At 35.9% G+C, this 121,896-nt stretch overlaps 2 protein-coding genes and 1 pseudogene across 6 annotated transcripts; 1 reads left to right on the forward strand and 2 right to left on the reverse strand.

Annotated features, from left to right (window-relative positions):
- The first annotated feature begins 22,627 nt into the window (after positions 1-22,627).
- LOC143227863 (carotenoid-cleaving dioxygenase, mitochondrial-like) lies at positions 22,628-40,664 on the forward strand. Of its 2 annotated transcripts, XM_076459211.1 has the most exons (10): positions 22,628-22,852; positions 26,486-26,744; positions 30,598-30,739; positions 31,235-31,376; positions 31,845-32,059; positions 32,858-33,124; positions 34,578-34,686; positions 35,071-35,180; positions 37,329-37,437; positions 37,994-40,664. In XM_076459211.1, exons 1-10 carry the CDS (start codon positions 22,735-22,737, stop codon positions 38,149-38,151), a joined length of 1,629 nt encoding a protein of 542 aa, XP_076315326.1. In that variant the 5' UTR covers positions 22,628-22,734; the 3' UTR covers positions 38,152-40,664. The 2 variants fall into 2 exon arrangements, with proteins under 2 accessions (XP_076315326.1, XP_076315327.1); XM_076459212.1 differs by lacking the exon at positions 26,486-26,744 and having other exon boundaries at positions 22,642-22,852; positions 30,621-30,739.
- Positions 40,665-46,159: 5,495 nt separating this feature from the next.
- Positions 46,160-121,402, reverse strand: LOC143227864 (neprilysin-1-like). 4 transcript variants are annotated; one of them, XM_076459215.1, is made up of 20 exons: positions 121,348-121,402; positions 84,474-84,973; positions 77,742-77,777; positions 73,841-74,002; positions 70,780-70,863; positions 70,288-70,493; positions 68,793-68,972; positions 68,261-68,347; positions 67,902-68,026; positions 67,194-67,416; positions 62,997-63,095; positions 62,114-62,191; positions 61,800-61,903; positions 59,650-59,760; positions 57,644-57,711; positions 56,013-56,143; positions 54,446-54,511; positions 52,540-52,635; positions 51,693-51,769; positions 46,160-51,039 (listed from the first exon to the last, which is right to left on the reverse strand). In XM_076459215.1, exons 2-20 carry the CDS (start codon positions 84,901-84,903, stop codon positions 50,940-50,942), a joined length of 2,463 nt encoding a protein of 820 aa, XP_076315330.1. In that variant the 5' UTR covers positions 84,904-84,973; positions 121,348-121,402; the 3' UTR covers positions 46,160-50,939. The 4 variants fall into 4 exon arrangements, with proteins under 4 accessions (XP_076315330.1, XP_076315328.1, XP_076315331.1 ...); XM_076459213.1 differs by lacking the exon at positions 121,348-121,402 and adding an exon at positions 120,617-120,798; XM_076459216.1 differs by lacking the exon at positions 121,348-121,402 and adding an exon at positions 103,555-103,902 and having other exon boundaries at positions 84,474-84,931.
- LOC143231245 (5S ribosomal RNA) lies at positions 83,394-83,513 on the reverse strand (annotated as a pseudogene).
- Positions 121,403-121,896: the final 494 nt, after the last annotated feature.

Below are 121,896 nucleotides of genomic sequence, written 5' to 3' on the forward strand. Positions count from 1 at the left end.
GAAATAATAATAACAAATACAGCAGTAAGAGTTACCCAACTAAACAACATATTAGCTAAAAACGTAATAATAAATACAGCAGTAAGAGCTACCTAACTAAATAACATATTAGCTAAGGCAGTAATAATAAATACAGGACTAAGAATTACCCAACTAAACAATATATTAGCTAAGGAAGTAATAATAAATTCAGCAGTAAGAATTACCCAACTAAACAACATATTAGCTAGGGAAGTAATAACAAACACAGCAGTAAGGGTGACCTAGGTAAACAACATATTAGCTTATTAAGTAATAACAAATACAGCACTAGGGGTTACCCAAGTAATACCATATAAGCTAAGAAAGTAATAATATATACAGCAGTAAGAGTTACCCAACTAAACAACATATTAGCTAAGGAAATAATAACAAATACAGCAGTGAGAATTACCCAACTAAACAACATATTAGCTAAAGAAGGAATAATAAATACAGCAGTAACATTTACCCAACTAAACAACATATTAGCTATGGTAGTAATAATAAATACAGCAGTAAGAGTTAACCAACTAAACAACATATTAGCTAAGGAAGTATTAATAAATACAGCAGTAAGAGTTTCTCAACTGAAGAACATATTAACTAAGGAAGTAATAATAAATACAGCAGTAAGAGCTACCCAACTAAACCACATATTAGCTCGAGAAGTAATAATAAATACAGCAGTAAGAGTTATCCAACGAAGCAACACATTAGCTAAGGAAGTAATAACAAATACAGCAGTAAGAGTTACCCAGGTAAATAACATATTAGCTAAGGAAATAATAATAAATACAGCAGTAAGAATTACACACCTAAACAACATATTAGCTAAAGAAGTAATAACAAATACAGCAGAAAGAGTTACCCAGATAAACAACATATTAACTAAGGAAGTAATAATAATTTTAGCAGTATGAGTTACCCAACTACACAACATATTAGCTAAGGAAGTAATAATAAATACAGCAGTAAGAGTTACCCAACTAAATAACATATTAGCTAAGGAAGTCATAATAAATACTGCAGTAGGTGTTACCCAACTAAAGAACATATTATCTAAGGGAGTAATAACAAATACATCAGTAAGAGTTACCCAACTAAACAACATATTCGCTAAGGAAGTAATAACAAATACAGTAAGAGTTACCCAACTAAACAACATAATAGCTAAGGAAGTAATAATAAATATACAGCAGTAATAGTTACCTATTTAAACAACATATTAGCTAAGGAAGTAATAATAAATACAGCAGTAAGAGTTACTCAACTAAACAACATATTAGCTAAGGAAGTAATAATAAATATAGTAGTAAGAGTTTCCCAGGTAAACAACATATTAGCTAAGGAAGTAATAACAAATACAGCTGTAAGAGTTACCCAACTAACTAACATATTAGCTCAGGAAGTAATAACAGATACTGCAGTAAGAGTCACTCAGGTAAACCAGAGATTAACAAAAGAAGTTACAACAGAAAGAGAAACGTGAGCTATTTTGATAGAAACATAATAGTAACAAAATAAATGCTAATTTATGAAGCAAGTGAGTTCTTCTTCTAAACAACACGTGAGGTAATGATAACAAATTCAATAACATGGATTAGAATTAACAAAGGAAATGATAAGTCACAGAGCAACGTGAGTTTTAATCTAAAGGAAAAAAATATTTAAGGAAGTGAAAATAAAATAAAACAACACGAGTTATTCACTGAAAATAAAATTTTGGAAATAATGATAAAAATATTTAAATAGAATAATGCGACTCCTTTGTCTAAACGATAAATTAGAAATTTAATTATAATAACTTATAGTGAAAACAAAGAATAATATATGTAAAATATCCAAATAAACAAGTTGAAAAACGGATTTTCCGTTATGTGTTTGTTTTAATACATAGATTTGTTTCAGTATGGTTTTATTTGTGCATATGAAGTATAGTGTTGGATATATATTGCGCAAGTCCCGCCTGTTCTCGAAATTTGTGGAAGATTCTTGTGAGTAAGAGTCAAAAATTTTTGTTTTACATAAACGCTAGCGTATTCGAACATTGTCGAATGATCTAGAAATTCGCTTTAAATTATATAAACCAACGCGCCAAGAGACAGTATTATTATTGTTCAGCTAAAGTCATTGTTCTATAGGCCCCAGAAGCTGTAATTGTGATTAACGCTTACTAATCGGAAAACTACAGAACTGGGCCAGGAACGTTATAGATTACGAATATTAGAATAGTTTAACTTCAGTGAATTATCTTCTGACGTTGTTTAATTTGTACGAGGACATTAAATATCTTCGTTTGTAAAATGCGAACTTATAAGCGGTGTGAGGTCAACCAAGCTAGCTAAGTTAAGCAATGTCTGACAGTACCAACTCAGAACTAATTTTACTCATTGTGGATTTGGATTGTCGATAAAAGAAATATTCTGCTCTGGACCAGACATAAGAATCAGTGCTGTTTGTAAGTTTGTAAACATCTTGAATATAAACCATCATTAATAACTATTAGTAATAATCGTTATTATAAATTGTATTGTTTGTTTTGTGTATATTAAAATCTACTTGTGTTAAAGAAAGACGTATTGTGTGTATGAATCTTGTTAACAAGTGTCATAAATCTGATACATACTAACATTTAATTTACTCTGAAATTAAAATTATTTGAATACCCAACGTATGTAACATAATAAATCTGAGACTCGTCCGACATAAAGTATAACACGTTATTAATAGAAGCAAGTAACAATGAAAATGCTAAGAAACAGTTTGTTTGTTTTTTGAAATTTCGCGCAAAGCTACACGAGGGCTGCTATCTGCGCTAGCCGTCCGTAATTTAGCAGTGTAAGACTAGAGGGAAGGCAGCTAGTCATCACCACTCACCGCCAACTCTTGGGCTACTCTTTTACCAACAAATAGTGGGATTGACCGTAACTTTATAACACCCCCACGGCTGAAAGGGCGAGCATGTTTGGTGTGACGGGGATTCGAACTCGCGACCCTCAGATTACGAGTCGAACGCCTTAACCCACCTGGTCGTGCCGGGCTGATAAGAAACAGATCAGATGAATTATCCAAATAAACGTGAACTAAGCATAAGAATAGTTTACGTTCTATCCTTCCAACTTATAACATTCATAGTTATTTATCGCTGTTCAAAAAGTTTGCTTGTTTGTTTAGAATTAAGCACAAAGCTACACAATAGCCTATCTGTGCTCTCCCCACCAAGGGTATCGAAAGCTGTTTTTGTTTTTCACTAGTGTGAGTCCGCAGACATGCCGCTGTGCCACTGAGGGACATCCAAGAAGTTTGATCTATTACCCATTTAGCATCAGTGGCTGCCTTTGGAAAGTAATGATAAAACAATACAATAGTGCACTTTTTACATTCGTCAACGGTCCACAAACGTTCAAGTAGTAATTTGAAAACTTTATGATGGAGTAGTTCAGTAGTTAAGTATTAGTTAATCGATAATTTTTGTTAAATATCTTGAATATATTACTTGATTTCGTATTTCTAGTGTTCTAGATAAAGTTTTAAATGTTCGCTTTATATGATAATCTAAATACAGACAATTGAAACTCTTCGAAAATAAGATATGTAATTTTACTTTGGTAACAAGACGTTTTCGTTTTCTGTAATATTTTAACGCGTATTTTTCCAATAACGTTCAGTTAATTTCTAGATAATTTGAAGCAGTTTCGCATGTGCCAGAACTTATTTGAATCCAGCTGTCCTGTTGTTTGCTGGAGACTAATGAAAATGACAAAAAATAAATAATTTTTCCATTAATTTAAAATCATTATCTCCGTTTACAGACGTCTCAACAGATGGGTTGGTTTCTATTTATCGTATTCTGTCTCTTCTGCTTAAGTTCGGGAAACTCTTCTATAGGATTTTTTTTTTTTCTAGTCATGTTGTTTTGTATGGGAATTGTTTTGTTCGTTCTTGTCTCGAGCCGCATGGCACGAGCATCCGTTGGTCGCAAGAAGCTAAAAATAGACGCGTGTAATTATTATTTTAAGCGCATGGATTCACTACCGTAGGGTTACAACGCATCTATGGGGTCACTTCAAAAGGATGTACATGCCCCCTTCTGGCGACTAACAAAGGTTAATTTTACTCTTCAGACAACATCGGGGAGGTTAACTGGAGAGGAAGATAAGTTTTCTTATCTCAGACAACTAGACCTGTATTAACGTCGATTCGTGAAAGTGATTTCAAAGGACGGGAAACTGTTTCGTTTATGTCATAGTGTGCGTGTTTCAGCATCGCTGACGCGAGGTGCACGACCTTGAGATTCGCTTGGTGGAAAAAGTAAAACTGAAAAAAAAAATTAAAAAAATGTGGAAGGTAAATAGCAAAAGATATCACCACTAATATGTTAACCCTTTCAAGAATTTGGTTTCTGTACGTGTAAAGTTATCATGTGTGTAATAACCACGACTGTTTGGTTTGTTAACGATGGCTGTATTGAATAGAACTGTTGTGAACAACTTTATGTTTTAATGAAACTGTAGGAACAGTGACTGTATTCAATAAAACTGACGTGTGCAGCTTAATGTTTTAATTATAGACTACTATCAGGGGACCCCGGCATGGCGTTCGACTCCTAATCTGAGGGTCGCGGGTTCGAATCCCCGTCGCGACAAATCAAATTTGCTCGCCTTTCAGCCTTGGGGGCCTTATAATGTGACGGGCAATCCCACTATTCGTTGGTAAAACAGTAGCCCAAGAGCTGGCGGTGGGTGGTTATGACTAGCTGCCTTCCCTCTAGTCTTGCACTACTAAATTAGGGACGGCTAACGCAGACAGCCCTCGTGTGGCTTTGCGCGAAATTAAAACAAACAAAACAATATCAGTGATTGTATATTCAATATACAATCATTAGCTGTGTTTTCAGTACGATCGATCTATTTTTGGGATATATGACGAAATTTTGAGAAATATTTCGTCATTCAAAATTGCGTTAGAAGAGAAAGGAGACCAGTCAAAAAACAACTTCTTACCAACTCAATAAAGAAAAAACGGTATCAATGGGGTCTGAAATACAATAACTGGACGCAAGAACGAACAATGGAGGAAGGTGCTATTCAGTGACGAGACTCATTTCTTCGTACAGGGTCAAAGAAGTCTGCATGTTCGCAGATCTCCAGGTGAGAAACTTCGAGAATCTCACATGAATCAGTTCGTAAAACATCCCTTGAAGAAGATGTTTTGGGGCTTTTTTAGCTACTATGGCGTCGGAGGTTTACATATCGTAGAAGGTGTGATGCGAGGACCACAGGACATCGAAGTTTTGCTGAGAAGAGTCGTTCCAGAATTGAAAAAGAGATTTCCAGATGGATCTGGAATTTTTTAGAAACTTGTGAAGAATTTTATGACTACAACGCGAATAAAGGTGCTTGACTGGCCTGGAAACTCTCCAGACTTAAATCCTATTGAAAATCTTTGGGCAATTTGTAAAGAAAGACTTCGGGGAAAAGACTGTACTACAAAAGATAAGCTAATTGAGGCCATAATTAAGGTGTGGTACCGTGATTCAAGAATTAGTAAAGATTGCAGTCAACTCGTGGACTCGATGCCAAAGCGGATTAATAATCTTCTGAAAAATAAAGGTGGCCATATCATGTATTAATTTTTGAGTAAATTTTGGATTCTCAGAAATAAAACGCAATAAATTGAAAAATCGTAATTTTCCGTATTGTTTCAATTAATTTGCACAAGAGTGTATTTGGAACAGTATATAAACGAAGTACTTTGTTGAAAGAGACCACTGGGATTAGTCATCCAACTTTGGACTTCAGTATTGATAATTTTGTAAACCTTTTTGCCACTCCCAAACAAGGAATAAAAAGTTTCATTTGTACTTTGAATCTACGGCAAAATTACTGAGGTTACCTTTCGCTGCCCCAAATCTTTGAAGTACCGACCAAAGAAAAGATAGTCATTTTGCAACACCATCTATCATCCTCAGTAAGGTGTTGACTGTTACTCTTATCCCGGACTCACAATTTAAATTTCATGACGTGTTTTGTGGTGATGCACATATTCGTTTGTTTGTTTGTTTTTGAATTTCGCACAAAGCTACTCGAGGGCTATCTGTGCTAACCATCCGTAATTAAGCAGTGTAAGACTGGAGGGAAGGCAGCTAGTCGTCACCACCCACCGCCAACTCTTGGGCTACTCTTTTACCAACGAATAGTGGGATTGACCGTCACACTATAACGCCCCCACGGATGAAAGGGCGAGTATGTTTGACGCAAACGGGATACGAACCCGCGACCCTCAGACCGGGCCGGCACATATTCGTACACGTTCTCCCAGCTCCGAAATCCAAGAGCTGTACCGCACGGAAAACCCACGCCCCGCGAGCAACAAGGCAGATGTTTTAAGCGTTGAAATGGTAAGTTAACTATTATAATATATGTGGTGATGATCGCTCTAAATATCATTCCCCACTAAACTTTTAGCGCAGATAGTCCTTGAGTAGCTTTGCGCAAAATTCCAAACAAACGAACAAATTTTACCATAAGACTACCTACGATAGCCACAAACACATCGCTCAGAATTAACTATCACATGTGTATCTAATTTTTTTTAATATCTCTGTGGAAATACGCGTCTGATAATTATTTCTAGTGAAAACAATGGCTTTTCTGAATGATACTACAAACAGTCTATTAACAGGAAAGGCCCTGAAGATGGAAATAAAAGTCTATGTCTCACCTCAGTCTCATTGTACCATTCATCGATTTTGGAAATGACCATATAGCATTTGGAAGTGTATAAACAACAACAGTAAAAAAGGGTGGTGAAAAAATGTCCGAGTGAACCTGACCCTCCCATTTGTCGTGCACAATGACCAAACGTCGATACAGCAACGACAAAGTCTTTTTAATAATACGCAGCTTCTGTTTTCCCTGGCCTGGCATGGCCTAGCGCGTTAAGGCGTGCACTTCGTAATCTGAGGGTCGCGGGTTCGCGCCCGAGTCGCGCCAAAACATGCTCGCCCTCCCAGCCGTGGGGGCGTTATAAGTGACGGTCAGTCCCACTTTTCGTTGGTAAAAGAGTAGCCCACGAGTTGGCGGTGGGTGGTGATGACTAGCTGCCTTCCCTCTAGTCTTACACTACTAAATTAGGGACGGCTAGCACAGATAGCCCTCGAGTAGCTTTGTGCGAAATTCCAAAACAAACAAACAAACTGTTTTCCCTGAAAATGCGCGCGCACCTGAATACCCATGCACTCGAATGTAACCAAAAGGCGGAAGAAAACACACCTCACGATACGTTTTGTACAGCAGCATGTTGAAAGTTTATCAAAAGTTTTAAACACGTCTACCGTTAAACCGTAAAATAATATTATAATTTTATTGAATACGGTAATATTAAATACGGTAACGTTTAGCTCTAACTAAACTAAAATAGGAAACGTACACAAGTTATAGTGTTAATTCATATCTTTATCGAATAAAGGCCGTACTTATAAAGGTTTGTTTTGCTTTGTTTTTGAAATTCGCGCAAAGCTACACGAGGGGTATCTTAATAAAGGCTTAACTAATGTAGGCCTAACTAAAATGGGCTTACTGGATACCGATGTCTGCGATTAGAATTCTTGTGTGTTATTCTCTAAGTCCTGAATTTAAAGACGTACTGTTGTAATAAATATGGTGATTTGACAACACAAGTTTTGCTTGTAAATTCTTATTTATAAGTAATACCCTACATTGAAAACACGACATGCTCTGTGTTATAATAACGTTGATTTCAAGTATTTCCTTCTTAGAAAACACGACATTCTCTGTGTTATAATACCGTTGATTTCAAGTATTTCCTTCTTAGAAAACACGACATTCTCTGTGTTATAATACCGTTGATTTCAAGTATTTCCTTCTTAGAAAACACGACATTCTCTGTGTTATAATAACGTTGATTTCAAGTCTTTCCTTCTTAGAAAACACGACATTCTCTGTGTTATAATAACGTTGAGTCTTTCCTTTTAGAAAACACGACATTCTCTTCATAGAAAACACGACATGACATGTTCTGTGTTCCTTCTTAGAAAACACGACAATAATGTTGATTTCAAGTCTTTCCTTCTTAGAAAACACGACATTCTCTGTGTTATAATATCGTTGATTTCAAGTCTTTCCTTCTTAGAAAACACGGCATGTTCTGTGTTATAATACCGTTGATTTCAAGTCTTTCCTTCTTAGAAAACACGACATGCTCTGTGTTATAATAATGTTGATTTCAAGTCTTTCCTTCTTAGAAAACACGACATGCTCTGTGTTTTAATAATGTTGATTTCAAGTCTTTCCTTCTTAGAAAACACGACATTCTCTGTATTATAATATCGTTCATTTCAAGTCTTTCCTTCTTAACAATAATAAAAGTAATGACTCTATATTTTGACTGTTTATTTATCTAAATCTCTAGCAGATATTAAACATCTCTTTCGGGATGTCAGAATGTTCAGAAACACACATATATTGGCATTGTAGCTTTCAGAATAGATGACACAAGATTAGTATCAGATTTGGCCAAACGTTTGTCCCTGAAGATCCCCTCACCTCTCTCTCTATATATATATATATACATATGGCCATAGTAGTACGTTTTCTTTTATAACTTTGCTAGAACCACTACAATCTCTCAATATAAGACTTTAGTGTATGGTGCTTCCCTTAAGAGCGCAGATAGTTCTCGTGAAGCTTTGCGCGAAATTCAAAACAAACAAAGCCAAACTTCCCTTACGGCTTCTATAACAAACTATTTTCAAATAGATTCAACTGTTTAGATAAACTGTATGTAAAACCTTCTGGACACGAAACGGAGATTCTAAAAGTTGTTTGGCTGGCAGTTATAATCACGATAATGGCCTGAAAGATAAATATTTGAGTTTCAAATTAAATAAAACAACAACAACAACCAACAAAGCGTGTTGAGCTGTGAATCTACTTTCAGCTACGGCGCGTTATAAAAGTGACAATCAGTTTCATCGTTCGAGTCAAAGAACCACACGAAGCCCTTTGATCAGTAATTCAAAATTAAGGGTTAGCTTAACCTAAACTCTATGTGGGGTCTTTTACTTAGCTGTTAAACCCACGTATGCGTAAGGTTAAAAATCATAGACCCTTCACTTGCATAAATACCTGCAAGGTTTGAACAGATAACTTAAATTGTATGTCATTCTGAAAATGACATTGTTGTAGTTCAACTAACATTACCTACAGCACCTAGGATGACGGATGTTCCTTTCACTCCTGTGTGTGTGTGTGTTTGTAAGCAGTATTTCTAAAAAACTGGCTGAATGGAGTTAGAAGAAAGTTGATAAACATTTGGACTGTGAGTCAACTTAGAAATAATTAGTTTTTGTATAGTGAAAAGTTAAGGCCACAGAAAAGGTTCTCTTAACATCCCTTTCTGTTAACATGGGGGCGGATTTATCAGACTATTTTTGCTCTGTGACTCAGTCAAATGGCCGGGCATGGCCAGGTGGGTTAAGGCGTTCGACTTGTAATCTAAGAGTCGCAGGTTCGAATCCCCGTCGCACCTTGCCCTTTCAGCCGTGGGGGCGTTATAATGTACGGTCAATCCCACTATTCGTTGGTAAAAGAGTAGCCCAAGAGTTAGCGGTGGGTGGTGGTGACTACTACCTTCCCTCTAGTCTTACACTGCTAAATTATGGACGGCTAGCGCAGATAGCCCTCGTGTGGCTTTGCGCGAAATTAAAAAGACAAACAAACAAAACAATATCAGTGATTGTATGTTCAATATAATTGTTTATAGTTTAAAGTTTTAATTATAGACTAATAACAGTTACTGCACATGAACAGAACTGTCGTGTTCAGCTTGACCTGTTGAATGATGCAGTGACTGTATTATTATGCGAATATCACCATCAAGCCTTCAGTGTTTTGCGGGAAATTCAAAAATAAACAAATGAACAAACAGAGTCAGTCAAAAATAATCGGATTTGGGTGAAACGTGGTGGACATGTGTGGAATATTATTCATTGTCCTGTCAAAAATGGACGTGTCCGTTGATAACGACGTTTCAACGCTGCGTGACAGAGGTGCGCCCCTCTACTTTTGTTTTGCACAAGTGCAATTCGACGTCAACATTTCTAAGCGGCTCCGAACAAACTCTTGCAGTCGTACAAAACTACGTGTTCAGCGTAATGTTTCTGGAGTAGTTGATCATTCCGGTGTGGTAGCGGTAAGTTTACGGATTTACAATGCTTAAAATTTAAGGTTCGATTTCTTGTGGTGGACGCAGCAAGTCGCCAAACGCGGCTTTGCTCTAAAATAAACAAACGAATTCAACGATTGTTTTCTCAAGCTTTAATTTATGCAATTCAAAGAACGTAAGTTAATCACCAGAAAAAAAACCGAGAAATTCAGGGAGAGAAGCGTAAATGTTTACCTATGTTCTGTTTTCACGGAAAATCGCGAAGTCGTATTCCCTGTTTTTACCTCATATACAGCCAGTCTAGAATGTTCAGAAGTATTAGCTTCGTCATTGCAGAACATATAAAATATTGAACTTAAACAAATGGGTTACAGGCTTATACTAAGCCACAGTTACGAACAATTTTTTGTATTAATTGTAACGTCATCTATCTGCACGGCATCTCTTCATCTTTTGTGTACTTTGTTCGAGCATTAGGAACAAACGGGGCAGGTTTTCTTTTGTTTGTTTTTGAATTTCGCACAAAGTTACACGAGTACTATCTGCGCTAGCCATCTTTAATTTAGTAGTGTAAGACTAGAGGGAAGGCAGGTAGTCATCACCACCCACCGCCAACCCTTGGGCTACTCTTTTACCAACGAATAGTGGGATTGACCATCACATTTATAGCGCCCCCACGGCTGAAATGGCGAGCATGTTTGGTGTGACGGGAATTTGAACCCGCGACCCTCGGATTACGAGTCGGGCACCTTAACCACCTGGCCATGCCGGGCTGCAGGTTTTCGTTTCCTTAGGTTAATCGAAAAGTGGGAATTGGTTGTCATTCTTATAACGCACCTACAGTCCCAAGATACAAAGGAACGCAACTAAAGGATCCTCGAATCCACAGTGAGGCACGTTAACCAGTAGCAACACCCACTCATGAGGCAGGTAAACAGCGTTCCTATTTGAACTAAAAATCCATTTATCTATCCTGGTGAGAGTTATTGGAACGGAAGAAAAAAATATTTACTTCTACAGAGGATTGAAGACGTCCTCTGCGTGAAGCCCTCGTGCCGTGTGGTCGTCTCCTGGTGTGCCACACAAGTATTCTTAACAAACAACGGGAGTTCTGCCACTGTGTCAGCTTCCTTGCAGCTACGGTAGATGGAGCCGTAACTTGCCAGCTGGAGATTCGTAGTTGAGTTGGGAAACATACGTGAACGTATAGAGGAAGTATAAATGGTGGGTCAAACAGCATTATTGGGGTTTTTATTGGACAGGTTATTTTATGTTTTTGATGTATCATCGACCATAAAATTTGGACAAAGATAACCAATAACGTAATACGAGCGGTCAGATAACGTACTAGGACTTATGAATTTCATCCTTCAAAATGTTTGTTCATTTTCTCGCAAATTCAAGATAAGTACTAGATATAGATCCGCAGAGTCCCCGAAAGTGAAATAAAACTTATCTTAAGAGTAACAAATGTTTTTATTTATTTGCTCTTGGAGATCATATGTCATAGTGTAGCTTACAGAGTGTGTAATTTTTCTCGTGATTCATAGCATGCGCACGTTTTACTGACATCATGACAGTTCAGATTGCAATGTTAAGCCTCCCTTATGTGAAAGTCATTTCAATATCTACTGATTAGCAATACACTACTGTATAATGGTGCGAGTGGTTAAAACAGGTGACCTCTCCTTATGGCCTTCGTCCCTCTTTCGGGGAAGTAACAAACATGGAATAATTTTGACAATTTATAAAACGTGATGTGCAATGTGTTTAACCAGGATACAAAATCTGTGTTTGGCTACACTCCTACAGATATCTCACTCATTGTATCAGTTTTAGGACTCTTTCTACGTTAGTAGCAACTGGCTTAACCTCAGGACCTTCCTCCAGTAACCGTTCATCATAAATATTTCCAATAGTAACTGGCTTAACCTCAGGACCTTCCTCCAGTAACCGTTCATCATAAATATTTCCAATAGTAACTGGCTTAACCTCAGGACCTTCCTCCAGTAATCATAAATATTTCCAATAGTAACCGTTCATTATAAATATTTCCAATAGTAACTGGCTTAACCTCAGGACTTTCCTCCAGTAACCGTTCATCATAAATATTCCCAATAAATTTACTCAGTGGTTTTGTTTAAATTATCATATTACACCCGATAAAGGACTTCGGGGTCCCAGAGCAAATGCTGTAGAAAGGATCTAAAAACTGAACTTCGTAAGTAAACCAAATGCAGTTCAATACTATTTATTAACCACAATTTGGAAAACACGGGAAGCACGAGCGATGAGTAATATAAAAATATCAACTGTGATATTTATTAGAAACATAAAGTAAAGACAACAGACCTTTTAGAAGATATCTGTGAAAGAACAAGCAGTAAGAACGTGTCAGGGCCCGGCATGGCCAGTTGGGTTCAACTCGTTATGTGAGGGTCGCGGGTTCGAATCCCCGTCGCACCAAACATGCTTGCCTTTTCAGCCGTGGGGGCGTTATAATGTGACGGTCAATCCCACTATTCGTTTGTAAAAGAGTAGCCCAAGAGGTGGCGGTGGGTGGTGATGACTAGCTGCCTTCCCTCTAGTTTTAGACTGTTAAATTAGGGACGGCTAGCGCAAAGAGCCCTCGTGTAGCTTTGCGCGAAATTAAAAAAAAACAAAAACGAACAAACAGAACGTGTTAATAAAAAAATTACAAGATAATAGGCTTATAAGAAGTGACTAAAATAACTTCTGTCGTGGTGACACACGGTAGGTAGTAACCGTGTTTTTTTGCAATGATACATCTAGTCCAAAATTATTTTTTTTATTTTTTCCTATTAGAATAGGGGTGGGTGAAGCTGAAGCACGAGCAGTTATACTCCCCCCCCCATCACGGTCCTACCGTATAAACACTAGAATCTATGAAATAAAAGGCAGCAGTGAACAGGTCATACCTACTCAAAATGTTGCCTGTAACAAATGGTGTATTTTTTTAGAAAGATGGTTTTAAAAGCACTGGGCCAGTTAATAATTAGCTAGTTCTTAAGTTCTGCTATGGTCAATTGTGAAAATGTTTGTAGTGATATCAAAGATACTTTATTTTATGACTAGCGCGCTTAACTCGCAATCTGAGGGTCACGGGTTCGAATCCCCGTCCCCACCAAACATACTCGCCCTTTTAGTCGTGGGGGCAATATAAAGTTACGATCAATCTCACTGTTCATGATTACCAGATTCCTTATATCTAATCTTTCTCTGCTAAATTAGGGACGGCTAGTGCAGATAACCCCGGTGTAGCTTTGCGCGAAATTCCAAACGAGCCGTTTGTTTGCTTTGTGTACACAATGATCTATCTGTGCCACGATAGCCGCCGACATTGAATTTAAACTGTTAGCATTTTAAATATCTATTGCACGAACTATTAAGATAAGGTGGACATTTTTTCTCTTGAATTTCTTACTTAGATACGTCTAAATTGCACCTTTTGTGTGTGTGTGAAATATATTCCGGTAGATTATAAATGGATACATTACCTTGAAGTAACAATGCTCTGTTGAGGAACCAACAAAAATAACTCCATGAGTCATTTAGACTTGGAGGTAAAAGTATTTAAGATAGGTATGTTACCTACATGTTATAATATGAAATATAGGGTTAAATTAAACATTGGAGCCAAAAAGGTTTGGTTTGAATTTCGCACAAAGCTACACGAGGGCTATCTGCGCTAGTCGTCCATAATTTTCCAGTGTAAGACTAGAGGGAAGGCAGCTAGTCATTATCACCCACCGCCACCTCTTGGGGTACTCTTTTACCAATGAATAGTGGGATTAACCGTCATATTATAATACCCCATGACTGAAAGGGCGAGCATGTTTGGTGTGATGGGGATTCGAACCTGCGACCCTCGCATTATGAGTCGAGCGCCTTAACCACCTAGCCAAAATTATGAAATGTATCACAAACTGTACCGCAAACGACTGTATGTGTTTTTCAAATGAATATGGGTGTGTGACGTCACTTTCGACGTTTTACTTTCTTTATAAATCGTAAAATTTCATTGGTTATTTGAATAAATAGCAACAACCTGAATATTTGTACATTGTACTCTTAACCAATTACTTCTTGTATTTGAATACTTGTCTAAATATTAAAATCAAACTATTAAAATTACTTTTTGTTCTACGACCAAAGTTGTTAGCGCACTCGGGGTACAGATCGTAGAATTTATGGCTCGCGTCTCAGTACCGAATTCAAACTTTCGGAATTGTGGGTTCGCCACAACAGTAATGGCCAAATCCCACCATACGGTCAGGTAAGATCAGCCCAGGATTTAGCGATAATTCTACCAACCAGTATTTCACACAAGTTCTTCGTTTTCAGTTCTGCGTGGCGGTTGTCATTAAAGTGTTTCCGTTCAACATGATTATCCTACTTAGGAATGAGTACAACTTGATTACATTTCATGTGTAAGTTTCTGTTTTTGTATTCTTTTTGGTATTACAGGAATGCTATAAACGTTTTTTATTTTTATTTTCCCCTTTCTTATTTTCATATTTCGAAGCTCTATTTAAATAAGTGGTTGAGTCTAACAACGCAAAATGCATATTTTTTTCTTTATGTTCATTGGCCTTAAGATTTTGGCCAGCAGTGTATATTTTGGCTTCTGACCTGACAAATTGGAACCCATTTTCGCCTTTCAAACGTCCTACGTACGGACCTGAAGTAGATTTGAAACCATGCTTTTTAGAAACAAATGTGGGGTAAGATATGACATCAAATTGTATAGTTGAAAAGAAGTTTTAAAATAACTGCTTTATGAAGACGATGAGGGGTCGTTCCCCTAATACTTTTTGGTTTTTCTCTAATTTGACAAGTTTATCAGTCATATTAAAATTCATTAAAGCATGAGTGAGTTTACAAAAAAAACAACAGAATAGATGATCTAAGTAAAACTTTACTGCACTTTGTGAAGTAATATTCAACACATGAAAAACATTTATTACACGTGTAAAACATTCACTGAAACACATGAAAAATATTCACTAAAACACATGAAAAATATTCACTAAAACACATGAAAAATATTCACTAAAACACATGAAAAATATTCACTGAAACACATGTAAAACATTCACTGAAATACATGTAAAACATTCACTAAAACACACGTAAAACATTCACTGAAATACATGTAAAACATTCACTGAAACACATGTAAAACATTCACTGAAATACATGTAAAACATTCACTAAAACACACGTAAAACATTCACTGAAATACATGTAAAACATTTACTAAAACACACGTAAAACATTCACTAAAACACACGTAAAACATTCACTAAAACACACGTAAAACATTCACTAAAACACACGTAAAACATTCACTGAAATACATGTAAAACATTCACTAAAACACACGTAAAACATTCACTGAAATACATGTAAAACATTCACTAAAACACACGTAAAACATTCACTAAAACACACGTAAAACATTCACTGAAATACATGTAAAACATTCACTAAAACACACGTAAAACATTCACTAAAACACACGTAAAACATTCACTAAAACACACGTAAAACATTCACTGAAACACATGTAAGACATTCACTAAAAATTAGGGACAACTAGCGCAGAGAGACCTCCTGTAGCTTTGTGGGAAATTTAGAACAAACAAACATAATATTGACAAGAAAACTGATTCATATCTTGTTACTAAATTTTACTTTTCTTACTGATATCAATATGTCTTGTGTATTACTTATTTATTTACCTGTTCTGTCTTGAAGAACAACTGTCTCGTGAGAAGATTACATGGGAGTGCTAAATGTCGCAGAGGCCTGCTGTTAAGAAAATTACACGCATCAGGAAACGAAGTTTCCCCGCTGATAGACGATAGGTGTCGCACCACACCTGTTCAGACTTCCCGCTCGGCAGTCCGGGAAAGTCCTAGTAGGTGGCGTTTTTAATAGGTGTTTCATTGGTTTTTTAATTTTTTTTCTTCAGAGCAATATAATTGTGTTTTTTTTCCTCTTATTTCCTGATTTGAGGCAAAAGTTATTTTAAATATATATACACATTTGTGTGCGCGTAGAACGTAGCAATAGTTATTGTGAATCATTAGATTAGCATTTCTGTTTACAAAATATCGATTTTTGTTTGACATATTCAATGTAGATACAGAATTTTTGTCAAACAAATTATTGTCTATTGTAATTAAACCGTTCGTGACATATTTGGAGCAGTTTAAAGTTTAGTACATTTTTGTAAGCTACATGCACGTAAGCAGTGAAGTTGTTCAAACCTTCTAAGTTTTGATGCCTAAAGAAGTTGTCCTTACGTAACTATAAAGCAGCTGCTTTTGGCATTGAACGTTTTCTATATAATGTACATTTCTCTGACAAAGGATTAGTAGTGTTTAGCTTGAAATAGTCGCATGCTTTCAGTCTCACTAACATTAGCATGCTTATTATGCTTAGCACAATACACTGCTGGCCAAAATCTTAAGGACAATGATCATAAAGAAAAAAAAATATGCATTTTGAGTTGTTAGACTCAACCACTTATTTGAGTAGAGCTTTGAAAGATAAAAATAAGAAAAGGAAAAATAAAAAAAACAAACTTTTTTAGCATTTAATAGGAAAAAATGTGAACACCATGAAATTAGCTTAAATACTAGCTGGCCAAAAGTTTAAGACCATATTGAAACGAAGCGGTAATCGATAAACACGTAACGAAATTTAGTCATTTGGATTCAAGCATTAGCGATGTCAACATCTCCCACTGACATCACCTGTGTTACATTGGGTAAAAACATGGCAAAGGTTAAAAAGTTGACAGTGTTTGAACGTGGCAGAATTGTTGAGCTGCAAAAGCAAGGTCTTTCTCAACGTGTCATCGCTGGTAAGATTGGGCATAGTAAAACTGCTGTTACAAATTTCTTAAAAGACCCTGAGGGATACGGAACGAGAATTTTATTTGGTCGACCCATGAAAATTTCGTCGGCGTTGACCAGGAGGATTCGACGGGTTGTCCGCTAAGACACCAGTCGATCGTCGAACCAGATTAAGGCCCTTACGGACGCAGAATGAAGCTCAAGAACAATAAGACGGCATCTACGAGAGAAAGGCTTTAAAAACCGTAAATGTCTTCAAAGGCCACGCCTCCTTCCACACCAAGAAGCAGCTCGGTTAAACTTTGCTGAGAAGCACCAAACATGGGACGTAGAAACGTGGACGAAGATTTTGTTCTCTGATGAGGGGAAAAATTTAACCTGGACGTTACTGGCACGATAAGGATATTCCACCGGAGACATTTTCTACACGACACAGTTGAGGAGGTTCCATCATGGTCTGGGATACTTTCTCCTTCCATGAAACAATGAGCTTCAGGTTATACAGGGGCGTCAAGCAGCAGCTGGCTACATTTGCATGTTGGAGAGAGCATCCTTATTGACTGAAGGCAAGGGCTTGTGTGGAAATGACTGGATCTTTCAGCAGGACAATGCTGCAATCCACAATGCCCGCAGGACAAAGGACTTTTTCATGGCGAATAACGTGAATCTTTTGGACCATCTAGCGTGTTCGCCCGAACTGAACCCTATTGAAAATGTTTGGGGTTGGATTGCAAGGGAAGTCCATAAAAATGGACGTCAATTCCAAACAGTGCATGATCTTCGTGAAGCCATCTTCACCATTTGGAATAAAATTTCAGCCAGCCTTCTGCAAACGCTTGTATCGACCATGCCAAATCGAATGTTTGAAGTTATTTGCAATGACAGCCGTGCAACTCACTGCTGAGACCTCTTGTTGGGCATTTTCTACTCTGTTTAGGACTTCTTTTTGGTATGGTCTTAAACTTTTGACCAGCTTGTATTCAGGCTAATTTCTTAGTGTTCACATTTTCCCTATTAAATGTTAAAAAGTTTTTTATTTTTATTTTTCTTATTTTCATCTTTCGAAGCTCTACTCAAATAAGTGGTTGAGTCTAATAACGCAAAATGCGTATTTTTTCTGTATGTTTATTGGCCTTAAGATTTTGACCAGCAGTATATATCCATAACAAGCAATTTATTGGACAGTTTTAAACATATATATTACCAAAAACATACAGAACATATTTAACATCCGTAATTTGTCTATTTATAATGTTTAAATTATCTACAAGCAAAAATAGCACGCAGAAAAAAGCATTCTCTCCATTTACACCTTTGGTAATATAATAGACCAGATTAACTTTATATTCAATAATGTTTTGATGTTTAGTGCCATCTATTGGCCAAAACTTCAAATTACACAATTAAATTTTTGACTTTTTCTTTTGTTGTTGTTATAAATATACCCCACGTTCTTGGGTGGATATATTTTATTATAAGTAAGCACCCTAGTGGTACCAGGAACAATTTGTGGCAAGAATGATTATTTGTTTTATAATATCCATATACTAAATGTTTTTGTCAGCTGATGTTTACTTACGGAATTTCTTTGTTAACTTACTTGCCAAACGTTTTTTAGCTTATAACAATAAAAATGTTTTTTTCTCAGAATAACGAATTTTAACTTATAAGAACTCCACTGATTATGTTCATCAACACGAACATTATACAAAGAGCAATATGTCATAGAATTTAACATAGTTTTGGTCGACAATTCCATGACATCTGTAAGGTGTCTCTGTCCAGGCCATTTAACCTACGTGTTGAATAAGGTGTCCTTCGTGGTATATAATACCAATACTGATCATACAGAAAATAAAAAAAGAAGCCGAAAGATGTCGCTCTTGCTTACAACAAGTTTGCCAACTTATCATTCTTGAAGGTTAGATAACTTTTGGCAATTTATTTCTGAATAACACTTCATTTTAATTCGGGTAAACATAGAGCTTGCCGCCCACTAGCATAATGGTATGTGTGCGAACGTATGACGCTAGAAACCGGGTTTTGATACTGGTGGTGGGCACAACACAGCTAGCATTTTGTATATTTCTGAAATTAATTACAAAAAAACAACAAAAAACAAGTTAAATAGCTTTAAACTCATTTCAGAAAATGAGTATATGCGTCATAATCTATAGATTCTTTCCGTGAATATCCCATTTGAAACCAATGTGAAAACACTGGACACTAATTTCTCGACTTCCTATTTCGAGTTCATTTGACTTCGTTAAGAACAAAATTAATTTCAATATACGTTAAGAAGGAAAAAGGAAATTATTGATAACAAAATATCCTTTAAACGACGCTGTAGAGTGTTATTAAAGCCTTAATTATTAAAAGAAAAAAAAACGCGCAATAGAGCATTCAAATTCGATTGCATAACAGTTTTACAACGAAGTAGTTAGCAGTTCATAGTATTCTACAACAACGCCGCGTTGTGATAGCAACCGGCACTAAGATTTAATAAACTAATTGTAGAAGATTGCATAATTCATCAAGAAATATAAAGGACAGAATTTACATTATGTTACGATGACGTTTTCCATTAGTTCTAATAAGCCGTTACGTCATAATCTCACGTTTTACTCCCCAAACGTCTTTCTTCTGATAAAATTATCTTTTGTTTAATTCTAAAAGAAATCCCTTTCAAATTCTTAATTGGTTAAAATTAACCACTTCACGAAAAACAAATAAGTTTTAAGTAGGGTGCTTCTCTTAAAGGGTGAAAATTGTTGTTTGTTATTACGTACAAAGCTACATAAATGGCTATCTGTGCTCTGTCCAACATGAGTATCAAAACCCGGTTTCCAGCACTATAAGTCCGCAGTTCTACTGTTCTGCCACTAGGGGCAGTAAACTGTTACACACAATTTTTTCTATCTTCTTTTCTTCTTATTTTTTTACTTTGCGTATAGTAATTATTCTTGAAAAAACGTAAAGGCCTGGCATAGTCTTGTAGTTAAGGTGCTACCAGACGTGTTTGACCTTTCATTCGTAGGAGCATTATGATGTTCAACCAATCCCACTTTTCTTTGGTAAAAAGAGTGGTCCAAGAGTTAGTCATGACGGTGTTAACTACTTGCCTTCTTTTTTTGTCGTCTATAACTTCTAAATTAGGGAAGACTAATGCAGTTAGCCCTAGAGTAACTTTGCGCGAAATTCAACAAACAAAGACCATAAGCTTCATATCACGAAGCTGTTGATCGTGATTTTTCAACTTTAACTTGAATATAAGAACGTAATTTTACAAAGTTAATAATAAACTGATTGAATTATGAGGCTAAAATTGTTAAAATTATTTCAAAACCGTAGCTTACCCTAAAATATGGATAAGTTTGCCAACATTACCATAAAACTTATTATTATAAGTCCTTATACTCTAGTTCGGCATAGCCAGATGGTTAAGGCCCTCGACTCGTAATTCGAAGGTCGCGGATTCGAATCCCCGTCACACCAAACATGCTCATCCTCTCAGCCGTGGGGACGTTATAATGTGACGGTCAATCCCACTATTCATTGGTAAAAGAGTAGCCCAAGAGTTGGCGGTGGGTGGTGATGACTAGCTGCCTTTCCTCTAGTCTTACACTGCTAAATTAGGAACAGCTAGCTCAGATAGCCCTCGTGTAGCTTCGCGCGAAATTCAAAAAGCAAACAAGTCGCAAGAAACAATATAATTTCACAAGTTAATTTAATAACGTAGTAAGTTTTGACGCAGTTACTGCCACAATAAGTTGATCTAAAGCAGAATAATTATCACCGTAAATTATTTACGTTACAATAAAGTAATTACTGTATCACATAATAATTATTACAGCATATTAATGGTTTCTGTACACTATTACAAAGTTACTACCACAAATGATTACTACAGTTACGCCACATCTGATACAACTCAACCATTATCATTGTTCTATCTCTATTACCACATAATTCTGTCTCCCGCTGGTACAGCGGTAAGTTTACGGATTTACAACACCAAAATCAGGGGTTCGATTCCCGTCAGTAGAGTCACCAGATAGCCCGATGTGACTTTGCTTTAAGAAAATATAGACATACGTACAACATAATTCTCGCTACCTTCGACCCGGTATGGCCAGGTGGTTAAGGCACCACTCAGTTCGTAATTTGAGGGGCGCGGGTTCGAATCCCCGTCACACCAAACATGCTCGCCCTTTAAGCCGTGGGGGTGTTGAAATGTGACGGTTAATTTTACTATTCGTTTGTGAAAGAGTAGCCCAAGCGTTGGCGGTGGGTGGTGAGGCCGGGCCTGTTAGTAGACAAAGCTCTCTCGTGAATGTGTGTTTTTAATTTTATCTCACTTGCTCTTTATACAACTGTGTAAATTTTTATATCAGACTAAATAAATACATCGTGTTTTGTTACGACGCATGCAACGCTGTCTAAGAACTGTCTCAAGATCGTAAGAGAAAGGAAACCTAAACTACTTTTCACTGGTTAAAATACACGTGAGTTACACGTGCGATAACGAAACAAAGAAGGGAAATAAATATTCCGACTATCCTGGAGATTCGCCTTTATCGTACCTACGATTTAATTTGTTTGTTATTGAGCACAAGGTTACGTAATGGATTATTTGAGCTACTCCAACCACAGGTATCGAAACCCAGCTTTTAGCGTTACAGGACTTCAGACTTATCGCGGAGCCATCGGAGGATTTCACAAAGAATTTACCAAGTCTAAAATAAATCAGTTTCGGTTACCTTCCTAATAATGGGTAGGATTCCCGATCCCACCAAACATGCTCGCCCTTTCAGCCGTGGGGGCTTATAGTAACGGTCAATCCCACTATTTGTTAGTAAAAGAGTAGCCCAAGAGTTCGGAGGTGAGTGGTGATGAATAGCTGCCTTATCTCTAGTCTTACACTGCTAAATTAGGAATGGTTAGCACAGATAGCCTGGGTGTAGCTTTGCGCGAAATTAAAAAACAAAGAAACAGACCTTCATAATAAAGCTGTAAGATAATTTATTGAAGTATTGAATTAGGAGAAGATATTTAAAATTGTGGTTAACTCAATCAAGAAAATAAAAAGTTATTTTTGGTTCATTTTCACGGATACACTCGAGGGTTTTCTGAAATAATATACTAGAAGAAAGACGGCTAGTCGACATCGCTTACTACCAAGTCTTGAGTTACGCTTTAACAGCAAATAATGGGATTTACAAACACATTATAATTCCTCCATAGTTGAGAGGACGAGCATAATCGGTGGCGGGTTTCGCAGGTTGCGAGTCGAGAGCTCAAATCACTAGATGGTGCCAGGTCCTTAAGTAAAAAGAATGCATTAATGTTTTTCGACACTGTCTCTTAAAGTAAATAAATATACGAACATCATTGAGATTTGCTTGTTTGTTTCAGCTCGAGTTACACTGTAAACTACCTGCACTATTTTTGTTCCGTATATTAATTCGGGTTGTGAGATGCCCTGTCATGGGACAAAGTAAAACGTATCAGTGTTTTACTGCGAATTGCTTTACTTTAGTTTCTCGTGCCAATCTAGTCCCATCCAACACGCCCTCTAGTATTAACGTCACTACTCTAATATAGACGGTGGTTATTAAATTCGAGCATATATTTAGGTATGGCTGTAGCTCGCGCCACAACAGAGATGACGCACGCGGGAGAAGCTTCTAATTTTGCGCCTTTTCTGAGATCTTGTAAAAAGGAATGCTCCGAACCTATTGAAGGGAAAATAACCGGTAAGCTTTCCTTTCATTATTTTTTAAATGTCAAGGAAGAAAAAAAAAACATATATATTCCACCATTTCTCTTAAGCATTTAGTACCGCAAAGCTAAGTCCGATATTTGTGAACATATCGTAGTTACATACTTAGGAAAGACAACGAATTATTGATTCAATATAATTTGAAATATTAAGTTTCGTTCTTTGTTTTTCTCTCTTCTAGTATAGCGGTAAGTCTACGGATTTACAACACTACCATCAGGAGTTTGATTCTCCTTGGTGAGCTCAGCAGATGTGGCTTTGCTATACGAAAAAACACACTTATTGAATAAATTAGTAATCTTATAATATTTTGTTTTGCCAGAATTTACCACACTTTATCAGTTGTTTAGAATTATTAAATCTCCAAACCAAGAATAAGAACAAACCAGAAGTTTGGCATGATTCGTTCAAAGGGTTTTTTCTTATGAAACCACATTTAGAACCTGTTTGAGCGAGACACTTTGGTCTCATATTTTTCTAAAGATAAAGACAGTAATTTATTTCTAATAGAGACACAATGTTCAAGTGCAGCAAAATGAATGTTCTTTCATCCGATTTTCGTTACATTCGCAATCAATAACTTTTTCTCATTGTTATGACAACATATTTAGTTTCACAAATTTTCTCCTTTCTCACTGGGAACTAAATTCTATATTTGATAAGACGTCTAGTGGTTAGCGAGTCGATTTGGGTAAAGAACGGTTTTGGGAATTGGTTAGAAAAATCATGCAGTTTCTGTTGCTTTGTTTTTTATCTTAGTTGACAGACAAGAGTTAGGTAGCCACTTACCTTTGCCTAGGCATTAGTTTTTTTTTTTTTTAAATTTCACGCAAAGCTACACGAGGGCTATTTGCGTTAGCCGTCCCTAATTTAGCAGTGTAAGAGTAGAGGGAAGGCAGTTAGCGCCCACCGCCAACTCTTGGACTACTCTTTTACCAACGAATAGTGGGATTGACCGTCACATATAACGCCACCACGGTTGAAAGGGCGAGTATGTTTGGTGCGACGGGGATTCGACCCCGCCACCTTCACATTACGAGTCGACTGCCTTAACCACATGACCATGCTGGGCCTAATGTAGTGAGAATTATGTTGTAACAGACGCAATGATGGTAGTGGTTTTTTTGTAGGAAGAGCATTACAGCGACAATAATAACTGAAACGGTAGTGATAATTATGTTGTATGTATGTGTATGTTTTGTTAAAGCAAAGCCACATCGGACTATCTGCTGAGTCCACCGATGGGAAGTGATTTTGGTGTTGTAAATCTGTAGACTTACCGCTGTACCAGCGGGAGACAGAATTATGTTGTAACAGACATAAAACAATGGTAATGGTTGAATTGTATCAGATGTGACGTAACTGTAGTAATCATTTGCGGTAGTAACTTTGTAATAGTGTACAGAAGCCATTAATACGCTGTAATAATTATAATGTGATGTAATTACTTTATTGTAACGTAAATAATTTACGGTGATAATTATTCTGCTTTAGATCAACTTATTGTGACAGTAACGTCTATAACTTACTAAGTTATTAAATTAACTTGTGAAATTATATTGTTTTTTGCGACTTGTTTGCTTTTTGAATTTCGTGCGAAGCTACACGAAGACTATCTGTGCTAGACGTCCCTAATTTAATAGTGTAAGACTAGAGGGAAGGCAGCTAGTCATCATCACCCACCGCTAACACTTGGGGGTACTATTTTACCAACGAATAGTGAGATTGACCGTAACTTTATAACGTCTTAATGGCTAATAAGACGAGCATGTTTGATGATTAGGGCGATCGAATCGCAACGTGATTGTTCGGGGTGCTGAACGCTTTCACTGTGGACGTGTTGTAAAACTACTGTCGTTTTTGTTATTAGTTTCAAGGAGCCTGACAGATATCTTGTTGCGGTGAGTGATGCTGGCTAGCTGCCTTCCCTTTAATCAGTAGTTTCAAATTAGGGAGAGTTGGATATATCTGAGCCCTATGATTAGCTGATTGGTTGTTTGGCGTTTTATGACGCAAATCAACTCGTTTATCTGCAACAAACAACCGATAAAACAAAAGCTGTAAGTGAAACACGGTAAAATGTAAGAAGAAAGCGAAACAACGTCCCAAAACAAGGCAAAAATCTAAACTGAAGTAAAAAAAGCCTAAGGTCTATTTTGCGACTCGTATTGCAAAAGTGTACAAAATACCGCTGATGTTAAATATTAATTCTCGGCTTCATTAAGAAAAAAATTACATTTTTAAAAATCACTTTTATAAATATAAATATTGACAAGTATCAACAGAAGAAAAATGTTAATAATAATAGTCACAAGGGGGAGGCTGACAGAACAAAATAAATACATAAACGACTAATTTATTCTGAATAATCTAATTGGCCCAAATTATCATAAGGATGTAATGTGTACAAAAACATCCAATCAGGAGCAAGCTTTCTTAATTTCCCATGGCCAGGTGATTAAGGCGCTCGAATCGTAATCCAAGGGTCGCGGGTTCGAATCCCCGTCGCGCCAAACATACTCGCTCGTTCAGCCTTGGGAGTTTTATTATGTGACAGTCAATGCCACTATTCGTTGATGAAAGAGTGGCCCAAGAAGTCTTAAACTGCTAAATTAGGGACAGCTAGCGTAGATAGCTCTCACGTAGCTTTGCGCGAAATTCAAAAACAAACTAAAGAGTTAAATTACATACTAACCAGGGTTGTTAAAAGAAAAAAAAAGTTTAGATGTATCTGCTATGGTTAGATAACATTTTTTTAGGTACCTCACTAAGGAACTTAATACATAGAAACGATGTAAGCTGAAAGAAAAAACAAAATTTAAACAATAAACTTAAGCCTTTCTAGTCCTCACGTGGCAAAACATATGACGAATATAAATGGCTTATATTTCCGTTGTAAAATTATACTTTCTTGCTAAACAGGATTTCAAACAGTCAGACGTCAAATCACAAGATCAACGGAACAGCCTTGAAATCCAGTTTCTTTGCGTTCTGTATGTAAAGCACATAATACAACGCGTTTTCTTTTGTCATTTCGCAAGACAATATCGTATCATATTGCATCACATGTATCAGTTTATTTTGTTACATTGTCCCATTGTCTTATCTAAACAACTTTTATATACACGTTTTTGTTTTAAACCCAAAATTACAGTTTAGTGTTTACAACTGGAGGAAAGAGCTCACTCGTAGTTATAATATTATTAGTAAATAAATATAAGCTGGAAACGCTAAAGAATTATTAAATAAATTACTACTGTTTTTGTTTCTTTATTACAACGTAATCTAATGGTCGAGGGGTACGGATCCCAGTCACATCAAACATGCTCGCCCTTTCATCCGTTGGGGTGTTATAACGTGACGGTCAATCCCACTATTCGTTGGTAAAAGAACAACTCAAGAGTTGAAAGTGGGTGGTGATAACTAGCTGCCTTCCTTCTAGTCTTACAGTGCTATATTAGGGACGGCTAGCGCAGTTAACCCTCGAAATTCAAACTCTCTCCTATTCTTCGTTTTTTTTGCATTAACTTGTAATAAGAAATTAGTTTTAAATTTTTATGAACTGCTAAGAAGAGATTCAATACTTTTTCAATATTTTAATTTCCAGGTGAAATCCCCAGGTGGCTACGAGGTAGTCTACTCAGGAATGGCGGAGGTCTGTTGGAAATTGGCAATGATAAGTTTAACCATGCTTTTGACAGCATGGCTCTAATGCATAGATTCCGTGTTAGAGATGGGCACGTGACGTATATGAACAGATTTCTGCACAGTAACGCGTACAAACGCAACGTGAGTGCGAACCGTATTGTCGTAACGGAGTTTGGCACCAGAGGCTTTCCAGATCCATGTAAAACTATCTTTCAAAGGTCAATATAAGTCTTAATTTAAGTTCATAATTTTTCAACAAGTTTAATTGTCTATTCCACCAATGACGACAACACTTTCAGAATGTTAAATATATGATAACACAGGCCTGAGATAGTTTTATTGTCTTGAATTTTTTACATGTCCCACAGTAATTCTTGTACACTGAATTCAAAAATGTTATCCATATTTCTCCGTTAAAATCTGATCACATTTTGTTTTGCTTGAAATACTGACAACCATTAGCTATAGATTTTCCTAAACTAACTGCGACGTGATTCTTATCGATTGTTCTATAACCCACGAGAAACACACAGTTAGTAAATAAACGGTTAACAGGCCACATGGCGTGTTACTTCTGAATAGTGTTTGTTTGTGTGTTCCCTTTAATAATTTTTATTTTTAGTATTATTTATTCGTCGCTGTAGCAACAGGAGCCTGAATAAATGTATTCTGTCGTATTTGAAAAGAAAAAAACATTACAGAATTCATGAAGAAAAGCATATTACTCGTATTTTGGAATAAAATTCTTCAGGACCAAGACAAATAACGGACTCTGCAAGAAGTTTACATCGTTTGTGTCGAAGAGTTGAAACAGTGGACAGTTGTTAAGAAAAAGGATTTGCCTTTTAGAATTCTATTGGTTGGGCGTGAGCCTGGACACTACAGAGATGACTGCTACTTTTGCTCGTATAACGTGCAAGGATACAACACTTGAAATAACAAAGAAATTTCTTACCTGAACCTTCAATCTTCTATAAGACCTGTTGTTCATGGACCTGACTACATCAGAGACTCTTGATACAGTTTCGTCTGATTCTGCAGTTAAGAGAAATGACGATAAAGATTGTTTTTATCCTGAAACATCTGGTGAACCGCAACTTTTTAACACAAGATGAACTTAATTATCAGGAGATTTGAGCCTTCTAAAGGATTATTCAGAGATATTTGGGTCCAGACTTCGAACTAAGAACTGTCTTTCTTCAGGGACATCATTTTACTGATACGGAAATTGTGAGAAAGAGTTATATCACACTTTTCGCAAGAAGGTTCACTGGTTTATTGTCACAATATTACTGAATTAATACCAATTCTTGGAGCTGCAGTTTATGAACCAAGTAAGTGCCGATTGTTCATCGAATCCTCTGATCCTCAACAGTAACATATATGCATCTGTACCTATTGCTCATTCGATTCACTTGAAGGAAACATACAAAAATCTGGAACCTCTTTTTAATAAGGTCAAATACAAATAAAATGGCTGGCTACTTTGTGAAGAATTAAACGTTCTTTGTATGGTGATGTAGTCAACAATCCTGTTATACAAAATGTCCATGTTTTTTGTGTCGATGGGACAGCAGAGCACGAAACTAGAACTAGATAAAGAAACAATGAGGACAGCAGAGCACGAAACCAGAACTAGATAAAGAAACAATGAGGACAGCAGAGCACGAAACCAGAACTAGATAAAGAAACAATGAGGACAGCAGAGCACGAAACCAGAACTAGATAAAGAAACAATGAGGACAGCAGAGCACGAAACCAGAACTAGATAAAGAAACAATGAGGACAGCAGAGCACGAAACCAGAACTAGATAAAGAAACAATGAGGACAGCAGAGCACGAAACCAGAACTAGATAAAGAAACAATGAGGACAGCAGAGCACGAAACCAGAACTAGATAAAGAAACAATGAGGACAGCAGAGCACGAAACCAGAACTAGATAAAGAAACAATGAGGACAGCAGAGCACGAAACCATAACTAGATAAAGAAACAATGAGGACAGCAGAGCACGAAACCAGAACTAGATAAAGAAACAATGAGGACAGCAGAGCACGAAACCAGAACTAGATAAAGAAACAATGGTCGTATATATTCAACCTGATATCAGGATTGAAAAACATTGAACGTGGAAGTTTGGTTAACAAAAAGGAAGTCCATAACCTTCACACTTCACTGGACTTCATGAAGCAGCTTGTAACAGCCTTAGACAAAGATGGCGACTTTTTCAACTACCTATGTGGCCAATTCCCAGCTCTTTCAGATGGGAAACTTAAAGAAGGGATTTTTGTTTGGACACAGATTAGAAAATTGACTTTAGATGAATATTCCTAGAAGCTAATGAGAAAAGTTGCCTTTAAAGAGGTTACTGACAATTTTGTTAGGACCGATATTACTAAAATATTGTCAGTATCTTGTTCAACAAATTCAAAGAGTTGGACTGTAATACGAACTTGAAAGTTCGTTTCTTACACCCACATATTGACTATTTTCTTAAACATCTGGGTGCCGTCAGCGAAGAACACGGGAAAGATTTCATCAAGACACAGGAAAATAGAGAGGAGGTAGCAGGATAGGTGGAACATCAGCATGATGACTGATTATTGCTGGTTATTTAAACAAGATGCAAACACAATACAAAAAAAGACCACGATACGCAGTGGTGAAGCTAAAACACAGATTATATATTAAAATAAATCAGGATAAATGGGGTGTCTCCAAGTAGCACAATGATACATCTGCAGACTTACAACGCTACAAACCGGGTTTCGATACTCGTGGTGAGTAAAGCACAGATAAGCCATCGTGAGCTTAGTGCTTAACTTCAAACACATGAATCAGGATGCACATTCGTTTGGCATCACTGTACTTCAGTTTGTTTGTATTTTTGTTAAGAAACATAATAATAATAATTATTATTCATTGTGGTAAACCAGATAATAATTTGATCTCATTAAGAGTTTTATTTCTTCCCGATTTGTAAAAAAAATTCTTACGTGATAAAAAACCACCAACATTACTTACAAAATCTGCTTAGCTGAATTAGAATCAAAAAATGTTTTTATGAAACTTGATTTTGCAGCCTGTGTAATTAATTGTTCAGCGCTGTTTTTAATTTCTTTTTGTCTTGGTTAATCTAGCATACTTCTGATAACTTAAATCTTAGTCAGTTAATCTAGCTTACTTCGGATATCTTTATATATTAATCAGTTAATCCAGCTTACTTCGGATATCTTATATATATTAATCAGTTAATCTAGCTTACATCGGATATCTTATATCTTAGTGTGTTAATCTAGCTTACTTTAGATAACTTTAGATAACTTAACTCTTAGTGTGTTAATATAGCTTACTTCTGATATCAATAATGTCAGTGTGTTAATCTAGCTTACTTCTGATATCACTAATGTTAGTGTGTTAATGATATCTATAATGTTAGTGTGTTAATCGCTTAGATATCAATAATGTCAGTGTGTTAATCTAGCTTACTTCTGATATCAATAATGTTAGTGTGTTAATCTAGCTTACTTCTGATATCACTAATGTTAGTGTGTTAATCTAGCTTACTTCTGATATCAATAATGTTAGTGTGTTAATCTAGCTTACTTCTGATATCTATAATGTCAGTGTGTTAATCTAGCTTACTTCTGATATCAATAATGTTAGTGTGTTAATCTAGCTTACTTCTGATATCTATAATGTTAGTGTGTTAATCTAGCTTACTTCTGATATCAATAATGGTAGTGTGTTAATCTAGCTTACTTCTGATATCAATGTTATATTAATAATCTCGCTTACTTCTGATATCAATAATGTTAGTGTGTTAATCTGTCAATAATGTCAGTGTGTTAATCTAGCTTACTTCTTATCAATAATGTTAGTGTGTTTACTGATATTAATAATGTTAGTGTGTTAATCTAGGTTACTCTGATATCTATAATGTTAGTGTGTTAATCTAGCAAATGTGAATTAATAATGTTAGTTGTTAATTCTTAGAGTAACCCAAATGTGAATTATGAAGATAGTTTAGTCTGTTTTGAAACCAAAGTGACATATTTTCTCTTGTTTTTAGATTTATGTCTAAGTTTATTATAGAAGATTTCACAGACAACGATCTGCTCAACATTGTCCAACTGGGAGACCAGTTTTACGTGTGCTCAGAAACGAATTTCATACACAGAGTAGACCCTGAAAAACTGGAAACTATGAGCAGGGTGAGATAAAATTACTTTCCATAATACCCTAAGTATTCAACCTGTGTATAGTATATTTTATATAATCTACCAGTCTGGCTTTAAGTAAGTTTGGGGAACTCCAAGACGTCTTGAAAATAGAAAACCGTGATCAACCCTTCCGACGTAGATAATGTTAGTTATAAATATGTATATTTATATAGAATATTTTTTATATAGAATAATTTCAGAATAGCATTTCAGAACTTTTTATCTCCGTTAATGTTGTAGAAACACCAATAGTGAGATTTTCAGAGTTTAAAAGCTTTCACATAAACACTGATTTATGTTATCGTTGAAAGGAGAAATGTAGCATCCACATATATTTATTATTCAAGTTTGTTTGTGGGAATCCTTTTTGTTTTTTTAAAAAAACATTAATACGATCTTCGGAGTTTAAACATGGTACACAAATATGAATTAAATTATATTTTAAAAGCAACACTTTAATTCATTTGGAGTATGTTACGATTCAAGGTTGACCTGAGCAAGCACCTTGCTATAAACACAGCGACGGCACATCCACACTTCGACAGAGATGGAACCTATTACAACATGGGTAGCGGATTCAGCTTATGTGGACCGACTTACAACATTGTGAAAGCATTACCCGCTTCAGGTAGTCTGTAACTGTTTGTTTGTTTTGAATTCCGCGCAGAACTTTTCGAGGGCTATTTGCGATAGCCCTAACATCAAAGTGATCAGCTGAAGAGAAAGCAGCTGGTCAACACCACAGACAGCCCATTGTGTAGCATTGCGCTTAACATCAGACTTATTACTGATATATTTGACGATTAGCAATAATATATTGCTAATTACATTGCTAAGAATTGCTATTCTATTACAGATAGAATTTTAAATTTACAATTATTTAAATTTCTAACGAAATGTCCCAAACCGTACGTTGATAACTATAATACGTAGGATGTTGCAAAATTTACATAGAATTACAATTGTATGAAAAATACAGCAAAGTCGGGTGTGTGGCTTTACTATACATGTTTTCTCATTTATATAAAACAAATATGCGTAAACGTTTATATTTTCAAAACATCTGACTTTTTGGTTTGTTATTTTATCTTCTTAGACGTGAACGTGAATCCTTTCGAAACTGCTTCAATAGTGTGTTCGATACCCGCTAGGTACCGCTTTAAGCCCAGTTACTATCACAGTTTTGGTATGACCGAGAACTACCTGGTATTCGTCGAACAACCCTTTTTTGTATCAATTCTCCACCTGCTGTGGCTTCACATCAAAGGGGAAGCTTATATCGATGCCTTAGAATGGAACCCGAATCTAAAGGTAAAAATAACCCATTTTATCCCTATTGAAAAAATGAAATTATCAGGATAAAACGATGTAACAATTGCTCAAGGCTATAAGTGTCACGAATTAAAACATGTTTGTTTGATTCCGAGTTTTGAGTCGAACACCACCTTTCCTGGATGTCAGCATTATTAATAACTGAGGTTCTAAAACCAGCTGCTGACCACAAAGGTAAAAAATAGCAAAGCAATTTATAAATCAAGAAAACTAGGTCTGCATAATAGGCAGACCCTACGTACTTAATAATTCTAAGTCAATACACAATAAAAGTAAAATGTGTAATAATTATAATTCACTGAATCAGCGATTGGGAACCGTTGGTATTAGCAACACTCTCGACCGTAATCCCAATATTATCTTTCAAGGTTAATCCCAAATCGACATTCTAAAGTGACAATTTAACATGTTCTTTACAAATGTAAAATTACTGAGAGTAAATAGTAATATGTAAGGGTATTTTAAGTATTATAACAATTAATATAATTTCCACTGTGATGTGCGTTTTCGAGAAGAAAGCCAAACAACATTACACTTTAATATTATAGATGAATTTAAAACAGCGAGTTAAAAATGACGTTTGATAAAGACTTCATCTGGAGATTTCCTTATTATCCAATGAACGATGGTATTAACTAAAACTTTTGGCAGTTGGTCAAGGTACAGAACTGTCTCATATTACAAGTGTAAAATATCATGCTTCTTTGGAAATATTAATTTCAAAACGAACCTGACTCGCAGCGTGTTAAAACTTTGCACATGTTCTATTTTTCACAGGTATATTTCCACGTTATAAACAAGCAAACTGGCGAACGGCTGCCAATAATTTACACGACGTCTCCCTTTCTGGTGTTCCACCACATAAACGCCTACGAGGATTCTGGCCATCTAGTGGTGGACATGTGCTGTTACAATGATGGCGAGGTGGTCAAGGGGTTGTGCGTGGCTGAACTGGGTAAAATAAAAGAAGACCCTTACCATCTCGCTGAGCTGACTCGTTGCCAAGTCCGAAGATTTGTCTTACCTCTGGATGTATCGTCACAGGTACGATTATAGGGGGGGGGGAATAATTATTTTGTTTGTTTAATGAAATTAAAGTATGTGGATGGAAATCAGAAAACTTCAATTGAAAACAGTTAATTGTAAATAATTATAACTTTGGACAAGATCAAGCTATATACTTAGTGATAAACTACCAACCTGGACATCAGTATATCTAGCTACATGTATTGTTTTTTGTGCTTGTACGTACAATGTTACATCGTTTCATAAGTTTAGTACCACAGCTAACAATATATTCGGCCATGAATAATCAACCCTTTCAATATGAGAAATTCAAATAAACCTTCTCCAGATGAAAAGGCACTTTTTACGAGTGCATTAGCAAGTTCTTGTAAGTGTCGCCATGTTGTCAACTGTAAACAAGTTCCACGTAGTTGTTCAGTCTGTCAGTGAAGGTGCAGAATTTGTTTTTCTTACAAACCAACAACGATCGCGCATGTTAATTAACAAAGAGACTAAGCCTAAAATGGATTGTTACAATGAAAGGTACGCGTTTATTAAGGCTTACACATGTAGACATGTTTCTATTGTTTAAGTTGAGTCACTGATTGAACTGGTTATATTCTTCACCAGCAAGTTGAATATGTTTTCTTAATCACCGTGTTTGTTTAAGCTACTGCATCCTAAAAACAAAAAAGGTTTCTCCTTGATCGACACATAGGTAGGTCATTTTATTTGCCTACAAGAAGAGGTTAGCTTGTCGGGCCGAAGATTAAACAGACTAATGTTGGAGAATTGATGCCACTGTCCAAACTAGCTTGTAAAGAAGTTAGTAATGTTGATGCAGTTGTAAGTTTACAATAGATAAGTTTACAAAATAAACGTATACTTACATATTGTCGTTAATTTGACACGATTTTTCGTTCATTTTAACGTCTCTTCTTTGTCCCGGCATTCAGTAACATGTACCACATCAATAACAGTCTTCAGCCCTAACTCACCACATCACACGGTGTTCCGTACGACTCAATGATGATTCTTGGATAAATTAGGCCTCACTTTTGAAACACGTTGTTGTTTTTGTTGTGCTTTTTTTAAATTTCGCACAAAGCTCCACGAGGGTTATCTGCGCTAGCCGTCCCTAATTTAGCAGTGTAAGACTAGAGGGAATGCAGCTAGTCGTCACCACCCACCGCCAACTGTTGGGCTACTCTTCTACTAACGAATAGTGGGATTAACCGTAACATTATAACGTCCCCACGACTGAAAGGGCGAGCATATTTGGTGCGACTGGGATTCGAACCCGCGACCCTCAAATTACGAGTCGAACGCCTTAACCCACCTAGCCATGACGTGCCCTTTAAAACACGTGAATAAAACGATAGAACAAGAGTAAGGCCACGTTGCTGCTGTATGAGTTAGAACTCATGAATTAAAATTAATAAACAATATTTGTCTGCATTTGTAAAGTGCCCACTTCTGTTATTTTTTTAAGGATTTAGACAGATCTCAAAATCTGGTGAAGCTCCCTGGTTCCGAGGCTACAGCTCACTTTGAACGGAACGGGTCAGTGTTTTGTCAATATGAAGCCCTAACCGAACCAGGTAACTTAAGTAGTCCTACATCAAATAATGTGTTAGTAGTTTTTGTGTAAACATACCACTGAAGCATAATATATAAAAACAAAACATTTAGGATATTTAATCTACACTGTTTATAAACAACTTAAGGTCATTCACGAAATAGTTCTTCACATCAGAAGCTTTGAAGTACAGAATTTTCACGATAGGTGCTATTGAAATTATATATTTAGTATAATACTAACAAAAAAACCATAAATTAAATCAAAGTTCTTAAACTAGTCATACAACTGTGCTGACGTTTAGAGTTAACACTACTGAACCATACTGTGCATTATATAAATAGGTATTTTGACTTTATAAAGCTATTGCTAACACTTGAATTATCTATGTTACCTTCTTATTTAGGTCCCGGACATGCCGAAATGCCAGCAATTAATTACGCAAAATACAATGGTAGAAAATATCGTTTCTTCTACGCCTTAGGTCGAAAAGTACCAAATTTAGAAACGTACATGGTAAGTCCTGCTATTCAAATTTGTTTAAAACATATTATTTATATGTTCTACAGCAAAGCCACATTGGGCTGTCTTCCGTGTTGACCCTGAGAAATCGAATCCCGTATTTTAACGAAGTATTGTTTGTTTGTTTTTGAAATTCGTACAAAGCTACTCGAGGGCTATCTGTGCTAGCCGTCCCTAATTTTGCAGTGTAAGACTAGAGGGAAGGCAGCTAGTCATCACCACCCACCGCCGCCAACTCTTGGGCTACTCTTTTACCAACGAATAGTGGGATTGACCGTCACATTATAACGCATACACGGCTGGGAGGGCGAGCATGTTTAGCGCGAACCCACGACCCTCATATTACGAGTCGCACGCCTTACCCGCCTTTCCATGCCAGCCCTTTTAACGAAGTGAGTTCGTAAACTTGACGCTTATTCACGGAGAACAAAATGTACTGTACTTGACAATTTTAGCCCCAATTTTGTGGTGTTTTTTTTGTTGAACGTCACGAAAAAATACTCTTGGGTTCTCTATAGTAGCCGTCCCTGGTTTAGAAGTGATAGACTAAAGGGGAAGCACTATTTAACATCACTAATAGACAACTCTCGGGCTGTTAGTTTACCAAAGAACTGTAGAATTGACCGTCACGTTGTAATATACCACGGCTGAAATAGTAAGCTTTTTCGATGACAAGATTCGAACTCGTGATCCTCAGACTGGGAGTCGAGTGTTCCAACTATGAGGTCACGCAAGGTCCAAGCTCCAAGATATTTAACTTACCTCTCTTAAAATCGTGTGAATAATATGGAACTATTTCTGTTAGTAATGCGATGTTATGTTGTATTAACAAGGAAAGCAAGGCCCTTAATTAAATATCATAAAACATGCTCACAGTTATTGGACTTGAAGAGTTACTTCGAACCTGTAATAACGGGACACTTGACATCCTAATTAAACTCCATTCTTGTCTCTGGCTACTTTAATAATGTCAGATTTCTACTGTAATATTAGCTTCTTAGACAATGAAAGAATGTTTAGGTTTAAAGATATACTTTGTTACAGAGTTCATTCTTTATGTTTAATTTTGTCCTTACTGCTCAAAAAGAGTTTGTGCAATCCATCACTAGGTGTCACTAGGTGGTTAGCCACTAAAAGAAAAAAAAAAAAAGGTTTGAGAGCAAGACGTGGCGAGAAATATCTGAACAAATAGCCTACCACGTGTTGTTGTTAGAGACGATCTTTTGTTTTCAAATTATGAATTATTTATTATGGTTTATTGTTGGAACCAGTTCACCAATATGATATTTTATTGTGTTCTTTTATTCTTACTTGATTTGTCACATTGGGGTTATAATAGTATCTGTACACGATATGTGTCCGCGAATTAAAGTCAGACATTGACAGATGAAAGCGTAAAGTGACGCACGTGTGAAGAATAAACTTACTTCCGTCCATCGTATCGTTTTCCTATTGTATTTGCAAAACCTTTGTAACTTCCGAAATCCACATATGCAGTTTTTCCAGTATCCCTGTACAATGTATCCAGTATTCACTCTCGTTTACCACTAACCGTTGCTAAATCAGCAATGATACTTAAAATGAATTGTCGGTAACTCTGAAATGAAATACATGTCACGTTGACTGTCATTCCCCATAGGTCGTGGCACGCATGCCCTCTATTACCCCAATCAGTGCAAATAATGATGTTAATTTAATAGAATTGGTTGTGTGTTAGGAATTAAACTAGTTGTAGTGGCGAGACGGTGCTAATTGTGCTAACAGCTAGACAGAACTAGTTGAGATAGGGCTTGGCCCTAACTCCTTGTTGTATATGGAACTGGTTGCATTAACTGATAAATAGAAATAGTTGTGTCAGCTAATGAACAGAAACAGTTATATTGGGAACTGAGTAGTTGTTGTTATTAATTTACTTAGGTTAAAGCTACACAGTGGGCTATCAGCACTTTGCTCACTGTGGGGAATCAAACCCCAGAATTCATGGTTGAAAACCTACCGCTGACAATTGCAAATGATGTTGTGTTTACTGCGCATGCGTTCATTTTATTGGAATGTTTGCGGTATTTGTTTGTGGTTAGCAAGTAGAGAACAGGAAACGTACAGAACAAAGTTATGAAAACGTAACTGACGATTCTTACTTAGATGAAAATTAACACGGAAACAAAAGAAATTGAAATTTGGAACGAAGAGAAAAGGATACCCTCGGAACCGGTGTTTGTTGCCAATCCTAACGCAGCTGAAGAAGACGATGGTGAGTCGATAACCATTATTGTAATCGAAATAAGGAACAAACTTGTACGTGAAGATACACTTAGTTTATGAGTTTTTCAGTTTAACTGAAGAAGTGAAACCTGAAACTGGGAAGACCGAACATGTTAGCACTGCACACCGTTCACTGAGCAATCGCTTTAATTTTCCTAGTCTCAGTTTTACTTCTAAAACATTTTTCTTTCATTCAAGGCGTATTCTTCCATTTTAGAATAAGTCGAACGAATGCTTCCAAATGAAGGCACCAAAAAGCACTCATTATAACGTTCTTTTCGTAAACTATTACTTAAACTTGTTTTGAAGGCAAATCTCAGTTTCGTTATCTTTAGTCTTATTTAAACACGTGGCGCCCTCTTTTGCACATTTTAAAGGCTAAAAAACACGAAAATGGAAATTTTATTTATCTTTCGCATATTTTTTAAAAGTTATTTATACTATAAGGAATTACTTCCATCACTTGTATATTGTTTATAACTATAGTGTTTTAACATGAATCTTTTTGGGACTTTTTAATTTTATTTTTTTCAAACCTCGACCAGGTCTTCTGCTGTCCTCTCTGTTGCACGAGGAGAACGAGAATAAAGTGGCGCTGCTGATTTTGGACGCCAAAACAATGAAGGAATTAGGACGTGCAGAGTTCGAAACAGAATCGTCTGTGCCTGGATGCTTGCATGGGTTTTTTACACAGATGCTTTAAAGGTGCTTAAAACCAACATTCAAACGGCTCGTAACGACTGTTTTCAGTATTTCATTAAATGTACTCTATTTTCCAGGAGTAATTTCTTTCCACGACTTTGGTTAGAAAGTGCAATCTATGTGCGACAGGAATTACTTAGGTCGTTGTTTGTCGTCTTTCGTTCAAGTGTTTAGGTTACTGAAAGCTCTACATTGTAATTTTACTAGCATCGCGTAGCCCGATTTCTGCTTCTTTCTTCATTTGCTCTGTCTGTTCTAGTTGTCAACTTGATGTCGTAACGGATGACACCTATGGTAATGTATCATCCAAATGAGTTGGCGATATCTCAGCTATCAGAAAAATGCCAACCTCAGATGAAAAACTAATTAGGAACCATAAAAAATTAGTTAACGATGCAGGGTTGAGTGTTTACAACTACAATGTCTCTACACCTACCGCTTTTCACTGTTTGTTGTGGGAAGAAGATACCCTTACAGTTTCTGACCATTCACTGTTTGTTGTGGGAAGGAAGATACCCTTACAGTTCCTGACCATTCACTGTTTGTTGTGGGAAGGAAGATACCCTTACAGTTCCTGACCATTCACTGTTTGTTGTGGGAAGGAAGATACCCTTACAGTTCCTGACCATTCACTGTTTGTTGTGGGAAGGAAGATACCCTTACAGTTCCTGACCATTCACTGTTTGTTGTGGGAAGAAAGATACCCTTACAGTTTCTAACCATTCACTGTTTGTTGTGGGAAGAAGATACCCTTACAGTTCCTGACCATTTACTGTTTGTTGTGGGAAGAAGATACCCTTACAGTTTCTGACCATTCACTGTTTGTTGTGGGAAGAAGATACCCTTACAGTTTCTGACCATTCACTGTTTGTTGTGGGAAGGAAGATACCCTTACAGTTCCTGACCATTCACTGTTTGTTGTGGGAAGAAAGATACCCTTACAGTTTCTAACCATTCACTGTTTGTTGTGGGAAGAAGATACCCTTACAGTTTCTGACCATTCACTGTTTGTTGTGGGAAGAAGATACCCTTACAGTTCCTGACCTTTCACTGTTTGTTGTGGGAAGGAAGATACCCTTACAGTTTCTGACCATTCACTGTTTGTTGTGGGAAGAAGATACCCTTACAGTTCCTGACCTTTCACTGTTTGTTGTGGGAAGGAAGATACCCTTACAGTTTCTGACCATTCACTGTTTGTTGTGGGAAGGAAGATACCCTTACAGTTCCTGACCATTCACTGTTTGTTGTGGGAAGAAAGATACCCTTACAGTTTCTAACCATTCACTGTTTGTTGTGGGAAGAAGATACCCTTACAGTTCCTGACCATTTACTGTTTGTTGTGGGAAGAAGATACCCTTACAGTTTCTGACCATTCACTGTTTGTTGTGGGAAGAAGATACCCTTACAGTTTCTGACCATTCACTGTTTGTTGTGGGAAGGAAGATACCCTTAAATTTCTGACCATTCACTGTTTGTTGTGGGAAGAAGATACCCTTACAGTTTCTGACCATTCACTGTTTGTTGTGGGAAGAAGATACCCTTACAGTTTCTGACCATTCACTGTTTGTTGTGGGAAGAAGATACCCTTACAGTTTCTGACCATTCACTGTTTGTTGTGGGAAGAAGATACCCTTACAGTTCCTGACCTTTCACTGTTTGTTGTGGGAAGGAAGATACCCTTACAGTTTCTGACCATTCACTGTTTGTTGTGGGAAGAAGATACCCTTACAGTTCCTGAAACATAAATGAAACCACAGTAAAATGAAACACCCAACCTCCCCTTCACAAAACACATGTTAAACTGAACTAAATAATATTATAGAAAACTACGAACACCATGCTAATAGTTCTTACGTATTCTCCCTTTCTCTTAAAGATTTATTCAAGTATAACACAGGAAAGCAAAGCCAAGCCTAATTACTTGAAGTTAGATTTGCCTTCCCGGTATACTGGAAAAAACAAAATTATAGGCCCGGCATGGCCAGGTGGTTAAGGCACTCGACTCGTAATCTGAGGGTCGCGGGTTCGAATTTCCGTCGCACCAAACATGCTCGCCCTTTCGGCCGTGGAGGCGTTTTATCGTTACGGTAAATCCCACTGTTCGTTGGTAAAAGAGTAGTCCAGTGTGCATTTTTTTATAGGTTCTGACCTGTGGTTAACCTGGATTTTTGTATAATTATAATTATTTTTTTACTCGTTTTAGCTATTAGGGTGCCAGTTTTCTATACTGATATAAAATTATAGCTTAGTTTTGTGCTTATGAGGTTTGAGTTCTTGCACAGTATTTTAGAGTTAGCAATTTTATTTTGATTTTTCTTATTGTGTTTATATATAATATATATAAAACCGTAATTTATGCTATATTGCTGTATTAGGCAGTTCTATCACTTGAGTTTCTTTGTTTGGTCCATACCTCGTTTTGAGTAATTAAAAACATTTTCTTTCTCTCGATTCATCTTGTATTAATGTGATTTTTAATTGTTAGCCAAATTAAATTCTAAAAAAAAAATTAAAGAATTGGTTTTAATTTCCAAGCATTAATACATTGTCTTTCGATTTATTTGTGAATAATAAAACATCATCTACAAAAGAATTACCATTATTTCAGACTATTAAAATCGTTTATATACATTTATGTTTTTATACCTGGGACAATACAATTGGAGGTAAGTAGACCAAGGATGGGAAAATTAAATTAACTTTTTTTAATCTGCCCTCTACAAAATTAATTTATAAATCTAAATAATTAATATTAATATACTTACTATTGTTTCTTTCTATTACGAGTTCTTTCGGATGCATTAAGTTAGGTGTAAAATTCAAGTTATTTTTGAAAATTAAACCATCCACGTAATAGAAGGTGTAGATTTATAAATTAAGATTTAATGCACGTCTCAGAAATGAGTTTTCATAAAAGAATAGACGCAGACTTACAATGTTTGAAAATGAACCAGCCCCCATTAGACTACCCAGTGTTTATTTATATACTTGTTTCTTGACAGTAATATAAGTATTATAAACACAGGGTGAAATATATTTTACATTGAATTTAATTAATTAAAGTTTTGCAATATTTATCGAATTATCGACAAAATTATCGAACAAGTCATTCAAATCTATTTTAGTATATAGTTTGATGAAATCTTACGTAGAAACACAGTTGGCTGTTTTTAAATTATATTAAACATTCCAAAAGAGAAATGTTATTTTTAAAAAATAGAACAATAATGATCCGAATTATTTAATAACATTTGTTTTTTCAAATAAGACACCCATAATATTATTGAGTACAACAGAGAGAGATTTAGTATCTGTACTTTGAGAACTAATAAAGGATGTGAGCCTAATAGCATTCTTATGTAATCTCAATTTCATATAAAAAATAGCAAGTTGTAATATGAGTAATCTGCATGTGTATTAATAATTAATTTAATAATTAATGTAAGTACAGCTATGTATTGATTTATTTGACAGGAAATGGTGTTAACGTGTTAATCTATCGCCTATTTCTCAGTTATTTAAATCTGTTATTTTAATTTGAGTAAAGTTTATTTTTAACATGTACTCCAAGGTATACCACTGTGTAAAATTGATAATGCAATTCATTTATTAACTTGTGGTATATGTGGTCTTAAATATGTAGGGCAAATAACTGATCCTTTACTTGTAAGGATCAACCTACATAGATCTCAAAAAAATAAGAATTTTCATCATTCGATTGAAATGGATTATTTTAGCAAATGAGTTTATCATGAGGGTTTGGATATTATTGGATAGTTGGGATATTCCCAATGCATTTGGATGCTATTACCACAGGCATCATCCGTTATGACATCAAATTGACATCTAGGACCAACAATGGCGTTACTTTTATATAAATATATACATATATAAGGTTTGGCTTGCAGTTTGCTCGTCCAATTTATAGAATCTCCCCAGCATACTGAAAAATACCGCTCGACTATCTGATAAAATATATGATGTTAGATGAATTGTTTGAGCATTCATGGGTAAATTCATCATCATCACGAAGAAACGGAATGGTTCCTGAGTACATCTCGCTTTCAGCAGCAACATAAAGTGACCAGTTAGGCCTGACGAGTCGTTTGAACAAGCATTCTCTTGAACACCAAATTCACCGTAGTTACTTGTTGTTCGTTTTCTCTTGATTCTGGACATTCAGCACTCTTCAGACATTCAGGACAAACAAAGTGGCTCATTTATGAGCTTTTGGAACAACTGTTGTCGTTAAGTTTCTACCATGGTGTAAATGTTGTAGTTAATTAGATTCAATGTTCTAAACTCTGACATCTAAGTGAAGAAGATATGATGGAAAAAATTAGTCTTCTTTATCAGGTTACAGTTTCACACTGCATTTCACACTGAATGTTACCTGTATTTCATTATTTTGTCCATCAGATTACACTTTTATATTGGTTTTAGTTTACAATCACACACTAGTCTGTAGTCACATTTTCACACTGTGTTTTACCTGTATTTTTATATTTTGTCTGTCAGATTACACTCGTACACTACTTTTAGTTCGCAGTTGCACAGTGTTTAATGGTTAAATTTTCACACTGTGTTTTACCTGTATTTTTATATTTTGTCTGTCAGATTACACTCGTACACTACTTTTAGCTCGCAGTTGCACAGTATTTAATGGTTAAATTTTCACACTGTATTTTAACTACAAGTCTAAATTTGTCTGTCATGTTTTCACACTAAAGTGTGTATTTTTTATAGGTTCTAACCTGTGGTTAATCTAGATTTTATTATCATTATAATTATTTTTTTACTCGTTTTAGCTACTAGGATGCCAATTTTCTTTACTGATATAAAATTATAGCTTAGTTTTGTGCTTATGAGGTTTGAGCTTTTGTGCAGTATTTTAGAGTTAGCAATTTTGTCATGATTTTTCTTATTGTGTTTATATATATAAATATATATATTTGTATATATTTATATATATATATATATTATAATATATATAAAACCATAATTTATGCTATATTGCTGTATTAGGCAGTTTTATCATTCAATAAAAAGTATTTTGAAAGATCATCAAACATCGATTTTGTGCTATTTTGTTTGACGTTATAATATTTGTATATTATCTGATCTATTATTTGAAACTTGTTGTGTACTAAATGGGAAAGCGTCAGTTTTTTGAGTTTCTTTGTTTGGTCCATACCTCGTTTTGAGTATTTACAAACATTTTCTTTTTCTCGATTCATCTTGTGTCAATGTGATTTGTAATTGTTAGCCAAATTAAAATCTAAAATTACAGTTTTAAGGTGTTTTAACAAAAATTATATTTCCTTGTAAGCTAATTCTATTTTTCTTAAATTATTAAAAAAAGGTATCTAGGGTTAATCGGGTAACTTTCAGCATTAAAATCGAAAATTACAGTTTTAAGGTACTTTAACAAGAATTGTATTCCCTTGTAAGCTAATTCTGGTTGTTTTCAATTGTAAAAAGAAGGATCTAGGGTTAACCGGGTAACTTTTAACGTTATAAAATGCATAATATTAATAGAGATATAGAAACGTTTGTTGTTGTTGTTTTTACAGGACAATTAATTTGTCGTTTCTCATGAGAATTTTATTTAATTTTGTAAACAAGCAACAATTATTTGTTTGTTAGTTTTAGTGTTAGTGATATTTTGTTCCAAATATAAATAGCCTGTTAATTTTCCCGTTTTATAATCAAGAATCTCTTACTATTTGTCCGGATATGAAAATCCTTATTTCCGAAGAACAGTAGTTTGTGGAAACTCTAATGTCTGGAACGGTCCCTTTAATTTAACCTTTAAATTATCGGATTGTTCAGATATTGTAGATCCGACAGTTGCATCATATTGAGTAATTTTGTGTTTTGTTATTGTTACAACAACTAATGCAAGAAAACCTAATGTCCAAAAATGTGAAGTTACTCATTTCCAAGTTACAACACATAGGTAATCCCGGTAGTAATTAGTGGGATTATTGCATTACTATTAGTAGTGACGTTGCAGCCAATAATGTCACGATCCACGAGCAGTTCGGTGCTAAAATATGTTACAAAAAATGTGTTTGTAAAGCAGAAGAAATCCGGAAATCGTTGTTAATTTTAGGGTTAAAAGTTCTCAAGACAAGCAAGATTTAGAGAGCTCATTTAGTTTGCTAAGCTCGTGTCTAATATACAGTTTAGCCCCTATATACCAAAATATTAAATATTAATAGAACAGAAAATCACACGATTCGTATCTTACAGTTGATTCTGTTTAAGCTCTGCAACTTTTCAAAGAAATAAAACACACAAACCTAATATTCTACAAGGTTATTTAAATAAATTTAATTTATAAAGAAGGAAGTATGGCCTTTTAAAAAGCACAGAAATAAGAGGTAAACTAAAGTCAAAATGCAATCGCAAAACAAAAGAAAACAAACAAGCTTGACTCTCCTAAACATTACAACGTCTAGACATAGAGTCAAAATTGGGATTTGTAGCTTAAAGAAATAATGACAACGTCATATCCTAAACCTTAAGTTTGTTTGTTTATTTTTTGCTATTGCATTTTCATTTTAAGCTACCTTCTTGTTTCTGTAACTTATCCCATCCTTTTGGGTTTAGGCCTATCTTTTGAACCTTTGCTTAAACATTTCTGTTGTGGAAGACAGCCCAGACGTTTCTGTAACGTGACCGAAACCGGTCATTCAGTGGTAGCAAAACAAAACAAAATCAACAAACTATTATTTTGTCATCAGTGTCGTTTCCTAAAAGGAAGGAATCCTATACATAAACGAACGATACGCGTCATCAGTGCACTTACAACAACAAGTTAATAATAGCTACGTTGCATGCGCTATGATTGCGATATAAACATTAAATTTCATCACGGCCTGAACGCAGTTACATACGTATGCATGTAGTAGATTATGAGGCTCCACATAAACTACAGACTACATTAAATTGATTGAGTGTCAATGGTTATACAGCAGTTATTATTTGCTAAGTCATCAAATAAACTTTATTACGCACTGTGTAGGTTAGTTTTTATGTGTTTAGTAATATTGCCTATGTTTTATTACAATACTTACAGCCATTCTTTATGTTGGCTGATGGAACAATATTAAATAATACAAACCGTCTTCAGATGTTCTGTTCTATTCAGCTTTAATGCGTACTTTGTTTCGTGACTCTTTAAATCAGCAAAGTAAAAAAGATAAAGTATTTTAAAAACGTAATGTGAAACATATTAGATCGGTCGTGTTTACAACTCACAATCCGCAGATCGCTCGACAGCGACGGGAGTTATAATGTAACATTTAATCACAATATTTGCTGATAAAAGAGTGTTCCAAAAGTTTGCTGTGACCTATGTTGACCAGCTGCCTTGTCTCTAACCTATCACTTTAAAATTAAGGATGTTAGCGCAGAGAGCCCTGACGTAGCTCTCAGTAAATTTGTTAAATAAACAGAAAGCGTACTCAATTTAAAAGTTAAACAAATTATGATAACATAGGTTCTATATTTAAATGTAAACCTTTCATAAGCCTAAAAGAAATTTCACTTTTTATATTTCCCCCTTAGTCATTTACGCACTTCTAGGTCACAAGTACTTTTTAGGAAATCTATCTTTTTTCCAGAATATATTTTGACAGGCATCGTTGTATGAAATTCATCGACTTATATTTATTTTGAAACATGTAGATACATGACAAAACTATTATTATTATTATTTTGTATTGAAACATGTAGATACAGTGACAAAACTATTATTATTATTATTTTGTATTGAAACATGTAGATACAGTGACAAAACTATTATTATTTTGTGTGTGTATGACTGAACTGACTGGAACTATTTGAGATGTTTACGCAAGAAACGCCGACAAATGGTAAATATTAAATAACGGAAAAGGTGAAAATGTAACGACTGCTAAATTCGTGCTTTTGTGGAGGTAAGCATGTGCATGATTTATTTGTCCTGTAGAGAAATCAGAGAAGTGTAATCTATATGCATATTGATATGTGATAATTTATTTTAAAGTTAGATATACAACAGGTTAATATAATACACAGTTGGAGTTATAAACAGTAATCCCACAAAGAAAACTCACAAAACACATGGTAGAATGGAGAACAATAGATATAGAGTAATACACTCGCGACTCAGGTGTATTGGTTAAATAACAACAGTAATACACTCGCGGCTCAGGTGTATTGGTTAAATAAGAACAGTAATACACTCGCGGCTCAGGTGTATTGGTTAAATAAGAACAGTAATACACTCGCGGCTCAGGTGTATTGGTTAAATAAGAACAGTAATACACTCGCGGCTCAGGTGCATTGGTTAAATAAGAACAGTAATACACTCGCGGCTCAGGTGCATTGGTTAAATAAGAACAGTAATACACTCGCGGCTCAGGTGCATTGGTTAAATAAGAACAGTAATACACTCGCGGCTCAGGTGCATTGGTTAAATAAGAACAGTAATACACTCGCGGCTCAGGTGTATTGGTTAAATAAGAACAGTAATACACTCGCGGCTCAGGTGCATTGGTTAAATAAGAACAGTAATACACTCGCGGCTCAGGTGTATTGGTTAAATAAGAACAGTAATACACTCGCGGCTCAGGTGTATTGGTTAAATAAGAACAGTAATACACTCGCGGCTCAGGTGTATTGGTTAAATAAGAACAGTAATACACTCGCGGCTCAGGTGCATTGGTTAAATAAGAACAGTAATACACTCGCGGCTCAGGTGCATTGGTTAAATAAGAACAGTGATACACTCGCGGCTCAGGTGCATTGGTTAAATAAGAACAGTGATACACTCGCGGCTCAGGTGTATTGGTTAAATAAGAACAGTAATACACTCGCGGCTCAGGTGTATTGGTTAAATAAGAACAGTAATACACTCGCGGCTCAGGTGTATTGGTTAAATAAGAACAGTAATACACTCGCGGCTCAGGTGCATTGGTTAAATAAGAACAGTGATACACTCGCGGCTCAGTGGTTTTCGTTTCAATAAAACATGTTATTCAACATCAAAAACAAACTTTATAACACTTTACATTTTCAACAGGTTAAAACACCAAAAAAACACAAACTTTCTCTGAATCTTTGATGTGGATCTATCTTAACCAATACTTTAAGTGAAGCTTTCACCATATCTCAGGAAGAACCAATGTTTGTGTACAATAAAGAACCAACATAACAATGTTACGATCAACTTCGAGATGACATAGAGAAAGAAGCAAATATACGAACAAAGTAACAGATGATTAAAAACGTAAAACATGCAGTGTGGCGTTTCACGAGCACGTGAGGCTTTTTAAAATATGATAAAAGAACAAATAATTTTGAGCACTGTTTCAAATTCAAACGTCTGACGATGCGTGTACGTGTCTAATGATTTCTTGTTACACACGTGTCCATTGTTATACTTTTGGTTAGTAACGTATTAGAAGAATCTTTGGTTTTGTTTATAGGTGCAGCAGCACAAAGCTGCGCAATTGGCTGTCTGTGCTCCGCCCACCAAGGTGTCGAAACCCAGTTTCTACAGTTGTAAGTCCGTAGACATACCGTTGTGTCATTGAGAAAAGTCCAAGCAATTCTTAACTTCCCTCGGGCCTGACATGGCCAAGTGTGTTAAGGCGTTCACCTCCTACTCCGAGGGTGGCGGGTTCGAATCCCAGTCGCACCAAACATCCTCGCCATCCCAGCTGTGGGGGCGTTATAATGTGACGTTAAATCCCACTATTCGTTGGTAAAAGAGTAGCCCAAGAGTTGGCGATGGGTGGTGATGAAGAACATCAGAAGTTTTGCCATAGATATAAGATACAACTTTAAAATGGTTTCTGAAGATTATATTATGCTAATTAATTTCTGGGTAAAAAGGCTTGTTATTAATAATTACGTGTTAAAAAATAAAAATTAATGTTTCAACTTATTTTTAATTAATTATCTGAGAACACAATAAGATTCGTTAAATGCTCATGTACATATTATATACCATTATGTCCAGTATGGTCAGATGGGTAGTTACACCATACGGTACTTTTTCATTCCCTTTTGGGCCCAAGATGGCCAAGGGTATTTAGGCGTGCGACTCGTAATCTGAGGGTCGCTGGTTCGCATCCCCTTCACGCCAAACACGCTAGTCCTCCCAGCTGTGGATGCGTTATAATGTGACGGTAAATCCCACTATTCGTTGGTAAAAGAGTATCCTAGAGCCACAAAGCTACTCGAGGGCTATCTGTGCTAGCCGTCCCTAATTTAGCAGTGTAAGACTAGAGGGAAGGTAGCTAGTCATCACCACCCACCGCCAACTCTTGAGCTACTCTTTTATCAGTTAATAGTGCGATTAACCGTCACATTATAATGCCCCCACGGCTGAAAGGGCGAGCATTTTGGCGCGACGGGGATGCAAACCCGCGACCCTCAGATTACGAGTTCCACGCCTTAACACGCTTGGCCAGCCTGAGAGTTTGGATATATGCAGTGGGCATAGCACAGATAGCCCCATCGTGAAGCTTTTACTTAAAAACATTGATGACTTTCATGTGTGTGAACTTCAGGGGCGGGACAGATTTATTTATTTACAACGGGAATTAATTTTCTTGTTAGAGAATGTAACATACGGGTAATTCTTGATAAATTGATGAATTACGTGTTTTAGCCCTCTGTTAGGCAGTGTAACATACGGGTAACAAATATATTTTTGTTTCTTAATACATGTATAGATGCTTCAGTTCTGAAGTTGAATACCCTTACTTCCACGTGATAGGCTAAATAAGCCACTGAATTATTTTTTGTTGGTTACTCAACTAAACAATTTATATAATTGGGTTCAGTGTCTGTGTGTGTGTCACGTAACTCATCCTAAACCGTATCAGTCTTGAGGTTTGCACAAAGGTAAAGCTTTTTATCCAAACCTTTACGGAATTTTCACAGAGATTCCTCGAAAGCGAACCTCACATTTGGCTTTGATTTACATAGGAGCACGCGAATAGGAAAGGCCTATTGATTTCCGCTCACAACTTAGTTAGCGAATTATATTTGGATTGCGGTAATGGCCATTAAGGTGGCCATTAAACCGAAAAGATAGTGTAAACTGTTAGTTCAAGGATTAAATTATACCTTATAAATATAGAACATATACCAATGGATTCGCTAGGTAACATGCCCATTTAAAACTTACGAAAACATATTTTTTCGCACAATATATACCTAATTAAGTACGAAATCCGAGCAACTTTCCCCGTCATCTCTTCATAATGAGTACAGTGAAGGGTTAATAAATTTTTAGTGTTTGACAACTTGTATTAAAAGCGAAGAAACGGGTATTTGTATAACAGAACATTTGTTTGGACATTTAGTAACCATCGCGATATTTCATTCTTAGACAAACTTAAAACATAACAATCGATTTTCAGGACAAACATTCTGAAACAAAACAGTGATCTCACCTGTCAAATAAAATCCACTTTCTAATTACTGCCACTACCAAGAACTTGGAATAACCAAAAATATATATATTTTTTTATTGGGCTAGAAACAAAAGCCACGAATATCTTTATTTTATTTAAACCTAAAAACTCGTAGCTTCAAACAAATGCAGATGAGATTATATATTTTGAACCTGTAAATCATATCAGTCTGGTATACAAATGATGGTTAAAGTTGGGTTCAAGGAAACTTCTAGAGACGTTGCTGGTTTAACGTCATTATTTTACAGCCCTCTTGTGAAAGAAATAGGAACTACCCGATTCTTCCAGATTAAATTTACAGCAAATTATTAAATTTATAAATATAATACAATAATAATAATTATAATAATAATAATTCGCACGATTAGGAAACACTCAAAATACAAGCATTTGCGAACAATAAATTGAATTTCTTGAATTAAAATGATTTTTTTTTAAATGAAGTATATGTAGATAACACACAATACTAATGAAGAAATACGACAGAAGACAACTGTAGAATTTTCAGTATTATCCAATGGCTTAGCAGACTCCAAAATGAAGCTTTTTATTGGTGCCTTTTGTGCCACGTGACATTTAAAAGGGTAAAATGATTGGCTGACAAAACAACATTCTTAAAGAAAACTTCGAGTTTCGTTTTCCTTTTCAGTTCAGTCTCTACCAGGGCCAGATTAACCAAAAGGAAGAGAGGTCGGTTGCCTATGAAGCCCATGATTTCAAGGTTATGCTTTGATATTAATTTCTTTCTCAAATGTATGTTTAAATAGGAACTGTAGCTTTTCAAAAGCACTACATTTGATAAGAGATCATTTTAAAGGGCAAAATTTCAATGCAGAAAAATAACAACGAAAAAATCGCGAGAGTTGAGGGTAAGGGGGGAAAAGGGGCCTACAAATCTGAAGATACCACGTGGCCTAATGTGGACTTAATCCGGTCCTGGTTAAAACCAGTGATTTCGAAATTTCTTTCGATAAAACATCCTGTCTTAAAATGTTTCCACTTGACGTGGGAAAAAAAAAAGAACTAAAATATGAAATTTCCATAAAAGTAAATTCGTCGAAGATAATAAACACAAATTAAACTATAGCAATATGCTCTTCATATTTTCTTCGTCAGATTTTCGACTTTTAAAATATCAAGAAAACCAGTATTTTCGGTACGTGAAACCTTTTTCTTTTATTAGCTGTTTTGTTTTTTTCATTTCTCTTTTCGTGGGGCTTCTTTGGAAGTTTCCAAGTCTTGAATTTGGCTTTAAATACACGCGTACTAGGTCTCTCTTTTCTGATGAGAAATACAACTACCAATAACTTCACCACACCGAACATTTTGTCACGGGGTTCATCCTACTTCCAACAGGACAATTATAGGCTCGTGCGAAGTCGTAAGAATTCGATAACGGACCCAGAACTCTGAAAAGGATTATATTAAATTTGAATGACACATATATAAATATAAAAGTTAATTAACTACTGACGAGAGAAAAAGTGTTTAGCCAAGAAAACACCTCACCACCAGAATCAACGCTAAGGAACTGACTGTCACACTTATAACGCACCTGCAGAGTGTGGAGAACATTTTGTGTTATCTCAATTTAACAATAAATAAACGCAACTTGTAAAGGCGTTATTCACTGATATTCTACATAAAAAAATTAATAATCAAAACTTTCACTATCGTTCAGATCGTACCGTCAGTTGCCTTTTATTAATGTTCTAATAACATTTTAAATAAATATAAAGTAATAAGTGAACGTTTGGAATGGAAATGAATCTCTCGTCGTGTTTCTTCGACAGTGAATAATTAATTGAAGGGGTTTAATTCAACTGTCTTGCTTTCTACGAAATTTTACTGTAAAATTATCAAACAAAAACATTCTATACGAGGAAAAGTAAGCTAGGAATCCTTCTTATATCTCCTTTATAAAAATCAAGAAATTATAATTTTGTCATTGTTCTAAAAGCGCGTGACAGTTACTCCATATTGTATGAACCACATAAAATATATCAGTCCTAACAAACGTAAGTTTATATGTAATTAGTGTAAAGAATGCCAATAATGTTACCGTATCGGTCCAGGGCTGTGAACAGACGATCGGATTTTGGTAAGAGCGTCCTCTGGTCTCATGGTTCCACACCAGATCTAAAATAAATAAATAAATAAAAGAAAAAAAAATATTGCAGGGCTAAGAGAAAAACAAGGAATACCACACTTAAAATAAACAGTAAAAATCAATAAACATTTAATATATAAAAATAAAACACATCAAATTTAGTAGTAAAATAAAAACGTTACAGGTCTGAGAGAAAATAAGAAACTGCACCTCAAAGAAAAATTAATATGGACATTTTGTTTGCTATCAAGTACAAATATCTACGTCCACAATAAGCATTAAAACCTGGTTTCTACAGGTATAAGTCTGAAGACATACCGCTGTGACACTAGAGGGCTAGTTTGTTTTGTTTTGTTTTCTAATTTTGCTACACGAGGGCTGTCTGCGTTAACCGCCCCTAATTTAGCAGTGTAAAACTAGAGGGAAGGCAGTTAGTCATCACCGCCCACCGCCAACTCTTGGGCTACTCTTTTACCAACGAATAGTGGGATTGACCGTCACTTTGTAACGCCCCCACGACTGAAAGGGCGAGCATGTTTGGCGCGACGGGGATGCGTACCCGCAACCCTCAAATTACGAATCAAAGTAAAAACTTGACTTTTAGAACTTTTTCACGCATCGTGATATATATAATAACTTACTGATAAAAAATGCACAAGAAATAAACATTTAGTAATGTAAAAACAAAACATTAGTACGCTGTATGGTTGTTACAAAAAAAGTAATAATAATATTGATTTAATATAAAATATCGATCACTGTGAATTTAGACAGCATTAATAACAGTTTCCACACACACCTGAGCGAAGTTAAGAAAAAATAGTTGGTCGTGGGAAAGATGAAGACCCGGAAGTAGAACTTCTTTCCCATGCTTCAATACCCACTTCCGGTAGGCCTAAAATAAACAAGTTTTGTAGACAAGTCCAGATTATGTACCAGAAATTAACCAGTAACTAGACATCAATATATTCCACAGATGGGCAGTTGTGTTTTGGTAAATCTTACAATAAATACCATTTATTTAACGTTGTTTTTAGAGGCGTACTAATACCGATAATACAATAAATATAATTTATGTCTTATCGTTATTGTATTTATTTTCTAATGATTACTAATGCGTGTTAAAATTATCAACTGATATGCAACATTATTACAATATTTTTTCTATTTATTCCTATCCTATAGCAATATAGAATATTATTTTACGATGTGCTATTTATCCCTACACTATAGGTACTTACAACATTATATTACGATATGCTATTTATCCCTACCCTATAGGAACTTACAACATTATATTACGATGTGCTATTTATCCCTACCCTATAGGAACTTACAACATTATATTACGATGTACTATTTATCCCTACACTATAGGTACTTACAACATTATATTACGATATACTATTTATCCCTACACTATAGGTACTTACAACATTATATTACGATATACTATTTATCCCTACCCTATAGGAACTTACAACATTATATTACGATGTGCTATTTATCCTTACCCTATAGGAACTTACAACATTATATTACGATGTGCTATTTATCCCTACCCTATAGGCTATTTATCCCTACCCTATAGGACTTACAACATTATATTACGATGTGCTATTTATCCCTACCCTATAGGAACTTACAACATTATATTACGATGTGCTATTTATCCCTACCCTATAGGAACTTACAACATTATTTTACGATGTGCTATTTATCCCTACCCTATAGGAACTTACAACATTATATTACGATATACTATTTATCCCTACCCTATAGGAACTTACAACATTATATTACGATGCTTTATTTACCCTATAGGAACTTACAACATTATATTACGATATGCTATTTATCCTTACCCTATAGGAACTTACAACATTATATTACGATGCTTTATTTACCCTATAGGAACTTACAACATTATATTACGATGCTTTATTTACCCTATAGGAACTTACAACATTATATTACGATGCTTTATTTACCCTATAGGAACTTACAACATTATATTACGATGCTTTATTTACCCTATAGGAACTTACAACATTATATTACGATGCTTTATTTACACTATAGGTACTTACAACATTATATTACGATACACTATTTATCCCTACCCTATAGGAACTTACAACATTATATTACGATGTGCTATTTATCCCTACCCTATAGGAACTTACAACATTATATTACGATGTACTATTTATCCCTACCCTATAGGAACTTACAACATTATATTACGATGTGCTATTTATCCTTACCCTATAGGAACTTACAACATTATTTTACGATGTACTATTTATCCCTACCCTATAGGAACTTACAACATTATATTACGATATACTATTTATCCCTACCCTATAGGAACTTACAACATTATATTACGATGTGCTATTTACCCTATAGGAACTTACAACATTATATTACGATGCTTTATTTACCTTATAGGAACTTACAACATTATATTACGATGCTTTATTTACCCTATAGGAACTTACAACATTATATTACGATATACTATTTATCCTTACCCTATTGGAACTTACAACATTATATTACGATGTGCTATTTACCCTATAGGAACTTACAACATTATATTACGATGTGCTATTTACCCTATAGGAACTTACAACATTATATTACGATGCTTTATTTACCCTATAGGAACTTACAACATTATATTACGATGCTTTATTTACCCTATAGGATTGCTTGAGTCCACCGTTATCAGCAATATTTTCCCCTTGGGTCATTTTTCCATTCACCTAGAAAAGAAACTTTAATTGTATACATACATGTATATATCATTTTAAAGATTAAAATTCTTTCTGAAACATCCATTGAATAACTCGTAAGTAAAACTTCAGTTCTTACGTTCTGGTATCTCTATGGAATTGTTCTACAATCCACTTAATTTCGTACATAGACCATCTTATTACAATCTAAGGTTCACTGATGATTGGATTTATAATACCAAATACTCAGCATAGATGGATTATTAATTTCTTTAACAAAATTAGTGAATCATCAAATGAAAGGAAAATCCGTTGTTATTTAGATTTTCCAGTCTGCTCTTCGAAAGTATCGAAACCCGGCTTTTAGCATCGAAAGCCTTCAAATTTACGTCTGAACCACTGGAAGGTGTTTAAATAAACTGTAATTATGGGGTCGTGGCTCAAGGCTGTAGACATACTTTCAGGGGAAGTTTTCCTTTAAAACAACTATATATACTGATATAGTTTGTTGTTGTTTTGGTTTTTCATCAGAGTCCGTTTTGCAGTTTTAGCAGCCAGTGGTTCAGCCAATGAATAGTGTCAAATTTGACAATATCTAGAATAGTGTGACATATAGAAACTGTAGATTCTAACTAAATATCAACAGTGTTGTCACTTTTATCAGAAACAGTTTACCATTTGAATGACATTTATGTATTCTTTATTCTAATTTAGCCTTTACATACGTACAGAAGAGTGGGGCAAATACTTATAGGGTTTCAATAAAAACTTTGAACTCTTTATTAAAATTAGAAATAAACCAATAACGTTCCAGCACATCTTGACTGAGAAGTGACAACCGAAGGTTTCGTAAGATGGTATGACTAATAAATTGTAGTTAATTTTATACTGAATGGTTTAGTTTGGTCTCATTGTTGTGATTCAGAAAAATCGGGGGGCCCGGTATGGCCAAGCATGTTAAGGCGTGCGACTCGTAATCTGAGGGTCGCGGGTTCGTATCCCCGTCGCGCCAAACATGCTCGCCATTTCAGCCGTGGGGGCGTTATAATGTGACGGTCAATTGCACTATTCGTTGGTAAAAGCGTAGCCCAAGAGTTGGCGGTGGGTGGTGATGACTAGCTGCCTTCCCTCTAGTCTTACACTACTAAATTAGGGACGGCTACCACAGATAGTCCTCGAGTAGCTTTGTGCGAAATTCGGGTTTCGATACCTGTGGTGAACAGACTACAGACAGTTCACTATAAGTATCAAAACCTAATTTTTAGCATCGTAAACAGAATAATGGCCTAAAACCGTGAATAAGACAAACATGACATATAAGTCTAATGATAATAAAACTTACCGATAACTACTTCTATTTCTGCTTACTTTGAAGGCTATTGCAGCAACAGTTCAAAAACATACACAGATGAGGTGGGCTTAACCCTAAAGTTAAACTTTAGCAAAACGACAAAGTGAACATGTTGTACAAAAGAGCTTAAATCATTCTCATCGAAAGACCGACGTCGGTTTTAATTAATTCGCAACTTACGTTTAGTCCTACGTCTTCTAAAACGTAACTCGAATAATAATCAATAATGCACTGCGCACGTTCTCGAAATCTTTCAATTGTTCCATTGTTCCACCACTGCTTCAAGTTACCGTCTTTGTCGAACTGACGACCTTTCGAATGTGAAACAAATTTAATTAACATCAACCGGCTTAAAACTAAGAAGAAAAAAAACCAGCCACCTTATTTCTTGTTACCCTAAATCTACACTATATTTTTTTCGTTTATAAATTAAAGCAACGTAATTTAAAATTTAAAAATATAAGCTTTTCCCTTCCGAACATTACGTATTGATTCCTAATATATTAAAAAGCTAATACAAATATTTTATTTGTTTATTTTTACTTTTTTTTAATTACTGTACAAGAATGATAACTGAATTTTGAACATCTCAACAAAATATGACTAGTGTAATAATGGTGTCAGATTTATCGGTATTCTTGTGAGCAAATACTAAATATTTCTAACTTGTGTCGTCATGTTTAATACTAAATCTTCTGCCAATATGTTTTTTTTTCTTCTCTTAAATGTACAAACCTATTTTATAATGTAATAACAAACCAACAGATGGTGCTGTATAAACGTAACTGTGGGAAAAGTTGTCACTTGTCAGAACCAACTGAGAATGACTATAGTTGGTCGAACGTCGGACTTTCTTTATTCTTTTAGCTGGTATAATTTTAAAATGGTATTTAGTTTTATTGTCCGAGTAGTTTACGTTGCTGTCGCTTGTGAATTTTATAAAATTTAATTTGATTCGTCCTTGACCCACGTGTCGTAACAGAGTGACCTTTAATCAGTGATGTCGAGAAACCCACTTGTAGAGAAATATATATGCAAAAACGGCTCGTTTGGGTTGAGAAAATATTTTACATAGAAGAGCGAACAACGTTTCGACCTTCTTCGGTCATCGTCAGGTTCACAAAGAAAGAGGTAACTGACCGGAAGCTGACCACATGTTAAACCAATATAAAGAACGCCTTTATACCTATATTAATATAATAAAATAAATAAAATTATATATTCAAACATCTAACACCGCCCTCTACATTCCGACACTTAGTTACACAACCCTTTCAAACATGTGGACCTTTAAGCCATTACAGATAGTCGGTGATAAAAACTTTAAGCTCGTTTCCTAAACTAGTCCCATAGACAACAATTCACCTTTAGATGTATAACAGAATATTTTGTACCTTCTATGTTGAAGGTGAAAGCCACTTGTCTAAGATTTCTTTATCTTCATTGTCGAAACTACTACCCATCTCGCAACCAATGATCGCTGCCACGCGCTTACCAAAGGGTCATATTCGACTTTTAGTTACGGACCGTGTGACACACCGGTAGGACACACATTATGAGTAGCTTCAAAGAGCTAATTAAATATAATATAGTTACCCATATAAATATTAGACATCTGGGTTAAGTAAAAAAAACAACAACAACAAAGGCCTGGTTGGCACTAGGGTAGAAATTATTACTACTGATAGCAGTAAGCATGTTAAAGGTTCATTATCTTCATTGTCAAAACCACTAGTAATATTCTTACAACCAATGAGCAAAGTTTTCTTACATTTAAATAATCGCGTGGATAATGACTTGCGTTTCCTTACCTTTGTCGTCAAATCCATGGGTAATCTCATGACCAATGACCACACCAATACCTCCATAGTTGAGCGACCTATAATAAACACATGCTTATTATAAACCAAAAGCATCTAATGTGATTAAAAAGCTTTCGGACAAACTAATAATTATTCACTGAACAGGAAAAACAAATGTTTCCAAATGAAGATAATATCACTTTTTTATGATCAATTAGTTATCTAATAAATGTATAAGGAAATCGTATTCAACTGGCTCATTATTGAGTAATTAAATAGTTAACGATATTTAATTAGGAAAATGTTGAAGGCCATCGAATTTATTTACTAACCAAATAATTTAATATTGCCCAACTCATAAAGGTTCGTACTTTGTGAACATCCAATCAAAATTGAATTACGTCATTAACAGCGATATGCAACACAATATTTTTAACCCCTAAAGGCAGATAGATATATATATTTTTTTTTTTTGCAAAGAATATTTACGTGTTTCTCTTTGTTGAAGTAAAAGTCTACACAATGGCCTATCTGCACTGTGCCTATCACAACATGTAGCGAATCGATATGTTTAGCATTACGCCCCCTTCCGGCTGGCCCTTCAATTACTGAGGGAAGGCATCAATTTATTCGTTCTAGTTGACTGTTTTATTACCAATATTTATTATCAAGACCAAAACGGACCACAAAAACAATAAAATATTAACTTTGAAAGTAGCACGACACACTGAAAGAAAAAAAAAGATGGATTTATTTTACAACTACCTTGAGTAATTAAATAACGTATACCGATTAATTACTAATTAATTAAAAAAATCCAGATGTCCTTTCTATTTATAGATATCACTAAGTGGGTTGAACTGCACGTAATAAACAAGATACTTGGGTTGAACTGCACGTAATAAACAAGATACTTGGGTTGAACTGCACGTAATAAACAAGATACTTGGGTTGAACTGCACGTAATAAACAAGATACTTGGGTTGAACTGTACGTAATAAACAAGATACTTGGGTTGAACTACACGTAATAAACAAGATACTTGGGTTGAACTACATGTAATAAACAAGATACTTGGGTTGAACTACATGTAATAAACAGGATACTTGGGTTGAACTACACGTCATAAACAAGATACTTGAGTTGAACTGCACGTAATAAAGAAGATACTTGGGTTGAACTACATGTAATAAACAGGATACTTGGGTTGAACTACACGTCATAAACAAGATACTTGGGTTGAACTACATGTAATAAACAAGATACTTGGGTTGAACTACATGTAATAAACAAGATACTTGGGTTGAACTACATGTAATAAACAGGATACTTGGGTTGAACTACACGTCATAAACAAGATACTTGAGTTGAACTGCACGTAATAAAGAAGATACTTGGGTTGAACTACATGTAATAAACAGGATACTTGGGTTGAACTACATGTAATAAACAGGATACTTGGGTTGAACTACACGTCATAAACAAGATACTTGAGTTGAACTGCACGTAATAAAGAAGATACTTGGGTTGAATTGCATGTAATAAACAGAAGAGGTCCACCTTTTCAAAGCGCTCGGACTATGGCTTTTTTTATTACTCTGTATCAATATCTCTTGAACCTAAGTGTCTTTCTGACATCAAGAATGCCATAAGCAGGTGTCAGTTACAAATGACAGAATCTCTTCACTGTTTGTTTCTTTTCGAAAGATAACTACAAAGCTCGTTCTCACTAGTTTATTTGACAGCTAACGATAACTTGAGCTGAAAACAACAACAACAAAAAAATGGCTGTTTCACCAACGTTTCGGATAACGCTTTCTCCAAAACACTTTATATAAACCTAAAGAAAGTGCGAGTCGAAACGTTGGAAACTGTCTTGTTTTTCTGAAGCTGTTTTTGTTGGTAGAATGAATTCTTTACCCTAACAATTCTACTCTCACGACTTTAATGTTTACTTTCTATTCAGAGCTACATCACAGTTTCCACCTAATATTACTACATTACGAAGGACATACTTTGGGAAGTAATGACTGTAAAACAATGGCTGAAGAATTCCAGCTGGAAAGACAATATCGTTTTTGTTTGGGTTGTAGAAAGCGTTTACAAGAGCTGGTTCCGTCATCCACCTAGAAGAGACGAAATAACAAACAAATTTCTCAGTCCAAAATTGAAAACAGAAATTCTATAATAAACTTACTTCAGCCTTACTTCGGAAAGTCCTGATTGATAAAAATTAACTGTAATTTTTTCTAATAACATTAAATACGTAAAGTAATCTATGGTCCATTAAGAAAAGAACTTCCAAGCTGTAACGACGTACAGCATTTAAGAAACTGATATGTTGTTTTAACTACTGTACTAATAATATATCATTGACGGTTTGTCGCACAATTATTAGGAATGTGTGGATTATACGTTATCAAACAAATATTAATAATGTGTGTACTCCAAGTTAATGGACAAATATTAGTAATGTGTGAACTTCAAGTTAATGGACAAATATTAGTAATGTGTGAACTTCAAGTTAATGCACAACGCTTTTCGTTTTATGTAACTGTTAGGAACGTATCGATGACTATATGTTAAAAAAAAGTTACAAAAAATAACTTTATATTTTCAAACGGTAAAGTGTGTTTCGGCCTAGCGCGTAAGGCGTGCGACTCGTAATCCGAGGGTTCGCGCCCGCGTCGCGCCAAACATGCTCGCCCTCCCAGCCGTGGGGGCGTTATAATGTGACGGTCAATTCCACTATTCGTTGGTAAAAGAGTAGCCCAAGAGTTGGCGGTGGGTGGTGATGACTAGCTGCCTTCCCTCTAGTCTTACACTACTAAATTAGGGACGGCTCGGTGCAGCGGGCTAACAACCTACTCACTTTAAATACCTGTTGAAGAATCCGCAAGCGAGTGCGGCCCTATGTTCCTAGATGGAATCTACTGGTGATAACTAACTAAAGTGTGTTTTACACGTTAGCGTGTTTAATGTAACTTATAATTGGCCAACATGTTTATGTAATACGTATTACTCAATTCTAATTCGCCAGCATGTTTACATAACATGCACTATTGAGTTCTAGTTGGAAAACATGTTCACGTAATGTGCTTATTAGGTCTGCCAGGTATTAGGTTGGCCAGAATTTTACGTAGCATGTGCTATTAAGTTCTAATGGAACAGTTTGTTTACGTGACACGTTATATTCTGAGTCAGTGTATTATTCAAGCAATGTTAAAACATTGGGTACATTAAGTTGGCTTTGCAAGTCACTTTAACTGGTAATTGTAGTAAATAAAACGTTGGCTACCGAACATTAGTCTTTCTTCACCAAGAGCAGAACAAGCCTCACTTTTCGCGCCTCTTCAAAATCACACCACCCTTCAAAAACACCTGATTTTTAGATCGTTTGTGTACAATGTGTTTAACTCTATTTTGCGCATGTCACCAAATGTTACTGATTTACATTAGAAATTTAATTAGGCTATCTTATAATTAACGTTTACCAATGAGATCCGCAAATAATTTTAGTTTCACATTACAATCCAGTTAGTGGTTATGCACCTGTCGGGAGATTTTGAAAACCTCACGGACAAGTCGAAAAATAATTTTACGTCGAAGGAATAAGTAATTTTTTCGATAAAAATAACACTATGATTAAATTAAAATGAAAGAGAACATATAAGTTTACATTATTATATTTTACCGTAAAAAATAAACATGAATGTGAGATATCTTTACGCTGTATAAGATAGACAAAGAGTGTAAAACACCTTATGACATATAACATTGTTTATAATTTATCATTGTCTGTAGACTATAAAACTTCCTAGAATAAAGCACTGTGAAAGACTGTATTTTATTTACATCTACTTACTTGTCTTTAGTTATAGGCTGTCGAAGTTACGGAAGCAACACCTTAGGACAGATTACTGGACTTACATCTACTTACTTGTCTTTAGTTATAGGCTGTCGAAGTTACGGAAGCAACACCTTAGGACAGATTACTGGACTTACATCTACTTACTTGTCTTTAGTTATAGGCTGTCGAAGTTACGGAAGCAACACCTTAGGACAGATTACTGGACTTACATCTACTTACTTGTCTTTAGTTATAGGCTGTCGAAGTTACGGAAGCAACACCTTAGAACTGATTACTGGACTTACATCTACTTACTTGTCTTTATTTACAGGCTGTCGAAGTTTCAAAAGATTCTTCGTAGCTTCAACTTTAAGGACGTTCAACATGTTCACAAAAAACAGGTCCTCGTGGACAACCAACTGTAGAAAATCAAAACACTTTCACCAAAACGGATTCCATGTTGTTGATATTACATTTTCTATTTCGCCAACAAATAATTTGGTGTTTTTTTTACATAATGAGTAACCAACCAAAAAATTACGATACTCCTAAGTTGTGATAAACCGCCCATTTATGAAACTTTCTAGTTTCCTTACTAAAAACAAAATTCACTACCTACCAATACTTACCATGTCATATTCCTTAGATAGCTCAACAGGGTTCGTCAGAAATTCAGGATAACCTATTCTTTCATTCATGGCGTTAGCCTATTTTCAAGAAAAATAGAAAACCTATTTGACGTAACCCGAAACATCAACATGTATAACAGTACAGATCAGAAGTTTTTATTCTTTGTAAAATAAGAAATACACATTTAAACTACATAAAAACGTGCAAATTCCACAAAAAGTCCAGTATAAACCCACAGGCTTAAAAGTAAACATATAGCCAAATATGGCGAGAAATCCAACTGTTGGATTTACATAAAAGGAACGAAAACAAAAGTTAGTGTTGGCTTTGTACGTCCTTACGTAGAATTGCCTGTGGAACTATCTCCCCATCACACCAAACGTGCTCGCCCTTTCAGCCGTGGGGGCATTATAATGTTACGGTTAATCTCACTATTCGTTGGTAAAAGAGTAGCCCAAGAGTTTGCGGTGGGTGGTGATGACTAGCTGCCTTCTCTCTGGTCTTACATTGCTAAATTAGGAACGGCTAGCACAGATAGCCCTCGTGTAGCTTTGCGCGAAATTCAAAACCAAACCAAACTGGAACTATCACTTACGAGTGAAACTAACTGGTTCATATTCATATCACATGAGTCTTACCAATTTAACTAAAACATCATTAGACTTTGTGGTTATCGAGCCATGTAATTGAGTTTGATTCGAAGTTCCAATGTTTAAAAACTTGTTACCTCGTATCGTAAAATTACAGTTGTTTGATAACATTCAAACTACACACTCTACCACTACGACTTAGGCTATACGCTAATAGCTAACCAAGTAAAGTTCCTTTATAATAGCTACAATCTCTGATAATGCAATATCTAATTATGAACGTCTATTTTACCTTTTCCTTCGCTACCTGTCGAGTACCATCATCCATCCATTCATTTTCTTCAAGAAGTTCATTGAATGCGTCTCTTATGTTGTGGATCATTTCTAGAGCCTTGGCAACAAACACAGATGTTACACGGATGTTTCACCAGTCACACGTGTTTTGAATTACAACTAAACTTTGTGAGTTAGTTGCAAAAGGTTATACACTTAATGAAAACGTTGTCATGTACAAGGTTACATAGGATTATACACCTAATCAAAACGTTGTCATGTACAAGGTTAAGGTTACATAGGATTATACACCTAATCAAAACGATGTCATATACAAGGTTATAAATACAAAGTGTTTAACACATAATTATAACATTTTCTTGTAGAAAGGCTCAAACATACAATGTTATAACCTAATCATAAAGTTGTCATACATAGTGTTATACACCTAATCATAAAGTTGTCATACATAGTGTTATACACCTAATCATACAGTTGTCATACATAGTGTTATACACCTAATCATAAAGTTGTCATACATAGTGTTATACACCTAATCATAAAGTTGTCATACATAGTGTTATACACCTAATCATAAAGTTGTCATACATAGTGTTATACACCTAATCATAAAGTTGTCATACATAGTGTTATACACCTAATGATAAAGTTGTCATACATAGTGTTATACACCTAATCATAAAGTTGTCAAACATACAGTGTTATACACCTAATCATAAAGTTGTCAAACATACAGTGTTATACACCTAATCATAAAGTTGTCAAACATACAGTGTTATACACCTAACCATAAAGTTGTCAAACATACAGTGTTATACACCTAATCATAAAGTTGTCATACATACAGTGTTATACACCTAATCATAAAGTTGTCATACATAGTGTTATACACCTAATCATAAAGTTGTCATACATAGTGTTATACACCTAACCATAAAGTTGTCAAACATACAGTGTTATACACCTACTCATAAAGCTGTCAAACATACAGTGTTATACACCTAATCATAAAGTTGTCAAACATACAGTGTTATACACCTAATCATAAAGTTGTCATACATACAGTGTTATACACCTAATCATAAAGTTGTCATACATAGTGTTATACACCTAATCATAAAGTTGTCATACATAGTGTTATACACCTAATCATAAAGTTGTCATACATACAGTGTTATACACCTAATCATAAAGTTGTCAAACATACGGTGTTATACACCTAATCATAAAGTTGTCATACATAGTGTTATACACCTAATCATAAAGTTGTCATACATAGTGTTATACACCTAATCATAAAGTTGTCAAACACACAGTGTTATACACCTAATCATAAAGTTGTCAAACATACGGTGTTATACACCTAATCATAAAGTTGTCATACATAGTGTTATACACCTAATCATAAAGTTGTCAAACACACAGTGTTATACACCTAATCATAAAGTTGTCATACATAGTGTTATACACCTAATCATATAGTTGTCATACATAGTGTTATACACCTAATCATAAAGTTGTCATACATAGTGTTATACACCTAATCATAAAGTTGTCATACATAGTGTTATACACCTAATCATAAAGTTGTCATACATAGTGTTATACACCTAATCATAAAGTTGTCATACATAGTGTTATACACCTAGTCATAAAGTTGTCAAACATACAGTGTTATACACCTAATCATAAAGTTGTCAAACACACAGTGTTATACACCTAATCATAAAGTTGTCATACATAGTGTTATACACCTAATCATATAGTTGTCATACATAGTGTTATACACCTAATCATAAAGTTGTCATACATAGTGTTATACACCTAATCATAAAGTTGTCATACATAGTGTTATACACCTAATCATAAAGTTGTCATACATAGTGTTATACACCTAATCATAAAGTTGTCATACATAGTGTTATACACCTAATCATAAAGTTGTCATACATAGTGTTATACACCTAGTCATAAAGTTGTCAAACATACAGTGTTATACACCTAATCATAAAGTTGTCATACATAGTGTTATACACCTAATCATAAAGTTGTCAAACATACAGTGTTATACACCTAATCATAAAGTTGTCAAACATACAGTGTTATACACCTAATCATAAAGTTGTCAAACATACAGTGTTATACACCTAATCATAAAGTTGTCAAACATACAGTGTTATACACCTAATCATAAAGTTGTCATACATAGTGTTATACACCTAATCATAAAGTTGTCAAACATACAGTGTTATACACCTAATCATAAAGTTGTCAAACATACAGTGTTATACACCTAATCATAAAGTTGTCAAACATACAGTGTTATACACCTAATCATAAAGTTGTCAAACATACAGTGTTATACACCTAATCATAAAGTTGTCAAACATACAGTGTTATACACCTAATCATAAAGTTGTCATACATACAGTGTTATACACCTAATCATAAAGTTGTCATACATAGTGTTATACACCTAATCATAAAGTTGTCATACATAGTGTTATACACCTAACCATAAAGTTGTCAAACATACAGTGTTATACACCTACTCATAAAGTTGTCATACATAGTGTTATACACCTAATCATAAAGTTGTCATACATAGTGTTATACACCTAATCATAAAGTTGTCATACATAGTGTTATAACCTAATCATAAAGTTGTCATACATAGTGTTATACACCTACTCATAAAGTTGTTAACCCTGTTTTTTTATTTTTACACAATCCTTATAATATTTTTAAAGACAAGAGAACAGCTAAAATGATAAAAATATCTCATGCTAAAAAATCTATGGTCTAGGTTATATTATACAGATGCTCTAGTTACTTACAGTAAATCTATGGTCTAGGTTATATTGTACAGATGCTCTAGTTACTTACAGTAAATCTATGGTCTAGGTTATATTGTACAGATGCTCTAGTTACTTACAGTAAATCTATGATCTAGATTATATTGTACAGATGCTCTAGTTACTTACAGTAAATCTATGGTCTAGGTTATATTGTACAGACGCTCTAGTCACTTGCAGTAAATCTATGGTCTAGGTTATATCGTACAGACGCTCTAGTTACTTACAGTAAATCTATGGTCTAGGTTATATCGTACAGACGCTCTAGTTACTTACAGTAAATCTATGGTCTAGGTTATATTGTACGGATGCTCTAGTCACTTGCAGTAAATCTATGGTCTAGGTTATATAGTACAGACGCTCTAGTCACTTACAGTAAATCTATGGTCTAGGTTATATTGTACGGATGCTCTAGTTACTTGCAGTAAATCTATGGTCTAGGTTATATAGTACAGACGCTCTAGTTACTTACAGTAAATCTATGGTCTAGTTTATATCGTACAGACGCTCTAGTCACTTGCAGTAAATCTATGGTCTAGGTTATATTGTACAGATGCTCTAGTTACTTACAGTAAATCTATGGTCTAGGTTATATCGTACAGACGCTCTAGTTACTTACAGTAAATCTATGGTCTAGGTTATATTGTACAGACGCTCTAGTTACTTGCAGTAAATCTATGGTCTAGGTTATATTGTACGGATGCTCTAGTCACTTACAGTAAATCTATGGTCTAGGTTATATTGTACGGATGCTCTAGTCACTTACAGTAAATCTATGGTCTAGGTTATATTGTACAGATGCTCTAGTTACTTGCAGTAAATCTATGGTCTAGGTTATATTGTACAGATGCTCTAGTTACTTGCAGTAAATCTATGGTCTAGGTTATATTGTACAGATGCTCTAGTCACTTGCAGTAAATCTATGGTCTAGGTTATATTGTACAGATGCTCTAGTTACTTGCAGTAAATCTATGGTCTAGGTTATATTATACAGATGCTCTAGTCACTTGCAGTAAATCTATGGTCTAGGTTATATTGTACAGATGTTCTAGTCACTTACAGTAAATCTATGGTCTAGATTATATTGTACAGATGCTCTAGTCACTTACAGTAAATCTATGGTCTAGATTATATTGTACAGATGCTCCAGTCACTTGCAGTAAATCTATGGTCTAGGTTATATTGTACAGATGCTCTAGTCACTTGCAGTAAATCTATGGTCTAGGTTATATTGTACAGATGCTCTATTCACTTGCAGTGGTGAGTGTTTTTTTGTGTGTTTATTTTTTCACACCAAAAGCACTGAAACGTATTAAAGAAAACTGATACAAAGTACTCACTGTTTCTTTACTGGATGGATCAAAACTGTCACGGATAAACATTGATCCTACTGCCATCCCCATCTTCTTATTTACTAGGTCTACACACTGGCTCCATCTCACGCGATTAGCAGAGACCCCTAGCAGAACTTTCCGAAACTCCGATAGTTTCTGAGCGAAGTCTCCGTTCAGGTAAGGTATCATGTTGTTGACAAACCGCCATGTGGCGTAGTTATGAACGACGCTGGAAAGACGAATAATATTAAAGAAATAAATCTTTTTAATTTTTAGGGTTTTGTTTTTTTCTGTTTCAAGTATGGTCTGAGAAAGGCGGTATTGCACTTAAAATATTTTGTTTCCATAGAGAAATAAAGTATCATTCAATCTCACCAGGAGGTAAACTAGTTTATACAAATTGACAAGTTGGGAAAGGAAAAGAGATTTCGAAATTAAACCTATTTTGTTTTGTTTTTCATTCTGTACAGAAGTTAATTTAGGAACTTCCAATTTCTAAGTAAATTTAAACTCACATTTTAAGGAGCTTAAAAATCATAAAAAAAGCTATTATTTTCACGTGAAAACTACAAGAAAGCCATTAGTTCGTGTGCATCTCTTATCCTTAGCCTGAATATGGCTGTTTAGCAACCAACAATGTTAACACCCTATTACAAAATACTGATCATAACTGTTCTATTTAATCTACAGCCGCCTACATATATCACTTATTACCTTCGGGGTGTCTCGGATATGATTCGTCCCATCTGTTTGAAATACGGAAGTGCATAGGCAACGACTGGTTCGAATTCATCAATATTTATTGGGAGGATGGTATTGAGGTAGTCCAACCACGAAAACTAAAAACGAAAAGTAATTCATAATGACAAAAATTGTTTAGAACATTAAACATTAAATTATGAACTTTTTCATTAATTTCAGTCAAAATAATTTTCCAACTATTGTCCAACTTCATATATTTTACCGATTTTGATTAATAACATTTATTATTCAAATAGTGGCTATCAACACTTTTCACTAGCTATTAAGCTTTTCTGTTTATCTATTCTTTAATATTAATACACTTTACTCACTTCTGGAACAATATCCATAAGTTCCTGAACTGTCATCTTGTTATAGATGGCGCCAGCATCATGACGATCGGCCTCTGGTATTGAAGCCTGAAATTACAAAACAATTATCCTTAACTTTTTATTCTAAATTAAAATAAATTTCAAATTAATTTGTTTTATAGGATAAAAAAATGGATCGTTCATGATAACGCTGTTTTTAAATTATCTAATAATAATATAGTCACTATGATGTCGTTTTTTCGTATGTTTTTTTCAGTTTATCGGAAATTTGAAATTTTACTTTATTTATAGGGGGCAGTGTTTCGTTGTAACAAGCACGGAAGTTTCACGATTACGAGCAATGTTGTTATCGTATGTTACTTTCTTTACGTATTTTCAGTGAACAGGAGTAGCGATTCTACAGTTAAATAAATTAACGAATAAATAATATCTAAAGAAACAAAATGCTATTTTAAGGTATATATGTCATTACTTTTATTTAGTTAAAAATTCGGGACAAATTTGAACTATTAATATATTGAATTATAATTACATTGGCAAGCCTAATTTCAAAATTTAAAACATCTTCCATCTCCTGTTTAGCATACTCTTCTTCAGCTCCGAGTAGTACAGCGACCTCTACCATCAGTTTGTGATAAGCTTTTCTTTCCCGCTCACTGCTGTCTTTGAGGTAATATTCGCGACTTGGAAGACCAAAAGGCATTTGATCTAGCTGGAATAGAATAATACAAGCAAATTAGTTTTAATAATAAATTTAGACGCAAAGTCTTGGAAGCATTTTCACTTTGCAGGGTTTCCCGATTTTTTTTTTGTAAATAAAACAGTTAGATTTATATAAATTCTACTTTAAAATATAAAATAAAAGTAGGACGTGGTTTTAATTAAATATCATTATTCCGTTATTAATAATTTAAATAATGTTTCTAGAGTAAAATAGAAACTATGCTTGAAGCAAGAATAATGGCCAGGTAGTTAAGGCACTCGACACGTAATCTGAGGGTCGCGGGTTCGAATCCCGTCACACCACACATGCTCGCCCTTTCAGCCGTGAGGGCGTTATAATCAGGTCAATGTAGGTCAATCCCACTATTCTTGGTAAAAGATTATTCCAACAGTTGGCGGTGGGTGGTGATGACTAGCTGCCTTCCCCTCTAGTCTTACACTGCTAAATTAGGACGGCTAGCGCAGATAGCTCTCGTGTAGCTTTGCGCGAATTTCAAAAACAAGCAATCAAGCGTTGTAGCTATTCTTTGATAATAATAATAATAGCTTTAAGAAATGCAAGAAGGAAAATTGACACAATTTTATTCAAACTATTTTCAAGTACACTTAATTAATATTTTATATCAGTATTTATAGGGTGATGAATTTTATATTGTAACAACTTACAGATAGGTGAGGGTTGTATGTGACTGTCTACAGATGTGCCGTGTTTTTATGTAGTTAAAGATGATAAACTGTTGGTTTCGCGAAATGCCCTACGTAAAACATAACATGTTAGTTTTCGTTCCTTTACTAAATGGCCCAAACTGTTCCCACCTGTTTAAACACAAACTAAATAAATAAAGTGCATTTCTCTTAAGCAAGTTTTGTTAAAGACTAGAATATCTTACCTGCGATTACTTAATCACGCACGAAAAATACGTCAAGGATATCAGCCTTTTAATATGAGCCTTATAACGATATATAAAGTTTACGGTTGAATAAACTTATAGCTATGATATATAGTAAAAAAAAGTGTTACTGCGTTCACGATTGTACGTCAGGTTTGCTAGTGTTTATTAAAGAACGCTATTGTGTTTATGGTTATTTGTTAGACTGTCATGATATCTGGTAAGAAACATTACCATGTTTACAATAATGGGTCAGGTTTAATACGGTGTATAATAAGGAACACTGCCATGTTTACAATTACGGGTCAGGTTTGATACAGTGTACAGAGAACAACCGAAAAACAATTTAAATTGTTATGGTATTAAAGCTCAAAATAATATAAGTATGGATATGAATCAATATTTAGTTTTTACCTGTATAATATTAACTGAGGAATTCTTGTCGTCAGGACCAACCCACTGTTCGATTATAATTCCCAGGTCGTAATCGCCTCGAATGACACCTAATAGTTTCTCAATTGACCACGAGGGGATTTTCCATTTGCGATTGGTCACAGGCCAATCTTTAATTTTCTTCATAACGTCACGAAGAGGTTTGTCACCAATGGCGTCTATCTGGTCTGTAAACGTGAGAGTTTTTATTCCATTGAATATGTTAAGTGGTAACACAGAGATTATGCTTGCTTGATAACGTGAGAAATAAGAATTAGCCCTTTAAGTTTAACACTTCGCTTTCGTTTAATGCAAACAGAGTGATAAGTATTCAACTTTCAGTGGTGTTTTAAAGAAAAGTGTTATCGATTCTCACAAAAAACTTAACTGAAAAAAGTAATAACCACATTTAACGACCTCATATTTATTCCATCCAATCCCATCTCCTCTTCCAGATATTGTAATGTTACTCACTTGTCTTCATACAAGATTTGTAGAATGTTTTTGCTTTTATGGTGGCGCTGTTGTCGTAGGAATTTGCTGCTTCCTCCAAAAGACCTAAATTATTCAGTGAAATGATGGAAAGTCATTTTAATATTTAAATAAAAACAAACAAAAAGAACCTTGAGTTATAAAACATTGTCAAATATTCATCTGTGACAAAATTATTTATCAGATTAAATAACAAAAAAAAAGAGACGCTCGTTTTACCAAAGAAAACTTTTAACGTACGATATCATCTGACAGAGAACAGAATTATGAAAGTGAAAGAAGGTTTTGATTGGCTTTAAGTTTATTTCAGTTTATAGAGATGCTTTGAATGATATCCGGCTGTATATTTCTACCAATACAAATACAGTTCAAAGCCGTGTATCTAGTAGTTACGATTACAATAGACGAAAAACTATCTGAAACACACACTAAAACTCTTAGAATTCAGAAATTATAAGTTGACTGATAGAATTTTCCAGGTATTTTCACACACTGGTGTAGATTGAGAAAACCACTGTTTTATTTTACTACACCTAATGAGTACACGCAGTGAGTCACTAGAAGTACGTGTTTTAAAATGCCTTTCCTGTGATATTGTTCTATTTGATGCACTTACAACTGTGGTGAGTCTCTCTGTTACACAGCTAAAAGCGTCAAAATGTCAGTCAGTCATTGAACCACTTGTGATTTGTGATATTTTTGTATCTCATCTGCTCACTTCCTCAAGTGGTTTTATGACTTGTAACTTTATACGTGATTTGTTTATCACCTAAAGGTGTCTCTCAAATACCTTTGGAGAGTTATAATTTGATTGTTAAAAGTCTATACGAGTAAACAGTTTATACTGAATGTATTATATATATATTATATATCCGCCACATTCCTATTGTAAGTACTGCCACGTTTATGATGAGCAGATGTGGTGAAAATGATGGTAATACGTGCTACTGAGTTCTGTGTCTCTGTCGATCAAGGAAGTTGATACATTTGTAATTGGAAGAGAATGGTACTTTGAAAGTTTGCCAGTTTACCTTTAAGATAACATCTGAAGAAGAGTTAAGGCGGGAAGATAGTGTGAAAAGTAAACAGTATGAAATTTAAAAGGCAGACAAACAATAAGGAAAAGACTGAAGGCAGAGTCGAATTTTGTTAATTATATTTACTGAGAAAGCTCGGACTTATTTTTTATCTAAGAGAAAGGTTGCTGTGTTCATACAAAAGTTATTCATGTTCAGTAATATATCATTTAAGGCACATTCCTCGAATTAATTAACATCTTTCGTAAAGAGTTCCTCGCAAGTCCTTAACGCCGTACTTTCGTGAATGAAACTAAAATTGGTACTGACCCATCAGACTTCATTCACCAGGATTATCTAAATTATTCGATGAATTTTAATAAAATAGCTTAAAGAAAAACAAACAAAAGGTTGAGAAACGTGAAGTACTGTTTCGTTCACGTAAAAATATGAAGCTTATTCTATCATAATTATTTACATGTAAAAACAAGAATTTGGGCACTTTAAAATAATTTATCTCTACTTTGCTTGTAGTTTATAGGTTCAAAACTGTAGGCTTTGGGTAAGAGCGTAGATGTTGTTAGAATGTTTAGACTAGTTGGCTTCGCAAGTCAACGAATTTCACTCTGAGAAGCCGTAAAATATTTATTGTAGTCCTGTGTAAAAACAAACAAACATTTGTCTTCTACTTTATTTTAATGCACTAAATTAGCTTAGAAGTTCTGACAAAATGTTCGGGACAGATTTGAAATTCTAAATGACCTGGTGAAACGTAGAAAATAAAACCATGCGCATTAGATTTGAAACTTTTTGACACAATTCGTATCCAAGAGATTAGTGTTAGAAACAGTAATTCACCGAAACGTACATCCACTTTTAGCATGAAAGGTATACTTACTGGTTCTTCTATAGTACTAATATTACACTTTTAAAATATATGCCCATCTCTGCAGAAAACAACTGTTTTCGTCTCAGCATATCTGTTCTTGTTCTTCCACTTTCTCTTTTGTACTTGGAGTTTAAAGAAGAAGGACCCTCGTTCTTTATATATTAGAAAGGATTTTAAATAAATTGGATTCTGAATCGTCATACATCTTGATGTATCTTAAACAAAGGTGTGTGATGTGTTTGTTATATATAGTAAAGCCACATCGGGCTGTGTCCACCGATGGGATACGAACTCTTCATTTTACCGTTGTAAATCTGTAAACTTACCGTTGTCCCAGCGGGGGACTGAAACAAGGGGGAGGCTCATTCATTATAAATATAAATGCAGCCCGTCGTGTAAAGATAAAACATTTGGCAAATTGATTGGATGAATAAGTCCTAAATCTATTAAACAGATCTACGAATTTAACCTTCGTAAAAGTTGTTTTGTTTTTAACAACGAATTTTCCATAATGCAGCTACGCAGACTTCAAAATAATATTAATTATTTTTCCATTATGTAAGGATCAAATTATTATTTCGTTTACAACAACGAACATTTTTATTATTATTATATTTGTTATCTTTGGGTTCTTGAACGGTCGATTAGACTCTCACGTCGCGATTGGTCTAGAGAAATCTACAGCAAGTGGTTGTCAACATTTCAAACATATCGAAATGTAACCCGATTTCAATAAAAATGATTCACTTTTGTAAAAGTACATAGGATGTTTTATGAAAAAAACATTTGTACGTGATGGAGAAAAATAGATACCATATTCAAATTCCGCGTACACGAATTTCTACAGAACATGTAAACATTTCAAGCCAATAAATTCATCACAAGTTTCGTGACAAAGTAAAAATATTTTAATCACCTATCTAAAATCTTATTTGAACCCAGTTTTATTCGTGTAAGTACTTCGTTTTGTAATCGCTAAGTCACAGAAGGACAACAAGAACGAGCTAAGTAATCAATAAATTTAGATATAGGTTTCTAATTTCACTACCATACAACACAATTATAAAGAATTCCGAGGACTGACGGAATAGGCTAGACATATAATCAAACCTAACACTTACTCTCTGAACGATAATACCTTTTAGTATGATTTGTAACTCGTCTGCTAATACTTCAAATGTGCTTATACTACTCCTGTCTTCTGGAATCACGTGCCGCTTGTTCCACGTGCCACATGCATACTGGAAAAAGTCTTCACAAGGATCAGCTGTCTGGTCCATGGCCAATAAAAGAGAGGCCGCTAAAATTAGAAAAATCGTAAGATTCAGTTAAAATAATAAGTGACCATGATCAGTCGTGTACAGGGATTGTACGTATGTAATAAGTGATCATGATCAATCGTGTACAGGGATTGTACGTATGTAATACGTGATCATGATCAGTCGTGTACAGGATTTGTACGTATGTAATACGTGATCATGATCAGTCGTGTACAGAAATTGTATGTATGTAATAAGTGACCATGATCAGTCGTGTACAGGGATTGTACGTATGTAATAAGTGATCATGATCAGTCGTGTACAGGGATTGTACGTATGTAATATGTGACCATGATCAATCGTGTACAGGGATTGTATGTATGTAATACGTGATCATGATCAGTCGTGTACAGGGATTGTACGTATGTAATATGTGACCATGATCAATCGTGTACAGGGATTGTACGTATGTAATACGTGATCATGATCAGTCGTGTACAGGGATTGTACGTATGTAATATGTGATCATGATCAGTCGTGTACAGGGATTGTACGTATGTAATACGTGATCATGATCAGTCGTGTACAGGGATTGTACGTATGTAATACGTGATCATGATCAGTCGTGTACAGGATTTGTACGTATGTAATACGAGATCATGATCAGTCGTGTACAGGGATTGTATGTATGTAATATGTGATCATGATCAATCGTGTACAGGGATTGTACGTATGTAATACGTGATCATGATCAGTCGTGTACAGGATTTGTACGTATGTAATACGAGATCATGATCAGTCGTGTACAGGGATTGTACGTACGTAACACGTGATCATGATCAGTCGTGTACTGGGATTGTACGTATGTAATAAGTGATCGTGATCAGTCGTGTACAGGGATTGTATGTATGTAATATGTGATCATGATCAGTCGTGTACAGGGATTGTATGTATGTAATAAGTGACCATGATCAGTCGTGTACAGGGATTGTACGTATGTAATAAGTGATCGTGATCAGTCGTGTACAGGGATTGTACGTATGTAATAAGTGATCATGATCAGTCGTGTACAGGGATTGTATGTATGTAATAAGTGATTATGATCAGTCGTGTACAGGGATTGTATGTATGTAATAAGTGATCATGATCAGTCGTGTACAGGGATTGTATGTATGCCAATTTCGTAACCCCAGTCATGTTTGTAACCCCAGTCATGTTTATTAATTCCGTAACCCCAGTCACGTCTGCCGGTTTCAGAACTTCCTGTACACAAAAATACTAAAAAGCTGTTCACACTCCAGGGGAGAGGGAGATTAAAGCACAATATCAATCAACCTTTTTTTTATGACAACCGAGATGAAAGTTAAATCAATGTTTTTCTTACGGCCACCCAGAGAAAAGTTGAATCGATTGTATTCTTGAGGCCATCAAGGCAAAGATTGGAAAAATCAACGTTTTCCATCCAGAGAAAGATTAAATCAATGCTTTTCTTATGGTTACTCAGAGAAAGACAAAAACTGCACATACACATTTTATAGCAACATTTTAAAATTGTTTGTTTTGAATTTCGCTCAAAGTTACACGAGGACTATCTGCGTTAGTCATCCCTAATTTAGCAGTGAAAGAATAAAGGGAAGGTAGCCAGTAATCACCCTTCACCGCTAACTCTTGGGACGACTTTCTTACCAACGAATAGTGAGATTGATCGTCACAAAATAATGCCCTCACGGCTGAAAGGGCGAGCATGTTTGGTGTGACGGGGATTCGAACCCGCAACATTCAGATTACGAGTCAAGATCTATAACCACCTGGCCATGCCGAGCCCACATTTTAAAATATAAGGTAAACAAACCTTCTCTTCTAATTGGATAAATTTCACTTATAAACTGTAAATAATTCGATTGTTTAATCTTACTGAAAAGTGTTGGGACCCGGCATGGTCAGGTGAGTTAAGGTGTTCGACTCGTAATCTGAGGGTCGCGGGTTCGAATCCCCTCTCGCACCAAACATGCTCGCCCTCTCAGCCTTGGGGTGTTAAAATGTGACGGTCAATCCCACTATTCGTTAATAAAAGAGCAGCCCAAGAGTTGGCGGTGGGTAGTGATAACTAGCTGCCTTCTCTCTAGTCTTACACTGCTAAATTAGGGACGACTAGCGCAGATATCCCTCGTGTAGCTTTGCGCGAAATTCAAAAACAAACAAACAAAAGTGTGGGATTGAGTGGACACTCCATAACCTGATCTTTAAAATATGTATTTTAAAATCAAGACAAATACAAAACGTCTCTGTAATAAAAGTGGAAGCCCTTTCATTCCTTAGTGGAATTAAAATTATATATATATATATATACATTAGAATATCTTTGGTTTGTTTATATTATGAACTTTACTTGCTTGGTAACAGTTTCGCAGCTTTAACACTGCCCTTCATTCAACTTATATCAAAATAATACATATAATCTTTAACAAAGTCATTCCAATCTAGTACAAATATCCTAGAAATATTCTATATAATAATTATATACTGTGTAAAATCCATAAACAATTAATTCTTATGAGTAATAAATAGGTGTCCCAGAAACATAAGCCCACAAGTTATTTAAATTATATTTAAAGCAACCAAATTTCCTTATAAAATAGCTTTCACAAAAAAAATATTTTTGTTGATTATGACAAAACCAAAACAGAAAATAAAAATAATGATTCTTATAATGAGCCACGGATTATGAACAAACCCAGTATTCCAAAAATTGTTTAATTTCAAAGTCTAAATTCAAGGAAGATCTAGTGTAACGTATACTTTGATCAACGTATATCACTGGGTTATACTAGTTTCGGAGAATTCCACTCCTCTTTAGTAACTCTGAACACGAGTTAATCAAAGAGAGATAAGCTTGACCTGTAAAATCACAACCTATCAAACATATAACGTGATTTCTAGTCACTATGGCTATCCATTGTATAGGTTTTTCTCACAGTGACTACACAGCACGTTCACACCAGCAGTATGTTTGAAGATGTAGAAGGGTTCTGAGCATGTTAATTACTGGACTCTGGCACTATTACTGGACTCTGGCACGGCTTTGTAATACGAAATCTATGGTAGTTCATTCTAAACTTTAATTTTTCTGTTTGGCCAACGTAACTTTCGCCACATTTTCTAAACTGCAACAAATAAATATGGTTCTTAAGGCTGCAAGAGAAAACATAATAGTTGCATCCGTATTTCTAAAGACACTGGTAGAGTTAACATGTTAAGTTCTTATACTACCCTTTTGTTTATTTTCGGTATTTTGTATATAAGAGAGAAAATGGTTGAAGGTTTTCAGGTTATATTCAACTTAAATAACATTAATGTTACTTGGAAATCTTCTCATAGCATTAGATGTACGTAAGTAAAGACTTGAACTTTATATCATTAATTTGTAACCTAGGAGTATATGTAGCAATGTCTAATAACACTGCAGGCTGATGTTGTTTGGTATTAAACACAAAGCTGTACAAAGGGCTGTCTCTGCTCTGCCAACCACAGGTATCGAACCCGGTTTCTAGCGGTATAAGTCCACAGGTGGCCTTCAGGTCGATGTTTAGATTTTGGATGTAATTTAGCGCGAAATATACAATTGTTAATTAGATCCTCTAGACAATTACCGTTTAATAAAAACAACAACCTTTATTTATTTAACTTACAAGCTACATGATTTTCTCTGACATTGTTCATGTTTCTTTGTCACATATTTTATTCAATTTATATTTTTTACGTTCTCTTATTTTTGCTTACCTGTTTTAACACACTCGGCAGAAAGACAGACTTCATCTGCAGGAAGAAAGCGTAAAAAATAATTTTTGTCTTTATTTCTGTACAATAATCTATCACGAACTGAGAACGTCAAGACAGCTTAGTCTAAGGACTGGAAATCTTTAACTGGTTTAAACTGGATTTATATATAACAAAAAGAAGTAATAATAAGTGAAAATAACAGCTACTGCACTAGAAAATCGGTTTAGTTCAGACTGATAAGCAAGAAAGGCTCAAGTTTCATTCAAAAAACGTTAAATCAAGTCAAACTGTAACGAAGTTCCTTTATTATTTCTCCGAGGCAATCAAAAACGAAATTCTTAATATAAAATGTTTGTTTCAAAGTTTACAAAAAATAGTTTAATATTCTGATCCTAAACCAACACAAGGCAATGTAAGAAATAACAAAACATATATAAATCAACATGTATGGTACCAGCCATTTAGAAAAATTAGAAAATTCAACAATTTCAAAAATCACTAAGAAAAACAGCACATTTTTTGAATTCAATATCAAGTTATGTAGATATCTTCCCACTGCTATGAGATGGAATGTGTTTCACTGCACATAAAAAACTCAATAAAGAACATGAACTTCATAAATCTCTTTTAAAAAAAGCGCTTTTGTGTTTTGCGTGCCAGCCGTAGGTTTCCAAACACAGAATAGTCACGATGACATGGAGATAAATCTTATCTTGAACATTTTGTTACGGGAATCAAGTATTGGTTTCCAAACACAGAATAGTCAATGACATTGAGATAAACCTTCTCTTGAACTTACGGGGAATCAAGTATAGGTTTCCAAATACAGAATAGTCACGATGACATTCTTGAACATTTTGGGGAATCAAGTATAGGTTTCCAAACACAGAATAGTCACGATGACATGGAGATAAATCTTATCTTGAACATTTTGTTACGGGGAATCAAGTATAGGTTTCCAAACACAGAATAGTCACGATGACATGGAGATAAATCTTATCTTGAACATTTTGTTACGGGGAATCAAGTATAGGTTTCCAAACACAGAATAGTCACGATGACATGGAGATAAACCTTATCTTGAACATTTTGTTACGGGGAATCAAGTATAGGTTTCCAAATACAGAATAGTCACGATGACATGGAGATAAACCTTATCTTGAACATTTTGTTACGGGGAATCAAGTATAGGTTTCCAAACACAGAATAGTCACGATGACATGGAGATAAACCTTATCTTGAACATTTTGTTACGGGGAATCAAGTATAGGTTTCCAAACACAGAATAGTCACGATGATCTGGAGATAAATCTTATCTTGAACATTTTGTTACGGGGAATCAAGTATAGGTTTCCAAATACAGAATAGTCACGATGACATGGAGATAAATCTTATCTTGAACATTTTATTACGGGGAATCAAGTATAGGTTTCCAAATACAGAATAGTCACGATGATATGGAGATAAACCTTATCTTGAACATTTTGTTACGGGGAATCAAGTATAGGTTTCCAAACACAGAATAGTCACGATGACATGGAGATAAACCTTATCTTGAACATTTTGCTACGGGGAATCAAGTATAGGTTTCCAAATACAGAATAGTCACGATGACATGGAGATAAATCTTATCTTGAACATTTTGTTACGGGGAATCAAGTATAGGTTTCCAAATACAGAATAGTCACGATGATATGGAGATAAACCTTATCTTGAACATTTTGTTACGGGGAATCAAGTATAGGTTTCCAAACACAGAATAGTCACGATGATATGGAGATAAACCTTATCTTGAACATTTTGCTACGGGGAATCAAGTATAGGTTTCAAAATACAGAATAGTCACGATGACATGGAGATAAATCTTATCTTGAACATTTTGCTACGGGGAATCAAGTATAGGTTTCCAAATACAGAATAGTCACGATGATATGGAGATAAACCTTATCTTGAATATTTTGTTACGGGGAATCAAGTATAGGTTTCAAAATACAGAATAGTCACGATGACATGGAGATAAACCTTATCTTGAACATATTGTTACGGGGAATCAAGTATAGGTTTCCAAATACAGAATAGTCACGATGACATGGAGATAAACCTTATCTTGAACATTTTGTTACGGGGAATCAAGTATAGGTTTCCAAACACAGAATAGTCACGATGATATGGAGATAAACCTTATCTTGAACATTTTATTACGGGGAATCAAGTATAGGTTTCCAAACACAGAATAGTCACGATGACATGGAGATAAATCTTATCTTGAACATTTTGTTACGGGGAATCAAGTATAGGTTTCCAAATACAGAATAGTCACGATGATATGGAGATAAACCTTATCTTGAACATTTTGTTACGGGGAATCAAGTATAGGTTTCCAAATACAGAATAGTCACGATGATATGGAGATAAATCTTATCTTGAACATTTTGCTACGGGGAATCAAGTATAGGTTTCAAAATACAGAATAGTCACGATGACATGGAGATAAACCTTATCTTGAACATTTTGTTACGGGGAATCAAGTATAGGTTTCCAAATACAGAATAGTCACGATGACATGGAGATAAACCTTATCTTGAACATTTTGTTACGGGGAATCAAGTATAGGTTTCCAAATACAGAATAGTCACGATGACATGGAGATAAACCTTATCTTGAACATTTTGTTACGGGGAATCAAGTATAGGTTTCCAAATACAGAATAGTCACGATGACATGGAGATAAACCTTATCTTGAACATTTTGTTACGGGGAATCAAGTATAGGTTTCCAAATACAGAATAGTCACGATGACAAGGAGATAAACCTTATCTTGAACATTTTGTTACGGGAAATCAAGTATAGGTTTCCAAATACAGAATAGTCACGATGACATGGAGATAAATCTTATCTTGAACATTTTGTTACGGGGAATCAAGTATAGGTTTCCAAATACAGAATAGTCACAATAACATGGAGATAAATCTTATCTTGAACATTTTGTTACGGGGAATCAAGTAACAAATACAGAATAGTCACGATTGATAAATCTTATCTTGAACATTTTGTTACGGGGAATCAAGTATAGGTTTCCAAATACAGAATAGTCACGATGACATGGAGATAAATCTTATCTTGAACATTTTCTCACGAAAAATCTAGTAAAGGTTTCCTAACATGAAACAATCACGATAATACGTAGATCACACTTTTCTTACAATTTTCATGTTGTGATTATAAAGCCAACGTCCACTTCCACAATAAGTTAGCTTTCAAGTTAAAGTATTCATAGTTTTCAACTGCATGACTTTAGTTAGATGTGGTGTTTTCTGTTTCATTTTGAAACTTAGACTCACCTGTGATCCAATCCTTCTCATCTACCTTGAAACTAAGACTATTTTGTACTTCCAAACACTTGATCTTAAAGGCATATTTTATTATAAACTTCAAAGAAATCCTGTTTAAAACAGTTTGCACTCCTTATGAGTTTGACATAAAAAGACCAATTTAATGTTTGTAAATATTGGTTTGAAATGCTTCCTTTCTCGTGGGTTCGAGTCGCAGTCACACCAAATACACTCGCCCTTTTAGCCGTTGGGGCGTTATAATGTGACGGCCAATCCCCCCACTATTCATCGGTAAAAGAGTAGCCCAACAGTTGGCGATGGGTGGTGATGGCTAGCTGCCTTCTCTCTAGTCTTACACTGCTAAACTAAAGAAGGCTAGCTCAGATAGCTCTCGCGTAGCTTTGCGCGAAATCCAAACCAAACCAAACCAAACCAATCCTTTCTCGCGTTGTCCTCTACCGTGGCCCCCCCCCCTCGCTAGTACAGCGGTAAGTCTATAGATTTACAACGTTAAAATCAGAGGTTCGATTCCTCTCGGTGGGCTCAGCAGATAGCCCGATGCGGTTTTGCTATAAGAAAACACATGTACACACACACACCTGCACCGTGGCAAACAATATCTGTTGATCGTACTCACCTGCACCGTGGCAAACAACATCTGTTGATCTGTTGTTTTGTTATCCTATCTCATGGCTTTCTTTTTGTTTGCTATGACAATCAGTATCTGTCAACTGGTGTTTTCTTTCTTATTTTATCACTAGTCTTTACTTTCTTCTACCATGACAACCATTGCGTAACATTAAATGTTTTACGTCTTTTTCGGTTGTTTTTAAGAGTTGTTGTGTATATTGTAGTTTGCACTAACAAAACCTTTAGCATCTTATGTAGTGTAACTGAACATCTTCATAGGTAATCGCTGACCAGCTCCTCTCATTACACTATGTAACAAAATGTTTACTTTTTCTTGTTCCTGGGCAGAAAGTGTTATTTCCCAATTGCTTATGCCTAAAGTAAATGGAGAAGACCTATTTTTCTCTTCAAACTTTGGTTTTATGACTTAGAAGCGTACAGCGAAAACATAATGGGAGACTATACTTGGGGTCTGATACATGAAAGTGATTTATATTGCAGTCAGAAATCTTGAAAAACTACTCACTTCTAAACATTTTTGTATAACTTTAGTATAAATACATGTAAATCTTGATTCATATGTTGTTTTATTCAGACCTTATGTAAATGAAAATGTACAAATTTGCCCGTTTTTACACAGAAAATAAGTTAATTTCTAAATTTCATTACCCAAGTCACAAAAGCAAAGTTTGAAGAGAATAATGGCCATTTTGTGTACTTTTACAACATAAGCAATTAAGAAATAACACATACTATCCAGGAACAAAATTTGTGTTACTTAGTGTAATTTTTAATATAAACTGTATCCGCGACTTACCTGATCTATACAAATTTAATAGCACTTGTTAGTTGTCTGGATCTTAACCAAATTTGGTATGTAGATTCAATAGGTTCATGGGGGGGTGCATACGTATTTTTAGTTGTGCATTTTACGTTTTGCAATTTTTATTGGCGTTTTAGCATTTTTTTACGGTTACTTCGCCCCCTTTATATGGATCTCCACCAAATTTGGTATGGAGGTTCATTGTGACCGTGGGGAGAACATATTTATTTTGCAGTTTCATTTAAGGGAAGCAATTTTTCATAACCTTTCATTAGTCATGAACATTTACATAACTTCTGTCCAGGGGATGACGGGTAGTACTCCAGCTAGTTATTAACACTTATAGTAACAACAAATAAATTATCAAATTATATAACTCGCAGGACGTCTCCGTATCCCTCAACAACAACAACATTCGAATGCCGTGCACTCCACACCTATAATATTTAACTTCGAAACAGATACAAATATAATTTTAAGCCATAAAAACTGTCACTTAGTGTTAACTTGTAAAAGTTTGCACGAAAGGCACTTACTGTTTTATGAAACTGTTTTACTATAACGTTTTTAATTTCTAAATATTCCATCACAAAGGTTTGTTTGTTTTTGAATTTCGCGCAAAGCTACTCATGAGCTATCTGCGCTAGCCGTCCCTAATTTAGCAGTGTAAGACTAGAGGGAAGGCAGCTAGTCATCACCACCCACCGCCAACTCTTGGGCTTCTCTTTTATCAACGAATAATGGGATTGACCGTCACATTATAACGCCTCTACAGCTGAAAGAGCAAGCAGATTTGGTGGGAAGGGGATTCGAACCCGCGACCCTCAGATTACGAGTCGCACGCCTTAACACGCTTGGCCCCAGTAATGTCATCATCACCCGGTATTCCCAAGTAGTCACCCTCCCAAGTACTAACCGGGCCCGACGTAGCTCGGGTTCGGTGATCGGACGAGAACCGGCGCTTTTCCACGGAGTATGAACGATGACAGTTAAAACAATACACATACTCCCCGTTGGGGAATCGAACCCCGGTCTCCCGCGTGATAGGCGGGAATACAACCGAGGACCAAATACTGTAAATATCAGACTATTCTATTTTCCTTTTATTTATTAGCTTCTTCAATCGGTTTTGTGATTTCAATATATAATTGTAGAAAATCTACAACAAACGTATTCAAATACTTGTGTTTTATCTTATAGCAAAGCCACATAGGGCTATCTGCTGAGCCCAACGAACCCCTGATTTTAGCAAAAATGGTCTATCGGCCGGGAATCGAAACCGTAATAAATCAGAATCCTATGTGAGCTAATAGAAATGTGAAGACGAAAGGCAACTCGAAATATATAACATTTTTAATGCAAGAGATGTAAAAACAGAATATTGATTCCGTACACAACAACGGGATTGTGGACGCTGTTCAGCCAGGCATTACTTACAAAACCAGAGGCACTGATCAGAGTGTACATCATTAGCACTGATCATATTCTGTTAGCGATTTTTATTGTTACCTTGCAGCGTTTTTGATCCCTCCAAAAACTAATCACTTCTAAGTTGGGTTATATTCCAAATATATACCAAGTTTCGTCTGAATTCACTGAGCTGTTTTCAGCAAATCTTGCTGAAACACATACAAACACCCAGGGGTAAAAACATAACCTCTGTCCATCTTCATTGGCGGAGATTATAAGTAGGATGCTTTTCTTGTATCGCTCCACGAGCTTCTTCGTACCAGCTTGGTAAGATTCAAGTATGATGTCACGAATCCAGCTGTGTAGAGCCGCTTCAGAACAATTACAACGATATATATATATATATATATATATAAGTTATGGGAGGTTAAATTATGGCTGTATGTCAGATGACAAGCCATGATTGATTTATGTCTGATTTATGTACATAACACGAAAGATTAAAATATCAAAAACGAAATAAATGAAAAACCTCACCTTTTATCTTGGGTCCACTGACCGCTAAGTAAACAAACACTGTACATAACCCTAGAAGAAAAACTATGGTCAAAAGTAAGTATCTTTCTAGACGTGTTCTGCGACGAAACACCGTGGGATCGTTCAACTGGACACTGATGGTACCCATGTCCATTCGGAGAGCCTTTTCTGAATCATCTGAATTCATAGGATTCTCGGTGATGTTCAACTTCTGTTTTTCCCAGTTTGGACGAGACACGGTGCCCGAAACAACTCCAGTTCCTTGACGTTGCAATATTGGCGACAGGTCCACTGTCTTGCTGGGAGAGGTCCGCTTTACTGTCCGGCTGGTATTTCCGTTTGCTAGAAGCTCGTCGTCAGATTGTGGTGGAGAAGGATGACTGGATGGTTCCTCGTTTTGTTGCGGTGGACTGAAAGCTGGTGGAGGCATTTGTTTCCTGTCTGTATTGTTCGATATGCTGTTGAAGTAAACTTCTTTTATACCATAAATCGGTCTCTCTCTGCAAAACACGAACAATATTATCACAATGAAATTACAGGCTTGATTGGGAACTATATACAGATTAACACTCAATTTTAAGCCTAAACATTTCGGTACATATATTTCAGCGTTTTCTTTCAAACATACCGGGTTCGTTCTCAGTGATTCCCCCCCCCCAGTGAGACAGTGTTTCGATACTCGCAGTGGGCAGAACATAGATAACCATATGTGTAGCTTTGTGCTTGATAACAAATAGACAAACAATAAGGTTAGTTCTTACCATCTCCGACTAAAATCATTTAGTTCCATTAAGTGTATCTACTTACCTACCTAGTCAGCATACACTACATAGTCAAAAGCATGTGGACACCCGACTGTCACATTCATACGTGCTTGTTGAACATCTCATTCCAAAACCGTGGATATTAATATGGTGCTGGTCCTCCCTTTGCTGCTATAACAGCCTTCACTCTTCTGGGAGAGCTTTTCACTAGATTTTGAAACATGGCTGCATTAGTGAGGTCGGGCACTGGTGTCGGGCGAGAAGGCCTGGCTCGTAGTTGGCATTCCAACTCACCCCAAAGGTGTTCGATGGGGTTGAGGTCAGGGCTCTGTGCAGGCCAGTCATGTTCTTCCACACCAACCTCGGCAAACCATGTCTTTACCGACCTCGCTTTGTGCATGGGAGCATTACCATGCTGAAACAAAAAAGGGCCTTCCACAAACTGTTGCCACAAAGTTGGAAGCACACAATTCTCTAGAATGTCATTGTACGCCGTAGCATTAAGGTTTCCCTTTACTGGAACTAAAGAGCCTAGACCAAACCATGAGAAACAGCCCCAGACCATTATTCCTCCTCCAAACAACTTTACAGTTGGTACTGAGCATTCAAGCAAGTATCGTTCTCCTGGCATCTGCCAAATCCAGATTCGTTCGTCAGACTTTCAGATAGTAAAGTGTGATTCATCACTCCAAAGCACGCGTTTCCACTGTTCCGGAGTCCAATGACGGTGTACTTTACACCACTCTACTGCGCATGATGATCTTAGGCTTGTGTGAGGCTGCTCGGCCATGGAAATCAAAACTCATTTCATGAAGCTCCCGAAGAACAGTTCTTGTACTGACGCTGCTTCCAGAGGCAGTTTGGAAATCGGTAGTAAGTGTTGCAACTGGACAGACAATTGTTACGCGCTACGCGCTTCAGCACTCGGCGGTCCCGTCCTGTAAGCTTGTGTGGCCTACCGCTTCGTGGCTGAGCTGTTGTTGCTCCTAGACATTTCCACTTCACAATAAAAGCACTTACAGTTCACCGGGGAAACTCTAGCAGAGCAGAAGTTTGACGAATTAACATGTTGGAAAGGTGACATCATATGACAGTGCCACGTTGAAAGTCACTGAGCTCTTCAGTACGACCCATTCTATGTCAATGGTTGTCTATGGAGATTTAATGGCTGTTTACCTGGGTGCGGCTGAAATAGCCGAACCCACTAATTAGAAGGGGTGTACACATACTTTTGGCCATATGGTGTAAGTGCCTAATGAGTTCGAAGCTAAACTTATTATTGTTAGAAAACAGTGTTAAAAAGTCATAATTGACACAACTGATGTTTTCGAAATTGGTCCTATTCGTTCTTAGTGTAGAAAAAGTGGATTTTGTATGTTAATTCTACGTTATTACAAAAAGGTCGGGCCCGGCATGGCCAAATGGGTCAAGGCGTTCGACTCGTAATCTGAGGGTCGCGGGTTCGAATCCTCATCGCACCAAACACGTTCGCCTTTTCAGCCGTGGGGGCGTTATAATGTGACGGTCAATCCCACAATTCGTTGGTAAAAGAGTAGCCCAAGAGTTGGCGGTGGGTGGTGATAACTAGCTGCCTTCCCTCTAGTCTTACACTACTGAATTAGGGACGGCTAGCGCAGATAGCCCTCGTGTAGTTTTGCGCGAAATTCAAAAACCAAAACAAACAAAAAGGTCTTCTCAACTCTATTCATGTCGTATAATGACATTATTCGATTTTCTGATATATACGAAGATTTCTACTGCATTAGTAACATCAAACGAGACATGCAAGAACCCGAATATTAATAGAATATATATACAATTCACATCATATAATTAAACCCTCAAGCGATTTTAAAGTTGAGAGTGATACAGAAACTTTAATACGAAATGGCATCAGTCTATAATTACAGTTTAGCTGCAGGTGACAACCCGACAGATTTATCATGAAACTCTCACAATATCTTTATCTCACTCTCTATTTGTCAAGGAAAATCGATGTGTCACTTGTTATCAACAAAGTTAAGCGATTAAAGACGTTTGACAAACAGTTCCCAGACGTGACGCAGTGAATTAGTTATATAGGAAACTTATGAAAAGCATGGATTACATATACATATAAACTTACACACACATACATATATATCAGTAATTATATATATATATTATTGTTGTTTTTATGTCGTCGGTTTCTCGACTGTGAGTTTCGAGATTAGGAAGTATTGTTGGAGAATATGAGCAAGCAGACGTTAGCGACATCTGACGAGTCTTACCTTGGAAGTTTTTGCGGTTTCTTAGAAGCTACTGATCATGAAAAGAATACGAAATGCTACTAGTTGGTTTTGTCAGGGAAGCTACCATTCTTTTATTTATATCGCTTTTATGTAAAATAATATTTTGAGTTTCAAACAAACATTTCGCACCAAAACCAAGTTCTCTTTCACGATAAAGTCATAAATATATTTTAAAATCAAAGTAACGTGGAGTAAAAATTTTGAAATAATCTACAGCTGTATTGTTGTTTGGATACTTTCATGTCATGAAAACGAAAATAATTCTTTATGTTCAGAAAGAAATGCAAGTTTCCAACTTCCTTGTTTATCAGCTAGTTTCTGTCTTAGTTTAGGATATTTTTGTAAATAAGTTTTTAAAGTGTTTACAAGAAGAAAGAAAGAGAACTCGACGAAGATGTCTGCCTCAGCGCTCGTGCTGGCTCTCGGTCGGCCTTTCAAACGTGCTCGCCCTTTCAGCCGTGGGGGCGTTATAATCCCACTATTCATTTGTAAAATAATAGCCCAATAGTTGGCAATGGGTGGTTATGACTGGCCGCCTTCCCTCTTGTCTTTCACTAGCATAGATAGCTTTCGTGTAGCTTTGTGCGAAATTCAAACCAAACCAAACAAATCGTATCTTAAACCAAATGTTGTTCAAAGATTCGGTTTCCGTGTCTTAGTTTGGTTTAGTTTGAAAAGCTACACGAGGTCTATCTGCGCTAGCCGTACCTAATTTGACAGTTTAAGACTAGAGGGAAGGCAGCTAGTCGTCGCCATCCACCGCCAACTATTGAACTAGTCTCTTACCAACGAATAGTGGGGTTGACCGTCACATTATAGCGCCCCCCTCTCCGGCTGAAAAGACGAGCAGTTTGGTGCAAAGGAAATTCGGATCCGCAACCCTCGGATTAAGAGTCGAGTGCCTTAATCTCTGTATCTTAAACCAAATATTATTATAAAATAATAAAAAAGTCAGATGAAAAGAAGATATAATTAATATATAAGACCCGAAGAGTTAAAAAATAAAAAACGACTTGTTTGTTTATATATACCATTCACCACCAGATCATCCATTGTTCTTAAAGCTCTAATGTTTATACACGTTGTAAACCATTTTGGTTCATTAACTTTACACTAGGGGAATTTTATAATCTTTTTATTGTAACATTTTTATGATCGTTAAATCGAAATTCATTACGTGTTTACTTTTTTATTGAGAATTTTTATTCTGATATTCAAATTTTACTTCCAGTGTAATTGTATTCCACAAGGAGTAAGATTACACTGCTTAACTGTTTATCCTTAATTTTCCATAATTTCTCTTGTAGTTGATAAAATATTTACTGATAGGAACATCAGCAGGAATTCCATCAAACAGGATAATGTTAATTGGATAATTGTACATTAACTTTCAACATTTCTTTAAGATGTATAATGTCAAACTCATATTACTGGTATTGGTAGTTTCAACCTGAAGAGCACAGTACTCGTTCAGAGGCTAAACGGTCAGATACGAGGCTTCAAGGACATAGGAATAATCGTTTCTAATTTTGAGCTACTGATCAGAAGGAAGGTAACCAACTAGCAGCACCCGCCGTTAGAAAGATTTTTGTCAGAGATTGACTCCCTTTTATAATGCGTCCACTACTAGCATTGCTGGGCGAATTTGGCAGCATTTGGACTTGGGTCTTTGACCTTTCGATACGCAGACCAGTTCGTAAATCATTAAGTCACGCCGGTGTTGTACGTTAAAAAATAAATGCTATCAGAGCCCTCAAAATTATACCATTAAATATGAAGAAAATTAATTATTATATTACAAATTTATTGTATTGCTATAATTAGTTACTGATGGACCTTCTGTGAAATTCTAGCCCCCCAGTGGCACAGTGGTATGTCTGCGGTCTGCTAGAAACTGGGTTTCGATACCCGTGGTGAATACAGCACAGATAGCCCATTGTGTAGCTTTGTACTTTATTACAAACAAACAAACAAAGCGTGAAATTCTGTTAATTAATAAAATACTGCCACCTAGTAGCGCAGAGGTATGTCTGCAGACTTACAATGCTAGAAACCGGGTTTCGATACCGCTGGTGGAAATAGCACAGATAAGTCTATTGTGTAGCTTTGTTCTCAACAATATAATAGTGTAAAACTTACAAAGTCTCCAAGAGAATGTAATAAGTTATTGTTTTCCATAACATTTAACATTTCATTGTTAAAATCTAACATTTCGTGCCTATATATAACTTTTTAATTATTATATCGACAAATAAGTAAAATATAAATGTTCAGCAATAAGCCGAGGATATCTTCAGTTGTTTTCAAACACAAAATTTTGATTCTGCGCAAACTCGGATGTCAAATGGTATATGTGGTCAACCCTACTACGTGGTGTTCAAACGTGGACAACACATAAAACGATTGAAAGAGAGATGGACACATTTCAAGTTAGACCTATGAGGAAAACACTGAAAATCTCCTGGCCAGAACACAATGTGATGACTGCCACGACCTCTATATTGGAGAAACAAGTAGAAAAATGGAAACCAGATTCAAAGAACACAAAAAAGTCACCTTCACACGTTTTTAAACAGTGCATATCAAATAAACACCACATAACCATAGAAAACACTCAAATACTAAATAAAGAAACAAACGTAAAATTAAAGAAGCCTTACTTATACAACAACTCAAGCCCAAAATAAACCAATATAAAGGAACACCTTTATACCTATATTAATAAATATACCCAACATCTAAGCACGCCCTCTACATTCCTACACACAATTACACAACCGCCTTCAAATATGTGGTCAGCTACCGGTCAGTAACCCTTTCTTTCTTTGTGAACCTGACGAAGACTGAAGAAGGTCGAAAAGTTGTTCGCTCTTCTACATGGTGCTATCGCTATCCATACCAGCCGTTTAAATATAAAACACAAAACAAGTAGACAAGTATTAAAAAAGTTAAAAACTGAAAGAATGATATTTTCACTCATCAAGAAAACGAACTTGTAAGTACTTTGGAAACTGTTAGTTTGTTTAGCACAAAGCTACACAATGGGCTATCTGTGCTCTGCCCACCATGGGTATCGAAACCCGTATTTTTAGTGTGTAAGTCCGCTGACATACCACTGTGCCACAAGTACTTTGGAAATATAATTAAAAGAAATGGAAAACAAAAAAGTGTTGCTAGAAGGAAATATGAATGGTAAAAGGTGAAGAGGCAGATCGAGAAATATGGGGATGGGTAACATCAAAGATTGGATAAAAACATCATGTAGTAATTGGGTTTGATTTGAATTTCGCGCAAAGCTACATGAGGACTATCTTCGCTAACCGTCCCTAATTTTGCAGTGTAAGACTATAGGGGAAGAAGCAAGTCGTCATCACCCACCGCCAACTCTTGGGCTACTCTTTTACCAACGCATAGGAGGACTGACTGTTACATTATAACATCCACACGGCTGAAAGGACGAGCATGTTTGGTGTAATGGGGATTCGAACCCGCGACCCCAACCACTTGGCCATCCCTGGCTTTCTGTAGTAACTGCGTTAAAATAGCTAAAATAAGAAAACAATGGCGCTCCATAACAGTCAACCTGCTCGAGCAGACGACATACAGTGATGATGATGAAAATCCCATGAGCGAATTTAATTTAGTACTCAATAAGTGTGTAAAACAATATTTTTTCACACACAGACAAAAACAAAGACGGGTTCACATTATAATGAACGAGAGCCTTCTGTGGTTTGTTTTCTGTAATTTTTCTCTTACAAATCGCGTACGTAAAACCACCATTGCAAATAAAGCTTAGGATAATCACGTAATTTCATACAGAGGTACCATTCATTTCAAAGAACAAAATTAGAGCGGACAAAAGTCATATTAGAAGCAGATTCTTTGTGCAGTGGACGTTTTGACCTAAGAGTATATATATATATATGTTGTTGATTTTAAATAATTCAGGAAAGATCGATTTTATTCATCCAGGTAATAGCCACTTTATGTGCATAAATAACCCTTATTTTATTTTTAATGTCATAATGTTTTGTTAGACTATACATCAACTGTCGAGACCATGTGCTCCAAACGAACAAAACTATGCGATACCTGCACGTCTGTATTGATCTGTGTGTCTTCAGACTACATTACTTTTTAATGACAACATCAGAAAACTAATTTTAAGAAGCTTCTAACTGTTGCAAAAATTTGAATTTTTATGGTACTTTTCAAAATGAACATGAGATTAATTTATATTTAACTGAATGGATTACGGCTTATTTCCAGATATTATTTCTTCGTATAACACCAATTACAGCTAATTTTCATGTATTATTTCTTCATATAACACCAATTACAGCTAATTTTCATGTATTATTTCTTCATATAACACCAATTACAGCTAATTTTCAGATATTATTTCTTCATATAACACCAATTACAGCTAATTTTCAGATATTTTCCCTTCATTTAACACCAATTACAGCTTATTTCCAGATATTTTCCCTTCATTTAACAGCATTAAAAGCTAATTTGCATATATTATTTCTTCATATAACACCAATTATAGCTAATGTTCAGATATTTTCCCTTCACTTAACAGCAATTACAGCTAATTTTCGCATATTTTCCCTTCATTTAACAGCAATTTCAGCTATTTTTTATATATTATTTCTTCATATAACATCAATTACGGCTGATTTTCAGATATTTTCCTTCATATAACAACCAATTACGGCTAATTTTCAAATCGTATTTCTTTAGAACACAAACTACAGCGCTTTTCAACTGTTACACAGTTATTGGTTGTTTTTCTTCAGGCCTTTTGCGCAATGATACTTAAGTGATGAGATTTGAATCCGTTGGCTTTGTGAAATTGGCCGTCACATTATAACATTGCTTCGGCTTAAAGGGCGAGTGTCTTTTGGTGACGAAATATAGGACTACTTATTGCACTCTTGTTTGTTGACTGTTTTTTTTTATTTCGCGCAATTCTACACGAGAGCTATAATCGCTAGCCGTCCCTCATTTAGCAGCGTAAAGCTACAAGGAAAGCAGCTAGTCATCACCACTTACCACCAAAAGGTGTATGTGGCTGGTTTGATCCTTGCGTTTTCAATTTCATTTTCCGGATGTTTTATTCTGGCATTGATGTGTGTACTTCTCCGATTTTGTTGTTATAACGTGTAAGCCTTACGAACTTTCGATTCTTTTATTTTAATCCTTCTGTACATTTCTTACAGCTGCCTTCATCTTATCTTCGTTTAAATTAATTTTCAAGGCCCGGCATGGCCAGGTGATTAAGGCATTCGCCCTTTCAGCCATGGGGGCGTTATATGTTCTATCCCGCTATTCTTCAGTAAAAGAGTAACCCAAGAGTTAGCGGTGGGTGGTGTTGACTAGCTAGCTACCTTCCCTTTAGTCCTATTAGCGTTATCAGGGTTATCAGCGTTAGCTGTCCACCCACCGCCATGTTTTGTGCGAAATTCAAATCAAATATAAATTAATTTTTGTTCATTATTTTTACGTAATTCTTATATCTCGTACTTTTAAATCTTTTCTTATATTTTTTTTTTATCTTTCATTTTCATTTCTTCTCTTCCTTGCTTTTCTCTTCACTGTTTCATCAAGTTTTCAATCTTGTTTCAAATACGTGTCGTCATCTTAAAGTTGAGTCTGGATTCAACTTTCGGCCCGGCATGGCCAAGCGTGTTAAGGCGTGCGATTCGTAATCCGAGGGTCGCGCCAAACATGCTCGCCCTTTCAGCCATGGGGGCGTTATAATGTGACGGTCAATCCCACTATTCGTTGGTAAAAGAGTAGCCCAAGAGTTGGCGGTGGGTGGTGATGACTAGCTGCCTTCCCTCTAGTCTTACACTGCTAAATTAGGGACGGCTAGCACAGGTAGCCCTCGAGTAGCTTTGTGCGAAATTCAAAAAACAAACAAACAAACGGATTCAACTTTATTTTTACCAAAATAAATCCACTCCTGAAATAAACGTTAAAATAGTTTATATTGTTGAGCGGTTTCTTTGAACTCACTCGTTAGCAAGGGTAACGGAAAGTTTATCCCAATTAGTTGTAACAAAAATACTCTAAATTGAATTTTTAGATGCACGTTGTAACGGACGTTCGATGATTAGCTAAACTTCACAAATAAACCACGCGTAACAGAAGTTCCACTTACGTGCTAATTTTCTAATATCTTTATTTCTGTGTCGGAACAAAAACTCAGCATTCACAGCACTGAGCCAACTGTATAATTTGTTGGCTACGATATATCTGAGTTGAATAAATCATGCTTTGATTAATCATTAACTGATTAACAAAGTTTGTTATAAATAACTTAAACAGTTCTAGTCAGCAAGCCACGACCATCACGTTATATTAAACTCCCTTCCGGCTAAACAACAATACAAAATTCTGAAAGATAACTTCTAGATTTAAAACACAGCCATATAATTCTGTTTAACAATCGTACGAGCATATGAATATTCTCCCATTTTTGGTAGCTTGTTTTAAAAATACAACAACTGACGTTTATAACAGCTAAACAAACCGAAATACGATTTTTAAAATTAATGTAACAAAAGTTTGGCCTGGCATGGCCTAGCGCGTTAAGGCGTGCGCTTCGTAATCTGAGGGTCGCGGGTTCGCGCCCGAATCGGGCCAAACATGCTCGCCCTCCCAGCCGTGGGGGCGTTATAATGTGACGGTCAATCCCACTATTCGTTGGTAAAAGAGTAGCCCAAGAGTTGGCGGTGGCTGGTGATTACTAGCTGCCTTCCCTCTAGTCTTACACTGCAAATTAGGGACGGCTAGCACAGATAGCCCTCGAGTTGCTTTGTGCGAAATTCAAAAACAAACAAGCCAATATCTTTTCTGTTAAATCCCACACAAAATATATATAAAAATAGGTACTACGAATATTTCCGACTGTTCTTCAACCGAAACCAATACTGGTCTCAGAGACATCTACAAGTTCTGTAGATGGTGAGCAAACACAGACCCAATTGGCGTAAAATTCAGCCAGAGATATAAGTTTATGTAAAGTATTATAACCTCATTTCTTCTCCACCAACTTTCTCTCATTCACCGACATTATTATCAGTACCAAGTCACTTCACAATGTATTCGCTGCGTTCTTTTAAGGTTGTTCGCACTTGCATAACACAAGCATCGATAACGGGTTAACCTTCTTAATAGTATGTCGACGTTTTTATCTCCCAAACATTTGAAGCGCACTCTGTTGTTCAATTACTTGAGATAAACAATCGCGAAAAACTCTGGAGAGTTTGGTTTGTTTGTTTTGAATTTCGCACAAAGCTACTCGAGGGCTATCTGTGCTAGCCGTCCCTAATTTAGTAGTGTAAGACGAGAGGGAAGGCAGCTAGTCATCACCACTCACCGCCTACTCTTGGTCTACTTTTTACCAACGAATAGTGGGATTGACCGTAACATTATAACGCCCCCACGACTGAAAGGGCGAGCATGTTAGGTGTGGTGGGGATGCGAACCCGCGACCCTCAGATTACAAGTCACACTTCTTAACACGCTTGACCATAGTGGGCCACTCTGAAAAGGTATCATAAAACTCATTTTCAGGTCGTCTATCTTAAACGCTTGCAAAGGAAAAAGGACGATGACCCAAAAGTGGAGAAAATTGGGGCAATAGGTCACAAATCACCAAAATCTTCCCCAATTCAAATCACAGAAAAATTGTCACAGTCGGTCACTTTGTTTTGTATTTGAGCACAAAGTTACACAATGGTTTCTAGCGTTATAATTCCACAGACTTTCCATTGTTGGCACTAGGAGGCACCGATCACAAATATGGATAAAATAAATGTAAATTTTGTTCACACACTCTCCATGGCGTAAAACTCTTTACAGTTAAGCCTACATTTCTCGTTAACTTACTTGTTTTTCGTAAATAATACTCTATAGAAGTGAACCAATCTCTTTCCTCTTTTTCCAAATCACGGCCCCACACAGCCATGTGGCTATGGCGCTCGACTCGTAATCTGAGGGTCGCGGGTTTGAGTCCCCACCATACCTAATCTGCTCGCCCTTTCAGCCGTGGGGATGTAATAATGTGACGGTCAATCTCACTATTCGTTGTTGAAAGCTCAAGAGTTGGCGGTCGGTGGTAATGACTAGCTACCTTCCCTCTGGTCTTACACTACTTAATTAGGGATGGCCCGCGCAGATAGCCCTATTTAGCTTTGCGCAAAATTCAAAAACCAAACGAAGTTTTCTAAATCTCTCTTTTCCCATAGGCTGAGTAGTGTGCATGGAGGCTAAAAAACTGGTTTAGATATATGTAGCTGGCACATTACAGATAGTGCATTGTTTGACGTCTTTATTTTTTGTTATCACTCTTTGCAACGTTTGTACGTGTTATTATTCCAATAAGGGATATCACCGTGCAGAAAATATACGGTATATTAACACACTTATTATGGTATTAAAGGCGAGAACTCCGAAAAACACCGATTGTAAGGTATTTACATTAAATTAAAAATAAAAACCATGATTTTAGGAAAGTTAAATAAAACTAAAAACAGTTAACTTAAACACCGATTTTAAAAGAAAGAACACTAGAAAGCGGAAGTTTAAAAAATGATATTCAATCAGAGACTTCTCTGTATCTTTAAGGTAAAACTGACAGTGTAGAAAATGATATTCCATTAGAAATGTATTTGTGTTTTAAGGTGAAACTGACAGAGTAGAAAATGGCATTTCCTTAAACATGTCCTTGTGTCTTTAAGATGGACGCAGCACAGACAGTCCATAGTTTAGTTTTGGGCTTAACTATAAAGATAAAAAACACTACTGGAATATTTACAGATAATCTTTAAATAAAACATAACAGAGAAAGCCTAGTGACCTAATAATAGTCCCCATTTCCTGTCGAGTATATCGGTAAACTTATGGACTTACAGCGCTAAAATCCGGAATTCGATTCCCCACGGTGGAAATAACCTCGATAGCTCACTGTGTATCATTATGGTAATACAAACAAACAGGATGTATTGGTTATAATATTTAAAAGTAACAAGTAAGACACGTGATATTTATGTTTTGATATTTTGATCTAAGCGAGAACTATCGGGAGGCCCGACATGGCCAGGTGGGTTAAAGCGTTCGACTCGTCAACTGAGGGTCGCGGGTTCGAATCCCCGTCGCACTAAACGTGTTTGTCCTTTCAGCTGTGGGGACGTTATTATGTCACGGTCAATTCCACTTTTTTTTTTTGTAAAAGAGTAGCCCAAGAGTTGGCAGGTGGTGATGACTAGCTGCCTTCCCTCTAATATTAAACTGTTAAATAAGGGACGGCTAGCGCAGTTAGCTATCGTGTAGCTTTGCGCGAAAGTTAAAAACAAACAAACAAACAGAATTATCGGTACGAGGAAAACGCACAGAAAATAAAATAGTAATTTCAGTGTTCAGTCAAAACCTATAAAAACTTCTACAATAATCTCTTATGAAACTGTATTTCTAAAGTTGGCTTACGTATTCAATAGTGATATAAACTTATTCAACGTTCTAGGTAAATATACGTGTGTGTACTTTCGCAGCCTAATTTCACAGAAAGTTGTTTGTTATTGACAGCTATTAAGTAAAGAATACTTAAACAAACTGTTGCCTTGACTGATTTACAGAGTGTGTTGACATATTTCTATAATCAGGGAAAGTGTTTAACCCTCTATATACGTTGTTAAACAACTCGTTCTAATGAAAGCGTTATTAACACAAACTCTGTATGGGCTCTTAAGCCTAACCGGATATCTCTGCAAATCAAACAGCATTTAAAGTTTTAGGAGCAAAGCTTTTTATTACTATCTCTATTAGTTAAGCTTCAATCACAGTGACTTTAGACCTTTAAACTAAGCTCGCTCATAAAACCATTTGTTAGTGCAGGTGTATCGTCAGATAAGATATAATGGTGTCCGCTTTCACAAGTTTAAGTAGTGCCATCTAACAACATCTTCAGAAAATAAAATAAACAACAACAATGAACTGTAATATTTGAGTGTTAGAAAGAGTTCTCAAAACTCTGCTACAATGAAAAATCTACATTAAAAGAACGACATTAATAACGGTCCTGGTTAATATAAGACAGTATCGACACGACATTAATAACGGTCCTGGTTAATATAAGACAGTATCGATACGACATTAATAACGGTCTTGGTTAATATAAGACAGTATCGATACGACATTAATAACGGTCCTGGTTAATATAAGACAGTATCGATACGACATTAATAACGGTCTTGGTTAATATAAGACAGTATCGATACGACATTAATCACGGTCTTGGTTAATATAAGACAGTATCGATACGACATTAATAACGGTCATGGTTAATATAAGACAGTATCGATACGACATTAATAACGGTCTTGGTTAATATAAGACAGTATCGATACGACATTAATAACGGTCTTGGTTAATATAAGACAGCATCGATACGACATTAATAACGGTCTTGGTTAATATAAGACAGTATCGATACGACATTAATAACGGTCTTGGTTAATATAAGACAGCATCGATACGACATTAATAACGGTCTTGGTTAATATAAGACAGTATCGATACGACATTAATAACGGTCCTGGTTAATATAAGACAGTATCAATGATAAATAACTGCTTCCCTTACATAAGAACATTACGTAAGAACATTAATTTGACACTCCACCAAAACAAAACAGTATTTTAATGAGATAATAAATACACCACGTTGTTTATTAAAAATGATATGTTTGGAAAACTTTTAAAGCATGCGGACCTCGCTGCTCTCCTTCAGCTGCTTTCAGGAAGAGGAATATGTTGACAAGGGCTGTCTTATGAAGCACAATGCGACTGAAGGAAGTCAAAACAAATTACGACTAACAGTAGTGATATAAGTGTACATAGTCTCATACTTCAAGCAGTTAATTTCAGTTTTAAATACACGTTTCGTAGCTTTATACAGTTTGAATTATGTGTACTGCAGGGCCCCGGCATGGCCAGGTGGGTTAAGGCGTTCGATCATAATCTGAGGGTCGCGGATTCGAACCATCGTCGCACCAAACATGCTTGCCCTTTCAACCGTGGGGGCGTTATAATGTTACGATCAATCCCACTATTCGTTGGTAAAAGAGTAGCCCAAGAGTTGGCGGTGGGTGGTGATGACTAGCTGCCTTCCCTCTGTATTAGGGACGGCTAGAGCAGATAGCTCTCGCGTAGCTTTGCGCGAAATTCAACTAACTGGAGTTTCATGACGTCTTTTTGCGTGTGTGTGTGGTTGAATAACTTTGTAAAGCCAGCCGTTAGGGAAAGAGAAAAGGCAGATTGAGATAACAGATTCAAAATAAAGCAATAGAGACGAATTCCTCAGTACCACTGGTATCTGGTATATGTGTATACCCAATTAATATTGAAACTGACAATTTATGAATTACTTATTTATTACCCCCCAGTGGCTCAGCGGTATGTCTGCGGACTTACAACGCTAAACACCGGGTTTCGATACCAGTGGTGGGCAGAGCACAGATAGCCCTTTGTGTAGCTTTGTGCTTAATTCAAAATAACAACAAACAACAACTTATTTATTACTTGTACGCGGCTTTAAAAACCACAATAAAATAAACTTTTAAACGCAAGGTATAAAATGACATTAAATACGTGTAAAGATGAACAGTACTGCTTAACAGTTTCAAAATATTGAACAAAAAGTTATTGTTTCGTCAGTGAAAAGCTACACTGTCCACCCCAGAAAAACCATCCAAAGAAGTTTGTGACGTAAGATCGTGTATACGCCGCTAACGAAAATATAAAGCAACTCATAATGAATAATACACTTCGATTTATATACAAACTTTGAGAAACAAATAGTGTTAGACAACATTAACTGCTAGTGTACATATCTGTATATATAAAGTTTCCAAACACTATCGCTTATGAGCTTTGTTGGTTGGTTGGTTGGTTGGTTGGTTTTTGGAATTTCGCACAAAGCTACTCGAGGGCTATCTGTGCTAGCCGTCCCTAATTTAGCAGTGTAAGACTAGAGGGAAGGCAGCTAGTCATCACCACCCACCGCCAACTCTTGGGCTACTCTTTTTAACAACGAATAGTTGGATTGACCGTAACATTATAACGCCACCACGGCTGGGAGGGCGAGCATGTTTGGCGCGACTCTGGCGCGAACCCGCGACCCTCAGATTACGAAGCGCACGCCTTAACGCGCTAGGCCATGCCAGGCCCAATGAGCTTTGTAACTTACAAAGTTTATCAGCAATGGGATTAAACTTACCATCTTTGTTTTGAATTTCACGCAAAGCTACATAAGCGCTATCTGCGCTAGCCGTTCCTAATTTAGCAGTGTAAGACTAGTCATTACCACCCACCGCCAACTCTTGGGCTACTTTTTTACCAATGAACAGTGGGATTGACCGTCACATTATAATGCCCTCAGAGCTGAAATGGTGAGAACGTATCGGAATTCGAATCCACGACCCCAACTACCTAAAATGCCGGGCCTAAACTTATCGCGAAGGAATAAATTTCTTTATTTCTTTGTAGTCAAAAACGTTAAAAGCAGATAGAAATTTTTTGACATTGAAGAAGTATATTGATACGATAGATGCCTTAAGGTTAAGAAACGTATCAAAGTTTTAACTCGCATAGAACGTTAAAGCTTTTTAAATGGTAATTGTTAGGGAAAATTAACACTTTGTCGTTACATCATTTTAAAACATTTGGTATTTTCAACCTGACTGGCACCGTATGCAACATATGGTCTGAATGTTCAGGTCATTCTCACCTCGAATGAGGTTCAACCATCCTTAATTTTAAACTGTTGAAACAAGACGAAGGACTACCAATTAATATCATCCAGTGTATGTGCACGGATAGTCTTAAACCAATAGCGGGATATTTACCTGTTACTTTTATAACACACCAACAGATAAAAGTGTGAAGCATGTTCAACGGTGTGTCGCAGATTCGAGCCTTGGACCACAGACCAGAACGCTAACCATTGTGCCACACTTGACTGCCATTGTCATCTAATTATTTTAGAACAATTTAAAATATAACAGCACGTAATTCTAATTTTAAAATATGACGCACAAAATTTAAAAAGAACAAATTAACATTGACTATAGAAGCGAGCACAACAAGGTAATGCTGCTTTTAATTTGAATGACTAACTGGAAATACGATGAATACGCTTTTGTTAAAAAATGCACTGTGTTAAAGAGCTTATGTTGTAATAAATAATAAAACGTACCTGCTACTCAAAAGAATTATTAAAACAAAAATCCATTAGCAACTTTAACTATGTTTTAATTACAAAAATCACGACGCTTTTGAATTATTATTTGTTGGTTCTTTTTTGCTTTATAGAATAACAGACAACGTTCCAAGTCATTTAAACACAAATATAAAGCTGAATGAGCCATACGATACAAAGAACCGTAAATAACAAATTTAGATCACCAAAACAAAATAAAAATTATTTACACAGAATGCGTAAATAAAGCAAAATCACATCGGGCTATCTGCTGAGTCTACCAAGGAGAATCGAGCACCTGATTTCAGGGTTGTAAATTCGTAGACTTACCGCTTTACCAGCGGGGGAAATTTACACAGATGGCGCTGTTTTTAAACCATCAATTTGTTTTCATGTCACTTGCGGGCGGATGGGGTTCGGAAGAGTCTACTTACTCTTTTACGTTTAGTAATTTTACGTTTTGGCCTGTTCGTTTAAACACTGTATATTCTCCCGATAGCTCAGAGTTATCCAAGATTTCGAGGCTCGTACCCACGATAGAAACAATACAGATAGTCCGTTGTGTAGCTTTGAAGCTATCAATAAACACTCAGTGCAAAGAAATAACCAAAGTTAATTCTCAGAGTGAAAACACTAATTCTCTACGTACAGTACAAACCCCCGATGAGATGGGTTTTGTTTGGTTTGTTTTGAATTTCGCGCAAAGCTACACGAGGGCTATCTGCGCTAGCCATCCCTAACTTAGCAGTGTAAGACTGGAGGGATGGCAGCAAGTCATCATCACCCACCACCAACTCTTGAGCTACTCTTTTACCAACGAATAGTGGGATTGACCGTAACATTATAACGCCCCCACGGCTGAATGGGCGAGCACGTCTAGTGAGACGGTGATTCGAACCCACGACCCTCAGATTAGGAGTCGAGTGCCTTAACCACCTGGCTATGCCGGGCCATAAAGTGAAGTAATGTATCATTATTTCCTAAGTTTTTCTCTGTTGTTTGGAAACTTCTGTTTTTGTGTCATACGTGTATTGAATAAATCAAGCCTACTGACTGTTTTCTGTAAAAATTCATATTTTCTTAAGGTATTATAAAACTAGTATTTATGGCAGAGATAATAAGGATCTTTACTGCTGTTCCTAATATGCACTACCAAATACCATCTACGTGAAGAGATGGATTATCTTCCACTACGTAAAACGCAGGAAATATTTTGTAATATCGCACGGATTCGAACCAGAATCACTAGCTCTAAAGTGCAGAACTCTAACTTGCTGGCAATGAAAATAATAGTAAAATCACAAATATCTAAGTCTTTATAAGAACTAATCTACAGAGTGTTTGTTGTATTTCATACATCTGTTCATCACCACACACACTAACAAGTTATGAAACAACTCTTTTCTCTTAAAAAAAACAACCAAAAAAAACACTGAAATACACGATTAAACACATGTTTAAACCATGAACTGATGTCAAACGTATGTTAAAATAACCTAAATATCTAACATATTTTACTAAAATAAAATATACATACATATAAATCGCAGTGTCATCTCGCTTTTTAGGTATTTTGACTTTGTATTTGTCAATTGTTTATAAAAATCAATGATTTCTTTTACTAAAATATAAAACACTTAAAACTACATACAAACCACTTCCTATCGAAAAATTCAAACACTAGACTTTTAAAGACATCACTTCAGTGATCAATCACAAATTTATTTCATTGAATAATTGGTTATTATTAGATATAATTCCTTTTAATGAAAATGAATTTGAGTTTCCTTATGTCCAAATTTCTTGACTTTTGATAAATTTTAGTATAAAAATATTTTCTCGTGTAAAATAGGTAAGCAATATCCTTCCGATGTTTTTGGTATTCTGACTTTGTATTTGTCAATTATCTATAAACTAAAACATAAAAATATATAATTATACTTAAAAGACTGTTTCTATATATACATATATATAATTAAGTATATATATATATATACGTAAATTTTATGCACTTGACGGTTAGAAATCTTAAGTTATAAGCACAATTAATCGTAATCAATCTTAAACATTTTAAGCCTAAACCACGTATATCTTGAAAATTATATTAGTTTTTTAATTATTTTAAAACTATATTTTAAGAAAACGTAAATAAGTCGGCGATTACTTTAAATGATATTTAGAAACATCATGAAAAAATTAATAAAAACAAAAGTTATGACTACATTTTATAGCAGCCTCTAAATTTCAAACTTACATTTATACGTAACTTGAGTTTCGAAAGGACTCCAACTATCAACATCTCTTTTGCAAATAAAAAAATTTACGGTAGTTTAATACGAATATTGAGCACCTACCCACTCGTCCGATTTTTGTTTAAAACGTTCGAATCGTTACGTCCATAAACTTATTAATTCGGAATTGTACGTTGAGTTTACACGTTCATACATGACGAACCCTCACAGAGAAATAGTTCCCATTATTTGAACTCTGATATCCTTGTGATATCAGTCCTCTTTAAAGAATTCACTCGTTGCTACGCGTGCAAATGTATGAATAACAATTTTTTTCTTTTAAACTCACTTCCCTAAAAATAATAACATGGTTACCTACACATGTGTACGTGTGTGGGCTCGGTAATTTCAGTTCAATTAATTCAGCTTGGTAATTAAACGTCCCTCGAGAATTCGTATTCACAGAGCAGGCAAAATTCCTTTGTGAAACAACCATTATTCTTAACGTTTATATTACACCTACCTCCTGTAATGTTTGTTTTTCCGCCTCCACCCTTCTTCTCGATAGCTTTGAAGTTCCGTACAAGAGCCGAAGAAGATGGACCTAAACTAACACCTGTTTATCGTTCGATTAGATTGCATTAGGCTTAAGAACCATGTTGTTTTAGCCTATCCTGTAGGTTTTCTTTTCTCTGTTTGTCAGAACGTACAAAATAAAGGGGTCAACTGTTATTACTAGACCCGAAACCGTGATGATAATCACCCTTCCCAATAGAATTCCTTGCGTCTTGGTCCTGCTGTTGCTTCAGGACTGTTATAATATCTCTGTAAGCAGTAAGTATACCTTATCGGCTCATTCATCTCCAATATTGACCACTGGCGGCGCCACTGTACAACAAAATGGGTGACGCTTTTATCTAGCAGCCAGGGCAGGCGAGCTGAATAGCTTTGATTATGTTTAAATTGATTTTCTCCCTTAGCTGCGTACCAATTTTGCTCATCGCTGAACGTTCAGATATGCTCTAATCTTCGTAGCAACGGGGAAAATTAAAGCAATAATTCCACCTTCAACAGAACACGACCGTTACCGAGCTTTTGTTTGCTTGGTTTTCTTTCTTTTTTCCGCATATTTCTCGAACGAACTTAAAGCAACAGTTAACATTAAATGATTTCTGGAAGAAAAAAAAAACTACTTCAGAATCGTGTAAATGCCTAATCGATAAGCACGTGCCTTTAGCCGCATACTTCGTTCTGTAGTTCACTTGTCTTCAGACGACTTTGATTCAATGAATGATCCCAATAAAGTTGAAAAATGAATAAAGTTTTGAAAAGTGAATGAAAGTTCACTCATTATTCATATAAAAATCCACAACGGCTAAAAGTAGCAAAAATTTTGTTTTAGTTATGTTTTTGTTTTTTATTAATTTCGCGCAAAGCTACACGAGGGCTATCTGTGCTAGCCGTCCCTAATTTAGCAGTGTAAGACTAGAAGGAAGGCAGCTAGTTATCAACACCCACCGCCAACTCTTGGGCTACTCTTTTACCAACGAATAGTGGGATTGATCGTCACATTATAACGCCCCCCCGGCTGAAATGGAGAGCATGTTTGGTGCGACGGGGATTCGAACTCGTGAATTTAGTGATGCCAGAAAAGCAAGATCAATACACGTTCTTGAACAAGCAAACAAAAACAGTTCTGTAAATAACACATATCACTAGTTTTGTTACACAATCATTCGGTTAAATATAACTTAAAGAAATCCTAAATTGTCAGGTATGGCTACCAACAACGAAAGTTTAAAAGTATGACTATATAACAAAGGAAGTTACAATATATGGCTATACAACAGTACGTGCAAGGTGTTGCTCCACAGTAAAATATATAAAGCAACATACATAAGAATTCTACAGAATAAACAATGACCATTAATCGCTTGTAATTAGTTTTCGACCAATTAAAACTCAAGATACTTTCGCTAAAGTACATAGAAGTTTGTAAATCATGTTACTTAGTAATTTAATAATAATAAAAATATATGGAAAAAATTAATTGATTTACAATCGTTTTACTTTTAATTATAAAATAGTGTCGGCTGAAACATTTGGACCCGGCATGCACAGGTAGTTAAGGCGCTCTACTTATAATCTGAGGGTGGCGGGTTCGAATCCACGTCACATCAAACATGCTCGCCCCTTTTAACTATGAGTGCGTTTTAATGTGAGGGTCAATCCCACTATTCGTTGGTAATAGAGTAGTCCAAGAGTTGGCGGTGGGTGGTGATGACTCGGTGTCTTCCTTCTAGTCTTACACTGGTAAATTAGAAACAGCTAGCGCAGATAGCCCTCGTATAATTTTACGCGAATTTCAAAAAGCAAAGAAACTTAAATATTTGACTTAGGCCTGTTGACTGACATACGCGGTTCGTCACGTCATATACCTGAAGTGGAAGATACTACAAGCGCTACACCTGTCGTTCGTTTTATCTTTGAACTTGGAAAGTCCGACTAATTGCAGAAAATTCCAAAACCTTTTCATACATTGAAAATGAAACTCTTAGGGTAAAACCAAACGAGCGATTTATTTTTTCAATGTGATCTTTATTTGCTAATAATTCGTCCGAATGCACTCACTGTTTGAAGTGAGCTAAACTAGATATGCGTTGATGTGTATAGGCAATTCATTTATTTATTTTGGTACACGACTGGATGCGAGTTCTTAACGAAAAGAATAAACCGTGATGAATACACAGAACTAGTTTTAATCGCTTGCCTTTACTTCAGTGAAGGTTAATAAATTGGTTATATTGATAAACGTAGACTCGGAGAATTAAGAAACTGAAGATGACATTGGAGTTCCAAATAGTTATCTTATGTATATGTCATATCCTTAGTGATCTACAGCGAAAAAAAAAGTTCCCTAGTGACACAGCGATATGTCTGCGAAATTACAATGCTGGAAACCGGGTTTCGATACCCGTGGTGAGCAGACCACAGATGACCTATTTTATCGCTTTGTGCTTAACAACAAACAAAATGCTGGGGAAAAGTGAGTAAATTTGTTAGTTGCACACACAGCACCAGGATTTAGATTGTCTTAGTCTTTATTGGCCCGCGTCTTTAAATAGAATATTGGTAGTTGTTTGTGTGTTTCTTCACTCCTTTCGTTATTCGGTCGCGCACATTCACCAATAGTTTACATCGAACTATTTCCTTTCATTAGGTCGCGTATGTTTACAAACAGTTCACGTATGAAAATAACACTTGTTTACAAAACAAACTTACCACCGCTCATGTACACATAAATACCCTTCTAATCACTTTGGCGGTAACTAAATCTGGGGGCAGTTTTAATGTCTAGAGCAGGCGGTCTTGATCTAAAAGTAAATATTTAACGGAGAGAAGCACTTACCCCATCAACACCATGTGTGATATAGCGACACATTTCGGTTAACAAATCATTTTTGTATACATTGTTATTAAAGTAGCGAAACGAGCAATCTGTCAATCTGTCTTTTAATAGTGGTATGTTTGCGCAGTACGTAGAAATGTTGAATTTGTGTATTTTGGTACACTGAATGCTGTAATTAGTAGCAGAGTTTCACATGGTTTGTAATTTCTTAAGATTTCTTTTTGTTACATTTAACCATGCAGGGCATGCATATTCTATTACTGGTCTGTTATATCGCTTATACGTTTTAATTATGTTTTCTGTTGTTGTTCCTCTGTTTTTACCTGTTTGGTTTGGTTTTGAATTTCGCGCAAAGCTACACGAGGGTTATCTGCGCTACCCGTCCCTAATTTAGCAATGTAAGACTAGAGGGAAGGCAGCTAGTCATCACCACTCACCGCCAGCTCTTGGGATGCTCTTTAACCAACGAATAGTGGGAGGGTGGAACACTGCAAAGCTTAGTCGATTTTTCGAAAGTAATTAATTTTGTTTTTGGTATACCCCAGTGGCACAGCGGTATGCTTGCGAACTCACATCGCTAGAATCCATGTTTCGATACCCGTAGTAGGCGTAGCACAGATAGCTCATTGTGTAGCGTTGTGCTTAGTTACAAACAAATTTGTTTTTGGCATATTAAGTATAAATCAACATTTCTGGCGGTATTCGACAATTTGATTTGGTGGTGGTTGTAGATTATTAGATGTTATGCAAGGTATGGTTTACCCTTTGCAGATGGCCACATCATCAGCAAATTGTGAAGTTGAGCTAAAACTAGGACCGTTTAACGATCATACCTGATGAAAGGGATAGGACCAACTACCCCTCCTTGAGGAACATCCGCTTTTGGAGTAACATACTCATTGTAGGTGCCTTCTACATCTTCTATCGTCAAGAAAGTTGGATAACCAGCGAACAGCTTCTGCTGGTAAATTCATTTATTTTTCATGTGTATCTTAATCCATTACGTCATACAGTGTAAAATGCTTTCTAGGTATCGAGAAAGGAAGCTACAATGCATTTCTTGTAGTTTAAGCTATCTATTTTAGTTTCAGTTAGCTCAACTAAAGGATGACTCATTTGCCGAAATTTTCTGAAATCATTTTGAACTTCTGGTAATTTTGACGTAATCTCTAAAAGACTTGAAATCCTGTCGCTAATTGTTCTCTCTAGTATTTTGCCCAGAAAACTGGTCTGTCCGTAAATTTCTGGTTTATTCGCTGATTTACTTTCCTTCAATGACAAAAGTACATTTGCTTGTTTCCAAAAGGCAGGGATGTATCCCAAATTTTGGGACAAATTAAATAATGATGTTAGATGATCAAACAGTCTCTAAGCACCTTTCTGTAACAGTATTATTTGTATATCGTCTTCCTCTGGTATTTTGGTTTTAGTTTTGTGGATAATATTACTTCAGGTTTGGTTATTGCATTAGTGATTTTTGTGTGCCTGGTCGTGATAAATGTTTCGGAGGATTGTTAAAGTGATTAGCAATTTTTCTTATACTTATTTCTTAATTCCTTTTAACAAATTCATTTAATTTATTATAAAAGTGTTTATCCACAACTGGTTCTTCATACGTTTAGAATGTTTTGTTTAATTGTTTTCTAAAGAATACTGATTTCTTTATTTGTGAAGGATATTGTATTATTGTGATGTAGAGTCGGATATTTGGGATTGTTCTTGGTTTGTTTTGTTTTGAACGACACGCAAAGCTATACAAGGGCTATTTGCGCTAGCCGTCCCTAATTTAGTAGTGTAAGACCACAGGGAAGGCAGCTAGTCATCACCGCCCACCGCCAACTCTTGGGCTACTCTTTTACCAACGAATAGTGGAATTAACCGTCACATTAAAACACCCCTACGACTGAAAGGGCGAGCGTGTTTGGTGTGACGTGGATTCAAACCAGGGACTCTCAGATTACTTTGTGACTTCTGTAATATAATTTTCAAATTTACCAATTTTTCAGAACATTCCAGGTAGATTCAGTGCTGAGTAGCTGAAATAGATTTTTCACAAACTTGTAAAAAATTTTAAGAACTTTCTAAAATGTTTTAGAACTTACGAGAATTTTCTAGAACTTTCCATAGTAATATATATACAGGGGCTCACCACTCACCACTTGAGTGTAGTTCTAGCTGTATATGTGAACACATAGACCTACCTAATTTTATCAGAGATGACATCTAGAAGCTGCAAGCATTCTTCAGACGCATTCTGCTATGTATGTGGAAAATTTATCAAGACAAGAGCGAAAAAGCACTCTGTGACAACATCTGCTAAAATGTGTGAAGCCTACAAGGCATATTTCCACGTGCCTGTCAGGGATCAAGACAAATCCTAGGCACCTCATTTTACCAGCGAGCACTGCAAAAATACTCTGGATGGTACAGAGGGGAAATGAGAGCCATGAAGTTTGCTCTTCCAAGAATTTGGCGTGAACCCACTGACCACTCAAGCAATTGCTACTTCTATATGGTGGACCCTTGCAAACGTCGGGCTAGCAAGAATGCATCTGCTATCATGTATCCAAACCTTCCATCATCCATCGCTCCAGTGCCACACTGCCCTGAGCTCCCTGTACCCACTCCGCCAGAGGGAAAGCAGCCATTCTCAAAAGAGAGCAGCAAATTAGAAAAGGTGGTAGACGTTGAAAATCCAGATTACAATTTCAGAGGTGCAGCTGGTCAAAGAAACCCATACTACCCCAACCAAAGAGACCTCAATGACTTGATCAGAGATCTTGGTCGAACAAAGTCGAATGCCGAGCCTTTGAATCTAGACCCAAGGAGTGGGATTTGTTAGATGAAAGTGTGGAAGTCGCAAGTCAGAGGAAGTGTCACCGACATATTTCAAAGCTTCTTCACTCGACAAGATTGACTCTGCATTTGCCACAATGTATCTGGTCTATGCGAGGCAATTAGAATTGCCTGTAACCCGAACGAGTAACGCCTCTTCATTGATAGCTCATCCAAAAGCCTCAAAGCTGTGCTGCTCCATAACGGGAATAAGTATCCGTCTCTTCTCCTGGCTCATTCGGTGAACCTCAAAGAGGAATACAACAGCATCAAGATCTTGCTAGAAGCCTTGAAGGAATGTATAACGAAAATATGATGGGAGACTATATTTAGGGGCTGATACGTGAAAGTGATTTACATTACAGTCGCAAATCTTGAAAAATTACTCAGTTGTAAACATTTTTGTATAACTTTAGTATAAATACATGTAAATATTGATTAATATGTTGTTTTATTCAGACCTTATGTAAATGAAAATGTACAAATTTGCCCGCTTTTACATAGAAAATAGGTTAATTTCTAAATTTCATTATCCAGGTCACAAAAACAAAGTTTGAAGGGAATAATAACCATTTTGTGTACTTTTACAACATAAGCAATTAAAAAATAACACATAATATCCAGGAACAAAATGTGTGTTACATAGTATAATACATGTTCCATTATTGCTAATTACAACCTTCCAACGATTCACAAGCTTCTGAATGCTAATTTTATAAAATTCTTGTAGTTTTGAAGAAAAGAATGTAGAGAGGGTAGTTTTGACATCTTCATGTGTTCCAAGCTCTTTACCACAAGATAGTTCTGCAAACTTCGGAATATAAGATAATCAGATGGGACAAGATCTGGAGAATAAGAAGGATGTGGTAGTTTTTCCCAGTCGAGCTCTTCAATCTTTGCAAATGTGACCTTTGTCGTATGGGGATGTACATTATCCTGATGTAACACAACACCTTTACGATTGATCAAAGTAGTGCCTCATTTCTTTCAGTGCAACATTCAAGTGCTCTAACTCTTAACAATAGAAATCTGATGTAGTCGTTACACTGAGTGCCAGCAACTCGAAGTGGATCACAGCAACAATGTCCTACCAAACGCTAAACAAGACTTTCCTAGGATGGAGGTCCATTGTGGGCGGTGTTTTAGTCAGTTTACCTGCACTGAGCCATTGTTTGGGGTGCTTAACATTTTTATGAAATATCCCTATTTCATCTCCAGTCACAAACTTGTCCAAAAAAAATGAGATACGTTCACGAGAGTGCAGAGAAATGCAAATATCCACTCTTGCTCTAAGGTTGGCTTCTGTCAAATCATTGGAGCACCCATTTTCCAAGTTTTGACACCTTTCCAAGCTGTTTCACATGATGGTGAACTATCAAATGGTTTGAATTAAACTTCTGTTCTAGTTCTTCAACTGTTACAGCACAATCTTCATCAAGTGCAGCCAACAGTAAGTCATCATTAAACTCAACAGGACAACCTGAATGTGGCGCATCACTTAAGTTGTAGTCACCTGATCTGAACTTCTGATACAACCTTTGACACTTTCTTTCATTGAGAGACTCCACACCATAAACACTTTGAATGTTTTGTGTAGTTTCTGCTGCACTATTGCCTTTTTTAAACTCATAAAACATTATATGTCTAATGTGATCCTCAGACATATCCATCATCTTAAGGGTTTATTTGATTAATCATGTGAAAAAGTGGAGTTGGGTTAGTTTCTTTTATTTGTCTGAACATTTTTATACACGTCCTACTACATATCTCAGTCATTAAAGCCTGCTACAAAGACAGAAATAATGATGCACTTTCTGTATTAAATATCCATACGTCACTTATGGGATCATCTGATATTGCTTCTAAGTTGATGTCTTCTTTTAATCCTGTCTTGTGCATGTGGTCGTCATTTTGTGTTGATTGTAATGTTTTTTTTTGTTGTTGTTGTTAAAGTCTTGTTTTCTCAGCAGCTTTTATCAGGCACTTAAAGATATTTTGATAATATTCATCCATATCTGATGGTTTGTCAGCAGTTTTAACTATTGAAATTGGTAATAATTTGTCTCAGTAATCGATATATTCAGGCTAATTTCCTTTTTGACAATCAAAGTTGGGGTTTATTACAGGTTTATTACGATGAAGCTTTAGAATGAAGACAGGCTGTTGGTAGGTGACCGCTATTTACGTCATTTCCTAGATAAAAATTTGAACGCTTATTTGCTGATTCTGTTGAACTGATACATAGATCTAGTACGTCACTAGTATGTGAGCAGGAGTGTTGTTATTAGCGAACACACAACTAGTATTATTTGAGAAGTCTAATAATTTGGGGGTGTTTTAATGAATTGTTTTGCTTGCTGTTAAGATCATTTGTGATAATTTTTATTGCGTTCAGTTTATTTACTAACTGGGTATTTGTTAGTATAGACAAAGTTGTCATTCATAACTGGACTGTTTCTCTGTTTGAATTTCGCGCAAAGCTGCTCGTGGGTTATCTGCTCTCGTCGTCCCTAATTTAGCAATGTAAGTGTTAACCCTAACTACAAGGCCGTCATTACCTGTGATAATTAATTTTTTATTGTGTTCAAAACGTTTATTTAGTAACTGGGTATTTGTTAGTATAGAAAAAGTTGTCATTCATAACTGGACTGTTTCTCTGTTTGAATTTCGCGCAAAGCTGCTCGTGGGTTATCTGCTCTCGTCGTCCCTAATTTAGCAATGTAAGTGTTAACCCTAACTACAAGGCCGTCATTACCTGTGATAATTAATTTTTTATTGTGTTCAAAACGTTTATTTAGTAACTGGGTATTTGTTAATATAGAAAAAGTTGTCATTCATAACTGGACTGTTTCTTTGTTTGAATTTCGCGCAAAGCTACTCGTGGGTTATCTGCTCTCGTCGTCCCTAATTTAGCAGTGTATAACCAGAAGGAAGGCAACTACTCGCTGCTAACCCTAACTACGAGACAGTCATAACTGGAGTGAACTTATTCAAAGAATGATAGAAGTAAGTTTCAACTAACAACATTGCGGATTTTTTTTTAAATATAACATATGTATACAAAATAACGACTAATAATAAGCCAATAAAAAACAACGTATAGTTATATATACAATACTATATTCATGTTGGTAAAAGCTGTAATAAAGTGAACTTAAGACGTTGTATAAGTTAAATTACAATCCAGCCTCGAAGTACCAAAGTCAGTATTAACAAATAAACAAAGTTCGTGTTTTCTTATAGTGAAGCCTCGTCGGGTCATCTGCTGAGTCCACCGAGGGGAATCAAACCCATGATTTTAGCATTGAAAGTCCATATACTTACTGTTGTATCGTCGAGGTACAATAAACAAAGTAAACCAGTGAAATAAACGAAGAACTTTTCTCGCATATGAAGCTAACGTTGACCAGGTGGTTAGGGGGCGCTCGACTCGCAATACGAGGTCCAGGGTTCGAATCCTCGTCACACTAAACATGCTCGCCTTATCAGCCGTGGGGGCATTATAATGTGACGGTCAATCCTACTATTCGTTGGTACAAGAGTGGTCCAAGAGTTGACGGCGGGTGGTAATGACTTGTTGCTTTTCCCTCTGGTCTTACATAGCTGGATCAGAGACAGCTAGCGGAGAAAGTTTCATTGTTGCTTTGCACGTAATTCGAAACAAACAACAAATAAACTAGCAGATAAGTGCATTAGTTTAATATTCCCACAATTTCTATTCACGGAACCACATTAATTTCAATATTATAGTACTACCACTGAACACTGTCTTGAGGATGTGTAAAATGCAGGGTAAAATTCTCTCTAATTTTCATCTCATGTGAAATGCCAACCATGCTCGTGGCAAGTACATGCGCATAACCTTGTTAAAACTGGGGAGGAAGGGGGAGCGCTGACGAGAGAAAGACGCGAGGAATTTTTTTGCCCCTTTTCCTTCTTTTCCCGGGCCCGGCATGGCCAAGCGTGTTAAGGCGTGCGGCTCGTAATCTGAGGGTCGCGGGTTCGCATCCCCATCGCGCCAAACATGCTCGCCCTTTCAGCCGTGGGGGCGTCATAATGTTACGGTCAATCCCACTATTCGTTGGTAAAAAAAGTAGTCCAAGGATTGGCGGTGGGTAGTGATGACTAGCTGTCTTCCCTCTAATCTTACACTACTAAATTAGGGACAAGCTAGCACAGATAGCCCTCGAGTAGCTTTGTGTGAAACTCAAAAAACAAACAAACAAAACCTTCTTCCCCTGTGTAGGGCCTACCTTTGTTGGCAGGGAAACTTTCCACGGAGGTGCTTTCTACCCCTGATCGAATCTTCTTTCTTATTCATATAAAATTATAAAGAATACAGTGGATTTAAAATTATAAAGAATACAGTGGATTTTATTACATCATCTGCGAGGTTGGGCTATGCATCAATGGCTCCGTTAAAAACGTTTTCATTTATTTTAATGTATTCCAAGGGCTCGTTCACCAATATGCCTGCATCTGGTAGACTTTAGTTGAATTTGCATACGCGACTTCTACATATCAAGTTATTGTTACGGAAGGGTTCCAGCATATCTTGCCCTAAATTAAATGTCTCGTCAACATTGCTGGCAAGTAGATTGAAGGATCTGTGTCGGTTGGTAGCTTCTGGGATATGACGTATTCGTCTGATTACTTTGCAGTTTTTCTCCCCAGGTTAGGTTATTTGAATATATATTACAGTTGTCATGTTTTCCATAGAAATCAGCTGCAACATCTTCGAGGCAATAATTTACATCGACGAGCGTCAGAATTACAATGAAGAAGCGTTTTTGTGTTGTTTTTTTGTTATTCCAGAATACAGATATGGAAAAAAAACATTCTGCTATTTGTAACCTCGTTTTCCCGGTAAGTTCTGTTATTTCACTTTTTTTTTTGTCCGGTATGGCCAGGTGGTTAAGGCACTCAACTCGTAAGCCGAGAGTCACGGGTTCAAAATCCCCATCACACTAAACATGCTCGCCCTTTCAGACATGGGGGCGTTATAAGTGACGGTCAATCCCACTATTCGTTGGTAAAAGAGTAGCCTAAGAGTTGGCTGTGGGTGGTGATGACTCGGTGCCTTCTCTCTAGTCTTACACTGCTAAATTAGGGACGGCTAGCGCAGATAGCCCTCGAGTGGTGATGACTCGGTGCCTTCTCTCTAGTCTTACTCTGCTAAATTAGGGACGGCTAGCGCAGATAGCCCTCGTGTAGCTTTGCGCGAAAATAAAAAAACAAACTTTTTTTTCTAATGTTGTCGTATAACTACAAGTGTTTGTCACAATAATACGTATTTCTGCTGAGTAATTCCCAGTGGTTAAAAGCAAATCTGTAGGCTTACAATGCTACAAATCGGGTTTCGATGCCAATGAAGAGGAAATGCACAGTCAGATAATTGTAAAAATTTGCCACTAACAACAAATAAACCATTCCTAATTGTCACAAATCTGCTAGTCATCACTACCCACCGCCAACTCTTGGATTACTCTTTTACCAACGAATAGTGGGATTGACCGTCACTTATAACGCCCCCACGGCTGTAAGGGCGAGAATGTTTGGTGTGAGAGGGTTTCGAATCCGCGGCCCTCATATTACGAGCCGAGGGCCTTAACCACGACGGGGCTGGCTGATTGTTATAGTAAGTTGTAGGTCGATGGCAGGCGATTTTTTTTAACAGTGTTAATGTTTATATCAAATAAAATACACGATGATCCAAGATTTCCTTCTCTCTTCCAAACACCCATAACTTAATCAGAAATGCCTCCTAGTGGCACAGCGGTACGTCTGCGGTCTAACACTGCTAGAAACTAGGTTTCGATACCCGTGGTGGGCAGAGGACAGATAACCCATTGTATAGCTTTGTGCTTAATTCTAAACAAACCCAAAAGAAAACTCAATCAGAAACTATAAATAACCTGTTCTCTTCTTTCAGAATATACGACACCCTAATCTATCCATTCCAGTTCATCAGCTCGTTCTGACACAAGAGTTGGCTACAGCTGGTGATAACGAGTTACCTTCCCTCAGGTTGTCACTCTAAATTGAGGACGGTTAGCGCAGATATCCCTCGTGTAACAAACAAACAATGTTTACGAAAGATTAGAAATAGTGGTGTAGTTACTGTAGAGGCGATGGAACGCCTACACCTGTTTTTTTAATTTAAATATAAAAGGTTTGTATAAATAATATCTTTTTATATGAAAATACTATATAAGTTACGTATCATATATCAGTTGCATCATATTACTCTCGTACAACAGTCGGTTATACAAATTATATAAATTAAACGCCTAAAATAAAGTCTACACATGTATGGATAACTGAAGGGCCAGGAATTTGTTAGAACGTAGTTGGCGGTCTGGAACAAACATTTTTGCCACTACACCCCTGGTGATAAAATAACATAATCATGGGAAAATACTGAAATCTAAGACAATATTGAACTAAAGGGTGGGTTTTGAAACAAATCTTGTTTATTATTGGGTTATATTTATATCCAAATGTTTTGAACTACAATATTCTGGGCCTAAATCTCATTAAAATACAAAGATGCATATTCTGTATATATTAACTGCATATGTATATGTTGTCTGCTTGGTTTTATCAAATCAACGTCCTCTAGTGGTGCATCGGTAAATTAAAAGAGTTACAATGCTAAAAACCGGGTTTCGATAACCAATGAAGGGCAAAGAAATAATAGTCTCTTGTATAGATTTGCACTTAATTACAAACAAACTAAAGTATTATCAGAATTTTCGTTTCATCGTCATGATGATATTAAAACTTTAAACAAACTAACTAAAATTATGGAAAAAATAACTAGTTTAACCCGCAATTGTTGTCTGTACTACATTGTCCTATTAAAATAAAAATATTTTACTTCAAGTTGAAATTACCATATTTAGATGGTCCAGTAAGCATCTGCAAATACAAATTTTACAATACATTTAGTACAAAGATACATGATATATGAAATATTGTTCAGTGAATGACTTATCGTCATGTAAAAGTGTCTAAAAAAGATTACTAGCTACTCATTGCCAGAAGAAATGTATGTTTGACTGGCATGTATTTAAACAATACAAAAGTAATCTGAATTTTCTTCTCTAAAGATCATCAAAAGCTAGATATGAAGAGCTATATGGCATAGTCGCTCCATCTTCGTTATATATGCCGCTTTTCAACTATCCAGAGCGTCCCAAAGTAGAAAGCAAATAGCCAAAACCTTTTTTTTTTTTAGTTCCATTATCTTTCTTCAACAAGCCTAGCGCCTACCTTGTTCTAGCAGTAAGTATAATTCTATCATCATTTCATAGAGTAAAACAGTCTTCATGGTGTTTGACAACCGAATTTATTATAATTCGATGCAAGATGCATTGGAATACTCTCTTATAACCTACTATTCCGCATAACGCCCCCACGGCTGGGAGGGCGAGCATGTTTAGCGCGACGCGGGCGCGAACCCGCGACCCTCGGATTACGAGTCGCACGCTTTACGCGCTTGACTATGCCAAGCCTGCTACTGCATTTGGAAAAACAAAATGAATCAAGCAGTAAACTGATAGAAATGGACATATCACTTAATGACTAAGTTGTCTGGACTTTACATGAATACTCAAATCTCCACATCACTGGCTTCTTCATAATAAAAATATAATCAGAATTTCCAATCGTAGAATGTTATTCTGCTGTTACAGAAAAGTAGTATTCTAAATGTAACTAAAGGAAAGGTGTAATGACGAAAGCTAGAATTCTATTCATCCACCACTCTTTCAATATACAAAGTGGATAATCCAGGAATGTAGGGATTTCATTATCCATGTAAAATCGAGACGGTTTATCCTGATGTGTGCTATGTCCACGTTTATCCCTATCTTGTTTCGCTTCCTTTTTCAAGTTCATTAGCTGACCCTACGTAGCTTTTTATTTATCCGTCATTATTTTTCCAATACTTGTCAAGTATTTAATGAAACAGGTGTGGCATCTAGTGGGTAAAAATGTCAATCTGTGGATACGAAGATCCGTGGTTCAAGCCTCGTGCTGCGAAAAAAAAATCGCTCCCCACATATTATAGCCTTGTATGCATAATAAGAGTGACTGTGAAATACTATTATTTAATTACAATAACCCAAGAGCTGGTGGTGGGTACTATTAGTAGAAACCTTCCCTCTAGCGTAGGAGTGAACGGTACAGCATAAGTAGCTTTGTGTGCGTATGTTAAATACACACAGACACACGTAATTTTGTGTCTTTGCGCAAAGCTACACAAGTTTTATCCGCGAGTAGTTGCTCATCATTTCAAACTGCTTGAGTTGCTAATGAGCAGCCCAACGCCAGTTCTTGTGCTTTTCTTGTTGGACTAGACCGTTACTTTTATAACACACCTACAATCTCCAAAGTGCGAAGCCCGTTTGTTGCGACAGCGGAACGCGAAAAAAATTGAATCTTAGGGTTAATAGTCTAGATATGCTAACCACCAGGCCACACTCGATCCATAATAATAAACATCTTGCTAGCTTTAGACGTATAAAGCTTATAATGCGTATGTGTTAAGTGTACTAATATTCGCGAATCATTGCCCATAAAATCGGTCTCAGATACTGTGTACGTGCATCACGTATAACATATCCTATCTCGCACCTGTGGCCTGTAATAAACAACGTTGTACTGTTTCGCTCGTGGTGTGTTATACGAGCTTCTTAATTAAACCTGAAGTGCCTTTCGTTCTTTTATGTACCAAAATACGCTATCTTTTTATAGGTACAGCCAGCATTCTACTAGAAAAACTTCTATTAGGACAAATCACGTTGGACATAGCGAGGCTTGTGTACGTTTTATGGGCTTCTTTATTATTGATTGCTAAACCTTTAACGTTGTTATTGAATACCCTTTCCCATTTCGCTTTCCAGCTAGAATATTCAGTCATTTCTTTGTTTTTCCTTTTATATATATAAATATATATGTATCCGTCTTAGGCTTGTTCTAAAATATGTATTTTATTTTTTATTATTCTTCGCTCTAAAAATGACGCAGTAATAAACTGACCGTTTAATTTATTTTTCTTGAAATGCCACAAATATCGTAATGGGACAATATGCAACTGTTCTTTAAACATTTTTAGCTTTTCTCTTGGATACCTTACATCTCGAAACATCTTAAACAAGTCGTATTTTCAAAATTTGCAAGTTTGAGCGTAAAAGAAACAAAGTGAAGTAAGAGTATTTTCGTAAATCATTTCAGCAGGTAAGAAAGATATCCATATAATGTACACCTCTGTAAAGTACATGTCTATATTACACGAAGGACACTTACTTTCGATGCTGACAGACGAATGAAAGGTTTGTTTATGTGACTTGCTTGTCAATGTCACACTGAGGTAGGCCCAGCATGGTCACGTGGTTAAGGCACTCGACTGGTAATCTGAAGGCCGTGAGTTCGAATCCCCGTCACACCAAACATGCTTGCCCTTTCAGCCGTGAAGGCGTTATAATGTGACGGTCAATCCCACTATACATTAGTAGGGGAGTAACCCAAGAATTGGCGGTGGGTGGTGATGATTAGCTGCCTTACCTTTAGTGTTACCCTGCTAAATTAGGGACGGCTAGCGCAAACAAACAAGCACTTTTGGGGAACTGTTCTGTCCAACGCGAGGAATCGAATCCCGGATTTTTTAGTGTTGTAACTCCATACACTTACCGCTCTTTCATGATAGTAAATAACAGATGTTCTGGTTTCCATTTTGCAGGTATAAACTTAACGTCACTTTTCTTCGCGATATCAGACCTCACATACTTCAAAACTATTAGGTTAACACTAAGACCGTAGCCTAGTAATAATAAAACAAGGACGTATTAATAGGTTAAAAGATAGAATATCACCAGTAACACTTAAACTTGTGTACAGTCCTACCTTTAGGGTCAGTAACCTGAAGTTTACACAATCACTTAACAATATAAACTTTTATTATTGAACTCCTTTTGTGAGCATCCACGTGGAAGTGATAAAATTTTGGTCAATTTCGCAAAGTGGCAAGAGATCAAAAAAATGTGGCACTTGATTATATAGTTATATATAAAGACTGTGATTTTGTTTGCTGGCCCACTTTTTGTTTTTAATTCTTGATAAAAACTGTATTTGGGAAATTAACATTTTATCTCAGGTTTCTTTGTTTATTTTGAATTTCGGGCTCCCCAGTGGCGCATCGGTATGTCTGTGGACTTACAACGCTAGAAATCGAGTTTCGATACCTGTGGTGGGTAAAGCACAAATATCTCATTGTGGACCCGGCATGGTCAGGTGATAAGGACGATCGACTCACAGTCTGAGGATTGCGGGTTTGAATCTCCATCACACCAAATAGTCACGCCCTTTCAGTCGTGGGGGAGTTATAATGTTACATCCAATCCCACTATTCGTTGGTAAAAGAATAGCACAAGGGTTGGCATTGGGTGGTGATGACTAGCTGCCTTCCCTCTAGTCTTACAGTGTTAAATTAGGGTTCACTAGCGGAGATAGCCCTCGCATAGCTTTGAGCGTAATTAATAAAAAACAATAAAATAAAACTACCCGCATTGTGTAGCTTTGTGCTTAACTACAAGTAAATTTGAATTTCACACAAAGCTATCTGCTCTAGTCATCCATAATTTAGCAGTGATAGGTTAACGGATAAGCAACTATTGACACCACTCGTCACCAACTCTCGGACTACTATTTTTACCAACGTCACACTTTTACACTCCTAAGACTGAAAGGGCGAACGCAGTAGCAGAGATTTGAACCCGCAGGTTGCAAATCGAGCGCCTTAATTGGTAAGCCATGTGTTAGAAAGAAAATATATTTTGATTTAAAAGCACTTTTTTTTCAGTTGCTTAAATAAAATAATTGGCTTTGGTTACTATTTTAATATTTTTCACCCATCTTAAGCCATTGTTCTAAAAAGTTGAGTTTTATGTTAGTAAATATTTGTGTTTGCTTGTTTTCAACTGACCGAGTTGACAAGCCCATAAGCATGCACAGGAAACGTTTTACGTGTCTCATGGTAACTCAGCATACTTCAACTAAATTACAACCTCACTTCCTTTAGAAACAGTTACTTTTTTATTATTATTGTTAAGTTTATGTATCTATTTTATTTATGTGTTTCAAATACTTTTGCTCAATAATGATATATTGCGATTTACCAAAGATATCCCATATCTCATTGAATCTCCTCTAGTTTCCGAAATTGGTAGCGGCCGATAACAATGTTTTATATCAGCAAGGAGATAATATACTAGTCAAGGCATAAAGAAATAAGCAGGCTGTCCACTTCATACATATGAATCAATTTACGAAATCTTACCTTTCATCACTCTCAATGTACCGCATACTAGCCTAGCAAAATTTAGGCTAACAACAAAAAAGTGTTTCTCGATGTACAGAAAACGGGACGAGTGTCTGAGCTCAGTCTCCTTATCTACCCCGTCACGTCCCTAGTCCCTTTACATTCAACTTGTACATCCTCTGGCTCTTTATCACGTGAACTCTATGGACCTCATTTCTAATCGGAAAGGGCGCTTTGTGAACAGAATAAAGAGCAGAAGTAGGCGTTGTGAAGAAAGAGGGTGCTCTGTCAACAGATGTAGGTGTTGTGAAGAAAGAGGGTGCTATGCCAACAGATGTAGGCTTGTGCAGGAAGCGAGTGCTCTGTCAACAGAAGTATATAATGTGCAAAAGAGGGTGCTATGTCAACGGAAGTAGACGTTATGCAGGAACAAAAAAAAATCAGATTTAACAGCAAACCACTAAAATCAACATTAACATTCTATTCTTTGGGGCTTTTGAAAACGGTTTGAACTTTATCCCTGGTTATACAAACAAACATAAAACCGTTATATTGGAAACTTGGATTAAGTTATCGCACTTGATGAAACACTCAGATCTTCTGAATGTTGAAACGTTCATGTACAATACAACTATTTAACTAAGTGAAGTGTATAATTATCCAGGATTATTGTTAACTAAATTATACAAAAGTTTCCGGAATGTCTACATATTTCAGTTTTATGTAAAACAGATATTAAACAGACTTACCAAATACTGCCACAAACCATAAACCTTTAACCTCCATTGTTCTTGGTTTAAAACGAAGTACTATACAGACTAGACCATCTTGCAGACAGTGACAATTAATGGCTATAAATAAAACTACTACATCACCTTGCAAAGGCTCACACAATCATTGGGTGTAAAAGCAAATAATACAGAGAACTAGACCTCCCTACATAGGTCAGCGAAAGCTCATGTAGCTCGGATTCAGAGCTGTATTAATGGTTGAGGTTTCATTAAATCAGCACGAGCTCTTTTACTTTACTGGGTAATAATACTGTTGTTATTATCCAGCGCCATATTTTATTGTTTTAACCACAACTCTATCGATACATTTATACGAGTCATCACGCTGCAATAAAAAAACAACCTAGAGTTTTCAATAGGTGGATTTATGTAAACACTAAAAACAAAAGGCTTAGAATAATCTAATAATTTATGAGACAAAAATACCATTAAAAATGTCTTATTCATAGATTTTAGAAACCTCAACTCAAACTTCAGTAAAATAACAGTCTCCATGACATTAAACAA

The sequence above is a fragment of the Tachypleus tridentatus genome, chromosome 10, assembly GCF_004210375.1.
Source record: "Tachypleus tridentatus isolate NWPU-2018 chromosome 10, ASM421037v1, whole genome shotgun sequence".
Lineage (NCBI taxonomy): Eukaryota > Metazoa > Arthropoda > Merostomata > Xiphosura > Limulidae > Tachypleus > Tachypleus tridentatus.

Bases quoted from the DNA above. Each gene is read 5' to 3' on its own strand.
- LOC143227864 (XM_076459213.1), bottom strand. From the start codon at position 120,642: ATGCGGTACATTGAGAGTGATGAAAG. The intron at 61,904-62,113 runs GTAAGTATTGGT...GATTTTCTACAG, and splicing joins TATCTAAGGAATATGACATG to TTGGTTGTCCACGAGGACCT. The intron at 52,636-54,445 runs GTAAATAAAGCA...TGTTTATTTTAG, and splicing joins GACTCAAGCAATCCTATAGG to GCCTACCGGAAGTGGGTATT.
- LOC143227863 (XM_076459211.1), top strand. From the start codon at position 22,735: ATGGCTGTAGCTCGCGCCACAACAGAGATGACGCACGCGGGAGAAGCT. The intron at 30,740-31,234 runs GTGAGATAAAAT...TTACGATTCAAG, and splicing joins AACTGGAAACTATGAGCAGG to GTTGACCTGAGCAAGCACCT. The intron at 32,060-32,857 runs GTAAAAATAACC...TATTTTTCACAG, and splicing joins AATGGAACCCGAATCTAAAG to GTATATTTCCACGTTATAAA.